At 44.4% G+C, this 119,166-nt stretch overlaps 8 protein-coding genes across 10 annotated transcripts in view; 4 read left to right on the top strand and 4 right to left on the bottom strand.

Annotated features, from left to right (window-relative positions):
• Positions 1-1,369: 1,369 nt before the first annotated feature.
• arhgef18b (rho/rac guanine nucleotide exchange factor (GEF) 18b) lies at positions 1,370-37,220 on the top strand. Its single transcript, XM_084011231.1, has 31 exons — positions 1,370-1,518; positions 4,914-5,068; positions 5,255-5,838; positions 5,994-6,159; positions 6,594-6,720; positions 6,825-6,879; positions 7,789-7,863; positions 8,265-8,373; positions 8,732-8,939; positions 16,267-16,334; positions 16,941-16,986; positions 18,258-18,435; positions 19,050-19,156; positions 19,753-19,893; positions 20,038-20,288; positions 20,404-20,529; positions 20,620-20,737; positions 20,840-21,094; positions 21,310-21,386; positions 21,510-21,688; positions 21,857-21,930; positions 22,263-22,439; positions 22,605-22,751; positions 23,051-23,166; positions 23,826-23,894; positions 24,087-24,134; positions 24,331-24,612; positions 24,889-25,038; positions 31,447-31,798; positions 32,732-32,875; positions 33,368-37,220. The coding sequence occupies exons 1-31, from the start codon at positions 1,443-1,445 to the stop codon at positions 33,688-33,690; spliced, it is 4,983 nt and encodes a 1,660-aa protein (XP_083867357.1). The 5' UTR covers positions 1,370-1,442; the 3' UTR covers positions 33,691-37,220.
• Positions 37,221-53,418: 16,198 nt separating this feature from the next.
• Positions 53,419-67,442, bottom strand: enc3 (ectodermal-neural cortex 3). The gene is made up of 4 exons (XM_084011451.1): positions 67,190-67,442; positions 65,014-66,049; positions 63,705-64,475; positions 53,419-54,877 (listed from the first exon to the last, which is right to left on the bottom strand). Exons 2-3 carry the CDS (start codon positions 66,034-66,036, stop codon positions 63,729-63,731), a joined length of 1,770 nt encoding a protein of 589 aa, XP_083867577.1. The 5' UTR covers positions 66,037-66,049; positions 67,190-67,442; the 3' UTR covers positions 53,419-54,877; positions 63,705-63,728.
• A 3,301-nt stretch (positions 67,443-70,743) lies between these two features.
• Positions 70,744-73,112, top strand: timm13 (translocase of inner mitochondrial membrane 13 homolog (yeast)). Its single transcript, XM_084011255.1, has 3 exons — positions 70,744-70,979; positions 71,334-71,402; positions 71,818-73,112. The coding sequence occupies exons 1-3, from the start codon at positions 70,860-70,862 to the stop codon at positions 71,914-71,916; spliced, it is 288 nt and encodes a 95-aa protein (XP_083867381.1). The 5' UTR covers positions 70,744-70,859; the 3' UTR covers positions 71,917-73,112.
• A 121-nt stretch (positions 73,113-73,233) lies between these two features.
• tmprss9 (transmembrane serine protease 9) lies at positions 73,234-80,839 on the bottom strand. Its single transcript, XM_084011235.1, has 16 exons — positions 80,440-80,839; positions 79,672-79,878; positions 79,443-79,570; positions 79,294-79,361; positions 79,035-79,210; positions 78,852-78,896; positions 78,281-78,394; positions 78,011-78,176; positions 77,640-77,914; positions 77,198-77,340; positions 75,803-76,082; positions 75,609-75,722; positions 75,371-75,539; positions 75,021-75,286; positions 74,425-74,561; positions 73,234-73,845 (listed from the first exon to the last, which is right to left on the bottom strand). The coding sequence occupies exons 2-16, from the start codon at positions 79,808-79,810 to the stop codon at positions 73,684-73,686; spliced, it is 2,382 nt and encodes a 793-aa protein (XP_083867361.1). The 5' UTR covers positions 79,811-79,878; positions 80,440-80,839; the 3' UTR covers positions 73,234-73,683.
• Positions 80,840-81,625: 786 nt separating this feature from the next.
• lsm7 (LSM7 homolog, U6 small nuclear RNA and mRNA degradation associated) lies at positions 81,626-83,765 on the bottom strand. The gene is made up of 4 exons (XM_084011165.1): positions 83,690-83,765; positions 83,350-83,440; positions 83,140-83,211; positions 81,626-82,098 (listed from the first exon to the last, which is right to left on the bottom strand). Exons 1-4 carry the CDS (start codon positions 83,693-83,695, stop codon positions 81,956-81,958), a joined length of 312 nt encoding a protein of 103 aa, XP_083867291.1. The 5' UTR covers positions 83,696-83,765; the 3' UTR covers positions 81,626-81,955.
• A 266-nt stretch (positions 83,766-84,031) lies between these two features.
• Positions 84,032-86,172, top strand: LOC311015172 (kelch-like protein 23). 2 transcript variants are annotated; one of them, XM_084012284.1, is made up of 3 exons: positions 84,032-85,016; positions 85,173-85,530; positions 85,672-86,172. In XM_084012284.1, the coding sequence occupies exons 1-3, from the start codon at positions 84,041-84,043 to the stop codon at positions 85,973-85,975; spliced, it is 1,638 nt and encodes a 545-aa protein (XP_083868410.1). In that variant the 5' UTR covers positions 84,032-84,040; the 3' UTR covers positions 85,976-86,172. The 2 variants fall into 2 exon arrangements, with proteins under 2 accessions (XP_083868410.1, XP_083868409.1); XM_084012283.1 differs by having other exon boundaries at positions 85,173-85,584.
• A 105-nt stretch (positions 86,173-86,277) lies between these two features.
• On the bottom strand, positions 86,278-97,644 carry LOC311015173 (ceramide synthase 2-like). Of its 2 annotated transcripts, none has more exons than XM_084012285.1 (11): positions 97,505-97,644; positions 96,312-96,488; positions 93,892-94,009; positions 92,122-92,240; positions 91,761-91,818; positions 91,512-91,562; positions 90,346-90,438; positions 89,440-89,568; positions 88,840-88,946; positions 88,506-88,662; positions 86,278-88,431 (listed from the first exon to the last, which is right to left on the bottom strand). In XM_084012285.1, the coding sequence occupies exons 1-11, from the start codon at positions 97,615-97,617 to the stop codon at positions 88,228-88,230; spliced, it is 1,326 nt and encodes a 441-aa protein (XP_083868411.1). In that variant the 5' UTR covers positions 97,618-97,644; the 3' UTR covers positions 86,278-88,227. The 2 variants fall into 2 exon arrangements, with proteins under 2 accessions (XP_083868411.1, XP_083868412.1); XM_084012286.1 differs by lacking the exon at positions 97,505-97,644 and adding an exon at positions 97,369-97,424.
• Positions 97,645-117,852: 20,208 nt separating this feature from the next.
• Positions 117,853-119,166, top strand: part of fbn2b (fibrillin 2b) — a 59,552-nt gene continuing 58,238 nt past the window's right edge. Inside the window, exon 1 of the mRNA XM_084011227.1 lies at positions 117,853-117,987. The gene's annotated coding sequence lies outside the window, so the exon portion shown is untranslated. The remainder of the gene's footprint in view (positions 117,988-119,166) is intronic.

Raw genomic sequence — 119,166 nt, 5'->3', positions numbered from 1 at the left:
TGAGTGTGTGTGTGTGTGTGAGTGTGTGTGTGTGTGTGTGTTGAATCCTCAATGCATTAGTTGCATTACTTTTAATTGTCTTTAATCCACCCGTCACAATAATATGTGTTTAAGCCTGTGAGCTGGTGAGATGCCACAACGGGGGTTTTTTTGGGGTTTTTTTTGAAGGTGTGGAAGCGTACGCGGGGGCCATTCGGCAGTGTGAGAAAAGAGGAAGCAGGGTTGAGATCTCTGCGGCTGGCTGGCTCTCTGCTCTCAGTGTGAGGAACGAGCGTTCACACAGAGCACCATCGGGCCTGAGGGACTGTTTGAACAACCATCTCCACCTCCCTCCTGCCTCTTCTAGGTGAACAGAGAGGAGATCTCATGCTTCCATCTGGTTCCTTCCATCACACGTAAGTAGAGTTTTACATTCAGGTTTATTAAATCTGCACACGAGGGGGCCCAGTTCCTTACTTTGTCTCTCACTTTGTGCTGCGTTCTTCTGCTGTGAAGTTGTGTTTTGAGTACATTTCTACTTGCCTCCTCTGCGTCGTGCCTCTCCTCGAGCCGGTGGGAAAGTCAGAAGACTTTTCCACTCGATGTGCAGTGAGCTGAACTTGACAGTCATCCGCGGTTACACTTGTGCAAATTAAGAAGCGCAGCGGTTGCAACAGTTGTCTGGTAGCTGCAGCAGAGATCCTCTCTCTATCTCTCTATCTCCTGTGATCTTTCCACTCCACAGTCTCTCTTTTCACTTTTTAAAAAGTGCTGCTTTCCTTGTTCCGAGAAGATGTGTGGTGCGTCAGAATATCACAACAAGAACGCATCATTGCCCTATATTTTTATTGCGTATACTTCCTTCTCTTTTTCTGTCCAAACCCTGTTTCCCCTAAAAGAAAGAACATCTTTAATCTGGCCTGGAACAGTTTGTGAGTCATTTGTGAGTTTTGTCTGAGAGTCCTCCGTTAACAACCCCTCTGCTCACCCCTGTGTCACCCAAACACCCGTTTCTGACTTCCTCCTCGGTGTCTTGTCATCTTATAAAGCGTCTACAGTGAAGAACTGCCTTCACCTTTGAGCAGGAACGAGGAGACCGTGGATGATTAGAATCGGTAAATGTCACCTATATATTTTTGAGCTGTTATTTTCTAACATTTCTTAGAGTTAAAGCCAAAAAAACAAGTGTTTATTACACTGTTTCATGTAGAAGTAACATTCCACGCCTCCTTTTCTCTTCCCACTTTTGTTTTTGCTTTCGTTGTTCCTTTTCTGTGTCCACCAGAGTCTTTAGGAGGTAATCCCCAACCAGCAGCTAGTCCTCGCTTCTCTCTCTCTCTCTTTTCTAGACACCCCTCCCTCCCTCCCCTCCCCTCCTGCCCTCCCCCTTCCTCTCGCTGGGTGCCACAGCTCCAGTGTGAGCGAGCTCCAGTGTCAGCTGGCCTCCCCACTGTGCTGTTCGTATGGCGGACTCTCCTCTGAACAACTCCTGGCCATCCTTCTCCAAACTCTGGATGAAGAGATGGTCCTTCAAGAGAGGTACCGAGCGTTACTATGTGGTTGCACGTTTTTTTGTTGGACACTGATTGGGTAGAACTGTAAAGTGAGAGGAGGGGGGGGGGGGGGGAGGTCGTGATGTGACCCCTGGAGGGGTAGAAGTGTCGGCGGATGTTTACCGTTTTGACTTTGGCTTGTGGTGAGTGACGGTTGCTGTGGATGTGACTTTCTAGAGTTTCATGTCTAACCCCAGTGGATTGTAGATGTGAGAATGCAGAGAGTCGATAAGCATCTATTATTGATTGTTCATTGTCAAACACCACCTGGAGTGCTTGTGGAGTTCACAGCCTGAATGATGATGGTGTGATTTTTACAGTTTTTCCTCGTGAATCAATGAAGAAAACCCGAGTTGACTGAAAACAAAGTGACAGTTTTATTCACGACTTCTGTTCCTCCTCCTCCTCTACAACGCAAAGAGATGGAATTATTACGTCTGTTCCCATGCTGTTCACTTCAGAGGAACATGACTATTCTATTTATCTTTTTTAGACATAAAGAAGCCGTGTAGGACGCTTCCATTTTGCTCCGGCGTCTGAGTGGCTCGGCGCTTTCAAACGGTAGTCGGACGAATTCCCTGATCAAAGGGGATCCGTGGGATGACAGTTGTTTTGATGTGAGCTCCGACCTCGGCTCTGTTTGCACACAACATCTGTCACACACACACACACACACACACACACACACACACACACACACTTGGCAGACTGTACACCAGGCTGAACGGTCACCGTGACATTCATCCAAACACTGTTTTCTTTTTAAGTATCGACTATATATTTATGTTAGATGAGTTACTAGTATGACTTTTATCTGGTCGTCTGTGGTTTTTGTAGCTGTCACAGTGTGTGTGTGTGTGTGTGTGTGTGTGTGTGTGTGTGTGTGTGTGTGTGTGTGCGTGTGCGTGTGTGATCAGAATGACCTTTACATAAAAAGGTGTCAATATCGGAAACGTATCTATAGACAATGCAGCGTTTCTAAATCCGTGTGCTTCCGTGACGGCGTCCTCATGGTCATTGTAAACCATCAACTGACCGTGTCATATGATGATGCCAGAGTTCCTCTTGTGATGATCGTGGTGTAGATTTTGCAAACACACGCGTGCCGTCGGCTTCGTGCTGAACATGCGCCCTCATTTCCCCCTTTGGCACATTCGATCAAACGTCTTCCTTTTTCAGGATGAACATCAAACACAAGCAGGGTCATTTTAAAATCTGCGTGATTTAAACGATATTTCTCATGAGGGATGCTGTATAAATGTACTTATTATGTAGAGTTACAGTATTTATGTAGATTTGAAGTTGGGGTTACTTTACTGGAATCGCTGTTTAATAAGATTCTAAACTGCATCACTGGAGTGTATTCATTATTTTAATAATTTACTTTATTAGATTTACTTGTTACTCTAACCCCAAAAAGTTATAAATTCAGTCAAATTGATTGATCGTGGGGACATTTGTCGAATCGATTTCACTTATATAGCCCAAAATCAAACATTAAATTTAAAGTGCAACATATAAAAACCCTGTTAATCAGAATAAGAAGAGAGAAAACATTCAATAGAGTAGGAAGAAGCTACCATTTAGAGGGAAGAGGAACGATATTAACCAGATATATACATGTCATATAAAGTACATGAAGTATTTTATTGAGTAAATATTAAGTGGTGAGCTGATAACGTCATTTGATTATTCATCAGTTGATCATCATTCGTTTTTTGAAGCAGACCAGCCTTTGTTGTGTGGAGCCGAACTGTGAGGAAAACAGCTGACGATGACAGTGACACTCACACACACACACACACACACACACACGCACACACACACACACACACACACACACACACACACACACACTCTGATGTTTCATCCTCGTGTGATGCATTAGTAGATATGAGAGGCCAACCATAAAAGGCTACAGCGGCACTATAAGACAGCATCAAGCAGCCGCTGCCGTGTCTGCCGGGGCGTCTGAGTTTACACTCCACACCAGAGGGATCCTGGACGCAAACAAAATCTCCCTCCCGGCGAGGGACACTGCCACCGCCGCGGCCCCCCGGGAGTGATTTAGTAATATAGAGAATAGATCTACGGTGCGTTTGGGTGTTTATGTGAGAGCATCGCTGGCTGTCACACTGAAGAGAGGAGGAGGAGGAGGAGGAGGAGGAGGAGGAGGAGGAGGAGGAGGGGGGGATGCTGGTTAGGAGAAGGACACGGTGTGTGTTTGATCTCACTGCACAATACATGAGGTGGAGGACACACACACACACACACACACACACACACACACACACAGGGATACTCTAATTCAAACAATCACAAGGTAAAAATCCAATCTATGAAGTTCGATATTAACGACATATGAAATCACAGTTAAAGGGTTATTCCACACAGCATTTTATCATCTTTTTAGACGGTAAATTTGTGTTCAGTCTCACGGCTCTTGCTGTTTTTGCAAAATAATGTGACTCCACTGTAGCTTACCTGCTGTTAGCAACAAAGTGGAGCACTTAGCAGCTAAAAAACAACAAAATACACCTCTCTGGAGTTGGTGAGGCCCAAACCAGAGCTTAAAGTGGACGTGAATGCTAATGCTAATGTCGTTCCGTGTCTGTTGGACGTGTAAAACAAAAGGAGGAACTTAATGAGATTCTCTAACATGATTGTGTTTATGTTTTATAGTCCAGAGAGTCAGCGTCTCTCTTAGAAACGAGGAATAATGTATTGAAGGAGGATTGCGTCGGTGCTGCTGGAGCCAGGCGGGCTTAGGGGTAAAGGGGTTTCGGGTTCACGGGAGGCGTTCCCTTATGAAAGGAGTCTTATGTAACCTGTCGTGGCTGCGGCTCTCCCCTCCTCAGATGGGCATGGTGGGGCTGAAACCCTCACACGCCTTAACGGACGCCTGAGACACCACGAGACCTTTGTTTTTCACAACCCACCACGTCAGAGATGTCACAGTGGCACCTTCACCTCAGATATGTGACACCAAACTCCACACACGCCTCTCTGCTGTACATTTTTACAACGTGTACTTACTTTTCAAGTATTAACCACAGGCAGGCAGGGAATAATCTCTGCACCGCCGACATGGAGACTGAGCAGTCTGCAGTAATGGCGGTGGTTTGTGGCATCATGTGAATCCAGGAATCTGTTTATGCAATGGAAATGTAAAGGAGCTTTTCGGTGAGAGGGCGGAGCAACGGAGCCTTCCCTCCGTCGTACATGAGATCGCTGAACTTGATTACACAGGTGTTTTGCAGCTGCTGAAACCAGCCACATCCGCCTTCCTCTGTCTTCCTTTTTCTTCCTCACCTCATGTTGAAGTTGTTGAATTTAAGGGAAATGTTAAAACTCACAAACATCACGTCCGTTACCTTGCAGCATCGGAGTGCAAGCCCTGTAGTCAGCCCTGTGGTTCTTCCGGTGTCCAGCTCGGAGTCCAGCCTCCTGGTCCCAGCGGGACGGGATCCTCCTCCTCACTGTCCCCCGCCTCTATCGCTGAGGATGTCTTCTTTGGTGGCGCCGATAAAGACCAGGTAAGACCCTTTAGTCTGGATTTGCATAATTTTTCTTTCGTTTTCTTCCTTTTTTGTAGCCATAGCAGCCTGGCTGTAGGGATGCAATTGGGGCAATCGGGATTGTCCTACCCATATTCTTCACCATTAATTGCGGCTAAACGCTTCATCTTTCTGCCTCCCTCTTCTCCCTCGCTGTTTTTGCAGGATGCATGTTCAGTCGTCAGCGACTACGACTGCCCCTGTGCGGAGGTGAGCGGCAGTGTGGAGGACCTGCTGAGCCTCAGCCCTTCTCTCAGAGACTCTGAGTTCTTTAAAGACCTGGAGGGAGGGATACCGTCTACAGGACCCACAGCCCCGGAGAGCGAAACCCACACTGTTGGCCTCCGGGTGTCCCTGAACAACCAGCCTGCACTCACTTCTTTGAGCACGCTCTCCACTCAGGTCAATGCACCACCTTCCCACAACTACATGCACCCTACAGAGGAACTCCATCCAAACTTCGTGGTCACCCAGCTGAGTCCGGAGTTGCTGCCAGGTTGCATCGTCGACAGCGGCGACTCCTCGTGCCCCGCCGTAGGGCTTAGCTTCACAATTAATCTGAATGGACTGTTGGGATCGATGGAAACAGCGAAGGGAATAACGGGACCGGAGGAAGAAAAGGAGCAATGCAGTGTGGATTTGGACGGGGAGACGGACCTGGACAGCTTTCCTATTCTGGTCCGATCCATGTCAACGTCTCGGAGACACAGCTGGGGTGTCCCCTTGTCCCCCATCACCCAGGGGAGGAGGTAAGACGGGTGGATGGGGGTCAAGGATGGAAAGGAGAAATCAGATATATGTACATAAGAAATACAACACTGAGAAACGACACAAACATTTTTTGTTTAATGGATACATTTGGCTGCCTGTGTGTGTGTGTGTGTGTGTGTGTGTGTGCTGCCAGACTGAGTCTGGACACCACGGCCATGGACAGCGACGGAGAGAGGGAGGATGACGATGAGGCGGTAGAGAAAGGTTTCTTCCTGTCCCCCCAGCAGGATCCCTACAGCTGCTTAGCAGACGGCTCCCAGCTGAGGGCCCCCTGTCCCAGAGCCAGAGTCACCAGCATGGTAATAAAGCACAGCGACACCTTATACAAGTTGACAAGGACGACTCCAGCTCCAAACATGTCGGTTTCCACTGAAACGTTTAAAAAAAGCTCACAAACGATGAACCAAATAAATGTTGTTTTCAGCCGGATAATAGAAAGGTGTTCTTGTCAGGATTGACTCTAAATTCATGGTGATGAATGTCACCTAGAGCAGCAGTGTGGTTGGAGATGATATAGATTGGGTGGCACGTGGCTGTGGTGAGGTGGTTTAGCACTCACAGCATGAGGGGCCCGGCTTGGAACTGGGTCGTTCCCGGGTTCTCCGGCTTCCTCCCACAGTCCAAAGACATGCGGCTTAATTGATGACTCTTAATCGCCCATGAGGGTGAATATTGAGGAGTGGAGGAGTGAAAAAAAAGTGATGTACAAGTGTTTATTCTCCGATGCTTTCAGGCCTGCGGTGTTCCCGGCAGGCATCTGTATTCCCGCTCCGACATCCTCGCCACGGACGAGTGTTCGCGTGCCGCACACATCTCCCGCGTCGTGCAGACGTCCAAGCAGGCGGCGAGGGCGGCAGGAGGTGTGGCTGAAACTCTACACGTAGACTACATATTTAGTTGAGGTGTTTTTTGCACTCAGTGGGCAGGTTGCATTCATCGTATTTGACCTCTTTATCTCCTGCAGCAGAGGAGTTCGACCCCGAAGAAAACCTCCATTCTACCGAAGGGCAAAGCCACATGTGAGTCCACACACACCACCTGCGTCTGCAGAGTGGCACTCTATGACTCACAATACGTGGTGGGATATCTGTTTTCCTTTCAGCGGATGCTTCAGATGACTGGTTTAATGACGCTTGAAGGAACTAAACACATACCCCGTCTAGCTTGATTCACAGGAGGCTACGCGTGTCCCGTAAATGATACCTGCAGCGTTTAAATCGTCCGGTACAATAGTTCACATACTGTTCCCTGCTTGTAAATTGTTATAGTCTGGTACTCCCTCATAACGAGGGGCTTCCCCCATTCCCTCCTGACATTTCTGCTCCATGTCATATGTCTGCAACCTCCTCCCACAGTCCTCTCTCCCAGCTCCTTAGATGGCCCCTTAGTGTTTGTGTGTGTGTCTAGTGTACGTGTCCTCTGGTAATTGTGTGGACGTGGTAGACAAGGGAGGATTCTTCTGTAAATCACGGTTTGACACCCAGCTCCCAGCGGTCTGGTCCGCTCCCCCCCCCCCCCCCCCCCCACTCAGCCTCAGTGTCTTGTTTGTCTTAGGCTGATGGTACTGAAAGTTCTGCAGGAGCTAAAGCTGTACCATGGGTGAGTAAACAGGGGAGGGAGGTCTGCTAGCAGCAGAGCCAGATTGTGTCCAGGGGTGGAGCACTGCACTGTGTGTGTGTGTGTGTGTTTTTGCATGTGCTTGTTTGGGCGCTGATACAGTACAGCATTTTCTTTAATTTCACAAAAGCATCGGTTGGCATTGAGCTCCCCTGACTATGAAACCCAGTTGAGTGAGAGACACACATCACTTCATAATGCACCGCTGGCTGAACCACAGTTCTCAGATTGTCTCCTCACTTGTTTTTAGAGTCTCTCGTGGTTCTGTAGGTTTCATATTAATAAGACTGAAACCTTCGCATCGTCCGCAGAGCCAAGCACAGGAGCAACAGATCAGACAGCAAAGTTGCAGGAAATGTCACCTGGTACGAGTTCCTCTCTAATGAGTAAGTGCCCGTCAGCGTTCACGTAACGTAACACACTCAATGTCATTACATTTTCACATTTATGGATGAAAAATATGTCCACAAAATGACTCGCTCAATACTTGGTTGCTTGTTTATTTGCACAGAGGTGTTTAATTGACCATCTATGGGCCAACGGGGTATGATCAAACTATTATAACATAAAATAATAACATTATGATATATTTCATATAACATGTGCAAAACAAAAAAACTCCTTATTTGGACATAAGCTTTTGAACGAGTCTCAAATTTATAGTTTATTATATATTAACTATTTTCAACAAATATGTGTTTGAGATTGAATTCTGTCAGATTCTGTTTCTCCATGTTTATATTTCTTTGAGTTTTTGACGTGTTTTTCAATTTCTGCTGCTTTTAAGCAACGAAGAAGAGGAGGATCGCACCGAGAAGGTGGAGAAAGGCACCAAGGTGAAGAGGACTCTCAGCTCTCTGAGGAACAGGGTGACTGGCTCCTTCAACAAAGATAAGGTAAACCAATACCACACACACACACACGCACACACACACACACACACACACACACACACACACACACATGGCACATGATGTCATTTTGCAATATGCAACGGTACAAACAGCAGTAAGATACTGTATGTGGCAGAACGAACATCACAGAAAAAAAAAAGATCAACCCCGGAGGTGTGAACATGTTGCTGCACACACAAGTCACTAATCTACTTACACAAACCCTGTTACATATCCTGCCTCTGACACCGTTATGCAATGTCACACCCAGCCGTGCAGAGTGTGCCACAGTGAGAGAGGAACACACACATTTGCATGTAAAAAAACCAACCTCCTGTTTGCTCTATTTGTTCTTCTGCAGGGTAAGAACCGAGAAAAAGAGCAGCAGAAAGAGAGGGACAAGGAGGCCAGGGAGAAAGTGTGTGGCAGCAGCAGCAGCAGCAGTAACAGCAGTGGCAGCAGCAGACGCTGCAATGGGCATTATTTGTTGCCAGGCTCTTTCTCCAGCTGCGCCACCTGCTCGCTGTGCAGCAAGACCCTGCAGAGAAAGCATGGCCTGCAGTGTATGAGTGAGTAACACACCGCCACAGGTGCACCCACGCTTGTTCTCAGCCTCACACACACACACACACCTGCACCTGTTCACGCCCCCACACTGTACCGCACGCTGCCGTCGGAGCACGCGAGCACACGTGCAAGCACACGGAGCCAAACCCCTGCACACAAACACACAATCACACACAGTCGTAATGACTCATAAAACACTCCCGAGTCAGGAAATGCTCTTTTTAGACACAGATTATTTCTGACCTCGTGTGATTTTAACACTTGTTGACACGTTTGTTATGTGGCAGATCACAGCGTTATAAACACACGGCATAAAGATAGCGACTTCGTCTTCACAGCTGTGAAAGTGATAATCACAGAACATTCATCGTGTTTAACTGGGGCTTTTCTCTTTGCATGTTTCTGTCAAAATCAAAAGATGGCGTTCCCTTTCAGTTCCTCTTTTAAGAAAGCATTTAAAACTCTGAAGTGTTGCGCATGCAAACACTGTTTCGTTACTCCTGGTTTTGCACAACCTCGGCTCACTTGTTTGGATGTGCCGTCTGATGTATTAGCGCCATCGTCAGACATACTGTTTATGTGAATGTGGAGCATGCTTTAACTTGAGACATTCTTCACGTGTCCTGTGTGTTTTGTGTGTTGGCTTGCTTTGTCTGGACCCACCACAGCTTTGAGCGTCCGTCCGTGGGGATAGACCTTATGCCACTTTGCAACCTGCAGGTCAGCTGATCAGCCTGCAGCACCCTAATGGAAGACACGTTAAAGTGTTTGTTAGAACAGTACAGAGGAAAAACAATGATGCAAGGAACTTATTAATGAAATCATCAAAATATTTCATAGTGGACAAATGGGTAAAATAGGTAGAAAAAGTGATTGTTGTGTATGACAATTCTTAAACCAACATTTGGTAATAGATCCATTGTATAAGGTTGTGAAACTGCAATTTGATTTTTAAAAATCAGCAAAAATGTAAAAAATAAATGGCAAGGATGAGTGGAGATTAATTTAATAGATTTGAAACATGTAATTGCACCTAATCCAGAATAGGTAAAAGTAGCACTTCAAAGATTTTAATACTCACTATGCAGAAATACAATATATTTTTTTTAACTTAAATATATGATACATCATATACATAATTTGAATATTATTATATGTGCAGTAACAAGTGACAGCATTTTGACGTTGTCGATCATGTCAGATAAATTCTGTTATCTATAACAAAGCATCATGATGAGATGTTGGGGAATAACTACAAACTGCAGCGGTTAGATGAGCGGAGTAAATGGCTAAAAAATGTAGTGTCAGCATAAAGTGACCATAAAAGTGTTACTATTATAGTCCCACAGGATATTTTTATTTTTATTAATGTATCTGCTGACATTACTGTGATTCTTCTCGTAAGTCACGTGATCAGTTGGAGAATTTCACATCACCAAATGGAAAAAAATAATAAGGAAACAGAACTGTCCTAAATGTTGGTGCCATTTCAGTGTTTTTGGGGAACTGGGCTATTTACAGTAGTGCAAGGAGATGGAGAATTAATTGTTAATCAGTCTGTGTGACCACGTTATTATTTCATAGCTGCAACAACCTAATAAGTTTCCTCACTTCTTCTGTTCTGTAGGAGACTGAGGCCATAATATGTCCAGCGCATGTATAAAGCAGTCTGGCAGGAAGGGATTATAATGTATGATTGTTTTCAACAGTTTGCTTATTAAACAAGAATTGTTCTGGGAAATTTCACAAGGCACATGGGGGGGCACCACACACACACACACACACACACACACACACACACACACACACACGCACACACACACACACACACGCACACACACACACACACTGCACTGCTTTTTTTTAGACAATAACCAGAAACCAATAGCACTATCTACTTTCCCTCTGAGACAAGGAATCCATCAAGCATCGCCTGTTGATAAATGTACAATCCTAGTTGTGTTTGTTAGTACACACGCGCACACACACGCGCGCGCGCACAGGCGTGAGAAAACAAGTGAGTGTCCCTTTAATTTGAACCAAGCCCCTGTGGGGATTCAGCCGAGAATCAGCCTGTGGAATGCGTCGTTTGTATGCCAGAGATTGTTCCCAGTGAGAGTTGGACACACACAAAAACTGGACAAAACCAAGAATGCGAGATACTTGTTGCGGCTGATCTGAATGGCCGAACTCATTTATCCACCTTACTGGCGGACTACGTTCGCTCCTGGGCGCCACTGGTCCAGATAAACCCGGGTCCTGCTTGGAACGGTAAGAGGCGGCTACTGTAGCGATGATCTCAAAGCGGGATCAGGTGGATCACTCCCGTTGTTTCGCTCAATGGACTTTCCGGGCATCCTGGCCGCTAGCTAGCCAGCTATAATGCTAATCAAAACCACCTACACGCTTTTTTTTTTGCTGTTATGTCGGGGTTGAGTCGATGTGTTATAAACGGGAACCCAGTCCTTAAGTGTCCTCTGTGTTTTAAATGTATCACAAACTGGCCCACATTAAACCCCCAGTCACTCCTAACGGTTAGCTAGCTATTAGCCACTTAATGCTAGCGCGCTAGCCTGCCTACAACCGCTTCTATTTGAAAAACAAGGTTAGTTGGGTAAGCTGTTAGCTTCGATTAGCTTAAAGTGATAACTTTACGACATTGTTTGTATGTAGTGCTGGGAGTGTTGCACAACTTCAGCTTCAGTTTCACTTTAGCATGATGTGGCTTTTTTTTTTCTTTTAGAAGTTTGTCTGCACGGAGCTCAACAGGTGATTGCTAGCTTACGTTAGCTTGCAAGATAACTTTACTGTTATCCCCCCTCCGACGTTAGCTGTTTACTAGCCTGCTTTTTATTTACGGGTACATCTAAGAAGTTTTACAGTTGGGTCGCTTTGTGTTATTCGAAGCTGTGTAGGTTATAACTGTCTCTTTGTTTTTATTCTACCCCCCACCACCTCCCCGTTATAGTCGGCTCAGACTCGGGCAGCTAACTTGGCTCGCTGTTATAGAACTCCACCATCCTCGATGTGTTAAATGACTATTATGCTCGCTTTTCTTACTCTTCCGCGTCTCTGTTCCTACTAAGCTTTCCTCTCTGACTGGGTCACATGGTGCTAATTGTGCTTGGCAGGTCTGCCGGTGCATAACAGCCCACTCTACTGACTCTGGGTCTCACCCATCTCACCCTGTTAGCGCACCACTTCTCCATGCATCACTGCTCCCTGCCCTCCAGCATGCCTGACTCTGGCTGCCTGCCGTTCACCAGATTTAAAAATCTTGACTGTTTCCTCGGAGTACTTCTCGCTGGATTTTCACATCTAAACTGTTGGAAGTGTATGGCATTAGTTTATATCTAGATGCACTTAATCTTCCAGCTATTATCTGTATTCAACTGGTGTTTAATGGTGATCGTGATCCTTCCTATTTGGGTCGAGAAATGTGACCAGGGAGATGTTTTTGCTCCACCGAGTAAACAGCTCCCCAAGCCCCTGTTCCTCCTGTTTCACAGGATGATGTCATGGGTTGGCTGTGCTGCTGCAGGGTTTGCAAGTGTCGGTGTTTTTGTCTCTATTGTCAAAGGGAATTAAAGAGTAACATCTTACATACACGAGAATCAGGTGATGTCAGTTTTTGGTGTGTAATAAGTAAGTAATACCTTTTGAAAATGGCTGCTGTGAAACCCTTTTTCATTATTTGTAGTGGCAGGGTGTTCAGAGGTTTTAACACTAGCAAAAGAATGAGTTTGACCTACATGTACGCCCTCAACATAACCATATTTTAATACATGCATGACAGGTACACTGTTTTTTTTTTCAGAATGTTCCAAATTTAAAAAACCAAAACCAAACCAGAAAGAACACACAGGAAGTATTGTTTGACCTTCTTCTTGCATTTAAAGGTCGATGTCTGGCTGCTTGTTCAACAATGCAGGTAGATAGTCAGTGACCGGTGCCAATAGGACGTTTTACAAACTATTGTTATTGGTGGAACTGGGCTCTGACAGTCGCTGCACAGACACCATTGGCACAGCCATCGATGCCCGGGGCTCATGTAATGGTGATACCCGTGGAGAGGTTTTGAAAACATTGTGGTTCTATGTAAAAATCTGTGGAGCTAACATAAGCAGAGTATACGCTTGCAACTGGAGGTATACTGAGTGTAGAGACATGCTGCTCTTTGCTTTTTAATGATTGGAATAGTTGATGACATAAAGGATCTCTACAGATCGACCTTTTAGTTAAAGATTAAAATCCTTTTAGTTTAACCCCAAACAGCTGCTCTATCTCTCTTGCCAAATACATCATACTCAAATTGACAAAAGCAGTAATTTTTCAGTGTCGTAAAACAGGAATTAAGAGTTTCTTTTTTACCAAATCAGAGTTAGTGTTTGTTTGAACACTGAAACGACAAACCAAGATGGGGTTTTGTGAGTTTTATTTTGTTTCTGTCAACTTTGAATTAAGTGTCTCTGGTTAAACAAAAAATATTTAGCTCTTTAACAAAAAGGTCCGTGTCTGTAGGTTATTTTTCATAACAATATGAACCTGTCAGTGGCAAGAACAAGCACTACTATGTGGTGGATCACACTGTGCTCTGGAATATTAGTTTTTCCTCTTTTCTTTGACCTTTTTTTGGCTCCTGTGTCAGTTCCTTCAAACACATTGTAGACCTTACCATCTGCTTTGAAACAGCTTTTTGTTTTTCCCAAAAAGCAGATAATATATCTTCAAGGAGGAGTTTATGAGTTAATGTTTCGTTGGAAGAAACCCAGCCTTCGTTATCAGGTGCTCTGCTGTTACCAGTCACTCTTTTCCCCCCGGTGAGATAACATGAAGCCAAACATTCTCTCTTCAGAGGAAGAGTTGTAGCACATGTGCTTCATAACCTGGTTCTGATATTTTATTTCCATCTTTCTGTTGGTTTGCTGGCTTCGTTTTCCACCCAGGGTAAGCCAAAGGAAATGCTGCTGTCTTATCTCCCTGGAGATGACAGTTGTGACCATATCTAGTTCATTGAGTGACTCACTGAACTGTGTGCCGTACACCACAAATGTGCTTCCAGGGTGGTTACCAGTCAGCAGATGTTGGGTGTGGCGATGGTTTTGATGGAGGGGGGCTGAGTGTCTCGTGGATCCGCTGCAAACCACAGACGGGCTCACGTTGCTCAAGAGTGGCAGGGCAAGTCGACACTCACCTGCTGCGTCCACCTCATGATGTTAACCACTACGACAGTAGAGACGGACATGTGCTGTTTATACTTTGCTTTGGTGTTCGTGACTCATTTTCTTTTTGCTGTTGCCAAGCTGATACGCTTGATATTATCAGCACACCAAAAACAAAGTGTTCTTGCTTATCTTTGGATCATTTTTACTTAATTTAAGCAACAAATCTTTCAAACAGAAATTGTTTTTTGCAACGATATGGCTTTTATGTTTTATCTCTTCCTGCTTTCCCCAGCCTTGCCCAGTCAGTATTAAGGCTTTGCTGAAGATGCACCACTGGCTTGATAGACTTCATTAGACATTGAAGGCTTGCTGTGCGTATTTGTGTGAAAGATCCAGGCTGACAGAGAGACTGTAATTTTTGCATATTAGTTAGAGCAAGGAAGGAAATGATCAGAGTCTGGCTGCTTGACTGCTGATGCGTTTGTTGGCTGACTGAGTTCTTCGCCCGTATCCTCCATCCAAAGATGATGATGAAGATAATAACCGATCTTTTACTCAGACCTGGAAATCTGAACGATATCCGACAAGGACTCTCTGATCTGACGCAATCATTCCTGAAGGTGGTGGTCAGTATTTTGGGCTTTTGGTCAAACGATGCCCTTCTCTGTGTCTACATTGGTATTCTGTGGGCTTGCTCTCATAAAACGCAGTGGTTCAGTCCTGCTGGAGCCAACTCAAAGAGGGACACACAGCGCTGCTGATGGAGATTATTCAAAAGCCAGTTTCTGTTTTCTTTTCCTTCAGCTCGGCCAGCAATTGTTCATTTATTACCATCCGGGGGGGGGAGGGTTAGAGATTATGAATGAAGTCAAATAATAGAGTAAAAGTGGTCGGGGCTGGATCTTAAAAGGAAACAAATTATACTAACACGAATATCAAGGTCTCACATTATATATACACCTATTCTTCTTTATTCCTACTCACATTTTATTGTCTTGTCTCTATTGTACCGGCACACATAGAGGCCTTTGCTATGGGCTTTACAGTAGCTAGTGGAAGTTGCTAGTATGGGTCATGTTTAAACTGTGTTCACAGGAGTGTCGCCTTTGTCAACAATACAAACAATCACCATACAGCCTCAGGCCCTGTGTTATCACGGCACAAGAATGAGGAAATAATTAACAACTGCTAACCTAAACCTAAACCAAAAATAATGACAATATTTATGATTTTTTCTTCTAATTTTAATGTCTGATTTTTCCAGTATTGAGTGACCAGCATGGTGCGGACAGCTGAAGTGTGCTATGCACTAAAAGCTGTGTTATATCAGACCGTTAAACTCACCAACCGATCAGCCTCTATACAGAGAGGCAGCTCTTGCTGTGTATGTGTATATGTATATCTTCCTCTGTATGTTTTTGTACTGAGGCCATGTGTTTCTCCTCCATGTCAGCGTGGCTTCACCTGGCAGGGTGGGGATTAGACTTTGCATAGTGATAACTTATTTGTTTGGCCAGCCTCGTCCCTCAGGAAAGGCTCCTGTTGCTTATCTTATACAGTATGTAGTCGGACTGAAAGATTGACTGTTTTGTCTTTCCAGTAATTGCGTAGAGCGGGGGGGGGGGGGGGGGGACTTAATGCCTCTTCCGTGTGTTTTTTCCAAAACATCTTTGATTTCTGCAGAGATACAATCAGCAGCTTTGTTTTCCATACAGGGAGGAAAGTGAGCAAAAAGAGAAACCTATTACTGAGATAAAGGGAGTTCCTCCTGGCCTGGTTACTGTGCCACTTTTGTATTTTTGTACGTGTAAACAAACAGAAGCTGTGGAGCTACTGCTACTGCTGCAGCTGCACTGCTCTCATGGAGCCAGAAGTTATTCTTTGACTTGAGAGGAATACTATGTCTGCAATCAAATAGAGGACTTTGAGATTGTTGATGGCATCAGCTACAAAAAGCCTTCAGCACCATCGCAGTGCTTTGTTTGAGTTGTAGCCTTTTTACTTTTAACACCGTCTTCGGGGAGCTGTCGGACGGGTTTTTTGGAAATTTCAAACTTAGTTTACCGTTTTTGTTTTTTTCCCATCCATATACAGAACCAGAAGCCCATCCACTGTACTGTGTACTGTAACACTTACTCTGTGTTCCTGTCTGGCTGTTTTTCAGATTGTGCTGTGAACGTTCACAAGAGCTGCAAGTCTCTGCTGGGTGAGTGCACCAGCAACAGGAATAAGGTAAACACTGCACTGGAGCATCGAGGGGGGAAAAGGGGGAAAGGCTAGTCAACGATGAAGTCACCATCGTACAGGGGTCTCCAGACCTTTTCTATCTGGCAGCTAACTTGTTTTACTTTGTTTTACACTGACAGTGTTGGTCATTTTCAATTCACCTTGTAATAGTAAATGACAATTCTGACGAGAGTATGCTACATTGTGAAATAGAAATTCGTCCAGCGTCACTGAATAAGAGATTTCCAAGCTTTTCTGCGACACATACCCGTACACTTCTTGTTTTTTTTACGTAGCCCATTTTGAGGTGGGGTATATGAGCTTCATTGTAACCCTCTATGTAGCAGCGAAGCCTCCACTTGTTGCTACTGCACCACCTCGACAGAGAAGCTAAGAACACTTTACGCATTTATGGCAACTCGACTGAAGATTACGTGCTTCTGTCCGCAGTTATAAATCTGCATGAGATGGACTTTGATTGTTAAATCGATTTGAGAGCTCTGCTCCCATAAAAGTACATTAAGAGCGTGCAATGTTTCGTCACTCAGCTGATAACAGTTTGAGAGAACGGCCTTGAAAGAATATGCTGTCTTCCTTATTTTCTCCACACAGAGAGATTCTCTACAAAGGAATTGCGCATCAGGATCTCCTAATCTTGGTAAGCAGAACTTGAATGTGCAGATGTATGCCTTGTGTAACGCGCTGACCACTGTAGCATTTGAAGTAAGGGGGGGTACATTGATGGATAACAATGTCCTGGGTCTCTGTGGTATGTCTGTATCTGCCTACACACTGAGCGTAGAGGAGGAGATTGGCTTCCAACAGACTGTAAGCAAAGGTGATAATTGGCCATTATCAACAACAGTCAGGTACTTTACCTCTGGTTCCGTTCTGGTCCAAACCCAGGATAGATTTAATAGTAATATACCATTGATACACCACGCATGGGCCGCCTCTCTGGGCCATTAGATCAATAATAATTGTTGCTATTTCTTAACATGTATCTTGTGTTTCTCTTGCGCTCAGAGTCACTGCATTTAATTATTATCTTGACAAACAAAATGAAGACAAATAAAATCTGACGTTTGGGGGAAAAAATCGATGAGCTTCCGAACAAAATAAACGTGCGGTGGGCTTCCTGTCATTATCGGGAAGCGGTCCATCAATTGTAACATTCAGCAGGTCCTGTTGCATGTGATTGAACCCACAGGAGACATGAGCGGCTGCAGCAGCAGCAGCTTTAGTTAATCTCCTGTAGCAGTTGTTGTTCTCCTCTGAACAGCTGGAGGCCTGTCAGCCACACCTGATTCCTCCTCTAGTCCTGTTCTGGTCAATCAGTGGCTCGTGCAGGGGGTCGGGAGAATCGGAAAATTCGAGAAGGAGAGAGATTGGACATCGTGGGCGGATCACATGTATATAAACCAGGCTCTACGTCGTCCTCTGCTTCTCCTGGTTTACAGCAGCGAAGGCTTAGAACTTTAGCATTTATACCTACTGATATTCCGACGGCTATTATTACAATTTACCTGGATTATTACAAATCTTTCTGCCACCGAGCCTAGATTGAGAAATTCCCAATGGAGGTGGCGGTTACCAAAGGCACAACCCAAACGACTGGGGCCTCCGTAAGTTGCTCCAGAATCGGCAGAACCTCCTCCTCTTCCTCGGCCTCATCGTGGGGTCATGTCGGCGTTCGAGTGTGGATGCACCGTGACCTGATCACCTGCAGATTCTTCCGACCCCTGCCTCGATCTTGGCTGAAAGAGTACTGGCATCGACTCGGACAGGAGTCGAACCGGCACACGCCGGCCTCTTTGTCCTCTGCTCCTCTTCGCTGGTCATCTTCACCTTTCTCTCCCTCCTCCCCTCGCTTCTCCCCGTCCTCCTCTCGTTTCTTCCGTTCACCCGTCTCTCGTCTTTCCTCCCCAGCACTAAAAGACCGGGAGCGTTCGGGCTTAGCCTCATCACAGGCCTTTGATGGCCACCCAGGTTATCTCAGCCCCCCAGGCATGACCGTTAGTCAGTGGGGATCTAGCACTCAGCCGACTGACACTCACACCAGCAGCTCCACCGCAGCCTTCAGCCTCCGTCACCACAACAGCTCAGGGTGAGTATCTCTGTCGACTTCTTCTTCACTGAAGTGGACAAGACTATATTATATATCTTTCTTGTAGTTACATATTGGAAATAAAAAATGACTGCTCCTGAATGACAGGATTCCTCTTTACCTGGTGTTTAAATACCGCTACTCTCAAATCTATGGTTCTGTAGATATTTCCAGGACCTGCTGTATGTTAATGCTGGATATTTTAAGACTTTTTGATGTTAGAATACTATTTTCTCTGTGCCATCGTAAGATGTGTATTTATAGTTGACATATCAAGGCACGCTGTCTTTTCTAATATAACTGCCTTAAGAAATTGAGTCTAGACTGATCTTAGAAGTGGACTGCATCAGGAAGAAAAATGTGTAACGAGATGGGAAGGCGATGGGAGAGAGAGAGGCAGAGGCATGGGGAAGGTAGCGTAGAAGACGGAGAGGAGGGAAGAAGGAAAGAAGGATGAAGCTACCTGGGTTTCTCTTCTGTGGTTAATTTTTCATCATCCTTACCGTGAAACTGTAAATGTTTGCCCCTACACTTATTGAGGATACCACAAATCAGTGGGATTAGGTTTGTCTCTGCATGTATGCTACCTTGGACCTGTGGTTGTCGTCCCTCAGATCCCTCCCTGGGGAGATGGATGAGACCGATGCTCTCCGCTCCAAACGCTGCAACGAAGACACCATTTCCCTCGCCCCCTCCACCACCGAGTCCATCATCGTCGAAGGTGAGTGGCCGAGGATTGGGTTACACATGGGATTTCAACACTTCCCACACTCTGTTTGAATGTAATGGTCATGGTGGTAGCTATACGTTTATTGTAAGATTTATGCATACGCCTGAGTGGGAGTGGTAGTTGTTTTTTTTTCTTTTTAATTCAGGGAGGAGTGTGTGTGGTGTGTGTTTTGTGGAGTCAGGGGTGACCACACCCTCATTAAGTTGTAGTGTGTGGGAGAGACACACAGGCTAGGCTCAAGTACTGACTCAGCAACATGTAGGATGGTATTTTACTCTCTAGTTTGACAGTGATTGACCCTTAATAAAAACATGTGCATACTTGAAACATTTGAGGCATTAAGCTGACTTTATTAATAGAAAGTCTTGGTCAGGCACACAAAGTGCAATCTTTTATGGGAGTGTAGACTAAAACAAAAATACAAAGAGATCTTGTCCCCCCCTTTTTTACTTTATCCACATCTATGAGATGTTCCCTATAACCTAATTGTGTGGAATTTCCCGCCATATTGGGAGTCAACATAGCATGTATTTTTTTGTGTTATAACACCACGATTTGTCATAGTTTTTGATGCCTCTGGTCCTCAGATGCTCACTATGCAGCAGTGCGGGCTGATCTGGAGTCCGATGCCCAGGACCTGGAGGCCGAGTCATGGAGTCTGGCAGTTGACCAGCAGTATGCCAAGAAGCACTCTAAAGAATCGGTGAAGAGGCAAGACGTGATTTATGGTAAGTGTAAATTCTTGGGTTGTGGTCGTACCTGTCCATGAGTCACCGTTCCTGTAGAAGCCACAAGAATACTTAATGCATATTTTTCCACATATGACCGTAAACAGACTGTGGTGTCATGGAGTTCCCCTTGTCATTGTACAGAGCTGATGCAGACAGAGATGCACCATGTGCGAACACTGAAGATCATGCTGCGGGTGTACGTCCGGGAGTTGAAGGAGAACCTCCAGATGGACTCGGGCAGGCTGGACTGTTTGTTCCCCCGTTTGGAAAACCTCCTCGAGCTTCACACGCATTTCCTGTCTCGTCTCAAAGAGCGGCAGAGAGAGAGCCTCGTCTCGCCCGGCGACAGGAATTACACTATCAACACAGTGGCAGACATTCTGATCGCACAGGTAGGGAGGAGATGTGTTTCATGTCAAAGAACACAAGCATGCGGTAAAAACACCGAGCACAGCACAGACTGCAAACGCAGAGCAGGAAGATGAAGGTTTTTTTTTTTTTCTCCAGTTCTCAGGTGAGATCGGAGAGAGGATGAAGGACAGCTATGGAGATTTCTGTAGTCACCACACGGAGGCCGTCAGCTACTACAAAGATCAGCTGCATAACAACAAAAAGTTCCAAAACATCATCCGGGTAAGATGCATTGGCCTTGTGATTTTTGTGATTTCATCCACATTGAAGTTAAGTGTCTAACGTTGGATCAAATGCCCTTTTTCTTCTCAGAAAATCAACAACCTGTCCATCGTGCGGAGGCTAGGAGTGACTGAATGTATTCTGTTGGTGACGCAGCGCATCACCAAGTACCCCGTACTGCTGGAGCGCATTGTGCAAAACACTGAAGGTCCAGTATTTCCTGCAAAAATAAATCCCACATGAAGCGACGACACCCATATATTACTGTGCTGTACCTATAAAGCCTTGTGTGTTTATTTTCTGTCTCTAGTGGGGACAGAGGAGCACGAGGATCTGACTCGGGCGCTGGGTCTGATCAAAGACACCATCGTTCGGGTTGACGCGTTGGTTAATCTCCACGAGAAGAACTCTCGACTCCGAGACATACACAACAAGATGGAGCCAAAGGCACTGGGGAAGATCAAAGATAGCCGGGTGTTCCGCAGGGAGGACCTGGCACAGGGCAGGAGACAGCTGCTGCACGAGGGCACCGTCAACTGGAAAGCTGCTTCTGGCAGACTCAAAGGTATCTATAGGGCACGATGAAACCAATTACAGAAAAGACAAATGCATGTTAATTTAAAGAATAAAACAAACCTATTCTGGTCCTTTTGCAAGGTTTTTAAATAAATTAACATTAAAAAAAGATATCCAAACATTTGAAATGTGTCTAGAATATCAGTTAGTGGCTCCTTTTTATAGGTGTTTTGGTGTTTTATTATTTTTCTTGGTCCTTTCCAGATATTATTGCAGTGCTCCTGTCAGATGTGTTGCTCTTGCTGCAAGAGAAGGATCAGAGATATGTGTTTGCTACAGTGGTGAGTGATTTATCCGTTCAGTCAGCATGGCGCTATATAACAAAAGCAATATGTGTATCAAAGAGGAATAATTGTGGTATGTGTGGGAGCAGAAAAATGAAAATTACATTGTTATCCACTCAGGACAACAAGCCGTCGGTGATCTCCCTTCAGAAGCTGATCGTCAGAGAAGTGGCCCACGAGGAGAAAGCCATGTTTCTTATCTGCGCCTCCTCCAATGAGCCAGAGATGTATGAGATCCACACCGCCTCCAAGGAGGAGCGAAACACATGGATGGCACACATACGGCAAACCGTTGAGAGGTAGCTGCATTTACACAGAGAGGAAACATCCCGCCATATGTTCCATTTATTTAAATGTGTGGAAAGTCTAAACAAATATGTAAATATGTAGATACGACTGAAATGTATGGGAGCCGTTGCTTCTTCGGTCTCCCCATCTGTAACGGCGTCTGTCTCGTCTCCTCTTAGTTGTCCTCATACAGAAGAGAGGCTGTTCAGTGAGGAGGAAGAGGCACGAGCCTTCAGGTTCAAGGAATTTCAAGGTAAGTCAAGTAGGCAGTGACATGAAGAAATCCCCTGGAAAATTCTGTAGTAGATGTGGGTGGCCACAAGGGGGTGCTAATGTATAATTTGACTTTTTCTCTTTAGTTTATTAAATTAAAATTGTAAGAAGTAGATTTACCTTTTTCTTTGAAACCCATCTCAGTATACTGAACTGAATTAGGACCGCAAAATATGTTTATACCCCACAAATATCTGTGTGTTGTAAGGGTTGCTGTGTAGATGCACAAGAAGTGAGCATATGACAAAACCTGCATACCTATCTTTTTTTAACTCCACTTATTCTCGTTCCATGTCATGTATCCCTTTGTAGAACGGCTGAGCCAGAAGGATGCTGTGGTCGTCCAGGCTCTTACGGAGAAGCTTCAGCTGTTTGCGGAGTCTGTGGCAGGTCTGGAGGACGCCGCTTCACGTTCCAGACTTCTGCTTCGAGGAGACGCCTCAGACCTCCAGCAGGGGGAGACCCTGCTCAAAGGAGCCATCACTGAGGGTAGGAGAATGCTGAGGTTTAGAATCACCTTGAGATACGACTTTGTCAAATATATGTTCATGTGCTGTTTGCATCAGTTATGTAATAACTCAGTAGCTGATGGCATTGTTGAATGTGCTTCTGCAAGCTTTTCAACCATACCATTGCTTTATTTCTTGGCTTCAGTGGAGAACCTCCAGAACCTGCTGCAATCCGGAGTGAATGATGAGGCTCCGGCCTCACGGCTGGAGGACGGGAGCGGCTCCGGGGTTCTGCCCAGGCGAGCGGATACCTTTGGGGGCTATGACAGCAGCCCCACCATCCTCAGTAAGAGTGAGTCCAGCACAATCCATGCCTTGAGGAAGTCAACCATCTAATGGATTTGCAATTGTATTTCAGAGGCTTCAATGCCATTAATAAACCATAAACTGGAACTAAATTTGATTCCTCGAATTGGTTTTATCATTTGAATTTATGTGTATGGTTTTCTACGTGTATATGGGTGTCGTTTCTGTGCAATGTTTGTGAGTGTCAGTATTTCTATGTTTCTGTTTGGTTTAATTGCTCGTGTGTGTTTGTCACTGTGTCCCTTTCTGTGTGTGTGTGTGTCGGTGTTGGCGTGTCTGTGCCAGATGGCAGTGTGAAGAAGAAGTTTTCTGGCGAGAACAGAAACAGAGACAGAAGCCAGAGAGCCAGCTCTGACCCTCAGCTCAAAGACCTCTGTGGCAGCCACACCCTGGAGCAGACGGTAGGCGCTTAACATGCAAATACACACACACACACACACACACACACACACTCTCATACACACAGTATAACTTGGGATGAGTCAGTATTATTTCCTGTAAATAGTAATGACCAGAGTCATCTGGGAAGTTTCCATGCCCTGATGTTTACTGTAACCCTGTTTCTGGCAGGTCAGTTCATTTGTTTACAGGACGATAAAGCCTTGATAAAACAAGAGTGGAAATGATCATGCAAACAAAACGTTACGACCTGTTGCCTGACAATGAGCAGCATGTGAGGAACGCAGCCAGTTTTACTTTCTGTCACAGGATCAGTTGTAATTATAACTCGAGTTACAATGCTGTGAAAAGGCTCATACAGGCCTTTCACAGTCATGTTTTTATGTCAAAGTTTTATGTCTACTAAAATTTTGGTTTTGCTCTAAAGATGAACAGCGGCTCAATTGTATGTGTTTTGTATTTTATTGTATAGGATGTACAGAAATCTAGAAAACATGTGCACAGTGTCTGTACATTCTGAACTGACTACAGCGATTGTCAGTTGCTGTAAATGTTTTACAGCATCTATATTGTAGTGTTTGTGTTGCATGTTGAGTGAACTACACACGGTGCTCGCAGCATCTGTGCTGTTCAGTATAACTTACTGTGTGCTGTTGCTCAGGTCGACGAGAGCTGCTGCTCTCCTGCCAGATGGAACCGCATCTGGTCCAACTCCTTCCCCGAGGCGGAGGTAAACTCTCCTTCTCTGATCTGTCACCTTGTGCTACACAACTCTGCTGGATGGGATATTCATGGCCGTGCCTGCTGAACTGAAAAGCTGTTCCCATGAGAAATGTGCTCATATTGAATGCTGTGTTGCTTTGGTTATTAAGGTAGTTTTTTTGGGAGGGTTGTGATAACCTTGTCTGTGTTTCTGTTCTAGTTCTTTGACAGAGTGCTGATGCTGTCTCAAAGACTCTATAGTCTGCAGGTAAAACTGTCCCCTCCACTCTTTATGAATATATATAAAAACATAGTTAGGGAAAGAGATGAGTTGAAAATGTGGTGTATTCTGTTTGCACATTAATTGGTTCACGTTGAATTTATGTTTCCCAGTAACGGTGAACGTCTGTACAGACTAATGCTTCCTGATGACCTTGTTGATGTCATCCTGTCTCTGTCTTCAGGCCATCATATCGCAGCAGGACAGTCACATTGAGCTGCAGCGGGCCTTGTTGATGGAGCGGGCCTCCCTGCCCGGCCGCCACAGAGGCAATGTGCTCCTGGAGCAGGAGAAACAGAGGACTCTGGCTCTGCAGAGGGAAGAGCTGGCCAGCTTCCACAAGCTGCAGTCTCAGCACCGGCATGAGCAGCAGCGCTGGGAGAGAGAGAGGGAACGGCACCGCCAGCAAGTGGAGGCCACCGAGGCCAGGCTCCGACAAAGGGAGGAGGAGTGCAGGCGGATGGAGGTGAAGGGCTCCGTCCTACCTGAGCAAAGAATATGTGTGCAAAAAGTGGAATTTCATGACCTTGCAGCTCCGCTTTATATTTGAATTTACAGTTTTTACTCGTAATGAAAAGATAAAAACTGTTGTTATAGTTTTCTAGCCTCTCCTTTCAAGCTCATCTCTCTGTTCATTGTGTTCATTTTGCAGGCTAGTCATTAAAAAAGAATGCAAAACAAAAAGACAGGATGTATTTTACACTATGCAACACGAGCAACATTGTTCATTGTCTTGATGCAGGAGCAACTGGCAGAAGAGAGGAAGGAGCTGGAGAGTCAGAGGGAGACCTACCAGCACGACCTGGAGAGGCTGAGGGAGTCCACCAGAGCTGTGGAGAAAGAGAAGGAACGCCTGGAACACCAGAAGAAGATCAAGAGGAAGACTATTGAGGTGAGGAGCTTGTTAGTATGCCTTATGTTTGCAGAAAAAAGGCCCAACATACAATACAAGACTAGCATGCTAGCAGACGATATTTGATTTATGCAAAATAATTTCCTAAATTTGAAGACAGATATGGGAAACTGTTTGGTCTATATAACGTTATTTGTTTGCAGACCGGAAAGTGGTCGCACACTGGAGAAGCCGCAATATGCAACCAAGGGCTGAAATGTAAAAAAACAAACAAAAAAAGTCTGTAGCTAGCTAAAAATGTTAGATTTTTTTATGTCAAATAGACAGTTTGCAGAATCAAACCATTTGGTTATATTCATTTTGATTAAATGTTATGGAATAATTGGTAAAAGTCCAATAGAGAGCAGTTTTCTATCTCTCTATACAAAGTGGGAATTTTAGATAATTTAACATAATTCATATATTTTTGGATAATTCAACTTTAACACCATTTGCATACCTTCAAAATTGCATTAGCCCTACTTACAGTAGGTGTACTGAGCGTCCGGATCCAACACGTTCCCCACTGCACCGCTGATGACTCACGGCATGTCGTCGTATCCTCAATTTTTCAGTTCGACAGCTTATGAAAACGTATTTCTGGGTTTTTTAACCCATTTGTCAGCTCATCCCACCACACAGACATTGTTCTGTGGTTTGCCATCTGATGAAAGTGACAAGGAGGCACCATCACACATAGATATTCCCTGAAGTGCGTTGAACTGTGTTTCCCCCTCTGGTGTGGGTGGAAGTTAATTGCGCTCAGTCTCTATAATTTTTTTTAACCTATAAATGACTCCAAATGAAAGGTCATAAAAGATTATGCTACTGCACGTTTTAAAGTCGTGTCTAAGAAAGTGGAAAACTAGGATAAGGGCAAGGTTGACAGCGAGGTGAGGAGGTAATTCCGGGTAATACAGGAGCTATGGTGTTGGTGACATTTACTCCCAGGATGAAGAATAGGAAGGGGCTTTCCCGTCTGGATTGCTTCCTTTTTCTTCTACTTTCATGCATCTCTTTTTTCCCCTTCCATCCCCTGAGCACGAATCCTTTACCCACCCTTTAAAGGTATTCAGGAATCTGACACACTGATGGGCTAAATATATGAATGAAAGAACTTTTAGTTCTCGGGTTCAGCTTCTCCTACGAAGCGTTGGTTTCATCGCTGGGTGAATCATAAACACACATCCAGCTGAATACCTGTCTACCCACTCAGGCCAGGAATCCACCTACGCAGGGATCAGCCTTTTCCCTTCATCTCCCTTTACCTCCGTTTCTCCTCTCTCCTATCCCGGCACATGCTAGCACAATGCGGGTCATTGTTTGTGGATTTCATGGGAGAGGAGCTTTGAGAAACATCCACTGACTGTAATTTCACGCCCCCGTGCAACGGACCTATGAAGGAGCTATAGCACCTCTAGTGTCTTCAAAGGCCCGTATCAACATCACAGTTTGGGACAAGAGTAGAGGGAAGGGGAACTAACTGTGGCATGAGAAGACTGCACGGTGGTGTAGTGGGTAGCACGGTCGCCTCACAGCGAGAGGGCACCGGGTTCGACTCCCGGTTCAGGTTCGAGTTCTTTGTTTGCATGTTCTCTCCGGGTTCTCCGGCTTCCTCCCGCAGTCCAAAAGCATTTGATGAGTCTAAATTGGCTGTAGGTGTGAATCTGTCATGCCAGCCTTGTTATAGACTGGCGTCCTGTCCAGGGTGTACCCCCGACTTCACCCAATGTTAGCTGGGATCGGCTCCAGCCCTCCCGCGACCCTGAATGCAGGATAACCGGTAGGCGATGGATGGTATTATATTGCAATATTGTGATATTATTTGACTGTCCCTAGTTCACACTATCATCATCTTGTCATAAACATTACAGAGTTCTTCTTTAGTGTGAGCGGTACCCTCGTCAGCTGGGTTGTCAGATGTAGTGAAATGTAGGTTGTGAGTCAACATTCCTGAGAGCATGACCTCCCGTGTGTGAAGTACACTAGTGACTGGAGGCTGATGCTGTAATGTCTTATTAAATTAGTGGGTAACAAGCAAAGTGGATTTGCCTCGGAGAGGAGCGTGTGCGTTAATGACGGCTCCACTTTCTGAGTCACACTAATGATATCAGGTGGAGGCCACGTTAAACACACCTGATGATAGGTTGCTCACGCTGACTAATCCTCCCGTATAAGAGAGCTGAAAGCTTTCAGCCGGAGGAGTCTTTGTGTTTCTGTCACTCTTTTTCCTGCTTCGTGAGAGAAAAGTCAGTGTAAAAACCGGATAAGAGAAGAAGTTGCACCGGTCACATGCAGAGCTACGCTCCCATACAGATGTGTTTTTCTGATTGGTCTTCTTTTCCAGTGATGTCATTAGTCCCTCTCTGCTGTTTTGACATTCCTACCTGGTTGACACCTGACAGTTGCCTGTGATTTGCCAGTTTCTCTTCATCCTGCATACCAAGCTGAGTAACCGATAGATTACACAACGCCGTCGGTTCAAGTCCTGACTTGCCCTCCCACGAAAATATAATAACGGCCACGGCGTTTGAGCAACCGTGCGTTCCGTAATTTTATTGTTATTCATCTCCTGCAGCTTCAGAACTTCAGCCATCTGGCTGCGTATCCCAAAGATCAAGATCTCCCAGTGACGTACGCAAACAGAAGCAGCTGACATGAGTTATTGCATTTATCCTCTCATTACTGGCTGCAGAAGGCAGGCCTTCTTACTGTGACTTGTACCTAGAACCCTTCACAGAAACTCCTGGAAACCGGCTGGCTGGGTTGATCTAATCTGCTGTGATGAGTAACGCAGGGACGCTGGGCTCCACTGAACCAGTGAGTGTGAGTAAGGTTGTTGCACGGTCTGCCTGGTCTATTACATGGACTGCAAGATAAGACCCAGAAAGCAGATCAGATCTCGACGTTAAATCATGCCTATAATATGTGTTTTATATCAGCTGGATAGCATGCAGATGTAGGGGTTTAATTCGGTGCGGTCGGCTATGCTATGGGAATTTCTTGGCTGCGGTTACGGGGGATTTTGAAAGCGGTTTGTTCCCCCTCTGCATCAAACACATCAAACGGTCTTTTAATCAACTGTGACCTCAGGATCTTTTCCAGGTTTTGGAGCAGCCTGATATCAACAGACATTTAATCAGCACCACCTAACATTACGACTCATCAGCAAGCCCGTAGAGCTATGATTAGACCTCATAAAAAAAACACATGCCTCCTTGTTTGTGTGCGTTTCCCAACATATGTTAGAACGGTGCTAGTAGCGGCATGTCCTGACTTCAGAGGTACTCTCTCATGTGTTATCTCATGTACTCACACTTGGCCCTTTGATAAGGAACTGGGCTCAGGCGTTTTTTTTTATTGGATCTGGCCCCCAGAGCCTCTGGTCTGGTTGTTCTCTGAATGGATAAAGTGTGTTTAGAGCTGGAGTTGGGGATTTGATTGGTGTTTGAAGAGATATGACCTGCACAACACAGCAATAATTAATTAATAAAATACTGTATTCAAAAAGCTAGAAACTGAGTTTATTACTACAAGGTCAAAGGTTAAATCTCTGGCCTTTCAGTGGAAGCCCATCAATGAATAACCATTGCTCTTCCTTCAGTAACTCCACTCCATCTTTCTCCTGCTTCTAGCTCAAGAGCAGAAAACTCTAAAAACTTTAATAGTTGTTACCTGGCGTGAATAAGTGCATGAACATGACGGAGAACATGAACAGAGAAGATGGACAAAGTTCAAGAGAAACATTCAAATGTGACCCGTAACTGGGATTATTACATTTTGAGTTATCTCTTTCTGTGTTTGGCCGCAGGCTGATTTATGATGCTGTCGTTAAGTGTGTTCACATGGTCCGAAGTTTAACTCTTACAGCTCACACACACACACACACACACACACACACACACACACACACCGAGATGCCTTTTCCCCGATCAAAAGCTGGATTTTTTTTAAGTTAGGAAATGACTTAGAAGGATAATCAATTATTAAAACGCTTGCTCAGTTGATTAATCGCTTCAGCTCTAATGTGATGTCCCAGGAGCCTTGTAAATTGCTGAGTCATTGTTCATCACCAGACTGAATACTAAAACGGTGTTTACTCTTTGTTTGAATTACTTGGATACAATCGGATTTGGGATTAGACTGATTTAAGGCGTCTGCTAATCATTAATCCACCAGAGATCTACGTTTCTGTTCCACACGTAATCTATTGTCGGTAAGATTCAACAACCAATGTCTTCTTCCCGCCGGTGTCACGTTGTGTGCGAGTCAACATATTGTGCAGTGTGACATGGGAGGATCCGGGCAGTTTTCAAGATGAGGGAAACCTGGCTGTATAATTAGCTCGTCCGAGCCTGTCATTAACGGGAGCCTCTGGAAGGCAGCCAGTGCTAATTGTTTATGTGCTGTCCGTCAGGGCTCTTTGTGCTCCGCAGCCTCCGCACGGTTTACTGCCGCGGAAACCTGCTGTTTGTGGCGCTTAAAGCTGATCACCTTGTTTCCGGGGGGAAAAAATGCAACATCTGTGTGCCAAGATGAGTGAGCGCTGAGGGAGGGGGGGCATGATGGAGGGGAAGAAGACAGGACGATTTAGGGATGGAAGTATGGAGACTTTTCCACTGGAGGGCCCCTCTCTGCCTCGGAGGCCTGTCATGCTCTGCTGTTACACCTGGGGGATCTACAGTCTCCACACACACACACACACACACACACACACACACACACACACACACACACACACAGAGTTCAGACTGCCCTTCACGCCTTGTAACCCTGTCATCATGCGTTCCCCCTCTCCACAGGAAGTATTCTGCATCATCATCGATCATGTCGCATGTGGACTGCATACCAAGTAGAACAGTAACAGACAATACTTGAGGTCAAATACACCGCAATTATAAAAGGGAACGTTAGTTGTGTGATCTATATGATCCTTTTGAACGGATGGAGGTGCATCGTGTCACGAGCTCTCTGATGTTGGCTTTCATGATTGTTATTTAAAGCTGCTGCAAAGCGGCTTTCATATTTTTTTTTTTTGTTGTTGTTGATTTTGGCAGTCGCTGCGGACAAAAGTGGTTCGGCACACCAGAGTCCCTTTAGAAAACCTCTCATTTTACTGCAGCAAGGTCTGACAGCCTGCCTCGCGCTGTCTGTGGTCTGGTCCTCTTGGTCCTCCTCCCCTCCAGCGGGCCCAGCAATACGGCCAGCGCCTCCAGCAGCGGGGTGTCGATGTTGCCTCTTTGCGGGGACTGGCAGAGCGGCGAGGCTCTCCTGCCAGAGTCGAAGCTGCTGCTGCTGCTGCTGCCGGCCACAGCTCTTTCTCTCTCTCCGCCTCCTGCCAGAGCTCTGCCTGCAGATCAAAAGAGGCTGAAGAATTAATATATAGAAATAGCTCTTCTCGCCGAGGGTCTCGTTTTCTTATGTAGGTCATATCGAGGCATCAGTATTAAATCGACTCTTTCATATTGAGTTAAAAGTTTAAAGCACTTAAATGTAACTTTAACCAAACAAACTCATTGGTTAAATGTTGTTTTACAAGTGGGAAGCATCATTTCTGGAAACCTTTTACTTTAGTTACTTGTAATCCAACCTCCATATCTGATCCTTTCAGCGTGTCTTTCTGTGATAACACGGTGGAAACATGACTGTTTATGGTTCATGTCATGAAACTATATAATGGAGCTCCATTGTTGCAGGAATCTCTCCTGGTCAGCGTCATTGAATGCAGATGGGATGATAAAGTCGACCCCATCTCGAGATCAGCTTTCCTTCCGTCTAGTAATCAAGTGGACAATGCAGCCTGTGTCTCTTTATCCACTGATGTCATGAGAGTCATTTTCTTGTTCCTCTGCTTGTCTAACAGCCCTGCCTGTTTTGTTAGACACGCCTTTATGTGCACAGGGACTATTGAGGGTTTTATGTTTCTCATTTTGTGTGTGTGTGTGTGTGTGTGTGTGTGCATTGTCCTTGAGTCTCTTGGAACACATCAGAAGCCTGTTACCAAACTGCGTGCTCAGCAGAAAGAGTCGCATGTGTTTCTGATTCCCTCTGTAGCCCATAAATACTCTGCTCCTCAACAGATTGTGTTTCTGTAATGACACGGTGTCGCACAGACCATTTATTCTCTGTATCTCTTTGTGCGTGTGTGTCTTCTGTAAGCGGTTGTTTTAAGTTTTTCCTGCAGAAATATACTCTCATAAATACCTAACAAAAGCTGTTTATACAACACATAACCTTCATGTTTCGTGATTCCAAACTGAAGCCGACCACAAATATGAATATCACTGTGCAGACTTTGGACGCCGTCCTTTCTGAACTTGAATAACTGATTTTGAAGTCTTGTGTGATGATGTTTGCAGCATTTGGAAGAACGAACCGCAGCAAATAACGTCCGGTATCCTCCTCCAGGTGGCTCCTCTGTCTGGCAGTCTGAACGGGGAGCTCCTCATGTCCGCCGGCCTCAACGCCTCCCCCGGACCTCCCGACCTGCCCCTCCCTCCCAAGACCCTGGTGCGGAGCAGCATGTCGGTGTCACCGGCCGACTATCCGGAGCGCCCCGAGGTGATGTTGCGGCGGGAGGCGAGCTCTTCCACCCTGCCGCTGAAGACGGAGGTGCCGCTCCATCTCTTCAGCACCACCAACCAGCAGCACAAGCTGGTGGGGGTGCAGCAGCAGATCCCCACCAAGCTGGCCGCCTTCAGCAGCGGCAAAGGGAAAGGAGGCAAGATCGGCAAAGCCTCACATCGCACCGACAGCACCGGTAAGGAGTTCCACCCCAGACTCTGAGTTTCACGTTGCTTTCCATCCCCATATATATATATATACAAACATCTCCTGGTGATAAGAATCAGTGTTTAAAGTGTACACACGTCTGTACATGGAGTTTATAATAAGTCATATAAATATTCATAAGTGTGTGGTCTATGGCACCTAATTTTTTTTTACAACCTCCACTATGTTGTCCTACAGCTCAAGGTCACATCATCAAAATTCAATCATTATCACTTTTCCCCAAAAACTCAATAATATTCAATTTACGACAAAATAGGGCATGAAAATCAACACATTCTCACATTTGACAAGCTGGACGCCAAATTTTCTGGAAATATAACTCAAATGATTAATAGATTATTAACATAGTTAATATAATGATTATTTTACAAGCATATGTTTGCACGTGTGGCATTATAATAACTGTTATTATCATGGGAACACATCTAAAGTGTAATAACATGATGCTGCCCTGCTGACAAAGGGAACAAAGGGAGTGAGTGCAGGAGTGTCCGACGAACAGACGAGGTGGAGCGTGTGACTTTTCTCTCACTCTTTTGTTACACTGCATTAATTAACTAACAACAATGAAAGTACACTCTTTCTCATAGAGTGTTGCATGAGGTTTTCTCCTCTCTCTGGGTCTTGTAGGTGATGAGTAACCGTGCTGTGCTATCCGTCGTCGTCTTCATTGATATATCAGCCATCTGTGCCTGACTTGAGCTTGACCTGATCAGCGTGATTTAAGTGGCTCATTTGGGTCACATTAGCAGCCTTAATTGGGTCAGCCCTCTGATTTATCAAATAGTGGAGGGGCGAGGCTGCTTTACTTTACCAAGGCAATCTCATTTCACGGTTAAATCCCCTTTGTTCTCTGTTTGCCTCTTCCTCCTCCTCCTCCTCCTCCTCCTCCCCCTCTCAGCCTCCGTGGATATGAAGCAGATGTTGCCACTGAAGCTGTCCGCCCGAGATGACAACGCCCTCAAGGCCAAGCGTTCCATCAGCCCCCACCAGCAGCTCCCGCTGTCACCCCCTCCTCAGCCTCCTCCCCTGCATCACCACGCAGGTATCTTTTTATAATACACACAAACTCCTGAACACACACACACTTGCATACTTCCTCCTCCCAAACCCAATCTCCTCTCGTCTGGGTTTGCCAGCTGCATTATTAAACGCGGTTCTCACAGACACAAACATGAGACACACACATTCTCCACCTGGGCAAAGCGAGCTCCACCCGATCGCGTCCCTCTCCAGCGCTTTTAAACCGGCCTCACCCTGAGTAAACACCTATCAATTTCACATGCTTCACTGTGATTAATGGCAGGCAGCGTTGCTGACACAGGCATTTTAACGCTTTTAATCCCACGTTCTCATTCTCAATTACCGCTGACAAAAACAAAAACAAACAAAAACACTGGCAGCGTTTCAGGGCAGTGGATTCCAGTTAAGCCCAGCTGTATTAAACGGGTACAAATGATGAATCAGCTGCTATTTTTAGCCTTTTTATGAAGTAATCCCTTGTTCTCTAATAGGCTTTCTTGTATGTGTGTGACAGATCAACTCAGTCCTGCAGACAATGCTGGGCCCGACACCCAGTCCACCTCCTCCATCAGCACCTCCCACCCTCCAAATGTTCAGAAGCCCCCCGTGCAGCCCCATCCTCAGCCCTCCACGCAGCCCCCCTTCACCTCCTTCCCCGCCCACTCGCAGAGCGCCGGCTCCCTCCACTTCCAGGCCCACCTTCAGCCGCCGGGCCCGAACGCCCCGGCCCAGGTGAATGTTCACGGCCTCGCCCACAGCCACAGCATGCCGCCGCCGCCGCCGCCTTACAAGATCGCCGCGGAGGATCTCACCAAGGAGGACGTCATCTTCTTCTAAAGTCCCGATCGAAGAGCTGTGGGATCGTTGCTCCCTGGTGTCCCATTCCAGGAAGCCACTTACATGCAATAGTGTGATGTCGACGGTTTGTTTAGTGTGGTCGCATTGAGGGTTTGTAAGATGGACTAAAAGCCCTTGTCAGCACTTCAGTGGCCCACGAAGAAAGACATTTGACGTATCTGTTTTAACACTGCTAGCCCGTCTTTGTTTTCAAGCTGCAACGGTTTTTTTTAATTTGTATTTTTAGTGACGAGAGGACAACGAGCACAAGGAGGAAACGATTGGCAAAACAAAGGCTTCTTGTAATGTGAATGAAAAGGTTTAAATAAAGTTAAACCAATCCAAAGACAGAAGGATTCGACGCCGGTCAGGCCGCTGAGTGAAGCTTGAGGAAGTGAAATGTGCAGCGATGGCGCCCTGGCCTTCACCGCCTGCTTCTCCTGAACCTGGAACCTGAAGAAATGCTTCAACAGGAAGTCAGAAATGAGCCGGCTCTTAAACACCGGAGCGCTCTGGGCTCAGCGTTTCATTTGCACAGTGTAAATACTCCATTCCAGACTAATGAATGAACTTTTACGGACTAAATGTGTATTATTTTGATGTCAAAATGATTTTGTTGTTCTTTTTTTTAACCGTATTACAGAAGCCTGAACCACGGAGTACACTTCTGGTGTTACCGCTGATTGTGAAACCTAAAACAAACGGGGGGTTTCAGGCTGTTGTGTAAAAAAAAATGCTTCATTCCAATTAAGGGAGAGTTCAGCTTGTTGCAAATTCTACCAACTCATGCAGAGTGAGACAAAGTCAGGGATGCCTTTTATTATGTCTGTAAAGTTATGCAAGATGAGTCTCATTTAGAAGCTCTTCTCAAAAAACACCACGGTTTTACTACGTGCTCATTATCCGTGCACTGGGTCTATTCCTTCACATTTCACACGTACATAGTATAGTTTCATTTTTTTTTTCTTCCACAGTGGTTATAAGCGGTAATTGGGTAGAAAAGAAAATACAGAAACATGCACTTGAACTAAATTAGCCTTCAACCTTCAGAGTTTCGGGGGTATTTTTCCCAAACTTTTAGCAGGAAATGAGCGTTCAGTTCGTTCTGTACCCTTCAGACATCAAAAAGGCCTCACTGAGTTTGTGATAATTCACAAAACGATCCTTTTCACACCCATCTTTGAGAAATGCATCCTAGTTTTAATTGGAAAATCCACTTTTCTCACTGCGTCGGCAGAGAAAAGAGACACATTTTGGGTTTTAGACTCACAGGAATAACCACAGCAATTTTATACAGAGTTGATATGCACTGAAAATATTAATCCATCATCATACTAATAGAAAATATAACTTCATGATTTTTTGCACTAGTTGGTCCAGTAGAATAAAAGTGTGTTATTCCTAACTGTAAACGGTTAAGTCGGGACGATGACGGCATACTGGAGCACGACTGAGGTGACATCACTCATCATGTGATGTCATACACATTCTTCACACCGGCACACGCGTGTGCTGAGTCTTCTAGAGACTCGCGGGACAAACGTGGCCAGAAAAAATCATTTTACGTTCATGGAAGTCGGTCCTTATGTTTCACTCAAGTCAGGAAATGACTGAGGAGTTTTAATTGAGACCCCGAGGTCTCGTCGACGGCGTGTTTTATTGATTGCTGATGACATTTCACTAGTCTTAAATCTCTGTGCCTGACAGAAAAGTGACAGAGGTGCTGCAGAAAAAACAATGACTGTCGGCTGTTCTCCAAAATGTCGGTCCTTATCTTTTCCACACAGAAGTATGAAGTTGTTGTTTTTTCTCTGTATATACGCGAGGAACCTTTAAATAATGAAGTAGTTGACATTTTAATGTGTTTTGTGTCAGAAGAGCTTTTTTTGTCTTGTCTGGAGGTTGAGCAGGTTGTGTGTTTGTGTATATCATGTATATTGTTGTACATACTGGATGTGATATCTTCTGCACCGGCTGCCCTTTTACATATTCTTGTGGTAGGAACAGAGATATTTGATGTGCATCAAGACGCAGCCAAAAGTCTGTTTGGTGGGTACGTGTACATACATTTAAACGGACATGGGTGCGTATGTACGATACGGTTCTATGCTTCGGACAGACTGGTGGAAAATGAAGTTGTGCATATTTAATATCCCGATGTGTCGATGTAGCATTTGAAAACGGAGGTCTGTCGTCTTTCTGTCGTGATGTTTCACCAAGATTATGTAGCCGTCGTAAAAAAAAACGCAAAAAAAACAAACCATCTGCTTGTTTCATTTGGATAAACCAAAGACGCAGCTGGCCGGGTTCCTGTCCGTGCTCTCCTACGAAGGAAGGACGTGCCGTTGCTATGTGGTCGTCCACAGAGCGCTGTCACGTGTCAAACTTCCTCCAGAGAGTCTCCACAACATGTGTGTTTACAGCACGTCGTAGTCCAGCTCATATTCTGCTTCAGGTCACAGATCTTACACGTCTATGTAGACACCGATAATCACTTTGAACCCAGAATGCAAACAATCAATCCACTGGTTGAAGTTCCCCGACGTTTTGATTTAAAGTGGCGTCTGTATCTGTGATTATCAGGATGTTAGCTCATCTGATTCAGTTGTGTTTATGTACAATATCAATATGCATGTGAACACGCTTGCTGGGTCTCAGTGGGCGGAGCCCTATAAAACATGTGTTTTTCCACACTTTGACAAAACAATCTCAACTCATCCCACAAGCTTTTTACCCCCCATAAAATCTTTATCATCTTTATCTGTTTTTGAGCCGATGCTGCTGATCCAGTGAGCAAAACAATCTGCGAATGAAGACCATGGAATGTGGTTGAAAGCTTGGGAAAAAAAGCTGTAAATGGAGCTCGAGTTGAGACGGTTTTGTCAAACTAATATTTCCGTGGTTAAGAAAGACTTTTCTTGTCACTTCCTGTCTTCTTATTTCAAAGCGTCTCCTTTAATTCTGTGTGAGCGATGTCCAGGCAGCAGGAAAGCATGGTGCAAGAGCACTTCAGTTCTGCTCCAGGTACGAGACGTCACCTCGACAGGAGAGGTGGATGCTGCCTTGCTGTTGGATGGACTCACGTCTTAAAAGTTCTTTTGGTTAACTGATGAATGCTTAAATCCCAGTCACGTCACTGTGTGTGTGTGTGTGTGAGAGTGTGTGTGTGTGTGAGAGAGTGTGTGTGTGTTTGTTTTGTTAAATACACACTCATACGTCATAACAGACCTGTAATGTGTAAATAATCATGAACATATTTTATTTCCTCAGCCAATTTTACACTAGTCACTTTGGATAGTAGCATACTTGAAGGGGAAAATGAATGTGTATAATGCTTATTATTATTATTATTGTCTGTGAACTTTTATTTACCAAGAGCTGTCTAATGACGTTTGTAGCACACATCAAAACTGATTTTTTTTTTTTTTTTTTTTTTACCATTTTATTTGATTCACTGCGAGACGTTAGAACGACCTGTGGACACAAACTGCTGCCTTAGAGAGAGTTTAGTAATAAAAAAAAAGTTGAAATGATCTTTGCTGTCTTTTGACTTTTTTTTAAATCACATCCGACAAACACAAAGATTTGGTTTGCTGCGTGTATGTTGAGGCGGAAGGCGAGCATGCGATGATTCCTGTTTGATTAAATTAGTATTTACAGGGATTTCTTCCTCCAACAACGACCACATGCAACATACAAGTCTCAATATTTACATTTCTATTCACCGCTTGTCAGAAATCATCCCGGCCACCCAATCAGCCAGCAGCCCGGCCGTCCTTCGGTGTCTAGGAGGTGCAGCAACTGTTATTGACCGTGTGTGTAGACGACTAATAACAGTCTATTCCCAGACAAAGCTCTATTTCAGGTGCTGTGGTTGTGGCTGGTTCAATCCCTCTGTAGACCTGGCTAAGAGCAGGCCTGCCGGCTCCCGTGTTATTGTCATGCTGGCTGGGAAGACGCTACAGTAGTGGCCTGTTTTTATTGTCTGCTGTCATTAGTGGCTTTCTTCTGTCTCCTCTCAACAATTATTTTTCCAGGCTGCTTCCCCCGTGGAGGGAAGCTGCATTTTCCTCCGTCTTTGTTTCCGTCTCGCTCCTTCCACTGCTCTGCCCATTCCATGTCTCCCTGTCTCTTCCCCTCTCATCCACCGTCTCCGGTCCTCTCTCACCGCCTCGCAGCTCCGAGGCATTTCTATGTAATGCAGTTTGCAGGTCGGGAGTCCTCGGCGGCTGTTATTCTGCGTCGGAGGCACTTTTCACCGCAAAAGTTAAAACAAATAGACGGTCCGCGGAGACGGCCCCGCAGGCTCGTAAAACGCTGAGACAAATCTCAGTTTGATAGACTCTGTGTCAGCAGTCGGTTGCTATTTGTTTTTGCTCTTCTGCTGAGATCCAACAGCTTCTCTGCCCTTTTTTTCCCCCTGGCATGTTGGAATGAGGCCTTTAGGCTGTTTAAAGCGGTCAGCCTGAACACAACTCAAACTCAGGGGTGCACAACCTCGTTGGCTCGAGACCCCTCAAAGTGAGGCGGAGTCTACTTGTGACACTCGTTGCATAAGAGGTGTGAATATTATAACTTCACCGATGATAAGAGGCCACAAATGTGAAACTCATGGTGGCAGTAGGTCAAAGGTCACAACATTTTAATGGCAATCAATCCACCTGCTGAGCTATTTCCAAAACTTTTTTTTTCTCTCCCCCTCGGATTTATCTCGCGACCCTTTTTGTGAGGGTCGCCACGGTAACCTGCGATGTTTTTCAGCCGTCTTACATCCTCCTCAACCTCCAAGTGATGTTGTGATGGAATGTGCTTCATGGCCGCCTATCTGAATATTGTTTCATCACCACCCCCTCAAACACCGCTGACACAAAGATCCTCTTGTTGAAAAGTCCCACCGCTATCTGTCCTCTGCGCTAACACCCAAGGTGATTACAGGAAGATAGCCGGTAGATAACGTGTCTCGGCCAGGTCTGCTTACGTAAACTCTTCGGCAAGTTGAAAGGGAGACACTTAGATAAGGGAAAAGATAACTTGGTGATAAATGAAAACACAGAACAGTAAAGGTCTGTGGCCTGAAACAACTGTGTGTTGTAACATCTTCACACCAGCACGTCTCCTCAGATATTTCTCACGGGTTGTAAAGTGTGATGAGTGAAGCTTCATAGCTTCGGGTGAATGAGAATCATTGTTCCTCCAGCCTGCTCAGCAGATCTTGCATCCACAAAGGAAGTCCCATTTGGGGGGAGGGGGAGGAGGTTACGCCAGGTAGAAATCAGATGACGGGGAGGGTTATTGTTCCAGCCAGGAGAGACGCCTCAGGTGAATTGAAAGAGGGGGGGAGAGGGATTATAAAAGGAAGTGTGCTCGGCGCTGACTCGCTCTTTGTGCTCGCCGTATTTGCATTCTGCAGTCATCTGCAGCCTAGTGACCGTCCGGTCTGTCCAGTTTCACTCCCGTGTGCTTGTGTGGCGATCACAATGCACCGGGAAGTGATGAATGCCACCGTTGTGATAGATGAGGGCCGTTCCACAGAAGAGCAAACACATTAGATGCTGGTCCCTTTGAGTTCCACGGAGACGAATCATTTCGATGTTTTTCCTGGGATTAAATGCATAGTTGCTTTCAGGAAGATTGATAGTGGCGGCCATCGTCTCCTCCTCCTCTCCTCGTGAAAGTAAATACGTTTTATTCCACAAAATGTTGAGCTATTCTAAGAAACTCTTTAAAAAATATATGGAGCCTTTAGTCTGAATGCCAGTTCGTTTGATCACCAACGTGGACCCCTTTACAGTTTTATATGGGAATTCTCCATCTGTGCGATAATCAGCTCAGTTAGGTCCACAGCGTGAAGCTTTTTCCATGAGTAACTTCAGGATGCAGTGGGCTATTGTTCAAGGCCGATGCAGTGTGGGAGGTCTCGTTTTCAAAGAAGTAGAAAGAACCTCACACACACACACAAACACACACTTTTTTTTCTTTTTTTATACCTAAAGCCGAACGCTGGCGTTGCCAAGGCAAATAGCCTCCTGGCAGCTAGCATGGAAAACCATGTCAGAATTGCGAAGATGTGGTGCAAATTAAGCAGCGAGGTTTTTCTCCCCTGGAAAGAACCAATGGGAGCTTTGTGTAAAAAAGTTTCTTGCCATCATCAAAAGTTGCTGCTGAAAGTACATTGGGGAACATGTGCATTGCTCTTAAGAAAATGGCAGCGGGAGATGGGAAAAAAAACCCTGCCGTCTGGAGTAAAAAGGGAACAAAAGGCTTACAGGAAGCCCCTAACCAGCCAGCGCTGTGAAGTGAATCTAAAGTGAGTAGAAGCTTTAGGGTCTCATTATATCAGGTAAAGCAGATGCACTTTTGTTGATGGTGCACTTAAAGCTTCCTGTATTATTCCAAAGAGCTCCCCGTGAGGATTTGTTGTCCCTTTCCAAGAACGTGGCCCGAGGTGATGCACTTCACTCCCGAATGAACATCATCAAAAGCCGAGAAAAAGTTGCTTTCTCCGTCGAAATAAGATATTTTTTGTGTTCTTTATCTCCGTCCTCTTTGATATTTCCCCTTTCGATGATTCTGCGAGAACCGCCACAGTGCTCTTTGCCCCCCCCCCCCCTGCCAGTCTTTTTTTTCTATCTTTCCTTGAATGTAATATTAGCTGATGGAGGAGAAAATGGGAGGAATGTTTTCTGGAAAAGTCTGACGGACTCAGCAGAAAATGGACAAACAGAATAGAACTGTGCAGCTTCCTCAGCACTTCACTCTTTCATCTTGTGAGAGCGGAGCGCAGCAGAGCTCATCACTCGTGTGCTGCTGCTCTACGGGGGATCTGAACACAGCCTCTCTGATTTAGGAGCTGGAACGGAGCTGTCGCCAGCCTCCCACCAGAGCTGGCATGTTGGATGGCTGGGTGGGGGTGGGGGGGGCTGGAAGACGCTGCCAAACAAGCAAAGGGGGCCGCTAACTGCTGCAACACCAAACACCAGAATGAGACAACGCTGGGTGGATGTGTGCCAGAAAGAAAGATTTTGAATTTGAAATGAACTGATCATCATTACGACCATTAAACACACAGTACTGGTCCCACTCTGCGGGACCAGTATTGGATCTCTCAAAAATGTAGAAATCAAATGGAGAAGCACAAACAAGCCCTGTAAGCTAAAACACTGCAAAAACAAATGTGCTGAATCGACAGTTTGGAGGAAATGACACCAAATATGTGTTGCATGAAACACAAACTGCTGTTTGAATGTTTTTCTGAAGGAAGTGGTGTCTTCTTTGTACCGCAGACACTTCTGGGACTTAGTGGATGGTCTGAACCAGACAGTGTTGACTTTTTCACTTCAGCGAGAGCTCAACATGTCCATGAAAGTGTTGATCGTTGTTTGAAACAAAAGAAATACGATGTCACAGAATATTTTTGCAGGATGCACAAGTTTAAACACGTTTTCAACTCTGCAGATGCGTTCAATTCTTTATCTTGATAAAAAGGTAGCGGGGGTGTTATGTTTCCAGTCTAAATGCAATTGAAGAACTATTCACTTCCTGTTTCACAGTAACACTAGAAATACAACAATGTGAAAACACTCCATCAAAAAATAAAAGTCCTTCATTTTAAAATCAAACTTAAAAAAGTGTAGAAGTATTTTCAGCAAAACATTATTAATGTGTAAGAAATAATTTAAATATTTACTCAAGGTGGAGCTCATTTTAACTACTTTATATTCAGTTTAAGCTACGATAATATGTTGATATTGAAGTTTTGAATTCAACATTTAATAATGCAAATGAACCAATAATTGTGAAATAATGGTCTAATCCAAATAAAGACTGCAGCCGAACTCGGCGAGGTTTCATGTTGAGCTGGAGGACCAGATCCAGATGAATGTTGCTTTCTCGGCAGATGACTGTGAACGCAGCACGCCTCCGATGACTTTGTTCCCAGCTAAAAGCTTTCTCATCACGTCTGAGGAAGAAAGTTGTGCAACAGAAGAGAAACTATTTGCCAAGCCGGTGTAATCACTCTTGGGCGTGCACACACATGCACTAAACACCGTAAACACATCCACCCAAACACACACACTGCATGTGTTTGCCTTTGTTTTTTTTGTTATTTTATTAGCTGTATTATCCGTGGGTCTTATTTCAGTCTGTTAACACGACGAAGAGTCTTGGCATAGTGATAAAGCGCATTAAGTAGGATAATGTGACACAAGCTCCAATGAAAGCTCTGTCATTTGCACAAGAACCTGTTCCACCACAAACAAAGGTGCACTATTGTTCAAGCAAAGCAAATCTCTTCCTCCTCCATGTCTGTTCTCATATCTGTTACCCCTCCTTCCTCTCTCTCTATCTGTCTTTTCACCATCCTTCCCTTTGCCCTCTGGGAAACCTGTCAGCCAATCAGAGCATGGCGTTCGGACCATTGCCTCCTTTGAAAACCACAACAAACCCCACTTTCAGTTCAGTTACAACCGTTTTGGCTTCTTTTGCTTGCAAGCATTTGAAGTGTTTCCTTTTCATGAGATCCCATGTTTTGTGTGACAAAAGCAGAGTGAGGCTCTTTGGAGAGTTTGAGGGACTCTGAGAAGGGATCCACCCGGCGGCCCTCGTTCAATCAGGGCTGCACCCGGCTTGTGCGTCCTTCCATACGTGTGCGTGCGCGCACGAGAGTGTGTGTTAATACGGCGTGTGTCCGCTTCATTAGTTTGCTATAAGCCGGCGCTCTCCGCTCTGAATGAGGAGGGAGGATGACACACGTCAGCCGCAGACAGAGACAGATGCTGCTGACACGTCCGAGGATCTCTCTATTGTATTATTCATCCTCGGTGTCACATCTCGTTGGAGGTGGTCAGCCGGACACGGTGCAACAGAAGGGGTCGCCTCACACACACACACACACACACACACACACACACACACGCACATGCATGTGGCTTGTTGTCATAATTCTGTTTGGTGTGTCTTTCTGTACATGTGTGTGTGTGTATGTGTGTGTGTGCCAGAGGGTGGGTTTACATCTGCCATACTCCAGCTTCTCATCAGGCTATGGATGATGCTTTTTGAAGTTTTTTTTTCTCTCTCTCTTCAAGCGGAAAGGGGCTTTTGATTAGGAAAGCGAGAGGGGGTTGTAGCAGCGTGTGTGAGTGTGTGTGTGTGTGTGTGTGTGTGCGTGTGCGTGTGCATGGATGTGTCATTTCAGGCAACATATCAACCCTCTCTGCTCCCCCCAACCTTCAGCATCCCCCTCCTTGAGCCTGACTCCAACCCAACTGGGAATTAATCTGTTTTATTAATGAGAGTCAAAGGAAGTTGCAATTATATATTAAAAAAAAGATCTCACAAAGGGCTTCGCTGTGTCTTTTGACAAAGAGGAAGAGACATTTTGTACCACATGAAACCAAGAATGCCAGGCTTGCCTGGAATGTCCGCTGGCTCGTCTCCTCTCGGCCCACAGTTGTTGCTCATCGCGACGGTCGGTGGACGAAGCCTTTGTGTGATTTTCCCTGTGAATGAAAACGGTCCTCGTGTTGACTCTGTGACGTGACGGGAGATCACAATGGTTACTTATCAGGGTGCATATTTCAGACGGCGTTCCCACATCTGTTTGTAAGGGGGAGAAAAACATGGGAGAGGGGGGGGAGGTATCTTAAAAATGCCATTTGCCAAAGAGGCAACTGGACATTCATGAAACTGTGGAAGAGGTACGCAGATGCTGTCCTGAAGTAAAAGTACAACAATTTAAAAATACTCCAATACACCAACCACGTCCCTCTATCCCCACTGATGGATCATCAGCAAAAATGCAATTAACGTATCAAAGTATGAAATTATTAATTCATGAGTAAATGGAATTTTGCTATTAGTTAATGTGGAGCTACTTTTATCTGCTTTATATATAATTAGTTAGTTGTCCAGTATATAGGGCTTGGAAAAGGCCCACAATATAAATCTATGGGTTCATGAAGTAATTAACGAAAAAAATTAATGCATTTGTGTTTTTTCTCCAATATTTTGTGATGTATTGGATTGTTTAACCACTTTCTTTTACCACGAATAGTGTAAATTTATCTTTAAACCATCTCATAGGTCTAGGGGGCAAACCTCAAAATTGTACTTAAGTACAGTTGAGTAAATAGACTAACTCCACCACTTGATCACAGACTGGTTCCACTACCAGGAAGAGAGGAACAAGCTTTCTTTGTGTCTTGATGGGCAATTTGAAGGCAGGCAAATAGCAGTAAAATGATCAGATGTGTGTTTGCATGTTCGAGCTGGAGTGCAGTCTATGGTAAAGAGGCTACAAGGAATCAAACAGAGAGCTGAGCTCAGCAAAGACCTGAACAAGACGCTGAACAATCAGCTCTCTGACTGTCAAGTCTCCTCCCCCCTCTCCCTCCCCTCCCTGTAATTTACTGGGTAATTATTCCATTGTGTAAACACCTATTACTATGACCCGATCCCGGCTGGATGTCACAATGTTCACGTCTCTCGCTCTCAAAGCCCCAGGTCTTCACTGCACAGACTCGCAGAAATAGAAGCAGTAAAATGAATCTTGGGCGGGAGAGAGAGTTCAATGTTGGAACAAGTCTACAAAAATCAGCCTCTGGATTGCAGTTTCACACCTCAGTGTCAAGTTATAATGGCAAGACACTGTTTTTGCAATAAGGCCACTTATTAAAGCGATTCATCATTTTATTAAAGGTTTCGGAAGACATGCCACAGCGAGATCAGTAATTTAGCCTTAATTGAATGTAATGGTATCAAACCTTGCAAACCTATAACAAATAAATAAAAGGATAATCTCAAGCTGCAACTGTTCTTTGCTTCGCAGCGTCTGTGTGAATGTAGAGCAAAGTTTCGGCCAATGGCTCAGAGACATTTGATGCAGCCCCAGAACATGACATGAAATGCATGCATTAAATTTTAATTAACCATGGTCCATTTCAATACGCTTACATTTAATACACATTTTGGTTACTTAGTCAAATTGAATCCGGAGTCATGAAACAGTAATAGCATAGCATGCCATAAAAAATGCACCATGGTATGTAAAAATGTCAGACGCAACAGTAGTGAGTGTGCCATTAAAAATGTTACAGAGAGTATTAGTATTTTATGTCAGAAAAAAAATGTCCTGAGAAAATTAGTGTGGAATGAAAATTAAAAAGGAAATAAAAAGTAACTGTTGACATTCTATGACTTTTTTCATTACTTTTTTCATCGTACTATAATTGGACTTTTTCGTGACTTTTTTCGACATTCTATAATATAATTTTTTTCATGAATTTTTTGGAAATACTAAAACTAACAATTTTTTCAACATTCTATGACTTTTTTCATTGATTTTTTCCGACATTCTATAATTTGCCTTTTTTCATGACTTTTTTCGACATTCTATAATTTTACTTTTTCATTACTTTTTTCGGCATTCTATAATTTGACTTTTTTCATGACTTTTTTCGACATTCTATAATTTGACTTTTTCATGACTTTTTTCGGCATTCTATAATTTGACTTTTTTTCATTACTTTTTTCGACATTCTGTAATTTGACTTTTTTCATGACTTTTTTCGACATTCTGTAATTTGACTTTTTTCATGACTTTTTTCGACATTCTGTAATTTGACTTTTTTTCATGACTTTTTTCGACATTCTGTAATTTGACTTTTTTCATGACTTTTTTCGACATTCTGTAATTTGACTTTTTTTCATGACTTTTTTCGACATTCTGTAATTTGACTTTTTTTCATGACTTTTTTCGACATTCTGTAATTTGACTTTTTTCAACATTCTATAATTTTACTTTTTTTCATGACTTTTTCAACATTCTGTAATTTTACTTTTTTTCAGGCTGCACGGTGGTGTAGTGGGTAGCACTCTCGCCTCACAGCAAGAGGGTCCTGGGTTTGATTTTACTTTTTTTCATGACTTTTTTCGACACTCTATAATTTGACTTTTTTTCATGACTTTTTCAACATTCTGTAATTTGACTTTTTTTCATGACTTTTTTAGACATTCTATAATTTGACTTTTTTCATGACTTTTTTCGACATTCTATAATTTGACTTTTTTCATGACTTTTTTAGACATTCTATAATTTGACTTTTTTCATGACTTTTTCGACATTCTATAATTTGACTTTTTTTCATGACTTGGGACATGGGGGGGGGGAAAAACTGAAACGTTTCTCGTGCGCACAAGATACTTTCTCGTGCTCACGAGATACTTTCTCGTGCGCACCAGATACTTTCTCGTGCGCACCAGATACTTTCTCGTGCGCACCAGATACTTTTCTCGTGCGCACCAGATACTTTTCTCATGCTCACAAGATACTTTCTCGTGAGCCGCAGATACTTTAGAAAGTATCGCATGCCCGCATGATGTCTGGGAGACCATCCACTGCATTTGGTTTGTGTTTTATGTGTGAAAATTACAGTACAGGAGTTAGTTCGGCTATATTTTAACTTGGGACTTCATTATAAGGACATTTCTGCTTTGCTTGCAAGTCGTCACCGCTATGTTGTGTCTGAAAGACATTTAAAACGAATTTTAAAGTCTTGTAATCTGTTTCGGCGCAAGGGATACGCCACGTTGGATCGCGTAGTTAATTTCATTAACGAACAGTTACAAACATCTGGCCAACTCTGTGGATATAGGTGGATGTACACAAAATGCAAGGAGAGTGGACTTCACGTAAAGAAAGAAGAGGTTCGCTTAATTCTAAAAGAACTTGACCCGAGGGGTGTTGAACTCAGAGGAAGGAGACGGCTCCATCGCCGAAGCTATTTTGCAAAGGGGCCCAATTATATCTGGCACTTGGACTCTTATGACAAACTCAAGCCATTTGGTATCTGTATCAATGGCTGCATTGATGGGTTTTCCCGGAAAATTATCTGGATGAATGCATTTACTACCAGCAGTGATCCAAAAATCATCGGAGGCTACTACATGGAGGCAGTCCAGAGATATGGTGGTTCTCCAAGGATTGTCAGAGGCGACCGGGGCACAGAGAATGTTAAAGTCAGAGACTTTCAGCGTTTTCTCCGTCGCAACATTCAAGACGGCTCCAGCATTGACAGCTACATCGAAGGGGCAAGCACAGCAAATCAGCGAATAGAGAGTTGGTGGGGCTTCCTCAGAAGGGAATCAATGGAATTCTACATCTCTCTGTTTAATGATCTGAAGGACCGTGGCTTGTTCGATGGTGCACAGATGCAGATGGTGCACAGCTCTAGCAAAAAGAACTGCTAGAGCCAGGTAGCTTACAAACTAGTAGCCTGCTGTCTCTGTGTCGAGCATACACGAAAAGCGGGCTCACATGAGTGACGTTTACGTACGGACAGTACAGTCTGTTAATGAACCCAGATCAGTGACAGTTGTCATCGCAGCTGCCTGAATGCCGTTACGACGTGACGTGGTGGTGCTGTTGAACTCCGCACTTTTCACATGGGAGAGAGAGGGGGATGTGACATGTATCAAAGGATCTCCAGCCGGGATTCGAACCTGAGGCTGCTGCATATATGCAGACATGGGTATATGGCATGCACTCTAACCACTCAACCACCTGCCTGCCTGCCATGAATAAGCCTTTTTATGACTGTTTTGGACTCACTACACTCAGATTTTGATTGACACGCGATATAGAAGCATATGTTAGGACTTTTACATCATTTTTACAACATTTTATGAATTTTGTCGATTTTTCACTTTTTTTTCATAGTATGACTTTTTTTTTTCCTGAAAAAATTGATCATGGCTTTTTATGGCTGTTTTGGACTCACTACACTGAGACTAGGCGCGTCAAGCGAGATGAGCGATTTTTATGCCTTTTAACAATTTTAAATATTTTTTTATGAATATATCCTGACTGACTTTTTCGTGAATTTTCGACGTGCTATAGTATGACTTTTTTTTGGGGGGGGGGGGGGGGGGGGGGGGAATATGACTAAGCCTTTTTATAACTATTTTGCACTCACTACACTCAGATTTTGATTGACATGCGATATAGAAGCATATGTTAGGACTTTTACATCATTTTTACAACATTTTATGAATTTTATCGATTTTTCAGTTTTCTTCCGACATGCTATAGTATTACTTTTTTTTTCCCTGAAAAAGTTGACCATGGCTTTTTATGGCTGTTTTGGACTCACTACACTGACACTAGGCGCGTCAAGCGAGATGAGCGATTTTTATGACTTTTTAACAATTTTAAATATTTTTTTATGAATATATCCTGACTGACTTTTTCGTGAATTTTCAACATGCTATAGCATGACCTTTTTTTAACAATATGATCAAGGCTTTTTTTTTTTAAGATTATTTTCTTGCATAGACACCTTTGTATTTAGCGGTGGATAGAGAGGAAACATGGGAGAGAGAGGGGGATGTGACATGTATCAAAGGATCTCCAGCCGGGATTCGAACCTGAGGCTGCTGCATATATGCAGACATGGGTAAATGGCATGCACTCTAACCACTCAACCACCTGCCTGCCTGCCATGAATAAGCCTTTTTATGACTGTTTTGGACTCACTACACTCAGATTTTGATTGACACGCGATATAGAAGCATATGTTAGGACTTTTACATAATTTTTACAACATTTTATGAATTTTGTCGATTTTTCACTTTTTTTCGACATGTTGTCAAAGTTGACAATGGCTTTTTATGGCTGTTTTGGACTCACTACACTGAGACTAGGCGCGTCAAGCGAGATGAGCGATTTTTATGCCTTTTTAACAATTTTAAATATTTTTTTATGAATATATCCTGACTGACTTTTTCGTGAATTTTCGACGTGCTATAGTATGACTTTTATTTTGGGGGGGGGGGGGGGAATATGACTAAGCCTTTTTATAACTATTTTGCACTCACTACACTCAGATTTTGATTGACACGCGATATAGAAGCATATGTTAGGACTTTTACATCATTTTTACAACATTTTATGAATTTTGTCGATTTTTCACTTTTTTTTCGACATGCTATAGTATGACTTTTTTTTTTCCTGAAAAAATTGATCATGGCTTTTTATGGCTGTTTTGGACTCGCTACACTGAGACTTGGTGCATCAAGCGATATGAGCGATTTTTATGACTCTTTAACAATTTTAAATATTTTTTTATGAATATATTCTGACTGACTTTTTCGTGAATTTTCGACATGCTATAGCATGACCTTTTTTTAACAATATGATCAAGGTTTTTTTTTTTTAAGATTATTTTCTTGCATAAACACCTTTGTATTTAGCGGTGGATAGAGAGGAAACATGGGAGAGAGAGGGGGATGTGACATGTACCAAAGGCAGTGGCGGCGCCAGAGTATTTTTTCGTGTAAGCGTGGGTTCTCTCCGGGTTCTCCGGCTCCCTTCCACAGTCCATGACTTTTTCAACATTCTATAATTTTACCTTTTTTCATGACTTTTTTCAACATTCTATAATTTGACTTTTTTCATGACTTTTCGACATTGTATAAATTGACTTTTTTCATGACTTTTTCAACATTCTATAATTTTACCTTTTTTCATGACTTTTTTTCGACATTGTATAATTTGACTTTTTTCATGACTTTTTTCGACATTGTATAATTTTACTTTTTTTCATGACTTTTTCGACATTCTATAATTTTACCTTTTTCATGACTTTTTTCAACATTCTAAAATGTAACTTTTTTCATGACTTTTTTCGACATTGTAAAATTTGACTTTTTTCATGACTTTTTCGACATTCTATAATTTTACCTTTTTTCATGACTTTTTTCAACATTCTATAATTTGACTTTTTTCATGACTTTTTTCGACATTCTACAATTTGACTTTTTTTCATGACTTTTTTCGACATTCTATAATATGATTTTTTTCAACATACTTTAAGATTACTTTTTTTCATTATCTTTTTTGACATACTGCACCATGACTTTTTATTTGATAGGAAAAATGTATGTATGTATTCAAACTTGTAATTAGCTCAATAAGTAGAACTGCTTCTTCAATTACCAAATGGTTGATGGTTCAAATCCCTTGACATACCATAATGTGACTTTTTAAAAACATTTCATACTGTTCTATTACTTTTTCAACACATATTACAGATTTTTTCATTACTTTTTTTGAGCATACTATAGCCTACTATGACTTTTTTCGACATGCTTTACTTTGACTTTTTTATACATGCTATATGGTGACTTTTTTCATGACTTATTGCGACATACTACCATGAGTAAATACATGACTTTTTAATATGCTATAATATTACTTTTATATCAACCTCTTTAAATAATTGTTTTTTCTAGGCCAACATATTTACAAGATAGTCGCTGCTTCTGTCGTGTATCTCCGTATCTCTCAGTGGCCTTCTACCAAAATAGAAAATATTGTATAAAATATGGGCAACTTCAGTCTGCAGAGGTTTATAGAGGAATATAAAAATGCAGATTTTGTATGTGGGCTTCAGGTCTCTCCTTCCTCTTGGTGCTAGATGACCTGTCAAGCTCCTGAGTGTGCCCCTCCACACACACACACACACACACACACACCGATCAGACTAGCAGAGACGAGACAACCCCTGCATTCGCTCCAGTGGTTAGGCCGTCTGACTGTGTGTCTGCCCGTCTCTCACATTGTTTACTCCTCATTTGCCTACCCAGTCAGCTCTGAAACCTCAGAGCTGCTGCCAGCGGAGATGCCCACAGCCAGGGAGAGGAGGGGGAGCGAGACAGGGGAGTGAGAAACCAGCGTAGACTCGGAGAAGGGGGACAACATATTCGGTTATTATTCAGTCTCGAAGGTTACGCTCGTTGTGTCTTTGTTAGTATTCATGACAATTAAGTACAAAGAAATAACTGGATTGAGAGAATATGGCAGAGCAAAACTGATGTACACTTACAGAGATGTATGGCAAGAGACACCATTCACACATTCTACAAACAGACATACATTATATTCGTGATAATTTAAACTGGTTATCAATCCTACCACTTGATTGCTTTATTATGACCTTGAAAATGCTACTGTTAGCAAAAAACAGACACATTCAGTAGACTGTACTCCTTGATATAGTGAAATAAAGGCCGTTATTCTTTGCACATCTGTCAAATCAGATCTGTGTCTGCCAGAAGGTACTTATTGATCTGCCCTTTGGCTGTTAGGCTTCCTGAGCCGGTCTGCAGTAGCGTTTTCCAGGACCCCTGGGGGAAAGGCAAGAGAAGGTCGATTCTAGCCTCGTCTCAGCTTTTTTTTGTTTTGTTGTCCCCCGTCTCCTGCAGCCGGAGGCCCCAGCTGGGGGTCTCAGGCCAGCAGACGCACACCGATATTTGGGTGGTGCAACGTCCCTGTCGGTTCCACCTCGCTGCCTCCTTTCTTATGGGTTAACAAGAAGCCCAAACTGCTCTTCCCCCCACCTCAAACACACGCACACACACACAACCAAAGACACACACGCACTTTTAAGTGTAAATTCATGTGCATTGAAAAAGACATACACAGAGACCCCACATATCTTTAAATCCAGAATCCAGATTATTATGGCAGTTTGCCCCCACCCCCCATTTAATTTTTTGTTTTGTCTGTCTCCGAGGTTCTTTTGTCTCCACTCAACTTTCAAATGTCTATTTATTCACCATGGTTTAATTGTGTTGTCGGCAAGATCTGTTTGAAATGGCTCAGTTTGCACATTTTGCATGACAATAGGAGCCATTGAGCGGCCTGCCCATCCTGCTGTCCGGTGCCAGGTCCTCTTTTCAGAGAGGGGTGTTTCATCTTTCTATGCATGTCTGCATTGTGTTTAAAAATCCCTAAATTAACCTTTGATGAATGATTGTGCCCATACTGGCACAAACGTGTCCACATGCTTGACTGGACGTCGCCTGTTACAGGCATGATGTCATGGCTGCACAAGAGGGACTTTTTGGAGCCGCTTCTTGTTTACATCCAATTATCAGCAGCCTTTGAAGTCGTTTTTTCGGTTGGCTTTGAAAAGATTGAACAATGGTGTTGCATTATGTCCCTCGAGGGTTTGTTTGAGGGCATCCCTAAAGATTTTTGTGTCATTGGAAATACAAATCGTGTCATTTACAGCAGTTTAAGTAATGTGCATGGTGTGCAGAGCATTTTTTAGAGGAAATGTTTCCTGTTTATCAAGTTTGTAGACTTATAGTATTCCATATATACACAATACAATATTACACTCCATCTTTAAATATTTAGCATGACGTTACAGAGATTAACGACTGAGGAAATGTTAATTTGATAGTCAAATCTATCAGAGAACAACTTGCAAAACATTCGGTTGGCAGTTTCCTTCATGGAGAACACACACACACACATGCATTCATCCTTCCATCCTTCTCCAACATCCTCAAGGTTACTTATCTAATCTCCACCGAGGCAGAGTGGCTTGTGGAAATAGAGGAAGAAAAAAGGAAGATCTGGAGGGACAATGAAAGATTAATATCCATACAAACAGCCACGAAATATGTTCATTACACTGGAGTCCTTGAGGTATCAGGCCAATTTAAGTCTTTTGACAAGAAAACCTTAACTTAAAAGTAGATAGTTCACCCACTAATAAGGAACTTGATATGGATTCAGACGGTTGTTGGTTTTACCCTGGTGATGATTGCTATGGTAACGCTGCTTTCCATGGAACAGCGTCCATCCGTCTCTCTCCATCAGAGAGAGAGCATTGGTAAAAGTTTCTTTTTGTGTTTGCCAGTTTACTCTTATAAAAATCAAGCACAGAATTCCAGCTGCCAAACACAGTAATAACCTTCCTGAAACTTTACACCAAAACAGAGGCATGAAACGTGAACCGTGTACTTTGAGCAAGAGTCATTCATCAGACAGAGTTCATGCTAAAGGTTATTTTTAAGTGAGAATTTGGGATTTTTAATTAATGCTTTTTCTTTTGATTTGAAAAACGTATATTAACCTTTATCCACCCGGAGCTTTAAAGTCGTATCCACTCGGTGTTTAAATTGTCTGTTGCCAGGACTTCAAAGGGACAGATGCTCTCACAACCTTTACTTTGACAATAAATAGAGGAAGAACTTCACAGTTAAAAGTTTACGGTGAGCAGCACATTCTTCAAGGTTTGGGGGGTTTAATGTGGGCATACATCATACATGCGAGCTGTGGTGGGAAGCAACCAAGTATGTTTACTCAAATACTGTACTTAGGTGCAATTTTGAAGTACTTGTACTTTGCTTGAGTATTAAGGATATGTCAGTGACACATCTTTTACTTTGTACTACGTTTGTAGATTCAGATTAATGCAAAGCATAATCAGTGAATACATCATAATGACAGATTGAGATCAACGTTAAATGATTCTCAGAAAATCTGACTATTTTGCATTAAAGTTCTAAATTAATTGAGAAAATACCAGTGGTGTACTGATGTTGTAGAAGTACAAATACTTAATACAGAGGCTCACTCTTCACATACCACATGAGCAGAATGTGAGATATACATCGCTACGACAACGGGGGATTATAAAGAGAGACAGAGAATGGACTGTTCCATCATCCTGCTGGATCTTAAGTGCACAGACAGGAGGAAGGAGACGAGCGTTTCTGGTAAATACCAGAACCACTCCTGACCTGCGTTTGGAAACTATTCCAGGCACGTTACGAGTACCTGTGTGATTACCGCGGCTGCCCACGCTCTTTTAATGACACGGCTGCCCGAATTCCAATCATTCCCTGGAAAACAAGCACACAAACAACTCGATATGTTTTCAACAAGATGAGATTTATTGATGAGCTGTGGAGCATGAAGTAACAGCTGGTTTATCAGTAATAGCTTACCATATCAGTGTATTTGATATTTAAAACTTGCAAATGAAGACTGTTCAAAGAGAAACGATGCGATCATTTGATTATTCACACTACCCGAGCCGGGTTAAGACAAAGATACAAAAATTAAGACCATTAAGAGATTTCTTTGTACAAAATGTGCAAATCAAAGGCTTCTACAAATTAATTACGAAGCAAATATACAAACTATAATCACAAAAGACTTCCATTAAAGATCCTGAAATATGAAATGAGCGTATCATAGCTACAAAAAGGATTTATCAACCGTTTTGGACGCATTTAGCTTTTGTCATTTAAATCCAGAAGGACATGAAGGTTAGCTTCTCAGGTTTTGGCAATATACCTAAATATGACCATTGCTACTAAAAGTAATCATACTTTATACAAAACAATGTAAGAATGTATTCTAAAATGAGAGTTCTGTAAAAAAAAAAAAACGTTTATCGCAAAAAAGTACATTCACAAACAAAAAAAAGACAGAAAATGTTAGAAGACGTTACTATTCTGTGAAAAAATAGAGGCAAAACTATACAAAACCCTGAGACACGAAATGCACAAACATAAAAGACAAAAAATCATAGTTTGAAATAACATCTTGAAAACAGAAAAGTATCTTCTTCGGCCGTCGCGGGCCACATTCTCCTTTGCGAGGGTGTATTTTAAGTAGAGGAGGATGATACAAATTTAGCTTTACCAAAATTGAGGGAAGCCCAAGTCCAAAGTCTAAAAATACGGGAAGATTGTTTCTGTGCACAAAATCATACACTGTCCCAAAAATGTCTTCTCTCCTTCCCCCATGGGCCTGGCACAGCAAAGGTCTAATTCAGTCCATCAAATAAATTACACCTGAGTAGAACGGCCAGCGTCAGGAGGGGAGAGAAACCACAACAAGGGAACCATCCGACTCCTGTTTTCAGTTCGCTTTAGTCAGCGAGAAACTCACGAGTCCTTACATGTGTTGTTAAACCGCTAACCTAGACGAGATGATACACGCGTTTCATGAGTGAGTCAGGTGACGAGCGCAGGGCCGATACTGTCGCAGATTCACTGCACGGTGTGTGCTTTGCATGTGATTTGGAGACTGCGAGGTCCCTGCAGTAACATGGCAACGAGTCCAGCTCAGGCTATCAGGCTACATGGGAAAGTTACACAAGAAATACGAGTAAACAGATCAGGTGGAGAGAGGCCACAGACTCCCAGTCTCCAGGCCGTCTCCAGGACTCGAGCCTTTGCTTCTCTGCAGCTGAAGACGTTGTGAGTCCGGCTGGATGGAGCCACAGCAGGAATACACAAACTCTTCCTCCTCCTCCCTCTTCCTCCTCCTCGGAGCCGGTGAAGGGAGACGCATGCCTGCATACCAGACACCACTGCTGATCTGGAGAAAGAGACAAGAGGGAGATTAATGTTGAGGTCCTGTGAACTCTGCTGTACGACGGGACCACATGACCGGAGAGAGGCGGCCTGGACATTCTCAGGGAGGGGACAGGAATGCAGAGACTTCGGTCCTCCGGGCTACACGTCGGCTTATCACCATGCCATTTTATCGGGCTTACCCACATAGCGTTAATAACGCCTCGGGATGGGGGCGTTATTTAACCAAAGTCCCCCCCCCCCTGGCATGTGGGATTAAGCTGCTCAAGCCATTTATGTCGCTAGGTAATAAATATCTGAGGGCAGCGGTGGAGACGACCCCACGCTGTAAAAATAAGCTTCTCTGGACTGCAAACATAATTCACAACCATGTGCACTGCAAAAATGGAATTTCAAGAAAGTAAAAAAAGCCTTGTATCAAGAAAATAAGTCTTATTTTTTGTCCAAAAAGAATATTAATCTTGTCAAGCAAGTTTTGCATTAGAAAAAATATCTAATTTTAAGAAAGTTTGCCTTACTTTTTCTTGATAAGATATTCCAGCTAATTTTGAGCTAGAATGAACCAGAAAAAGAGTATAAAAATGTTTTACGATCAAACCCAGCGGGGCACCAAGATTATTTGCCTTATTTTAAGAGTAAGACCATTTGCACAACATCTCAATTCAAGAATGCCATGAAACAAGGACAAAAGTTTTTATTATTAATATTTTCATTTTCATTACAGGACAGTTGCTTGGTGAGATTGAAAACCATATGGGATATTATGCTGCAAACCAGCTGCAACATGATGTTTAGTTGCTATGCTGCTACAATAACTGATGTATTATTATTTTGATAGTGAGGTTCAAATCAAAACTGGCTTTTCAATCTGTTTGATTATGATGGATCTGGAATGCAGAAGTGCCCTTTTTTTTTTGGATGTTGAATTGAGCAATGCAAAGTTAATAAAAAAAATGAACTGGGGCGGTCCGTGGCGCAGTGGATAAGGCAGCCGCCCCATGTATGGAGGCTCAGCCGGTGGCGCAGTGGATAAGGCAGCCGCCCCATGTACGGAGGCTCAGCCTCGACGCGGAGATCAGTGGTTCGACTCCCGGCCCGGCAATCTCCTTCGCGCACACTGGGAGTCTCCTCTATCTCCCCTTCCCCACTGTCTCTCTCATAATGAAAATAAAAAAGGCTTGCATGGCACTCCAGCCATAAAAAAAAATAAAATAAAATAATTAACTGAGAAAGTTTCAAGTCAAGTATCTTGATTTAAGACATCACTTTTATATTTGTTATGCTGTTTTAAGAAATTATGTCTTATTTTAACTACTTTTATGCTCATTATCAATCCCAGATTAAGGTGTAATTTCTTAAATTAGTAAAGAGACTTAAATTCTAATTTTGAGTAATTTAATCTTGAATTAGTGTTTTTTTCATTGCTTGTTTTAGAAGAATTTGGATTAGTTTAAGATTTTCTGTCTAGTTTAAAGTCTCATTTTAGTCTTTCGGAGCTAAGAAATTTGGGCTTATTTTAAGAATTGCTTGTCAAGCAAAAAAAGCTTACCCCATTGGCAGATTTTTTTGCTTGATACAAGATAATTTGATTGAATATGAGAATATTTTACTTCTTTCTAGAAGGGCTGTTTTTGCAGTGTGCTCATCTGCTTTATCCGGATAGAATCTTACTGTAAGAGGCTTTCTAATGGGTCAATTCTCAAATTCCTGAATGTCTGAAGCACAATTTATCATAACATTGTGAATTCTTTGGTGTTTCTCTGCAACCTGAGATACTTCAGTGTTGAATTTCCCCTGCTGTTATGAAGGAATGTTCCACTGGATATTAACTCCTGATTTGCATATTTTTTTTTACAATAACTCGTCTGCCAGAGCAGATGAAGGAGGTGTGAGCTCTCTATTCCAGTAGACGGACAGTTATGAGCCGGCTCTGCTGGGGGGGGGGGCTTGTTTAGATAACCTAATGAGTTCTCATTTCCATGGCAGACAAAGCCGGCTCACACTACTGAAGCCCCGACTGATCCATACACATCTGTTACTGTTGTGAATACACTGCCTGAAGCGTGACGGAGGCACGCAGCCAGAGCAGCGCACTACTGGAACAACACCAGGCCGGCAGAGACGTTCAAAACTATCCGTTTACACACAAACTCTCTGGAAGAATCACCGTCAGGTTGATGCAAACTACATTACAACTCCATTTTATAATAAATCTGAATGCTAATAGAGCAAAAAAAAAAAAAAGATACCAACACCAAAAACACCTTTTCGATAGCGAACTTTGAGAAACAGTAAAAAAAAAACTACATTATTAAAGAAAATGGTCACAATTTTGACTTTCTTCTCATATTTCTCGGTTAAACGAAGCTACAGCCAGTTAGCTTAGCATAACATAGCATAGCAAAACGACTGGAAAAAGGGGGGAAACAGCTATGGTTCTGTCAAAAGGCAACGAAGTCCTCCTTAAAAGCTCACTACGCCTACGTTACACACTGCAAACCCAAATTGGTGGCTCGGTTGGAGCCGGTCACGGTCCCCAACTGACCTGTACGCACAAGTACAACAAACAAAAGACCTCACACGCAGCCTTACACAAGCTAACACGGAGGTCACGGTTTTGTTTGGAAATTGACGTGCGGCGGACGCCAGCGAATATGCGAGCAGACGAGAACAAGGTTACGGAGAAAGAGAGCCAAATTTTAAATGATGGCTTTTTGTGGGGCAACTGCTGCTCCTTGTGTAAGGAGGTGTGTGGGATGTTGGGATGGTGGGATTGGGACATGAGTGGCTTCACGGAGGCAGATTTCATCCAAAATGTGATTTTTAAACAACATCTCGGAGAGCGCGTAGGAATATTGACTCATCGATCTATCTTCAGAAAAGCAAAAATAATAAAAAAAATCACACAAACAGATCTGAGTGAAAAAGAAAATTGATTTGGTCTGCTTTTCTTTGAATCCTTACAACATCTCCATAAAAACAAATTGTTGTTTTGCATGGTGTTATGTGCATTCTACTTCACGGCCCTTTGGCGGTGGCTTCCTGGTGTCTTATCGTCAGTGTGAGGCGAAAATATTCCTTTAATTTATTTCTCAGGATAGCAAAGTCGAGCTGAAACTGCATTTCAAGAGTATTTCTGAGTGAAACAGGAAAGGCAGGCGTGCCATAACGTTCAAACGTGCTCACAACCTTCTCCAGATCTGTTTAGAGCCGGAGTTGCTTATTGATTGATGGATGGATCACATGATATTATTGGTTGGTCCTAGCTGATGTAAGCAGAGGTCGTGTTTTGTTTTCGAGGAAGAATAAAATATTGGACTTTGAAATAAAAAATAAAGTAAAAAGAAGACATTTCTTTGGTATATATTGTTAAATTGGTTAAGCGGGGATGCGATCTAAAAGGGTTAAAAGAACATTTTTCATCTCAGCTGGACCTTAAAAGTTGTGTAAACACAAGCGGCCGTACAAGAACTAGTAGTCTTGGCAAAATCACTTCAATCTGAACCGAAATGATCAGAGGGTAAACATTGTGGTTACAAGTCTGGCCCTCACATTCGGTGCCAGCTTTCAGTCCCTAGTTTATGATACTCGGTGCGACAGACACTTTTCTGTCGGTGCCAAAGAAGTCTTCAGGTTTGATACGCAGCCCTGAAAGCGACCACTAACAGCACATTCGCTGCGAGGAGACTCAGCTCACCCTTTCCTGATTTAAAGCAAAGCCGCAGCAGCACTTATTGTATCACATGCGACTGCAGGGCCTCGTGGAAGTTTCCGTCGCGGCGCTCTCCCCGTGTGTGTGTGTGTGTGTGTGTACACACACGTGCACGGGTCACTGCCTGCACTTCTTGGGTTCGGCTGCTCTCGGTGGTCTCTGAAGTGCAGATGACGAAGGAGCATTAAATACGTACGAGACGAGTCGCTGCTTTATATTTAGTCCTCTTATCTGCTGCAGAGAGCGGGGCTTTCACATGCTGCATTCATGTGGTGGAAGACACCAGCAGGGTCTCCAGCCGGGCTAAACCACGTCCAGGAGGTGCACATGAAAGAAATATGACAGATCAAAGACGTCATTCTTTGATTTCTTTTACATTATTTAAGGGAAATAAATCAATGAACAGCCAAGGAGGCTTCCATATCCTATGGAGACACTCTGACCTACGAAGGTTACGTGTCTGTCATCATCAGCACATTCATCGAAAAAACTAAAACCCCCCCTTCGTCTCGCATTATCAAACTTCAGCTCTCGCAGCGGCCCTCCACAAGGGTCCTGCTGTCACCAGAAATGAGCTCCAGACTGCCTCGCGGCCCCGTCATTATTACCTGTCATGTCAAGGTCGATTATGCTCAACATCGAATTGCAGGGGCCACGCGGTTCACTTTTTTTGTTTTTTTTACCCACATTTCAAACCACATAAACTCACCCTGACTGGCATTCAAAATCTTTTTTTTTTTAAACCCTCGCTGTGCCAAAACAACCAAGTCAGCCTACACAAAACCGGACTCTCCTTCGGTCAGTCGCCCCCGTGGTCGTCTTTGGTCTGGTCCGCTGCAAAAACCGCAGCGTGAGGCACGGAGGGAGTCAACGTGTCCTTCACCCGGACCCAAACAGGAGGCTTGGACGCTATGAAGTGATTGGATCCGGCACTCTTGAGGTTTTAACCTGCCTCAGTCTGTCTGCTCCCATCATTTATCTTGAGAATCGTGAGAATAACTCCACACCGAGACCGACGAAACACAATGACGACTCAATTGCGAGCTTTTCTAAAAACAAAAAAAAACAATGACACACTTGTCTGGAGCGGGGTCACATATATCAAATGAATGACATCATGGCGTTCGCTCCATTCGTTTTAGCTTTATCGCACCTTGGACTCCGTCTGTGTCTTCCAGTTTTACCCACGATGCACCGCACCAAAGCCGAGTCCTCTTTCTTTATGCGTCCCTTGTGTCCAACGAGGCCCGTGCCATGTTTACTAATGATCACAAAGAATCGCACCGCATTGACTAACGTATGAATCACAGTCACTTCATTTACATGCGTTTGCATTGTTTTCAGGGGACGGATAAAAAGAGCTCAGACACACAAGTGTCTCGGTACAGCTGCAAAGCCAAAGGAGCCTTGATGAATCCTTGCGGAACTCCGGTTTAAGACTCCGAACAAAGAGCGTCTCTGTGACTGAATAAGCTCCACTTCAGCGCTACTTCAGGAGGCGCAAATATTACGTAATTCAGATTAATTACCACGGACACACTGTGTCCCATCCCAGCTGGCTCACCACGGAGGCCCCTGTAACTGTATGACAGCTCGCCTCTTCTTTAAGAGCATAATCAAATTAGTCCGGGTGATTATTCAGCCATTTTGGGCATCTTTCCCCCCTTTTCCTTTTTGTTACTCGCAGCATGGAGAAAAGGCCAATAAAACCTCCATTAGGTTTATGCTAATTTAAGCGGCCGCGCCGAAAGGCTGTAATGTGGCAGATTGATTACTCAAGGGACTGAAGACGAAGTGTGTGTGTGTGTGTGTGTGTGTGTGTGTGTGTGTGCACGTGCTAACTGACTGTTGACTGTTTATGCGTGTGTCTGAGAGAAGCGTGGGGGGATCGTTGTTGTACACAGATGCCACAATAAAAGCCTCATTCAGCTCGTGTTCCTGGTGGCCCTCACAGCCAGGCATTAATAAAACATTAGTATTGAGTGACTGGGGGCCTCAGCACTCCTCCTCCCTGATCCCACCGTGACCTTTTCCATTTTACAGCAGCTGTCTGGGGAAGGCAGGGAGCCCGCCGAGGACTCCCCTCCGTGGCCCCTGACCTCTCCAGGTGGACCACATCACACACACACACACCTCATAAGGGCTTTCGGGTTGAAGCCGTTAAAAAAAGAGAGAATGCTGCTTATGTCTGTGATTTTTTAGGAGCGGCGAGGGGTGATGAGAAGGGAGGGATGGAGAGGGAACGGGGAGGTTAAGAAAACAAAGGCATAGATAACAGTTACCTCTATCTGGGGACGTTATAGTTCAGTGGTTTAAAGGAGAGGGAGATTGTGCTGGACTTTGTGAAGGGGTCTCTTGTTACATCCTGTCTGGCTGAAGTCTGGGGCAACTGACCAGATTACAGCATGACAGAATTCTGCTATCAAAACACACACTGAAGGAAGCCTAACCGGAACCTATAGAGTCTGTACCGGCCAATGGTCAACATAGTACAATAAAACAGCGTTTTTAGCCCAAACTGTTAATACATAACAAAATGCCTTGACTTTTACAAATACTTCTCCATCAACAGTGGGTTCTGGCTTGGCCCCGGAGCCTGTGGTTAGTCACATCTGGTGGATATGCACAGGGGCCACAAAAACTACAGTAGGACGTGGTGACAAACAAGGCTGGTAAACCGGGCCGGGGCAAGTCTGAAGAACTGAAGGCGACATTAACAAATCTTAACTAATGGGAATGCAGGCCACACCTTCATTCCTCCCAAATTAGAGTAAGGATGGCTGGCTTTTTAAAAGGAGGGGCAATGCCAGCAATGTGACTGCCTCTGTGTGTGTGTGTGTGTGTGTGTGTGTGTGTGTGTGTGTGTGTGTGTGTGTGTGTGAGAGATAGAGTGAGACAGAGTAGTGCGACTGAAAAACCAGTGGTTTCACAACTGCGTAAAAAAACTCACAATACTACTAGTGAATACTTGAACAGCAGACCAGTGGTTTTCAGTCCCGTCGTAAACATCAAAGGAACACACACACACGCACACACATGCACACACGCACGCACACACACACACGCACGCACACAATTATTTTTTCTTTCTGACCCCAGCTGAAAGTTGACAACCTCGGGAGCGAAAGTATTTTTAGGCAGGCGTTAGTCTCGGCTGCCAAATGGTGCAAAATATAGCTTTGCTTCTCCTGGTCTTACTCGCTCTCCACTTCATCTCCACTCGCTCACTGCATGTGTGTGTGTGTGTGTGTGTGTGTGTGTGTGTGTGCATTCTGCTCTTTGTCACTTTGTTGATCCCTAAATGTTTGCCACTCCACTTCTTCTCCTCACAAGCCCCCCCTCCCCCCCTCCCCCTCAGGGTGAGAAGGACCTTCCCAGTGTCAGACTAGGACGCCTGCTGGAAATCTGAGCTTTTTTTTCCACGTCTGCTGTAATTAAACAGAGAGGCAGCCGGCAGCGGGACGGTAGCTCCCCGTAACTGCAAGAGTTCATAAAGACGCAGCAGCGCCTTGATCTTTCATAGCCAGCCTGTCTGTCTCCATCCCGGGCCAAAAAAACCTTGGCTAGCGGTCCGTACCAGCAGCCTCATAATGCTAAGCCCCCAGCTCCATCATATCCAGCTGTTTACTGTAGACACAAGTCACACATAAGCTCCCTGCTTCTCACTTGCTTCCGCTCAGATTTACTTTCAAAGTTCTTGGCAGCGTGGAAGGGTTCTGAGTCACTCTCCCGGATTCTTGACAGAAAACGCAGTTGTTTCGCAGCACAGGGGAAATATATATATATATATATATAATTTATATTGAAAAATGTCAGTCAATCTGCCAATTCAACCTATAGCAGGGAATAAAACATCAAGCTTTGTGGGAGCTCCGTGAACGCCTCCCATAAAGATAAAAACCACAAAACCCGCCAATAAAAAGACGCAGCTTTTTTAAAAAAGCAAACCCTGACGACTCCTGCAGCGATTAATCCTTTTCCATTGATTGCATCAGTGCTAAAATAAGATCACAGGACGGGCCTCGCGTCATGAAACTAGCTCTACCGCCAACGGGTAAACACAACCTGCAAAACATCGCTGTTCGCCCTCGTCTGTATGTGTCATGTACCGGCCCCCGCCATCCATCCATCCCTCCGGTCTCACCCTGGGCGAAAAATCTAAAAACCAGCGAAAAAAAATAAATAAACATCATCGCTCATCTCACACGAAGCTGTGAAAACTGCCACCTGTCATTCCTTCAGGCAGATTAGGATGAGAAATACTTCCAGTGATGTGGCATCTAAGTCCATCATTCTCACACCCTTGAGATGTATCCACCACTTTTTATAGTCCCTCCTGAACTCCTGATAAGATTACTGATGAGACGTTTTTTCTTTGACCAGGAGAGACCGGCCCGGCATCTGTCAGCACATATGGTGCCTTTCTTAGTGTCCTTTAAATAACTTTGAAAAAGATGCTATAATGATGATGTATTATTTATGTTAAAGGGGGGGGGGGAAAGGGGCTTGTATTATCTTAATAAAAGTTCCTTGTGCTCCTCTGCCTCCAAGCACCATGTGTCACATTATCTTTTATAACTTACAACTGTTATTGGGGCACTGAATCACGCTTGGCTCATCTCGCTCCTTTGACAGGAGGTCTTGCACTGTAGCTTTTCGCCCTGTAATTACCAGCACTGCTGACATTCCTCCTGCTCTCTAAAGCAGGAGTTCACCGTGTTTATCCAACACCCGGCCGCCACAGCAGCTAGATAATGTGTAACTGTGGCAACCCTGAAAACAGTGAGGGTCTTTCTTAAACCGGCCTCCTCCGGTTCAAACCGACATTCGCTCTCTTGAACTGCTTTTAGTGCACTGGTATTTTTTTATTTTATTTGCTTGTTTTAATGTTTTTACTTTATATCTTTTATCTTTATTATTACCTCTTAAAGGACTTTGATTTGCCTTGTTGTTGAAAGGTGCTATACAAATAAAATAATACGTATAATTGTATAATAAGCATGTTGCATGATTATTCCGAAGATGTTGCCACAAAGTGCGATCTGATGACACAGAGGACACTTTGAATAGAACATATAATTGGTTTTGTTTGTGTCGGTTTAAAGGAACTATTACTCACTTCCGTGGGTGCGTGTCTCCCTCTCTACGCCGAGAGGTACTTCCATGTGCTGACGAAGGCGGTGGGGATGAGCGAGTACGGCACGCTGGTCACGCTGTCCCAGGAGTCCGACGACGGATCGTAACAGTCCAGCGTTTTACACCTCTGAGCCCCGAAGTAGCCCCCGACCACGTACAGTCTGTTCCCCGACGCCACCGCGTGGCAGCTGATCCGCTTGGCCGTCACGTCGCCGAACTTCGTCCACTGGTACGTCTCGCTGTTGAACCGGTACGCGGAGCTGGCGGAGAACTCCGTGTCGCCTCCGATCACCACCACGTGGTTGCCGACCACGGCCGCCGCCGTGTAGCGCCACAGCTGCGGGCAGGCGGCCGGCACCGACCACCGGTTCTGGCACGGATCGAAGCACTGCACCTTGGGGTATTTGTCTCTGTTCACGCTGGTGCCGCCGAAGGCAAAGAGTTTGTTTTTGGCGCCGACGACGGCGGCGTTGCTCACCCCCTCTCTGAGCGGAGCCACCAGGGTCCACTTGTTGGTCTGGGGGTCGTACTGTTCCACCTGCTTGAGAGACACGGAGGGAGATGCGGGGAAGGATCCCGCCAGAGAAGTGTGTCCCCCCACCACGTACAGCATGTGGTCCAGCTCCGCAGCCCCGTGACCGAATCTGGCCACCAGCATCGGCGACGCTTTGGACCACTCGTCGTGCAGCGTGTCGTAGACCCAGACGTCTTTGGAGGCCCCGTTTTCTGAGCCGCGTCCTCCGGTAACATAAACCTGAGACACATGGAGAGAAGTCATATTTCAGTTCAGTTTATGTATTTGGAACCCCCCCCATAATGATATAAACTCAAATCATATATTTCAGACCCCCCTTAAGTGCCATGTTTAACAGTACTTTGGAATGATGTATGTGTACAATACTAAGCCATTAAAATAATAATTGTTGACATATATTTTAATTCTATTTTGGAATATCTACATCACAATTTCACAACATCAAAACAGGAAGATTTATATCTGCTTAATATAGGTTGTATTCATGTTAAGGTGTATTTTTGGACATAACATTTTTTGATAAAGTTTTGGGACCCCCTGCAGTAACTCTGCGGACCCCTAGGGGGCCTGGAGCCCAGGTTGAAGATCTCTGATATAAACAATGATACAAAAAACCTTCAAACTAATACTTTGAGTTTGAAAAGGAGTAGGAGTAACTAAAAGCTTATCAGGTCCGACCCCTGATGTAATATTGTTGTGTACTTCCACATATGTACTTCCGCATTAAAATGCACATAACTACAGATCACACACATACCTTGCAGCCAATAGCACACGCGCTGCACTCTTTCCTGGGACTGGGGATGTCCGTTTTGGGGGTGATCTCCTTCGTCTTGTTGTCGATCATGTAGACTTTGTCACACATGAAGGTCTGGCCCCCCAGCAGCAGCAGGGCCTGGCTCACTTTCCTGGGCCGGGCACAGAACCCCGTCACGATGCCGTCGTTCTGGAGGATCCTCATCTTGCACCGCACGGCGTCCTCGACGATCTCCCGGCCCACCTTGTGGCACATCACCAGCTCCTCCGAGGCGACGTTCTTCAGCAGGTAGGTCTCGGGGAGCAGCGCCAGGCGGACGCACCGCAGCAGCTCGGGCAGCTCGCTGTGCCTGTGCTCCATGTCCGCCTTCACCCAGTCGATGACGGCCTCGTACACCAGGCTCTCGTCCTCCACCTCCAGCTCCTCGCTGAGGATCAGCTCCTGGACTTTGTCTCTGGGCAGGCTGAGGAAATCCTCGGTCCTGAAGAGGGTGGCAAAGTCCGCCAGGCACATCCTCCACGACAGCTCGTACAGCCTCTGGCACTGATGGGCGTCGGACAGCAGCATCATCCCCAGACAGTTCGACTGGTGGAGGTTCTTCTCCAGGAACTCCGCCGCCGCGTCCCTGATGTCGTGAAACTGAAGCATGTCGCCGGCCTCCAGCAGCGACTCCGCGTTCTCCTCGTTGATGATGATCCGGGCCGAGTAGGCGTAGTCGAGCAAGAGCTCCAGCACCTCCGGGTGGAGAGAGTCGTGGAAGTCGACTTCGGCGTCGCGGCTCTCCCTGAGGCCGCCGCTGAACATGGCCTCGAAGTATCGGCTGCAGGAGGCCAGGACGGCCCGGTGGCAGGGGAAGGACCTGTTCCCGGCCTTCAGGATCACGTCCGTGAAGACCTTCCGCTTACGTAACAGGTTGAGCTGAGTCAAGAGGCTGTCTGCGTGGGACGTCTTGTGGAAGAGGTGGATATTCATGGAGCCAGAACTGGAGCGAGACTTTCTGTTTTCGTGGTTACTGACAGACATTTTTGAGTTGAACCTGGAGGAGAGAAAAAAAAATGTTATTCAACCATTTCTAACAGTTGGACAGGAGAAATTTTTATCAGGTCATGCGCCTTCCCTTTGATGTGAACATGACAATAAACACCGTCTTATATCATTATATTGCAACCGGCTCATGAATGGCTTCGGATATAAAATCCTCGTATCAAGATACGGAAATAAACTTCAGCCTTCCGATATGGAAGGAGATCAGATAAGGAGCACATAAAACCCAACGTGTGCACACGGAGTCAAACACACTTGAGTGTCTTAATTCAAGTTTCTTCTTATACTCCATGATAGGCAACAAGAAAAGGCAAACACCTGGGTGTGTTGCCCTCTATCTCCTCGCATCTCGCCACCCCTATAAACATATCAGGGCTGTGAGTCACCTCCATCACAGCCAACCGATTCCTCTGCAGCTTGTTCCGCTCCTATTGCTGGTTCACACACACACAAGACGGTGCCAAGGCTTTTTCAAAGCCCACATCAGATGTGACACCTCAGTCCTGCTCCTGGAGGATGACATTATGTAACCGCAGCAGCAACAGATGAAAAAACCCCAAAATCTCTGCCTTTGATCCGCGTCTGCAGCGGATTTAGACAGGCCTGCAGCCATGACATCAAGTGGGTGTTTCAAAAGAACTTGCATGCTAAAAAAAAAAATGCATAAATGCAATAAATGACATGATATAATTACCGGTTCGTTATAATCGTGGCACAGTGGGTTAATAAAGACTTGGAGCAAAATACATATCTTCCGCTTTGAAGCCTCCATTGTTTCACAGCAGATAAATTTAAGTCGGCCATTCAATCCCACTGAAAAGGGGGGACTGTGGGACTTCCGGGGGGGGGGGGACTCAGCGTGAAATCCAATTCGTTTTGTGCAGTAAATGTGAAACTACGGTCAGCGCTTCAGCATGCGCTCAACTTTCCTCCAAAGTTAGCCTGCATGCAAAACACCGGGGGCTGCTCCGAGCGGCCGACATCAAACACGGATCCCGTGTTACACCCTGCGACTAAACTCCTCACATTTCGGAAGTTGGGCAAACGCCAAACCGAGCACGTATCTGTGATCGATACTTTCTTTTTTTGGGAGGGGGGGGGGGGGGGGGGGTTAGCCGTGTAAACTGCTTACCTTGATAGGCGCCGGATCCGGATTCCTTTATCTCGGTTTCCAACTTGTTTCCTTCGCCGATTCTTTTTTGAAGTTCAGAATTTAGACAAACCCGAATTCCGTGTTTGAAACGGGTTCCCACGCCGACGTGACAGGAAACGGTTGAGCCATTTGTCTTCGAGTTTGCAAAATAAACCAAAGAAGACAAAAAAAAGTTGGTCTTTTTTTTTTCTCTGGATTGTTCTCGTGGAAAGCCACGCAGCCTGCGAGGAGAGCGACGAGCAAAGCGGAGAGAAAGAGCCCAGGCAGCCGTGGTGTTCACGCTGGCTCCTCCCACTCCTCGTGACGTCGTCCAATCAGCTGCGACGCTCTGCAGCAAAAGGGTTTCTTTATTCCCCATCCAGCTTCAGGGTCAATGCACAGCATTATTCAAGAATAGCATTGCCGTGAAGAATAAAAGAGAAACACCTGCCTGCGTGTGTGTGTGCGCGTGCGTGTGTGTGTGTGCGTGTGTGTGTGTGCGTTTCACCTGCTGCTTTTCTTTTTTTTTTTGCAAATATCTTTTTTTTTTTTTTTTTTTTTTCCAGAAAACAGATAATAGTTTTGCGGATTTTTTAAATTTTTTATTTATTTATTATTATTTTTTTTCAGTTTTGTATTTCATGCATTTAGTAGTGAGATCTGCTTTCTGTAAAATGTTTTTGCCAAAAAATACACAAAGGTCTAACTGCCATCGCCACACTGCCAGGAATTATATTTTAACAGAGAAATACTTCATTTAAGCCTTTATTTAATTATATTTTTGTTATCCTAAACGTATTAATACTAACATGTGGAGCCTAAAAAGGCTGGAACCAGTTTACAAAATATCCACCATGCATGTACAGTGTATTTTGATTAATGTTGCTAAAAGGAAAGAATATCAGATAACCCTCCGTGGCTGTGGGATTTTTTAGTTTAATCATCAGGAATATTGATCAGCGTCTCTTCTCTATCACAGCAGAGTCCCTGCCCTGCGCCACATACCCAACAGTCTCAATGATCATATGATGGCAGGCTAAAGGCATTCGGAGGACCATGAGGTTTCATTTCCACAGCTGAATTCCTGGCATTTTCTGAAGGATTTAAGTGCTCGTGAGCTATCAGGGCAAGAATTGGGCTGCAGTCAAGGACTGGCCTGCACACACAAGACATTTCACGTGTTGCATGGAACGTGGTACACAGATGCTATGAACAGCATTCTTTTTTAAGTATAACTTTGGGAAAATAACTCTCCCTCAATTCACTTCTATTCCAGTTAAATTCAAAGGGACTCTATTGGCATGGGAGACATACGTTTACGTTGCCAACGCAAGTGTCTCTGTGTGTTTTCTATGTATTTATGTATTAGCCGAAATAAAGTGAGTAGTATTCAACATTAAAAATGCATGGATGTAGAATTTCAAGAAATAACAGAACAGACTTCAAGACTTGGGTGTCTTTTCCTCTTGAATGGGATATGTCCCAACAAGTCTGCAGCAGTAATTAATGGCATTCATAATGGCTGGATTCCATTTAGGTGTGCCAGGTCCGGGGCCCTGCTATTGTGCGTGTTGGCTCCCTTGTCTTATGAGGACACTTAAATGGAGCAGAGTATTTGCTGCACCTGTGCTTTTCATGCTTTTACAGGCCACAGCGTCTGCTGTGAAGGAAACGCCACATCACAAACAGACTTCCAACAGTTAAGGGATTGTGAGCAGTATTTTGAATATTTGTCATTTTTAAAATGGGGACACTTTCTCCCTCTCAAGACTGACTGACTGGTGGAGGCTGACTGATCTCCAGCAGCCCCAGCTTCACGAGCAGCGTCGATGCCACGCTGCTCAGGTTTCTCTCCCTTCTCTCACTCCCCCTGACTGTCACTCAACAGCTGCTTTTGAAGATTAAAAGCTTCTGCTGTTCCTCGACCGTCTGAGTTTGTGTGTACGTGAGCACGTACGTGTGTTTTCCAGTCTCTTTTCCTTTCATCCACTCTGTCCTATTGTTTCCTCATAAGGGATTCAAATTCGACTAGTAGTCACATCTCAACATTCGTTACACTTGAAAGGCTTGAATAACTACCTTATAGCCTTGTGTAACCTCAAAGTTTGACAGCATGAACACTCGTGGGTAATTAACATTCTCGTAAGCATCGTGCTTGTAGCTGACTGGACCAAATGCTTTCATACACACAAGTGTGCCTGAAGGGGATTAAGAATTTAAGACGATTAGATTAATGAACTCATGATTGTAATCTAGGGTTAATTCATTTTGCTGCACTTTAACCCAACCCTTCCCATTCAGTCCAGTGGGGCCCGAGGACATATGTGTGTGTTTGCATGCATTTGCTTGGCTGTGAGCATTGTGCAACTGGTCATTAATTACTCTTAGGCAGGCACGCCACTAATCAGACCCCCCACAATTACTCCTCAATGCCCCCCAGCATCGCAACAAGCCACTCACACTGCGTCTGTCGACAGTGACAGTAACCGTCACTCCATTGTTGCCTGCAGACTCACTGTACCATGTGTTTGTTCACTCGAGGCAGGTGGTCTTTTGGGTGAGGTCATCCCGTCTGACACACAAGGAGAGGGGGTCATCCTCATGCCTGGGCCTTAACACCAAACAATGTAGAGGTTCTTATGACTTTCTATTTACGTTGTTGGTTCCGGCTTTCCGCACAGTTTTAGATTGCATCTATTTACCCCGGCAAGTCGGCACAGCGACCTTACAATAACTACTTTGGAATGTCTGAACAGGAACGTAATGTAATTATCCAATAGATAAAGAGAATGTGGAATATCCTGATTGAATATACTCGTTTTATTTAATTTATTTTCCAATACATCCTGCTGCTGGAGGTTCAGGGTGATATAAATAGTTGTTGTGATGTTTTGCACATAAATAATGTATTTTATTACATTTACATGTACTCACTGTTTTACTACCTATGTACATATCTGTGTATATTTATGTATTACTTCTTATTACACATATAAATGTATCTCCCATGAGCTTTTTTTGTGTTTCGTCCTTCAATTTCAGGCCCCTTCTGGTCTCTCTTTCTCTTTTTCTCTGTGTGTGTGTGTGTGTGTGTGTGTGTGTATTACAGTCCCAAACTAACCCCTACTACAATGCAACATGCTATCCTATTGATATACTATGATTAATCCATCTATTTATCCATAAAGAGTGGAACTCAAAGTGTAAAACTATTAAGTGACATTTAAAGAAAAATCTTCAGTGTTGGTAAAATGCAAGAATTTTTTTTTTAATTCACTCCATTAAAGATTTAGTCTTTGTGATTCGTTGAAGTAGGCCTATATCGCCACCGTGCGGCAAACATGCGCGTGTGCCAGGAGTGCGTGCGCGTGCACGTGTGTTGTTGCTGCGGGTGCTGACAAGTACACTATTATAAACCTACTTTTAATACTTTAATATGTTTTTTGGTTGCAGTATGTTTATTACACTTACACCTTATCTGCTTACTAAAAAAAACTACATTACCCACGTCGGAATCCCCTACCTGGAAGTGACGTATGCAGTCTTCCGCCGCTGTCAAGGGCATCGAAAATTGCCGTTAGCCAAACCGTAGCTGTTCACACACACACACACGTGCCGGTTAAAGAAGGTCCATACGGGTCCAGTTTGTTCGGTAACGACTCCGGTAGTCATGGACGGGTTCGGTTCAGACTTCGCGGCGGGTGGAGCGGGTGGTAAAGTGGACACCGGGACGATCATGGAGCAGGTCAAGGTCCAGATCGCGGTGGCTAACGCTCAGGAGCTGCTGCAGGTAAACCAATGGAGGCGGCTGCTAAGCTAAGCTAGCAGGACTAACCCCAAAAACTTAGCCGACGTTAACTTCGTTAATGGAAGAGTGACGTTAGTAAAGTTGATTGGGGGTAATGAGAGCATATCAATCCAGTTACAACGTTATATGAAGATATAGTCATTAATATGTTGCTAATAATTAAATAAGACTCATTGAAATGCTGTTAGCATACTTAACGTCCTAAAAACCAACTCAACGTTAGTAAACATTTACTAAACGGCTCACAGCGTGGTGTTGTGCGCCGCTGTGGTAACTGAGTCAGCTCTTAGTAGTAATGTTACATCATAATAAACCAACGATGTCTTTCTGTTGCAGCGAATGACAGACAAATGCTTCAAGAAGTGCATAGGGAAGCCTGGAAGCACACTGGACAACTCCGAGCAGGTATGCGACACAGCGAGCAGCTGCTTTCACATGCTAAAAGACCCGGATCGATTAACCGGAACACCTGTAGTCAGTTATAGAATTATGATAATATCATGTGAAGATTTGCACATTTTCTTTCATTTTTATGATGGTGACTTAATTCAAAGAAAATTGTGACATTAAATTATTTTTTATTATTATTAATAATTTTGCCAATTAGTTTCTTGATTAATCGTTTGGTCTAGAATGTATCAAAAATGTGTGCGAACATGTCCATTAAACTTTCCCAGAAACCAAAAAACATTCCCTTCACTATCATAGAAATTAAAGAAAATGTAATGGACATTTTCCCACACATTTTTGGCTAATTGGCATATGATTCTGAATAAAAGTATTTTTGGTAGTCACATTCCTCTGCTTTTTGTCCTCTCAGAAATGCATCGCCATGTGTATGGACCGGTATATGGACGCCTGGAACACCGTGTCTCGAACGTACAACTCCAGACTACAAAAGGAAAGAGCTCGCATGTGATCATCCCTCTCTTCATCCTCTCCTTCCTCGGGCTGCTGCTAACGGTGAGGAGTAGCACAGTGTTTTTCCACTGGAGGAGCTGTGCACAGGTGTGCCCCGGCAGCAGCACACCGTCATCGTCACAATACCTCACAGACAGGCAAGCAGAGCCTGTGGACTCGAGCCATAACAAAAGTCTCTGTGGACATTTTCATTTTTTTTGCTCTGAGGAACAGTCGAGTAACAACGTTTGAATATTTGTGTTTTTATCCTATGAATAACTAAATCTTCTGGTTAACAAGTAAACATGCATTTTAAACGGCTGCAATTGACACCTGCAGGTTTAAAAACGTGTAGGTCAGGAGAATCAGGAAAACTCTAAATTGCCTGTTTAAGTGAACATTTGTGCGACTGTGTCTGTAAGTTAGATACGAAAGCCCTGTGATTGACTAGCGACCTGCTCGAGGTGTACCCAATATCTTGAGCAGTGCATGCTGGGACATGTTGCCACCCATGGTGTACCCCTGAATAGCAGAAAAATAAATGTACTGTTTAAATCATACGTATGCAGCACTATGGCTTTTGTTTTTTGGAGTGATTTATAACAGTATGCATTTACTTCCTACTACTATATAAAACACTGACTGACTTGTCTTTAGGAGCCTGTTTGAATTGGGACATGATACCTGTAATAACTAATCAGGAATCAGTCGCCACATTTGCTCGATAAAATGCCGTGAGCTTGTTTGTTAGCAGTATTTTCCATTTTGTTTATGCTAGGAGAGAGCCAAACCTTTGTGCCTAGAAAAATAAAGGAGCACAACTGGAGCCCTTAAGGTACAACTCAGGCTTTTCCTTCACATGTTTTCACACTAAAGGACCTACTTAAAATCAAAAAGGACCAACTCTGTGTTTTCACATCCATGAACCTGACATTCACAAGCCTCCAAACAGTCCGATATCAAAGTACTGGAGAACAAAACTGTTTTGTCTGAACTGTTTTCTAGTGGTCACTCTATCTCCCGCCCTCCACAGTAGTGGGCTTGTTTCAGCAGGGTCTGCCTGTGCGCTCAGTTTGTCAGATGTCTGGGAGCCACGATCCCCTTCCCCCTTATCCTGCAGAGATTATGTAGTCAAAAGTAAGCTTGTGAACATTATTTGCAGTGTGTGAGCAAATGGAATGATTATCGTGAAAAATGAATAAATCTTGTCAATCAGAGTCCTCTCTTGTGTGTCTCATCTAAATGGTTTATATCTATCAATGAAACGTCACCTGGATCAAACTCAAATCAAAATACTGAGGCTTTTTCCACACAGAATTATATTTTTCCCAGAAAACCCACCTTTTGAGGAACAATAATTACATCATCTTTGTCGTATCTTCTACAAAAAGATAACCCCCCAAAAAAACAAGTAATACACCGATAAATGAAACATTCTGAACCCCACACAAAAAATAAAACACCATGTACAGTAAGTTTACCAGTCGGGAAAATAAATAACTGAAATAAATACTTTCAATCATGCACGTGCTTAGCAGAACGTCCATATGCCACAGGTCAGTATTTCTTCAGTACATAATGAAAGCGGGTGGTACCGGTTCAGATCACTGCACAGTATTACAAACAGCACCTATGACCAGGACAGCAGGTCACACGAGTCAATACTGTGGTGTATGCGTGACTTTAAGCATGACTTTGGTCCTCGTACAGTACAGTTTTCTGGAAGGAGTCGTATTGGGAAATGTTCACGCCGTCATGTTTTTGAAGGTTCGTCTCCTTTGCCTCTTCAGAAAGGCAGATACGTAGACATCCATTTCCTGACGGACGTCACACGAGTGTAAACCCCCGGAAAGCCCGTTCGCCCACATCCGTGTCCCCAGCTGGTCACTCCAGCAATAAACCACTGGCCGGAGGCCTGGCGACAGGTCAGCGGCCCCCCAGAGTCTCCCTGGATGATGACAACAAAAGTGGCTTTTAATAATTTGATCAGAAATGTTAAAAAACCTCAATGCATTGCGATGTGGTCTCCGGCATGGAAAAGAGGATAAAATAATGAAGGATGAGCGAGGACGCAGAGGAGTAAGATACTAGGAGAATGTCACCCGGAGTGCTGCTGAGATGCCAGGTGCTTTGACCGAGACAGGAATGCATGTGGGTTTCCTTACATAAGAAGATTACAGAGAGGAAAAGGGGGGCTCTGTATTTTTAGGAAAGAAAGTCTACTCTCCCGTCGGATAAGCATCTCTCACAGAAGTGCTGCAAAGTCCCTGAACAAGCAGCACTTGGTTTATCCATCTCCATCATCTTACAAGTATTTTCAAACCGTGAATTATTCATATGCTTTTACTCCCACCTCCTTAACCATCCTATTGGAGCCGTGGCCCCGTTTTCCCTGAGCCTCTGAGCACTTGTGTTATCTCGGTCCACACAATCTTGCCGCTCAGACGATGCCAAGACCGAACAGATGTACGGCCCGTTTCCAGATAGAAAGTATTTGGGTTACACAGTAGAATGTCCTGCGTCTTACCAAACAGGTGTCCCTGCCTCCCTCCATGTAACCAGCACACATCATGTTGGGAGTCAGCACGTTTCCATAAGACTGCTGGCAGTTCGCCTGGTCGATGACGTTCACGGCAGCTTTCTGCAGCAGGTTGGTCAATGAGCCTGTGTCAAAAAAAATATCAAATTATATGAGTGGGTAATGCATTTCCACAAACTCTGATTGCAACACTGTTTCCAGAAAGACAAGTTTCTGTTGCATTTTTGTTAAATTTCTTCTTCTTTTTTTTTTTGTTACTGCTTTAAGCACCACAAACCAAATTCCATTCACCTCCATTGTTCTGGTGTAGCAGCATGAGTTTCAGTGGTAGATAAGTCAGAACCCCAGCAGATAACAGTGACACTATCTGCAAGGCTACATACCAAAAGGTAAGTAAGAGATACTGTGTGAAATGTGTGTATTGTGTGGAGATTTAAGGGCTTACCTCAGTTCAAAAGTCCTAAAAAAATATGTTTTTAGATTCTGTCTTTGTGTTTTCCCTGCAGACTTGTTAAAACTCCCTGTGGACAATGATATCCAATTCTAGTCCATTTTGTTGTAACGATGGATTTTGAATCCCTTACCTCCTTCTCTCATGGATCCCCAGCCTGTGATGAAGCACTCCACATCGCTGAGGAAGCGGTGCACGGGCGAGGGGAGACACACGGATTGGACGGTGTAGGACATGGGGGCCGGGACCGCCAGCTCCAACAGAGCCACGTCGTGGTCCATGCTGGTGCCGTTGAAGGCCGGGTGGATGACGACCCTCTGGATGGGGATGACCAGGGCTCCGACCCCGGAGCGCAGCACGGATCCCAGGCTCACGGCCCAGTTAGCGGGGCTGGGGTCGCTGGAGGGTTTTTACACACTCAGTACCATTCTGGATGTAAGGGTATGATTTAATACATATTTCTGTCCAGGGTCAGCACTTTACCTTTTGAAGCAGTGGGCTGCCGTGAGTAACCATTTGCTGTGAATGAGTGTGGCGCCGCAACGATGCAACCTCTGGTACTGGAGGCTGCCGATCCAAGGCCACTCCCCCCTCCGAGCCGTCACTCCACCCACAATCCTATGGGAGCCCAGTGCGGGACGCTCGCCGCAGTCTAAAACAGAAACACGCATCAGAAACCCTTAAAATCCAGTACGTGCACTCCTTCACATGTTAAACTTACTGCAGTTTCTTTCGTCGACCTGGTTGGGGCAGTCCAGCACGCCGTCGCACTCGGGGTTGACTTTGCTGATGCAGGAAGTGGCGCTACACTGGAAGTTTCCAGTGCAGTTCAAGACTGGAGGACACGGTGGATCATTTAGACACAAAAACATGCGAAAACAGGTTGATAAATAGTCATTTTTAGTACGAGATTACCTGTTGGTTCAGACGAGACCTCCAAGGCTGTGGTGCTGGGTACTGGGGGATCATTAAGGCTTCTTGCTGGAGCAGTAACCGGCACAGTGGGTGCATACAGGGAGTTATACGGGACCATGCTGGGATCTGTGTACCTCAGAATCCAGTTGCGCAGCCTGGTTAGGCGGGAATAAACCCCAGGCCTGTTGGCCAGGGCACAGCCCACACCCCAGCTCACCACCCCGGCCAGGAAGAACTTTCCTGGTGCCCCCTCACACACCAGAGGTCCTCCAGAGTCCCCCTGCAGGGAAAAACACAAGGCCTCTGATCATGTGGCGTGAGAACAGCTACGAGAAAACAAATGAGTTCGTGTCATTTTGCCGAATTATAAGCTGCAAACAAGTCTCCATGCAAGAGCATATGACATTTTCATAAGCAAAGTAGCAAATAAACTATTTAAATATTTTCTTTTAGATTAATTAATTGTCAGAATGGGGTATTAAGATGTACTTTGGATTGTTTTCCCCATATAATGTGTTATGGGTTGAATTGAATTTGTGTCCAGGTGATTTAAATTGATTGAGCTGTAATGAGAGCTGGATTGAGACTTTACTGGGGAGGAATGCCGTGTTTTCCCACAGTAATATTAAAGTCATATTCACTGAAGCCGACACTACGCTCCGATATAACAACATAAATCATCAGGTTTTAGAAAAAAAAGCGTGCCTTTGGGAATGTAAAGCCTGTTTGTTTTGCAAAAAAATCCACAGCGCCCGGATCATCCTGTCCAATCAGCATGCAGGGCTGTGTTTGTGCACACACAGAGCCCCTCCCCCCTCGGGTCGTTCCACTATCACAGGGGGGAGGCGGAGGGAAGTAGCAACAAGCTTCCAATTCCTCGTTAAAAACCGAAACAAGGAGGTCCAAAACAACCAAGGAGAAGAAAACACCGGTGGAAAAGAACGAAAAAAGAAAGATGGCGACGGTGCCCGTGATAAAACCAGAGTCAACATCGGACCCGCGTTTCAAAGGTGGCGTGATCTAAGGGATTTCAAAGGGCAGGAAGTTGAGGGGGAGGAGCTTGGTGGTCGAGGGGGAGGAGCTCGGTGGCCGTGGGGGAGGAGCTCTGTGTTTGTGGGGGAGGAGCTCTGTGTTTGTGGGGGAGGAGCCTGAGAGTTGGAAACATTCAAAAAAGAGTGCCCTCGATCCGCCGGTGCAGCACACATCATGAGATGAAAAAACCAGGAACAGCCTACAGGCCTCTATGTTTAGGGTGGGACTAGCATTGACATACAGTTTTGACCCGACATATTGTTTCAAGAGTATCAGTGTGTGTATACAAACGTGAAAAGTACTGTAAGGAAATGTAAGACGATAGCTGCTGCCATTGTGTGGTCCGATAGAAACACCACTGACCTGACACGAGTCCACCTTGCCCTGCAGGAATCCAGCACACATCATGTTGTGAGAAACCGCTCCTCTGAACACGGAGGATTTATTGCACACCTTGGAGTCGATGATTTTCACCACTGCCTTCTGCAGCACGGGAGGCACCTCAGCTGAACAAAGACGCCTGAATTACTCACACTGATCACATTCCAACACGCAGTCCTAATAATTGTCTCATCTGATTTAATGACCTAATTGCACTTAGATTTAATGACCTAATTGCACTGTTTAGTCATCATATCTGTTTTATAAATGATTTGTTTCTCACCATCTTATAGGAAATTATTACCTCAGCTAAACAGTCCCAAAATGTTAAAATACACTGTGAAATACATAGAATTGGGTAATTAAAACACCCTGTAAATCCCTCATCTGTCAGTTTGCTGTGTACTCCTGCAGGCAGACTCACCGTTAAACATGTGCAACGCCCCCCACCCTGACACGATGCAGCTCTGCCCGGGGGGGAAAACATGAGACGGGGAGGGCAGGCAGACGGGCTGGATGTAAGAGCTGAAGGTGAGAGGGGTCTCCAGCTCCAGCACGGCAACATCGTTGTCAGTGGTCATCTGGTCGTAGTCCGGGGACACGACCAGCGACTTGATGTTGATTATAGAGGACTCGGACTCCTCGCCGCTCACCAGTCTGGCCCCTATAAGGGCCGTCCACTCTCTGGGGTCGTTCTCCCTAGAGACGGAAACGAAGGAGTCATACATATTCTTCGTGTTTAAATGCTGAGCTGCAAGTGTAGGAAGCTTGGGAGATTTATAAAAGACGCCTTACCTCTCAAAGCAATGTGCCGCACTGACCAACCAGCGCTGGTTGACGATGGAGGCTCCGCACGTGTGGCGTCCGTGGAGCCTCAGACTGACCTGCCACGGCAGCTCCCCTTGCCGAGCATCGTCCCCACCCACCACCCGACTCCCCATAGCCGGACGGCTACCACAGGCTGGAAGAGGGGGAAGATGGATAATGTAAGATCCAGAAAGCTGACATTTAGAATGACTTCTTCTAAATAATGAGACTTGAAAAGGAAAGTTTGAAGTCATTCACCACAACGAGCTTCATCAGATCCGTCTGCACAGTCGGGGACGAAGTCGCACTCGGGATTCAATTTGGTGACGCATTCTCCGTTGTCACAGGCGAAGGTGTTGTTAGGACACCTGGCTGGAGAGCCCAGACCATAGACACATGTCAGGACGAGATTACAGAAAAACGTATCAACGCTCTTTATAGTAGAATGTGTTTTCTCATAACGTGCAAGAAGGACGGTGGCACTCCTGTTAAATTCCATTAATATTACAGCTTTCACATAAGTCATACATATTGATTCAGTCCTCATTATATACAAAAACACAGAAACCGATCTGACAGATTGCTGAAGCCTCATCTACAGATAAACGTCCGAATGCATTTTTGCACAGAATGAGATCTATTTTGCCTTCCACCTCATACCTTGGAATTGCATCATGAAGGGTTCTCCTCACAGTGTTATTTTAAATTACATTTTTTTTAAATAAGAATTAGAGAGAAGCACATTTGTCTGTGATTAAAAAGTCAAACCGTCCACACTGATAATAAAACACAAGGCAACATATCTACACATGTCTGCACCTTCACTCACCTGTCAACTCATCTCCAATAGTGTAAAATGACTTCCCGCTGGTTCCTAGGGACGAGGAAGAGGACAAACATTAGATTCTGGAAGGACTGTGGAAGTCCCACAATGCACTGCATCACTCCTACTACTACTACACACATCCACTTGTAGGACCACCTGCAACTGATGACAATGTAGTCATACTACCCAGTAAGACGATAGCGCTGATCTCTCCAAATTCTGGCACCTCCAGTGGCTTCCCGTGCATCACTGAGCCGAGTCCTGCTCTCAGCAGGTCCTGGACAAAGTTGTCCGAGTACTGCTGGACCTTGGACACCTTGAAGACCAGTCTGAATGTTGCCATCACGTCACCATTAACGTTACTGGGAAGAAAACAGACAACGCTGTTGGTTTGATCTTCTGGAAGCCTTTTTTCCCCCCCTCGTCCACTTCAGCTCTCACTCACCCATAGGCGATGATGCTCCAATCAACATAGTGATTTGACACTGATGAGGCAGTGAAGACATTTTTAATCTGTAAGAACAGAAAACACAACTTACAATGTAACACTTTTAAATAAAAAGGGCTTTCAACATGGCAACAGTGTGCACTAACCTTGGACTTTAAAACTGAAGTCAGAACTATGGCAAAACCAGAGTTCTCATCGTGCAGAACCGGATCGTACTTCAGACCTCTCAGCTCCACCGTCTCCATGAAGTAATGCTGCTCCTGCACCAGGTAGGCTGGTGACCACAGGGGAGCAATTAATCACCTTATACAGATGTTTACAAATGGTGTATAACAGAGTCGTCTTCATAGTTCACAACATGAATATGATCCTCACCAATAAGCAGCCCGACAAAGACCCCGATGACGAGGAAGAAGAGGAGGAAGGCTATGAACGCACTCCTGCAGCCGCCGGGGTTGGAGGGAGCTCCCGGAGAAGACCACGACCCCCCTCCTCCATCCTTCTTCACCTCCATGTTGGATCTACAGCTGACGTTCCACTGTATCCTGTAACATGATGCCCGACAGACAGAATGATCCAGTCCTGCAAGATATTTGAGATTAGAAATAAGAGTTAAGTGAGATAGACTTGTGCAATTGCTAAGGCCGTACAGCAGGATATCAATAAGACCCATTTTGACCATGAAAGAGACAAAACTCAACCAAAAACCAATCTGAAATAAACTTTTTATTTACTATCACCAAATTCTACAATGATGAACATGGTTGTACCAAAACATGAAGGAATAAGGTTCCACTAATGGAGTTACTCAAACAATGAAATGGTAGATGTCCATAAAAGAAATAAGGATTATTAACTAGCAATAATAACATCTAGCAGTCATTCCAGCTGAGATGGACGACGTGCGTAAAAGAGACCAAGGAGGCCATGTTACCTGCTGATCACAGTTCAGATTTAGGGAAAAAAGGGTGTCACACTTAAAACATCCCGTAGATTCATCAGATAACAGTATGTCTATGAATAATTGAACTCTGTAAACACATCCCCCCACGCAGCAGCACATTACGCACGGTGACTCCGGCTGCATCGCAGCGTGAAACATCAAACAATAGAGGCTTTATGTCCCGAAGCAAACTCGCTCACCTTTCTTCTCTTTCCTCTGGACGCTGACGTGCACGATGTCCCGCAGTTCCTCTCAGTGCTCGGCCAGGAGGACGCGTACATGGATGGAGGAAGAGGACGGAGAGGTCCGCTATTTGTCTGCTCCACCTGCCGCGGGGCGTGCCGCGGGGAGCTCACCTGTTGGGTTTACTTTAGGAAGTCCGCTGGGCTTCAGAAACCCACGGCCGGACCTCCTCCCATCGGGTCCTGATCCCCTTCGGTTACACCTTCGTGTGCACAGGCATTTTTTTTTAACGCCACCTCGGAGCTCCCGTAATCTCTAGGTACATAATAAACATTACGCGTTTGCGCAACGCGATATGGGGGAAAGCAACCCCCGAGAATGGAAGGAAAAGTCCCCTCGGTGCTCCCTCTAGTTGCTGCCTGGCTTCGCTCCACTGACACAGTGACTGAACAGCAGAGGAGGAGCGAAACCTGCTGGAATTCCTGCTGCATATTCCGACCTCAAAACACCTGGAGAACCGCTAGGCTCCTTTTTTACAGGGATTACGGTTTCCCTGAAGGGACTTTACTGCAAGTTTATTAACCTACTGCCCTTAATTAGAGAATGAAAGAGGGAAGTACAGTTAGATAGATCGTACATCTATGATATATCTATCTATATAGACAGATCTATAACTATAAACACACATTTAAAATGAGTTGGATCCTTGAACAAAAATACACCGACTTGCAATTTTTTCAGACGTAATAACAACAGAGAATCCCTCCAGTCATCTCCTCCTAAAGGACCAATAAAAACAAGGTAAATCTGTGTACTTACATTACTCCCCCACCCTATTTAGAGTCCAGATCATTGCCACAAAGTGTGCAGACAGACTTGAGTGGCTTAACACAACACACACTCCTATTATCCATTTAAACACGCTGAAAGATCACAAACAAATACTTGTTTTACCGCGTGAAAACCAGGAAGGAGATGAAACCAAACCAGCAGATTGTCCACGGAATAGAATGAAAAGTTTAAGAACTTCCTCAAACGGGTCTGAAACAGCCATAAAACAGGACAAAAGCTATCAGTGTGTGTGATTATTAAATTGGCCAGATTAGGCAGCAATGATACCAAGATGAAGACGAGCTACGAGGGAGCGATGACATTCAAATGCTGCAACATTCAGTGTTTAATCTAAAAACAAGAGCAAGGGAGCACACTCAAATATTTTCATTTTATTTTCTTATCAAAAACAACAAAGAATAGTAAAACATTTCTTATCGTGGATAAAAAAAAGAAAATGGTACTGATCACATTTCCCAAAATGTGTGGGCTCTTTACAACTCAAATCTTAGCAAATTTGCACACAACAGACGAAAAAACAAAAGTGAAGTGCTTTTCAAGTGTCCTTATGCTGATCAACCAATGATTTTAACAGAAATCTGCTGTCGGCCGCATTATTACGGTCATGGCTTTTAAAAATTAAAACAAAAAACTTCACATGTGCATGGTTGTGTGTGTGTGTGTCTAATGACGGAACGTGTGTTAGCCATCCTGCTGCTGTACGAACGGGTTTGGTATAGCCTCCATGCCGTCCTGAGGACAGATTAGCACGACAGACGTTCCTCTGCAGACCACCAGCCCCAGCTGCCTAGTGTCCTCCGTCAGCTTCAGCTGGTCATCTGGATCTGGACATGGACGGATAAATATAGACATACAAGAGTTAGAGTCTACATATCACAGATGTAAAGATGAATTTAAATTAATCTGTTCTTATTTATTATTAAAAAAATAAAAAAAAAGTACACAGTGGAATTTTCCACCACTAGCAGCACTACAGAGCAATCTCTTCACTTCTTATTTCTCTGATTGTACAGGTGGCAGTAACACACCAAGAAACGCAGCAATGCACCAGAAAACTATTGAAGAATATGATTTAACTTTATTGAAAAATCATCTTTGCAAATGTTTTAGGAGGAAATCTATTTTTCACACTTCTAATCAAGGACCATCAAGGATCCAAATGATGCATTTTGGTGCGTAAAGTTGTAAACAGAAACTTTGGTGATAATAAAACTCCACAGGATCCCTTCAATCAGATCCTGAACCAAGTCAAAGTCTTGCTGAAATGCAAGGAGGCGAGGAGGAGACACGCTGTGAATTCCAATACCCACACTACCAAACTAATCAGTATGCCAGGAACATTTTCAGTATGTCCCAATACAAAGCATGTCAAATGCAGTATACCGAAAATACCAGGATGTACACTTTGCAGTATGCCAGCCAGCATGCTTTTCTATTGCACAGCGGATATATGAGCAAAATGGTCAAAGTGCAAGGTTATGATAAAGTAGTTTAACTCAACTGAACAAATACTGAATGCAACATTGCAGACTGTGTAAGTGCAACTGCAGTATGTTGTGAAAGTAAAAAGAAAAAATATGTGATCTAGAAAACAGTGACAAGGAGAGAGTAGTCGACGCAACAGACATTAACAAAATGAAAAGTATCTGCACTATCTTTACATTTATTTATTTTAAATACAGGAATACCTTAAGTTTCATCTCATTTAAGATTATTTGATTGATTTTCCACTAAAAAGGATGTTAATTAAACTTAAAACTAGTCATGTAGTACATACTGATTTTCCCCCACTACACCGTTAATGATAATAAACAGTAGTCTTCTCCTGTCCACACATCAACAGTGTGCTTGTGTCCATAACTTACCACGCATGTACTCGATTGTGCCATCCAGTACCAAGTTCAACAGGGGATCAAACCCCTTCAGGACGCCGCTGGCTGGGAGGGGAACAGAACACAACGTGTATCAGGATCAATCCTACTACTTCCGAGAGAAACAATGCCCAAATATGTACAGTTCCCGCACGGCTACATCGGTTAGCATCAACGTTAGCTTATTATGCTCAGCATGAATACCCTCTCGTCCTCCTTGAAACTTCACACGAATCGGCTTGTCGATGTACTTCGACAGGTCGAAGATGCTCTCCTTCTTCTTCTTCTCTTTATCCTACACAGAACACAGAACACAGAACAGATGTGTTTGTTAGTCACATGTAGCGTCAAGCTAGCCGGTAAACTAACGCTAGCCTGAGGTTAGCTTCGCTTGGCTAGCGAAGGCAGCAAATGTAAGGAAAAAGCCACGTTCCTTTTAAATATATATCATGTATATTGTCGTTGTTGAGAATGTGTTCGGGTGCAGAAGTAAAACTGTGTTTGAATAAAAGCTAAACAAAAAAAAACCCATATACGAACTCACCGCCATGTTAGCTGTGTGACCCGGAAGTTAAACTGTAACCCCAGAAGTGTCGCACCAATCAAATCGTTGAGCGCCTGTAGTGACGTCATTGATTTGTTGCTTATGAGTTCGCCGACTCTATTATTCATTTACAAACAGGGGAACATTTTCACAGTTTAATAATCAAACAGTTAGTGTTTGATTATTTATTTCCCTGGCCTCCCTGTGTTATAATTAGCATCTGTTCTTCAAACTGACCTCCTTTGAGCCAGCTGTTAGTCAGGTGGGAAGTCTATTAATACCACCAGTTGGTGTATTTTGACTAGAACGAGGACGAGGCAGTGTGCAGAAGACAGTTGGTGTGGCTGTGACATGGCCTGCAGAGCCGACGCCGAGCTGAAACCTCGGAGCGTTTCTCCTCCCGAACAGATAAACAAACGTGAGGAGGATGAACCTGCTCTACACGCGACAGACTCTAACTCCGATCCAATCCCCGATGCTGTTCTACGAGTAGAAGGGGAGAGTTTTTACGTCGACCGTCGACGACTGGCCCTCCAGAGTCCCTACTTCAGGGCTCTGTTTTTTGGCGGTGGCCTCGAGAGCACCAAAAGGAGAGTCGAGATCAAAGGTGTGAATCTGCAGCACTTCAGGGTTTTGATGGAATACAGCAAGACGTCCAACTTAGTGCTGGACAGGGAAAACGTTCTGGGGATCCTCGAGACCGCCGACTTTTTACAACTGGAGCGAGCCAGGCTGCTGTGCTGCAAGTTCCTGGAGCGTGAGCTGCACCTCAGTAACTGTCTGGGGATGATGGGCTACGCCTGGAGGCTGGGCTGCACTCAGCTCTACGCCGCAGCACGGCAGGTGGCGCTCACACACTTCCCCGCTATTGTCGGCGAAGAGGACTTTCTATTCCTGTCTAAGGAGACTTTAGCAGAGCTTCTTGCCTGCGACGACTTAGCCATCCATAAAGATGATCTGGTGCTGGAGGCCACCCTGCGCTGGGTGACATTTGACCCGAAACGAGAGGAACATTTTCTGGAGCTCATTCAGCTGGTGAGGCCCGAGGCGCTCTCTTTGACATTCATCACCGGACTTTTGAGCAACATGAAAAGCTGCGACCCCAGAGCCAAACTCATCTGCAGGCTGAATGAACACTTCCCGGCGTCTTGGTCCATGGGCAGATCAATGACGAGGACCAGGGCCAGAGAGACCCTCTTTGTCCTGGGTGGACCTCACGATCAGGACAAGCAGCCGCTGTACCAATTTCACCCACTCAGCGGAAGATGGCAGAGTTGTCCTCCTCTCCAGAGGAAGAACCTCACACAGTACTCGGTAGCTGCAGTAGGTAATGGTTGGATGATAGTAATGAAGATGTGGGTACTTATGAAACTGATGATGAGTGAGAGGCTGAATGTGTATTTATTCCTCATTTGGTGTCTTTGCTGTTACATCAAATAACGAACATGCATTAGAATAATTAATTTGCCCTCTTATTTTGTAGGTGACAACGTGGTCGTGACAGGTGGCTACTTCCGGGACGTGCTGTGGTTCAGTGTGGACTGGGTCAGGATATACGAATGTAGGAACCAGCGCTGGGTCGACGGGCCAGCCCTGCTCAAGTCCAGGCACAGCCACTGCTCCATAGGGCTGGACTCCTTACTGTATGTCCTGGGGGGCAGCATGGATGAAGGGCTAGTGGCCGACGTAGAGAGGCTGGTCCTGGGGTCAGAGGAGGGCTGGGAGGAGGTCAGCCCCATGGTTAGGGCTGTGGAGAGGGCAGCCGCCGCCGCTCTGGGGTCGTGTATCTATGTGGCGTGCGGCCTGGATGAAAACGGGGAGGTGTACGGCGGAATCCAGAGGTATGTGGTGAAGGAGGACCAGTGGGACGTGGTCTCCTATTCGCCGTTTCCACGGTGAGCGAATTAGCGCACTCTCTAGTCTGACACTAACTGATATCATGATTTAGTACGTTTTCAAAAAAATAGCTTCCTCTTTCACAGATATGACCTGGTCGCCTCAGAGCTCAATGGCGCCCTCTACCTGTTTGGAGGCCAGGCCTTGCGATTTGACGTGGAGACGGACGAGTGGACCGGGCTGGAGGAGGAGTGTCTGGACAGGAAGTTCTTCTGCGGCTGCACTGCGGTCTGCGGCCAGGTTTACCTGGTCGGCGAGAGGAGGAGTAACAAAACATTCCCAAACATGGTGCTGATGGACCCTTACATAGACACCTGCATTGAGGTGGATGACGCCATCCCCTGCCCTGTGCCCCTCAGAGGGTGTGTCACCATGAGAATGTTCACATGATGTGACCGAAAGAAAATGCATTCATCTATTCTAAAGATGTATATATTTGAAGTGTCATTCCTAAATAGATTTTCTATGTAAGAGGTCATGATTTTGCAGAGCAAGACCTTCTATAGCGCTGTGTGAGCACTAAAGAAAGGTCTGCCCCCCCACACATGATCGCTGATGTCTTTAAACCAATCACAAGCATCTTGGGCGGCACACAGGAATGAGGCAGAAAGCTAATGCCCACAGTCTACATCCAGTGAGTCAGACTAGGATGAAATAAATAAATAAATACATTAAAAATAAGACAGCAGTGCTATTTTTATTCAATAGAAGTAATTTATTAAAACTCGCCAGCTGGCCACACAATCAACACATCCATGTGCACTCATGAGAGAACAGTCAAGTGTTACTTTCATAGAATCTGCCGGATTTTACATCTATTTTTAATAAAATAAAAACTATATTTTAGTGGGGGATGAATGTGTTATTCAGTGGATCAGCCCTTATAGTGCTCTGTTTAAATCCCACTTTGTTGTGGGCCACAGTTTTTTTTTACTCTAACCACTTATCTTACAACTAACCGGTGTCACCTGAATGGTGCTCTGTGAGTGAACTGCAGTTTGTGATGCTTTCTAAACAACACACTGTATCTGTGTTGCACTGTTTGATGGAACCTGCAAACAGTTTCTTTCACTATGTTCAAACAGTGGAGCCAGTCTAGTCATATCAAAACATGCCATCAACGTCTATATAAAAATCATTAAAGGGCCACTGTGCAGGGTTCGGTGACATCTAGCGTTGGCGTTGCTGATTGCGACCAACTGAAACTGTGCCAAGCGTGTAGGAGAACTACGGTGGCCAAGGGGGAATACATGAAGGCCGTATCTGGAGCCAGTGTTTGTTTTGTCTGTTCTGGGTTACCATAGAAACGTGGCGTTGCAACATACACACATAAACACAACAATTCTTATTTTCAAGTGATTTCACGCTAAATAAAACATACTTATTGACCCTAAATGCATCACACTGGCCCTTTAAATGTTAGCATTACATAGTGAGCCACAAAACATTTGACCTTTTGTAGACAACTCCACTCATAAATATCTCACATTTCACAAATGCCCATCTCTGTGTGCATACTTTGCATTGATACATATTCACAATCAGCCTCATCAGCGTTTCAAGCAAAGCATCACAACCAGTCACAGTAAAAACCTGTCCAGTGAAGGAAGTCTGACTCTCACACACAGAGTGTTTGTCACAGAATAGTGTAAAAACAGCAGCCAAGGCACAAAACAAAAGTCCAGTAGAGCAAACCTTCACGAAAAACCTCGTTGAGAAATCATGCTGCCTGTCACAATGACATTCAAAGTAGAAAAAGATACACGCGCACATATGTTTTGAATCCATATTTCTATCAGCAGTACATTCTTTTTTCTATAGGCGTCATTTCATAAGACATGGGAGTGCTTTCTCTATAAGGGTATGTTCCTCTTTGTGCACCAGGGGGCGCCATATCACTTTTCAGAAGGGAACCTAAATCAAATTCTATCACAGAAAACCCAGAAGGAACGTCTGCAGTCTTTTTAGATTCTTCCCCAAATTCCAACAACATAAAATTACCTAAATGGTCCATAAAAAATAGATATATAAAGTGGTTTCTCAACAGATTTACTACAATCAATATTCTTAAAAGTCTATATACAATCAACCATATGTGGATTCAAAGCTGCGGGAGGGAATTACTATTCAATTCTAGCTTAAGTTTGCTTTGTTTACAACACACCACATATTAGGTTAGTTTGTGTAAAAGGTTTGGTTGTCCTTGTTGACCAAAGAAAAGGTACTTGTATACTTCTGTATTTACAAACGAGTCAAACAAGTTATTATAATACAATGAAAAGGAACAGCATGAATATACAAAACCTGCAAAACAACTTTTTTTTTTTGGAAAGGAAATGCTGCTGTCTCCTTGTTTTGCCAAATATATACTTACATTATGAGGACAGTAATGATGGCGTTTCTTCCTAATCGCACACTGGTGAGCAGATTTACAATCATCAGTGCTTCTTCGCCCTCTTATTTTTAATTAAGATAAGCAGGATTCAGACGCATCCTGCTCAGAAATCATCGATGGACCATGCCGGATGTACAAAAGCCATGTGTAAGTGTCATATGTCAGATATTTGTTATTTTCCAATAGGCAAAAGGGGAAATAATGAATTTCCCATGAAGCTCGGCCGACGTGGAAGGAGGTTGTTCCACTATCTAGCTTTGGGCAGTCTGCTGTTTATATTCCTCTGGTTGGTCAGGTTGTTCAGCACACAGTTGTTAGCCAGCGATGCTAGCTTACAGTTAATTGCACCCTTTCGTTGCTCCCAGCTGCTCTCGTCCCCTTCTTCCTCCGGCTCCTCCTCTTCATCATCATCCACCTCACTCTCCTCATCGCTACGCTCATCACGCTCCACCTATACATAAATAAAAAACATTTAATTCAACAATTTTTGGTGCTGCAGTTCTATTTCCACTCACACTCTCTCACCTTGCCCAGGAACACAAACTTGTAGACCATACGCATGATGAGATAAGCCCAGAAGATGTGCAGCGCTTGCAGCACCAACAGAAGGGCGTTGAAGAAGTAATAACCGAAGAAGGGCTGGAAGAACTCCAGAGACACCACCAAGGTTGTGTGGACCACTCTGGAGAACAAACGCAGTTTTAGTATTTATTATTATTCACTCAAACGCTGTTCATCAACTCTTTGCCAGGCTCTGTAAACCTGCTTCTCTCAGGCAATGCCTTGGGTTTGTTGCTCCGAAAACATCTGGGAGAAACTGGGAAAAAAACAAGTTTCACATTGAACGACGATGTTTTACCTGCAGGGAAACACCACCAGCCTCGTCACCAGGAACACCAGAGAGAAGACGACAAACAGCGAGTCGCACGTCCTCGTCCAGCCGCCGTAGTGAAGCATCTTGGCAAGCTTTGAGAACAAACAGGTGCCTGTTAGTAATCCAAGCCACACTTACTTACCCACGATTATTCACTACATACATGCAAGTCTCTCTCATTGTTTCTAGAGCGACACCGACCAATCACGCCTGAGGTCTCCACATATTTCCTCAGAGATGACAGTGACAACAGTTATTTTCAGATGCCATGTCACAGCCAGGAAAGCCATAAAGCCAAAGCCTCGCTGAAGGACTTGCAGGTTAGACCTTTACAGCCACAACGGGTGTTTTTCTTGCTGCCACAGACCATAATGCTTTTCTATATGCAGTTCGTACCGGATGGAGGTTTATAACGTGTTATGGTGTAAGAAAGGGAACACTTCCTCAATAAATACACATGTCTGCAGTGTTTTTGGTATTTCGAAGCATCGTTTAAGAGGAATCAACAATTTATTGAACTTTCAATGCATTTTAACGATGCATTTCCTCCAGCCCTTTTAGTCGAATTAAAGCGCGGTGTTTTACCTCGAGAATGAAGTCGGAGGAGTCGTGCAGGAGCATCACCAGAGTGCCAACCCTCACATAGTTGGCACAGTAGGAGAAGCCGATGAGGAATATGGTGGCGATGTGATGGACGACCTGCTCCTTGAAGTCCTGGAACGCACACGAACACGCAGAGACCACACAGTCTGAGGAAGATGTATAGCAACATAACGGAGACTTCAGCAGCTCTGCGGTCTTATTCATCACTTGTGTCCAAGTATTGGGAAGGCAGGTTTAAATGTGGTCTGGATTGATTATTTTTTGTGTGTGTGTTTGAAGGGCAGATCTATTTGATCAGCAGCTTGGAGCCTGACTCACACAAAACCACTTTTTTTTCCTCATTGAATTTAGGACTTTTGCTGAGAAAGCTGCAGCATCAGCATCAGTGAGCATCTCAAATGTCTCCCCAGGACACAGAAACAGGGCAAATAGATGAATTGCATTCACGGATTCTACTGATATTTCTGTATATGGAAGCATTTTAGCAATTCAGCAAAGTCTTATGAGTAGTTGAGGGCACATTTAAAAAAAAAATGTCATCTTCTATTTCTACTTGAGGGCATTTTACAGTGTGTGCTAATTCCTTACTAAAGATTCAAAATCCGACTCTAAATAAGAGCAAACACAAAGTACACAAAGTTATGATGTAACGGGATAATCCAGTGCATAATCCGTATTACGGGCAAGAGAAAAACAGCATTTGGATTACACTGTGCAAAAAAAAAGAGAAAAAAAAGGAAAAGGTGAGGTTTAAGGGATAAGGTTAAGTTTTTTGGTGTTGACCGTTTGACCAAAAGTTCAAATCTCGGCCACAAAACGAAAGGACATCAGAGTAAAGGCTGCTCCCAGATTTTACATTACTTCCTGGAAAATGGAGCTCACACTCACTTTGCGTTTGACGTCCACGGAGACGCACAGAAGCAGCGACAGATAGAAGCCCATCTCCAAGATGTAATACCAGTAATGAGCCTCGGCCACGGGCTAAAAAAAAAAAAAAAGAGAGAGGAAGGGAGAAACAGTAAGACATAATTTACATTCAGTGGTTACAACAAAAGCACATATATCTATCATCCTCTCATCTATGGATCATCAGAAACAACATTGCCAATTTTATGCAAACGTATGTTGTTCAACTATGTTTAAAAAGCTCAAATAACCTGTCAGAGTGACTTTAGTCCCTCCAGCATGTTTGTAATAAGAACATATGTATATAAGTACTCAAGTCGAGAACATGTTTACAAAGTTCTTAATAACGCCGTCATAAAACCATAAAACATAGCAGTATGTTAACAAACTATTCAAACAAAGGGCTGGTGAACTTGTCAAACACACAGCATGCAAAGACTGCAGAAACACAATGGCAGGAAGGTGTGTGAGGCTTTAAGCTCTTAAAAAACACATCCTTTCTCTCTGTCGAAAAAGAGACGAGGTCAGCGGCAGTGTCGCCTGCAGGAGCTCTAATCAGTCAAGCTGAGATGCCGCTCTGCATTTTTTCTAGTGTTTTCTGTTGGCGGCCATGACCCCACGAGGAAAGGCTTCTCCGGAAGGAATGCTGAGCTGTGGGCATACCTTACTGTCATCGACACGGCGGAGATACTCACTGTTTAAACTCAGGGGAAAAACATTAATGCCTGGGTGGAGTGTACTGTGTGTCTTTCTACTAAAGACTTTGTTTTGTTGGGTCCCTCCCAGCTGGTCTAGTTGTTGACAAGTATTGTCATTACCAATAAATCTGTCATTTCATGTTAAAACAATTGCTTATTTAGTCTTTGTATTGTCAGGAAATAGTACAACAAATGCATGTTGCAAGTTTAAAGACCCCAATGTCATGTTTTCATGTTATTTGTTTGTTTGACCAAAGCCTAAAAAATAAAAATAAAATAAAATAAAATAAAATAAAATAAAATAAAATAAAATAAAATAAAACAATATAATATAAAATAATATAAAATAAAATAAAACATAAAAAAATACATTAATAGATAATAAAAAAATTATATAAAATAAATAAATAAATAAATAAATAAAGCTTGTATTCCAAATGTCCTGCTCACCTGTTTGGGATAACCCCTCCAACACTCTCTGAGGTCCCACAACCACGGAGCCTGTAAAATCAAACAATCATTAATCTTCACATGCCTGGCCGCGTGTGACTATGACATCATATGGGATTATGAAATGTGTATACATTACTGCTCACTTGTATTCACATCCAAAATAAATAAAATCTCATACACATCGTATGAATGACTGTAATCGGAAATGAGGGCTGATCTCTGTAAAAAAAAAAAAATCAGACTTACATGAATTAAAGAGCCGAGCCCCGCGGTGAACGAAATGAGGTAGAAGACAAAACGCCAGCTGCACAGATAAACACCGTCATTTGTTAGAGGCTGCGGATTACATTCAGTCACTGAATTGGTTCAATCAGAAACAAATTGAAAAAAAAGAGGCATATTGTGCAGCAGTAATGTATATTTGCATGAATATGAAAGGTTTCCAACATGCAATTCCTATTTTAAATAAGAATCTTTAAGCTGGGGCTTAAAACATGGCTGTCATATACAGGTGGAGGTGAATCTATTCAAAAATTAGGAATTTAATAATATAACTAACCGAGACCTCAGTAACAATATGACAATAGGCCTATAAATAAAAACTCACGAGGCCTCGCAGAACTTCTTGGTGTTACTGGGTCGGTCCTGGTTCCTTCTGTGTCTGAACCAGGTCTGGATCTTCCTCTGAGAGAGTCCACACTGCTTCCCCAAGCTCACCGCCTCACTCTGCAAACACAAATACATATTTACACGTACAGTATGGGACTTTTTTTCCACACTTGAGTACTATTGCAAAAAATGTTTCATGCTGCCGGCGCCCGTCTCACAAATATTGATGCAAATATTTCACACGTGACACATGAGCTGCTCCAACTTCATAACAGGGAAATAAAGCTCATACCAGCTTTGACTTGATGTCCTACAGCGCTGTGCTGAATGTGTTGTGTAAATACCTGCATCTCACTCTACAAATAACAATCATAAACCTGTGCCTGTGGCCTGGTATTCACAAAAAGGCAACAGACAGGTGCAGGTGCTGCTTCCAGGTCACATTACCAGGAAGCTAACATCCTGTTATTCAATCCGCTCATAGTTTCCTTGCTGCCTTAGTTTGGGGTCGTCAACCCTGATATCAGCTGTTCCAATCACCTGGTCTCTTCTGTCCAATAGCACAATGACACACCTTCATTGTTAGCCTATCATCTCGCTGCTGTGTCTCTCTACCTTCAGCACATTCATGCTGCTGCTACACCTCCACTTCCCCATCAGCTGAGCCTCCTCAGCCTCCCAGCCTCAGGAGAACCACCACCACCACCACCACCACCCGGGTCTGGAGTTGATGTTGAGTTGCTGCCCTCAATTGCAAGACTTTTTCGTTAACCATCTGTTGGTAATAAACCATTCTTTTCTTCATTTTCTTGTCGTTCCTGATTGGAATAGATGATGTGCAAAATAAGTGGAACATGCACGTGAACATGCACGCATGCATAACCACGCGGTGCAGAGCAGAGCTGCATTGTTTTATTTGATGTGTCAAATCTGGTCTTGGCGGAGGCAGAGCAGATGCAGAGTCACAGTGAAGCCAACGGGAGGACGGAGGATTTCTCTGGGTACTCTGGATCTCGTCTGCACACGCTCAAAGGACAACTTTCTCTGCACAATGGAAAGGCTGTGTTTGCATTGGTGTTATGTTGTGTTTTATGCAGAGGTTGATTTACATTTCGGATTAGATAGAGTAGTAAGACAGAGAGAAATGATGGCATGAACGGTGACAGTGAGGAGAACTGATATAGAAGACAATGGGCTAATGAGCTTTAGTGGTCTCATCCAGAATTCATCCATAATTCAATATGGAGCAGCTTCATATTATATACCTGATGACTCTTTGGATTTGGAGAGTTCATGTTTACTAACATTCCTGAACTTAACATGTATGAGTTTTTGAAAATGGCCGTAGTTCCCCTTTAAAGGAAGGAACTTTTTTTTTTTCACGCAGCATTGGGAAAGATTTGAATTTCCTGCGTCACGACTAACAATTGTATCTTTGTAACACATCACCCGCTGGGCTTCAGGGTGCTTCCTGAAATAGGTGAATTTCTCTGAAGACTTTCTCGTTTCCTTGTTTCTCAACAAACCTTCCAAGCTCCTTCAGCCAGGATGAAACCAACACCAACAACACTTATAGTCCTGCTCTCCATTCGACAGTCAGGCATTTCCCGTCCCTCTCCCTGACTAATATTACATTATGAGAGCCTCAAGATAAGGAATCCCATGAAGCTTTGTTAACTTTAAGGGTTATACAGCGTCTCTGTGGAGACAACCTATTTGATAATCATTGGTTAGAGATTTTTTTGGACACCACAATGGCGATACGAACTTGTGACGGTTGGCGATTTTTCTGTTTGTAGAAGGTCTCCAGCTTCGGGACGGAGGCGGCTCGAACCCGGGTCCGGTCCTTCACACCTAAACGTCCGCTTAGCGGGACGGCGACGAGCCTGAGGGGACAGAGAACAACGTGTTTGTTTTCCATAACGACTCCGATCTCGAGAGCATAACACGACTGGATCATAACTCCAGAGAGATGAACGTGAGGCGACATCAACAGCTGTCCGACGTGATCCAACCAACGAGATCACTCATTACGCTGCTGCTGGCAGCGGAGAGAGCCGCTCCCATGGGCGCTTTGTGATATTCAACCAGACGGCCTTTGTCATTAGCTGATGTGGCATCGAGAGACACTTGATCTGCGTGTGTGTGTGTGTGTGTGTGTGACATTGTGAGTGTATAAATTACGTTTTTCCATGTGTGTTTTTGTACTTGTACATCTGTGTTTGTGAGAACCAATCCATCCCTTCTTTAAAGGCTTGTTTGAGGGTTTCAGGTTCAGGTTAGTATTAGGTTCGGGTCAGTTTAAGAGCTGGGTTTAGGCATTTAGTTGTGATGGTTAAGGTTGTGGTAACGTAGGTAATGTTTTATATCCTCACAAAAACAACAAGTAAGGGGATGTGTGTGTGTGTGTGTGTGACTGTATCTTAGAGATAATCGCTGAAGTGGGTCAGGAGAGATCAGAGATAATGAGATGGCCAGAACAGTTTCACACAGAGACAAACATTGTCTCTGGTTACAGGAACCTCCAACACACGCACACACACACGCACACACAGACACGCACACAGACACACACACACACACACACGCACACACAGACACGCACACAGACACACACACACGCACACACACACACACACACACAGACACACACACACAAACACAGGAAACAGCTGCGGCCCAGGATGATCAAATGAAGACACTTTTTCACCTTCCAGACAGAAGCAACACCTTCACACTTGACTGTCCACAACAACAACAAACAAACACACTACACACACACACTCACACACACGCCCACTACTAACATAACCCAACAACACCCCCCCCCCCACCACTAATTCATCTACTGTTACTACTCTGCTTATAAATACGTGATGCAGGTACAAATGAGGCTTTACAATGGCGGTAATCGTACGCAGCTCACGCCCAGCAAGTTCACCTGGTTCATCAAAGGACAGGTAACACAGCAGCTGATAAGGGAAAGCAGACACACGCCAGCATCCTATCTGCTCATCCATCACACGTCGCCGCCGTTTCTCAATCCCTCCCCCTGCTACCAGCAAAACGAGTTGAGTGTACAGTCTGGTTGCATCGACTTACAGTCGTGCACTTTATATACAGCGACGCAATAAACCGACCTTGATGGTGATGCGTGTAATTGCAACACATTTTTGAAATACATCAGTGCCTGATATTTTCTTCCTTGTGTGTCTCAGATAAGATTCAGAGAGGTGTTTTGACCTTTTATAAGACGTCTCTAGATAGCAGGAGTCTCATCATCAGGATCCTCATAATAAGCACTAATGGGGATTTACATTCATGTGTTCCCATGTGTCTTTTTTCCTGGCGAACACCCAATGGTTGGTTTATCTCTATAACAGGTTGCTGAAGTCATTCCAGCAATTAGCACAGTGAAGCATCTCATCATCTAGCCATTAAAACCAAGGAACTGAAGTGCACCATCGTGGCAGCTATTATCCTGCTTTTCCTCCAACGCATTTTATCAGTTCTGTCCTCGGTCGGATACATTCTCGACCAACACTCAGGATTTGTGGATTTTTTTGAAAGATCTGTGGAGTTTTCCACAAAGAATCCAACAAAAGCATCACTTTTATCTCGTGTTAACTTTAGATATGTTCATAAGTTTATCGTAAATAAATCATTCAGCATGGAAAAGCATAACAAAACAACTTATTGACTTACAGAAATCTAAGTCGACTAAGTTCAAAATCACCGATTATTTGACTAAGAGGCGGCAGCCATACATTTTATTAGGCCGAGCCCAAAGTCCCTCTGGAAGGAGGAGGGGTTTTCACACAGTCAGCAACTAAAAAGTGTCCACTCATGATTCCCGTCTCCCACTGCATGTCTGATCTATTCCTACCAACAGCAGCTCTAATGGAGGATAAATGAGTACATTAAGCTGAGCTTCACAGGCAGTTTAGCAGGAAGAAAACCAGCCAGTCAACCAGCCAGGTTTCCAAGAGGAAATAACAATGCATTATCTTTCACCTGGGGACGGACTCACAAAAGCCCCACTTTACTGTTTCTTTAAAACTTCCTCAATAAATGCAATCAATACTTCATTTAAGATCACCCCAGATAACCCGGCACACACACAGACGTCACCGTTGCAGGACTGACAACGATGAAAAAGTGTGTGTGAAGGAGGCAGGTGTGTCTCACCTCTCAAAGACATATCTGAGGGCTATGAAGGCGAAGGCCAGTGGCAAAGTGTAGATGAGATCCCTGGGTAGAGGAAAGCGATCTTCGCCCTCCGTCATCTCGATGTCCCGCCAACGGACGCCGGGAGGAAGCCAGGACTCCTCCTGCCACAGCCACTCATTAAACAGGCCCTCCATTCTGAGGAGAGGAGGAGAACAGTGATCCACGTGAGTGTTTCAGACCTGACCTGTTAAAACATTGATGCCTTAAGCCTCCCCCTCCTGAAAAAAACCCAGCAGCTGACCCTCCAGAGTATAGACCTTTAAAAAGCACAGGGAGCAAATCAGCCTCCTGAATGTTCACAATGAAATACTTCATTTTGCAGTTTGTTTTCTTGATGCCTTGATGTTAATTGATTAATTGATGGTTTATGAAAATAACAGAAAATAGGGGGAAATAAGCAGCAGCAGTCCAACAAACCGCAAAAGATATTCAGTAGAAAATCATATATGACTCAAAGAAGCACCAAAGAACAGAGAACACAAATACATACAGAGAATATTCGCCAACAATTAGGATTATGGAAAGAATAGCAGCCTACTTTTCCACAGACCACAAATGTATATACTTTATACCAGCAAATAACAACAACAAACAACACTGGGCTACATCACAAAATACAAAACCCGCTGGCCTTGATCTAAACATGAGTCCACAAACAAGACCTGAACAGCGCAGCCTCGATGCGTGAAAGGCTCAAAAACGCGCACACACGCACGATAAACGCACACACACGATTATGAGATTATGAATCCACATGCTCACATCAGATCGATGCGAGTTTAAAAGCTTGCTTCCTATAGCGTCGCGTCGAGAATAGCGGCTCAGCATGATAACATATGTTAAAGCCTCCACGAGCCTGCAGGCAACACAGACCAGCACCGCCTGCGTTTAACAGCGAGACGCAACTAGAAACACAAACAGACGCGCTCCTTCTCTTCAGAGACGCATAGATCATCCTCCAAATACGCAGCATATAGTTATAATAATAATAATAATATGAAGTCTGACAGCCCACCTCTCGCACCCCCCCTGCAGCCGGACTGCTTCAAGCCTCATCAACAAAGAGCATGCCTAATTAATATTAATTAATAATAAGCCAGAAACCACCCCATTGTTGTGCCATAACAATATAAAAGCAACATTGCGGTTACCTGTCCGCGTTCCTGTGATGGAAATGGGAAGCGCACAGCAGCAAACGGGAGAGGAGGAGCGTGTTTGACGCAACCTGCTCCCGCTGAGGGCGGGGAGACGGCATCGACGTCATCTCATTTCAGGTTTAGTGTCACCCTGCACGAGTGAGGCATGTCGTAATCATTCCTTACAATCCAAAACAAAAATCTGCGAGCCAGTCACCATGTTACAGCATGCGGTCACGCTCTGTCAGTTGAGTTTGAAAAACTCTGACGTCATCTTGTCATTTACTCACAGCAAAGCTCCAAAAAGGAGATCAGTTTATATTATTCAGCAACCCTGCACAAGATATTCAGGTTGTCTTTTCATTAATAAAAAATGTCAGCCTCTTTTGGGGAAAATATATTAAATGTATTGTAGTGTTCAGTGAATCGCCTTAGCACTGACTGGGAGATGGGTAGCAAAACCCCCTTGGTTGCCCTCCCAGTGGAGAAAAAATATTAAGTGCCTTCTGGTTGCTTTCCCAGTGGAGAAAACATGATTAAGTGCCTTCTTGGTTGCCCTCCCAGTGGAGAACACATGATTACCGGTAAGTGCCTTCTTGGTTGCCCTCCCAGTAGAGAAAACATGATTATGTATCATCTTGGTTGCCCTTCCAGTAGAGAAAACATGATTAAGTCCCTTCTTGGTTGCCCTCCCAGCAGAGAAAACATGATTAAGTGCCTTCTTGGTTGCCCTCCAGTAGAGAAAACATGATTAAGTGCCTTCTTGGTTGCCCTCCAAGTGGAGAAAACGTGATGAAGTGTCCTTTTGGTTGCCCTCCCAGTAGAGAAAACCTGATTTAGTACCTTATTGGTTGCCCTCCCATTGGAGAAAACGTGATGAAGTGTCCTCTTGGATGCCCTCCCAGTGGAGAAAACATGATTAAGTGCCTTATTGGTTGCCCTCCCAGTGGAGAAAACGTGATGAAGTGTCCTCTTGGATGCCCTCCCAGTGGAGAAAACATGATTAAGTGCCTTTTGGTTGCCCTCCCAGTAGAGAAAACATGATTATGTATCATCTGGGTTGCCCTCCCAGTGGAGAAAACATGATTATGTATCATCTTGGTTGCCCTCCCAGTGGAGAAAACGTGATGAAGTGTCCTCTTGGATGCCCTCCCAGTGGAGAAAACATGATTATGTATCATCTTGGTTGCCCTACAAGTGGAGAAAACGTGATGACGTGTCCTCTTGGATGCCCTCCCAGTGGAGAAAACATGATTAAGTGCCTTATTGGTTGCCCTCCCAGTGGAGAAAACGTGATGAAGTGTCCTCTTGGATGCCCTCCCAGTGGAGAAACCATGATTAAGTGCCTTCTTGGTTGCCCTCCCAGTAGAGAAAACATGATTATGTATCATCTGGGTTGCCCTCCCAGTAGAGAAAACATGATTAAGTGCCTTCTTGGTTGCCCTCCCAGTGGAGAAAATGTGATGAAGTCCATCACATGCAGCTGGTGCCTTATTTATATTTTTCACTCCTTGCCCTCAAACTGCCTGAGCCTGCCACTGCACTGTAGTACCTAACCTCCCGTTGTTGTTCGTATACTTTTAGTTTTGTGTGTCATTATATGCATAGATTTCAGTTGGTAATGAGCCTCAGAAATGTCTGGAGAAAATGACGGCAGTCTGAATGATGTTCTACTTTCCTTGTTCTACTTCCTCAAAGGTGAGCAGAGGGAAATAAACTGAGACACTGGGGAGCGAGGATAAAAAGGAGCGCAGGGAAATAAACTGAGACACGAGGGAGTGAAGATAAAAAGGAAGCAGTGCTTTCAGCACTGATTTCTTTTGTCGTCCTTCAAAGCCTCTCCTTATTGTGGTGCACCGAAACATACCAGTGTAGGAGATCACACAAGTGTATCAGGGTTTTGCAGAACTTACATGCACACAACAGAGAAGAACATAATGGGAAGTAATTAGGGTATTGTCTAAAACGCTCTTTATGATAATAAGGGATAATTATACTTGAGTACTGCTAGTACTTGCTCAAACGAGGAACTTTCACCAGCCACGTTTGTCAACACCAGCCACTATTGTTCTTCGTGGCATTGGGATACATTGGCATACAGTTTAACAAGCAGGGCTGATTTGTTTTAACATTATCCTCATGGGGGCTGTTCATGCACAAACACTCACTGCTCTTCATAGTTTTGTTTTCAAGGTGACAATTAATTTGCGGCTTTTAATTACCAGAATTATGCAACAGAAACCCTCATAAGCCCTCTGGTTGACAATGGCGTAATTGTGTTGCCATGACGATATCATCTCTGCAGTGCGGAGACGGATACTTGCAGAGGAGTGAGCCACCAGCTCATCTATGAGACATAATTATGTCATCAACACCAGAGGTGGGATGTAGTATGCGTGGACTAATAGCAGGTTACTTAATTTAATGGATCACACACACACACACACACACACACACACACACACACACACACACACACACACACACACACACACACACACACACACACACACACAGGTAACAACATACACACAGGCAACGCAGACTGAGAATGCAAAAAAGTGCTGTTGGCTTTGAAATGAGACCATATGGTTTTATAGGGAGTTTGTCCTCATGGAAACAGTTGTCAGTGTGACAAGCCTGTGTGTGACTCAGTGTGTGTGTGTGTGTGTGTGTGTGTGTGTGTGTGTGTGTGTGTGTGTGTGTGTGTGTGTGTGTGTGTGTGTGTTGGATAATAATTGGTATAATGAGCGGAACATTGGTGCCCAAACAAGTGTGACAACCACTGAGTTCATTTCCTGTTTTGCGGCCAATCACAACAGCTACGACACAGCAGGTAAGGTGGTAAGTATTTCTAAACGTACAGAGCGACATTTTTCATCTGTTCCACTGAAAAAAAATGTGGATTAGTGAGAAGACGTAATGTTTTCATGTCCAGGAAGATTGAACGCCTGCTTCTTTTTTGCTGCCTTTTGTGTCCTAATGACATTCACAGCTTTATTTTGTTCCCTTTCTACCCATCCTGTCCTCTGATACGAGGATAAAATAGATAAAGACCACTGTGTAATCTTTGAAAATGGTAAGAAAGACTAAATCACCACAGTGTGGGTCGAGCTAAATGCCACCCACCTCCGAGGTTCTACGAGTCTACGACCCTCAGTTCCCGAGATATAAGCAAAAATGGGGAAAAATTGGGGTTAGGGTTGGGATTAGGTTAGGGTTAGCGTTAGGGTTGGGATTTTGGTTACGGTTAGGGTTAATTCCTTCTTTTAATTTCGATTATATCTCCGGAATGGTAAATCATACGAATTAGGTTAGAAGCCAGCTGCTCCCGAGTCTCTACGACCCTCAGTTCCTGAGATATCAGCAGAAATGTAGTTAGGGTTATTTCCTTTTTTTTATTTTGGCTGTATCTCCATAACGGTAAATTGTAGGGACATGGGCTAAATACTGATGTGTTCAAAAGGGTCGAATTAGGTCAGACACCACCCACTCCCGAGTCTCTACGACCCTCCATTCCCGAGATATAAGCAGAAATGTGAAAATTGGGGTTGAGGTTAGGATTAGGGTTGTTGTCAGGGTTAGGATTGGGGCTAGGGTTGGGATTTAGGTCAGACCCCACCCCTTCCCGAGTCTCTACAACCCTCAAATCCTGAAATATAAGCAGAACACTGAAAATTGGTGTTAGGTTTAGGGTTATGGTTGGGGTTGGGTTGGGGTTAAGGCTTGTGCAGCAAAAATTCAGCATGTCAGCACGCTAACGTCGGCTTATTAGAACCAAACACAACGTTGAGACATGGATACCAATATTTGAGCAGGTATGAGGTCATAAACCAGGGTACTGGACTTGATGATGGCGCCTCGTGAACAATGACGGGACCCTAATTCATCCTGATGGGAATATAAATGTGTGGACTAGATTTCATGGCAATCCAATCCATTTTGAGGTTTCAGAAAGAAAGAAAAAAAAAAACACTCAAAGTTCCATCTGCCTCCAGGCATCGTTCTCCGGGCCCTGCAGGCTTTGAGGAGCAGGGACCCCGAGGAGCCGGGTCCGTTGAGGCCTCGGTGAGACCCGTGGTTCTTAGCTGAGTACCCCCCTCTGTCTGGGCCAAGAATAACACCGCCGGGGAGGTGGGGAATGTGCACAGGAAACCAGCGCTTCACAGCAACAGCAGCGGTGGCGGCTCGGAGCCTGGCTGAGCTGAGCTGCTGAGCCGCTGGCTGGAGCGCAGTCACGTTTCAGCTGGGGGGCCATAGGGGAGCTCCTGCAGGAAACACACACACACACACACACACACTGCTTTCCCATGGGACCTTGACTGAGGATTATAATGTGCATGGGCACACATGTGCACCTTTAGCCATTAGCTGTTTGTCTCACACACACAGCCACATTTTTATAGCTTTCAAACACGATCGTGTTCCTGCATTTCATCTCATTTTCTTCTTTCCCCTTTCTTCTCTTTCATTAGCACAAACACACAACGGCTCTCCAGATCTTTGCGTCCAATACCCCTGGTCTCCCTGAGCTTTGACACACCCTGTCATCACCTTTTCCTGCTTTCTGCCAGGTGTTTTGTCGGCACCCTGTGGCTGCCAACACAACGGGGCCTCTGTTCTCTGCTCCCCCCTGGAAGAAGCTCTCACATGCATGCTCTCTTTGTGCGTTTCCCCTTCTTTCGCCATTTCACCCTCCGTTCCTTCCTCTATTAAAGTCTCTGCCGGAGCATTCCTCCAGCTCTCCACTGTTGTTTCTCATTCTTTTCTCTGTTGATTTTGGCGTCAGTTCTCCGTGGCACCCCCGGAGAGAAGCCAGTTAGCTCTCCGGCTCTAAGCCCTAAAGACAACAGTGAAAGGCCACCTTCTTCAACACGCACTTTATCTGAGACCAGGCTAACACAACAACTGGAGGCGGACAGTAAAAATGGTGGTCCTGGGATGATTGGAAGTCTTCCTCATGGACCAGTTGTGACCTCATTCCAGCACTGGACTAAAACAAGTCATACCACTTTATTCCAGCAGAGGACACCAGACATTATAGGATCTGCAGATGTCAAACCGTCTACAGAATATGGCCTAAACTACCTAACAATATATAGAGTAGCCTATAGATTTATCTAAATAATGTTATTTATTCTATCACGTCTAACAAGTAAAATGTAAATTTAGCTCATACTACTTTTAGACTTTTTGAATTCAGGCCTTCTACTTGAATATAGTGTTATTTGGACTTGGACTTACTGGATACTGGAGTACCTTTTCAGCACTGCTTTCCCCATTCGTTAATGTAAAAATGAAGAAAAAGGAAGACATCCAAACCTTAGAATAGATAGATCGATCGATCGATAGATAGATAGATAGATAGATAGATAGATAGATAGATAGATAGATAGATAGATAGATAGATAGATAGATAGATAGATAGATAGATAGATAGATAGATAGATAGATAGATAGATAGATAGATAGATAGTGCTTTAGTGCAGCCATGCTGCATTCACAATGCTTTATTACATGTTTAGGCTACTCTTATTACTTGTCATGTCAAGCTATTTATCTTTAACGTCAATATTTCTCTATATATTGAAGGGAAAATTGAGCTTTATTTGTGATTAAAATATCATTTTTCAGTGACCCCCACAGATATTTGAGTTAACTGTGTTCATGGGAGCTCTATGGAACTCTATGGACTCCATCACTGGATATAACCCACAGGAGTTACCATTTTGGACCTTTAACGCTTCAACCATTAACTATCAACTACTATGACCCTCTTCTTTTTTACTTTAAGCTGTGCATAGTTTAAAGCAACATCTTCTGAGGTTCAAAAGCACACATATTTTCTTCAGGCCGCCCGTTCCAGTTTCATAGAAAGCCGTAATCACGATCCCCTTGCTAGTAGTTTACACACCACATCCTCACATTCAGTTCCAGAAAACGAATGAAACTAGTAACCATACCATTAGTGATATTATTTGCAGGTGCATCATGCATACCAAGAGATCAACGGGAGTGTTTCCGTTACCTGATGCAACACACAGCTCTGCATGTTTTCCGGGGCGTCTGCGTCCAGACGTGTGTTCGTGTGCTCGCTGAAAAGCACATTTCCATCCGGAGGAGGCAAACATCATTAAACTTCAAGTGAGGACCTTTGATTGTCAAGTATAAAGTCAGCTACAAAGCCTCTCTCACCCACCTGTTTACAGCCTTAATTAACAGGCAAACTTCAAGTCAGATGGAGGCTATGTCATCGGTCGTGTCAGGCCGGGGGTCAGCCCCTCGTAGCTTCCCTCTGGAAGTATTTAAGAGTCATAAGACATCACCTCCCGGGAGACCCAGCCAACGCTGAGGACTGGCGTCATCCTTTCACAATAAAAGGAGACGGTTTTAGAGAGTTATTGTTCTTATAAACAAAGAAACACAACATACAAGTTTAATTTTGTTTCTTTTAATTAGAGCTTTTCTAAAGGTCGAATTGCTCATTTCAACTGTATGTGCAGGTGGGTCCTTCATGTCGGGGGAAATAGAAGCAATATCTGGAACAATAAATAATAGAAAGCTACGCCCAATAGTATGACACAACAAAGAGACTATTTCAGTCCATAAAATGTTTGATTGTTGTTTAATCTGAAACATGTTTAAAGGACACTAAAAGAACATGAATGTTTTGAAAGCATAACAATATTTAAAAAAAAGAAATGAGCAAACCTGAGTCATGCATTGCATTCAGTATTATTTATTTAAAGATACATGAAAGCCAGGATACTGCAGCGTTACAACCTGCATTTCAAATACTTTCATGTGACTTTCTTTGGTCCTCAAATGAATATTACTGGCCCCCGCTTCCTATTTTTGATATTTGGATGCTGAGTGGTAACTATGACGAGCCCTGACTCTCACATTCATGCTCATCATGTGACCGCGTCTTCAAACAAACTGCTGCCTAATGTCTGGAAAGAGAAACCAGGTGAAGCTGAGCAGTAAAATTGGGACCATTGTAAGCATCGGTTATCAGCCTGTGCCTCCGTTTTCCCCAGCTAACGGTACACCTCACTAATGACCTGTTATTATGTCCAGCTGGTGTTCACCTACTTTTGTTCGGGTTAAAGGTCACAGGCATTCACATGCATAGGTCTGTTTCGTGGCATTCCTCAGCAATGAATGCGGCCCAATTTCTGCTCCGTCCTTGTTTTCGTGTAAAAAAAACTCAAATTCAGAACGTCAAATTGTTCCCACGAATTCTCATCTTCACATCTTTCAGTGGAAGACTGACCTAGAAAAACATGTGTTCAAACAAATCATAACGGGAGAAAAGCTTTGGTCTGACAGACTGAGAACATGAAATTTGTATTTTCTTCATCTTTATTAGACAATAGGGACGATGAACAGAGTCAAGCCAACAGCTGAAGTTAGAACAGGAAAATGTGGTGTTCTTTTATTATTGTACTATTGTTAAGAAGACACCAAGACTTCCCTTATGTCTCTCTGACTACTCTACCCTCTACGTGGCGCTCAGACATAAAACAACGGCATGGGACAGTGGACCAAGGCTGTCTGAGGACATATTTATTCGTCGGATGAGTTCATCGTTGGCGCCGGTCTTTTCATTTGGGATTTGTCGATAATAAGATATAGAATATAGTGCCAGCCTTATCCTTCGAAAGTTTGTTGAGTCTTTGCATGTCGTCTGTGTTGTTTAGGGAAATCAAACTAATATTTGGAACCGAGAAAAACTCTTTGTAATCTGGAAGAACTAAGGCTCCGCGACTCAAGTGGAAACCATCGCTGCTTGCCATGTTGCGTTTTGCACACATTGTTCCTTTTAGCTCTAATTTCCAGATGAGCTTCGTTTTGTTGTCAGTTCAAAATAAAAATATGCCCTCATCCAGAGAAAATTCTCCCTCTGCTCTCCCGCCAGCTTCCACCTTTGTACTCAAGCGTTCTGTGTTGAGGCTGCAGACCTCTCACTAATTACATCAGTGTCGGACAAATATCCCGCAAAGACAAATGATAAATAAATGCGTGTTGTGAAATTGTGGAACCACAGAAAAATGTGCTTTTAACCAACCGGCCAGATTTGAATGACACAAACAGACTCATGGAAAGGGCCGGTAAGTAGAGAGACAGCCAGTAGGAGGCTGACTTTAGGGATCTTTTTTTGACGGTCCAGTGTCCCACCAATGCGGCGGCCCACCTGGATCTGTCCAGGTATGCCAGAGGTTTTGGTAAGTCAGTGTTAGACTCGCCATTGAGCACCACTGATGCTATCTGCTAGCATTTCCCATAGCGTTATGGGAGGGGTCGAGCCCAAAAAGAACCTACACACAAAACTGATAGAAGCAGTTTAATGGTGCAACACATATTTGAAGTAATCATTTCCAAACCTGTAAAATGAACTTAGAAAGAGTCAGATTTGCCCTTAGCTGGTCTTTAATAAGCCCCTCTGTAGTCTTTGTGAGTCTGATCCCAGCTGCCCTCGTCCCCTTTTGCTTTACAGGTCGGGACACGCACAGCTGCCTTCACCCACCTCCGCTTCTCATTGTCTTCCAGTGACATCACGGAGTTGCTCACGGCAACACACCTTTCATCATCATTTCGGTAATGATTATAATTACGATGCCACCATTAGGGTCTACTACGGAAGCATCGTCTCCAGCAGACTTCCTCGATCGACGATGGACCGGGTTTGAGTGGTCATGAGGAGGAGGACGCACGGGTGATGGTCTTGGTGGGGAGGGGGGACCGTATCTGACACCTGAAGACTGTTGTTGTACTTGGCCTTCCCTCATCATTATCACGTAATTAACAAGCATTTTTATGATCACCTCTTTACCATTCTGTCGTCATCATCATCCTCACATCAGACGCACCCCGCTCGCCACCAGGTGCTTGTTTTGATTCCTCTCCTATTTGTTCCTTTTTGGTTTTGAAGTGGTTTGAGGCAATTACATTCCACGTCTTTGACATTATCTCGCGTGTTACGAGCCCCAGCCTTTGTTCCACTAGGTAATGGCCGTGTTGTTTTTCCACAATAGACCGCCCCGACCCACTCGGCATGATAAGAACGGTCACTCCGCGGCAGCAACTCTTATCTAGCATCAGAAATGACAGCCGGGAATGTGTTTCAGCGGCCACAAATCTACGACATTGTTTTCATAGCCGTGCGATAGCAAGAAGGAAGGGCTAGCCCTCTGTCAGCTACAGCCGTGGAAGTCTCCATTGTTTTTCCTGCACGCGCTAAAGAATGGTGTTAACCTATTTGTTCGGCCACATGTGTTTGGCATAGAAACTATAGCTACAACTGCTATCTGTAAAACTCGGTTTTAAACATGTGTATTTGCTTCTCACGGTGAAAATGTCCCGTCTGGGATAAAAGCCAAACTGTATAAATGAATGACGATGGCGTATGTTACATTTCAATGCGTTCGACACCGCCGCACGATACAGCAGAGATGCTCAGCTGGCTGTTTCCATGAGTTGGCCCGCGATTCCCCGCTGAGGTCTTATGTCAACAAGACTTGGGAGATTTTAAACACTGTAAAACCTCACACCTCTCAGAGAAAACCCTGGACTTGGAAATGACTCCTGCTCGGTGTGGGGGTTTTTACCCCTTGTTCTGATTCTAGTGTTAATCCCGCCTCAGTTTTTTTACTCTGTCTTGCCCAATTATTATCTTGGATTGTTGTCATGAAAATGGATCCCCTGCATCGGTTCCTCAGAGATACACGAGGCCTCTATAGTTCCCTTCCTTCCCTTTCTTTGCACCAATCCCAGCTTCTTATCTCCTCATCTCCTCTCCCCTGGCCTTGCTCCGTTCCCCCCTCACTCCTTGGCTCCTGACCCCTGCTGTGTGTATGAAACTTGACTGATCCCGGTCAGGAATTTGCCCTATATCACAAGAGTTGGGGCCCGTAGCTGTAAATCACATGACCAGTATATGGGAACGGCCATAATGAAGATGGACGGACTGCGGCGAGAGAGAGAGAGCTGACTGCATTCCTCAGGCTAGTCCTCAGATCAGGGCACACACACACACACACACACACACACACACACACACACACACACACACACACACACACACACACACACGGTACACTAACATAAACTAATAAAACCTTATTAAATAATATTTAGGCCATAACGTAGGCCTCAAATTGAAGTCACAAGCCTCTTGAAATCTTACCCACAACCTCTTAACCTCACAACCAGATTGAACACACCCAGGTCCAGGAAGTAGGGACATTTTCTCTTTTTTTTTGCACTTAATCGTTCTTCTCTGAATTGACTTTCTGGAAAATCAAAAGTTGCTTGCTGCTGACAAATGTGCACTAGTTCGTAGTGCGCTGCATACTTCTACAATATCTGCGGCCGCGTGTGGAGTTTCTTTTATTTTAGTTGGAGACACGGAATAGAGCGAGGAGTGTGCTAATCATGTCAAACAGCGCACGGAGACTTTTAAACTACGCAGAGCACATTCAAACCACCGTCCTTCAACTAGTACCAGATGCGGGAGACCGTGTTATAGAAAGGCTTACGCACACTTCCTCCGCGAGACCACACACCTCCGCAGTCACATCTCGGCCTCTTTTTTCGCTTCCAACGGAACGCTACAGGAAGTCTCGGGGGGGAAACTGATGGCCAACGTTTACTCGGTGTCGAGGATCCGTTTTCGAAGTGTTTTTCACAGCTTTGGAACGGCCAATAAGTCAAAGAACCACAAATATGATGATGAGCCGTCAGCTCGGCGACCTCAAAGGCCGCCTCGAGAGTTGACTCATCCAGACGCTCTGAAGCAACAAATATTGACTCTTTCTGGATCTCCTGTGTCTTTTTCCTCGGTGTTGGGCTGGAAGAGCAAACAGCTGGACGGCGACAGCACCGCCCTTCATCCTGGGAAACCCCCTCCCATCCCCGTGGTCTGGTGGTACACCTACAGTAGTGCTTTCTTCGTGTGGGGGGCCTTCGACACTTCAAAGCTCCCCGTGTGGTAGCAGCAGAGAGGTGACAGGCAGCCACAGCCCAGCTGGGCAGGATCGCACTTGTCAACGGAGGCTGGGTGTGAGGGACTTCTGGTTTGGAGTGAGTGAAACAGACGCACGCACATAAAAATATAAATAACTTTGACTAATCCTAGTGAGGCAGGAGCTGCGTTGTCCTTCTGACATCATCATCAGCTTTTTTCAATCATCCTTTGGTGGTTTTTAATTGATTGTTGCCAAAAGGGAAGGCTATAATGCATTCCTCTAGTCAAATGTGATTCCCCCCCCCACCCTGAGGTTTCTCCATGCCCACACTTAATAAACTTGTGACTTACTTGGCCAAATGAGCAGGGAGCCAGGCTGTAGCCATTTGTCCCTGTTTGGCCACGCTGGTACTTCTATCTCCTCATCAAACCAACTTTTTTTTCAAGAAAGTGAGTTCCCAAAAAGTGCAGAACGATTCCTTCCAAACATAGTATGTAATTACAGTAATTAGGAGAAGCCTACTCTGCCTTTAGAGCAACACTTGATAGCATGACTGGTAACAATCAAAGTGAGGAAACTATCGAGTATGAAAATGGGATGAAAGCCGACGAGGTGTTTGAGTAAACGTGGCAGTTCCTTAGTAGAATAAAAAATATATAAATATGGCTGTGTGACCTAGATGGACTAAATTGGACAAATGAGCTTGAGTGTCCAAGCGAGGGAGGGAGAGCGAAACAGGAACGGGTGGTAGCATCAAACACAGCTGGCCACCTGATGCTTTCAACCCAAACTGACCCTCAGAGAGAAAAACACCACTACGGTAGTGACGACGCAGTCTTGCGTCGCGCGTGTGTCTGTGTGTGTGTGTGTGTGTGTGTGTGTGTGTGTGTGTTGAGACCATTTGTATACATAAGCAGCTCAGAGCGTGAAAATTGACTCATCATCTCTTTAGATCTTTTCCTCTTGTCACAACCTATACTCTGCTCCGTGTCTCCAGGCTAACACCCCCCTCCCCCCCTTTTTCTTTTTTGGTCTGTGTAAAACTCTTGGGTGGTCCATTGATACGCAGCTTTAATAGGTCTCACAGCACATGCGTGTCTTACAGCGAGAGAGTTCTGACCCTAAACAAACGTGTCACAGACAGTCGGCCGGGAACAACAGGATCTGTTTGTGTTGATAGAGGGACACAAGTTCATTTTCCCATCCATTTGTTTTATTGGAACACAGATATGTGATGTTTTTCGTTTTATCGCGGCACGAAGTGACGATTCCGTCGAAGAATGGCTCGACATATTTTTCTCTGCACAAAAAAAAAAAACAGCTGCAGCCAAAAGAGAAGCGGGCGTGAGACAACGGCAGGAAGGACCGGAGGGATGGATAGAAGGTGGAAGGAATGCTGACGGGCAGGTAGGTTAAGAGGATGTTTCAAGTATCTTAGCATCTGTTGCCCCCGAAACCTCTAATGATCGCAGTGAGCAGGCTGGCTGCTAGAGCTGGATGTCCTGTTCTCCCATATGTCCCAAGTACACCTGCTTTACTGGAGTTTCTCACTCATAAAAGGCTTTTTTTTTTGTGGCTTTTCCAAACACCACACACCCGGAAAACACAAGGACACACGCTTGTACTTCCACAAACACACACTAAGGGGATGTAAAGATGCCTGGTGTGTTACAGCGCTCAAGGCAATGTGAGTTGGGAAGCAGGATTCGTGTGCTATTCGGCCTGATTCTAAATGATTGGCTTGGAGGGTCGGAATGATAATATAAATGAGAACATGGTTCAAGCTGCTTGAAGGAAATCACATCATGTTCAGTCCTTTTGGCTTCGGCGATCAGATTCCCCGCCGCTACCTCCACCTGCTCCGCAGACGGCGAGCTAACATTTATGGGTAAACATTTATTCTCAGCCGACGTAGACGGAGACGTGTTTGTAATGGGAGATGTCCAGAATCCAGACGAAGGCCTTCCCTCGTCTGCACCAAAGGGTGATGTGTTGAGAATGATATTTCACTTTGCTCGAGTATTTCCAGTTTCTTTTGGGTCGCAAACCTCCGTGGACGTCCAAGAGCTGCAGGTCCCACGCAAGAAGTGCTGAATAAGGCCGTTCTATATGGATACAGTGATAGATGAATGAATTTACAGTTGTATTTACGATCACATGGAAGTTCAGGGGGTGCAGCGGGGTGCGTGTTGATGTGAGAATACTGGAATACATCTGTCCATGTTGTTCATGTTAACAATTTGGACACCACTGCAACCCACCAAAGTCGCACTGGGAGGATTTACAATAACACCCCGACGCAAAAACTACCACTTCACACGCTGCGTTTTGACAGCTGGACATGACTCACTTTTTCTCAACTGGAAAATCTCGCAATGTGTTCCGTACTGTTATTATTATTGTTGTTGTTGTTGTTGTTGATGTGCTATAATTTGCAGCGGAACGGAAACAAGTTCAGCCTTGTCCTCCGGGGATTGTCAAAAGTAGGAAATCAACACTTAAAGGAGTAAAGTTCACAGCTCTCAAAACGTAAGTTACAACCTTTCATCAGAACATTACGTCACCGGTTGAGGATATTAGTGTATAAGGGTTATCTCCAATCCTTCTGGAGTAAATCTGTTTAAATGTTAACATAAATCTGAGCCTTTAAAACATGTGGCAGGTATATACTGTAGTTGGCATCGGGCAAATTACGGCTGCACTGGAATGGAGATGACAAGTTTATGGCACACTAAAATGCAAACATATTAAAAAGGAGGGGGAGGACGGAGATATCAAAGAGGCGACGAGATGGAGGAGAAGGAGCGCTGGGCTTCATTTTTCACCCTTTTTCTTGGTTTTTTTACTCAGTGGCATAAGTCATTTTGAGAGGACCACACCCCAGTATGGACCACCTCATACTCACCACAGAGCCTGGGCTTAGGGGAACATTTTTGGAGGGGTTTTTTTTTTATATAATGGCCAAAACATATTCGTCAAACTTACTGAATTTATGATGCATTGCATTGGCTTTAACAGCAAGGACTTATATAAATATATACAGTAGGTTACTTTTGCAAACGAAATTGATCTTAAATTCACTTGATTTCATTTTTGGATCCGTAAGTGATGACGACTTTCTGAGGTTTGATTCACTGAATATGTTGGGAAAGAGTGGATCTGTGGTTAAAACACATGGAAAAGGGGGTTTTAGGTTGAATGTTTTCGGGATTAAAAGAAACCATGTGACTGTTTCTTTAGTGGTCTTTGATATGAGGATCGCATTTGGTTTATGAGGTGTCTGGAGATCTCTGATAGTAGAGATTGTATTGCACCTAATAATACCACATAACCTATATTTCTGTCTGTCAGTGACTCTCCTGTACTCTGTACTCTTTGTGTGTGTGTGTCTTTCTATCTGTTTAAAGGAATAACTCAAACATTTTTGGATTGTGTTTATTTGCTATCTTGTGCCCACTAGCTCAACCATAGACTGTATAAGAGGACGTGTCGTGACATCACCCATTTGTGGAGGACGGTTATGAAGCCCTGAATTTGATGTTTTGGCCGTTGCCATCTTGGAATTTTGCAACCAGTGAATGGAAGTGACCATATTTCGACTGCGGAGGAGCGACGGGTGGATCGGACGAACACAAGCGGCAGAGCGGCAACCTTACTGCTTGCTGGCTGTTAACAAAGTTAGCTTCCTTTATTCGATGTAAACATTATTGCATGAGTGTTAAAGTAATAAGTAGCTGATTGCATTGGTAGCAACGGTTGCCACGGTAGCTACGTCATGTTAGCGACCATTTCTATCACAAGGTAGCCACACCCTAAAGCATATCCAGCTGTATTGTCTATTTTACCATAAATGGGAGAATTATTTACAAAATGAACATCATGCTGTATTGAAACAAGATGAAATAGAAATTGAGAGGAAAAACTCATGTTTACAATGTTTACTGAGGTAATTAATCAAGTATGAAAAAGGATAATTTTCTTATTAGCTTCTATGCAATCGGACTTCTTTTTGCCACCAGAGGAGTTGCCCCCTGATGGCCAGTAGAAAGAATGCAAGTTAAAGGCACTTCTGCCCTGGCTTCACTTTACAGGACCGTCATTTCTTATGTGTCAATGGCTAGTTGCCTGGCAACAAAGATTCCAGGATGTTGCCGGTCCCAGCCAAGAAAAAGTCCAGCATATGCTGGGGAATTGTCAGTTTTTCGGATTTTGAACGGATTAAACAAATGAGATGTGACAACCGTCAATGAATGGAGCCCCTGGTCTGTCACAGAGCGGCCATAACGTACATGTGACTAAGGGTGGAGGGAGAACCCCCCCCCCCCTGCAGTCAACTTTACAGTTGGAGCGAGAAATGACCTCACCTCACCAAGTCCCAGAGCTCCCCCAAGGTTTGAACAGGAAATAGGGAAAACACCACCCCCTCCCAGCCCCGTGCACCCATTACAGAAAACATCAACATCATAGAAAAGTAAGGAACCAAAAAAAAAAAGAAAAAAGAAAAATGAAAGGTAATTAAAAGAAAACACAAACCTGTCCGTGGATGTGTAAAAGACATATAACGTGAGCGGTCGTGAGATCAACATTTGGTTTCTAACCGCCGCTGTGGATTTTCAGTCTGTGAATTCCAGCCGTTGTTTGGATTCCTCTGAGAGGGAATGTTTTATGCTCCTTTGAAAATACAAAAGACGTTTTTGCACATCTGAAAGCCATTAGCCCCTCAAACTGTTAGCAAGCAGTCTGAGGATTCTTTCCGCTCGCTTGGAATCTTGCTACATTTCTCTCTTTGTCTCTTTTCCTTTTTTTCATGTCTTTTTTTTTCTCCTTTTTTTTCAGGGGCCCCAACCTCTGTCTTCTGCAGTTACAAGGGTAATGGAATTTCAAAAACTCCCGTCCACAAAGTCTTACTCTGTGACCCACTAAAACAAAGTCATCCACATCAGCCTCTCTCCATCCCCTCTCCACACTGTATATTTTAACAGCCATTTAACCATGGCCGGGCGAGAGACTTACAATGTGCTCTACCTCTGGGGAACAACATCACGTGTATACCCGCCTCTTCCTCGTCTGGTTCCCACAAAGCGGTCGGAGGACATGTGAGGCAGGTCTTCCCTCCTCCTCATCATCTTCCGCAAGCATAAATGGACCAATGTGTTTGTGTGCTGTTTTATGAGATCACATATTCTCATCCTTCCTTGAACACTGCCATTCTTTGTCTCCGCTCGTGTTGTACTTTGAAGTTCTGCATTCCTCTCCCACTGCATCACCGGGGCGGCACAGCTGCACAAGGCCAGGTTCTTTTACAGAGCCCAGCAAGGCAGCGCTTTCGGGTAAGGTGAGGCAAGAAACGTCCGCCTGGTAAGCGAATGACGGAAGGAAAGATGGAGCGTGAGAAAGGGAAAGGAGAAGGGGTCGAGCTGAGGAAAGAAACTAGAAAAATGAGGCTGAGAGAAGGGGTTGTTCCTGCGCCCCGGGTCTGTCTGTCTCATTCTACGTGGTCTTGCATGTTTGTGTGTTCCCATGTGTCTTGATGCGTGCGGTACAGGGATCATATTTTCATCCTCCCAGGGATAAACCGCCAGCGGACCACAGGATTCCCAGTTGGGATCATCTCTAGACCCGGTCACACTCCACCCTGACCCCACAGGCTCCGACCACAAAACCCCGAGACCACGATGACACTTTGAAACCGACCTCTAATCCCTCAGCCCCACCTTACACACACACATGCATGCACACACACACACACACACACACACACACACACACCTCCATGCTCCCATGACCCTCAGGTTACCCTCTGCCAAAACACACTCCAGTGAGTAAATTCAGTGTGGAAAATGGGAACGGTGACAGTCGGTGCTCTACACAAACACGAGGGTTTGGGCTTTGTTCCACTCTTTTAGAGCTTTGAAGCTCCAGTGATCCTCAACGTCTTCGCCACATTTGACTCGCTTCGCATACAAGGAATGAAAAGAAAATCCTCGAAACCAAACTCCTATCTGCCTTCCAGTGTCTGAACCCTGCAGATTCAAACAAAGCCATAAACTTCGAAACATTTTCATATCTTGCAGTTAAATAACGGTATCTCCACTGCAAATCTCAAAGATGCATACTTGACGAATTGCCGAGCTTTAGCATTATTTCACTGCTGTGCACCGAGTTTCACAACGTGTGTGAAAAAAGAAGGTCTATATGGAGTAACTTGCATCAGACCTGAGGCAAACTCCTGAGGATTTATTGCACGTTTCAACACCACATAAAAGCAAGTATTCTGTGCATCTTTCTTTCTTTTCAAATAATCCTCATGCATGTGAACGAATGAATAACTACCTTTAGCTGTGTTGTGTTTCACATCACGCTTGTAATTCATGTTTGTTGGCCCCTCAGGGACCACCAGAGGTATAACACATCGAACTATAGAAAAAACACAGTTATGGAGACAAATGATATCCTTTAACATAAAGCCCTTCCACTGCCAATGACCCACATACGCCCCGGTCCAGCCCCCCCGAGGCCAAGCAGTACGGTATGACTAATTCTGGCCATGAATCTCTCCCCGCTGAGAGGCCGTCATGGAAGTGATTTGGCTCAGCGGAGGCTCTCCTGGCCCGGGCCAGAGACAGTCTGAGAGCCTCCATCAGCCTCTGGTGGTCTCTCCTGGTTCGTTCTGTCAGCGCTGGGAGAGATCGGGCAGCGCTTCAAAAATGTCAACTAGCGTGGAAAGCAAAAGGACACATCATCTCAGTTCACACACGCAAAGACAAGGGGACAAAGTTGCATCGTGACAAACCCTGAATTAGCCTGATCATCAACGCTGGAAATGGGAATCGGGTGTGGGATTTCTTTGTGCGTGTGTGCATGATAAAGTGTGTAACTATTTGTTCATGCGAGGACAATGCAATCCTCATCTGGTTTCTGTACTGGTTTGTCATCTTGTGAGTTACAAGAGGGACCCCGAGCTCAACGGAGCCCCCCGCATTCCTGCTCCTACCGGGCGGGGCATGTAATAATAATGCTAGTCTGGTCAGCGTAAGACAAATGGCCTTCGCCTTTTTATCGCCGTGAGTCCGTGTAGTCGCCGCGGCGTTCGCCACAAGTCTCTCTGGGATTCTTCCACGATAGAGAGAAAACCTGACGCTACGACTCCTCATCCTAAAAGTATGCGTTCTCCTCTAAAACACGAACCCACCTCCTACTTCTGCTTTAATGAGCGAGACCTGTGACATCACACCGCTCCTCCAGCCGTATGTATTTACCTTAGGGCGACGTATGCTATGTCTGTGTGTGTGAGAGTTTACATATGTGTATACAAATGTGTGGAGAGAGAGAGAGAGGGAGGGAGGGGAGGGGGGGAGAGGGACAGGGCTAGTAAAAGTAGTTCCCCCGGGGCTCTGAGAGTACAATACATACAGACAGTGGTGAGTTTTCACTGTAGCCGGATCGCTGCCTGTTGAAATGTGGTTCTGTTTAGAGGGGAGAGGGTGGGACTGCTGAGAGAGAGAGAGGGAGGAAAGACAGAAAAAAAAGAGTCTGAAACTCCTGAAGGGACTAATTCTTTTGTTCCCATCTATCCTCAGTCTTTCATGGTGTCAGGAAGAGACTGGGAGACTCCCTCGGACCTTCTGCAGCACACCGCACAAATCCCCCCTGCAGGACTCCGCTGCATGTCGGAGGCCGGTCCTGCATGTTCCCCATTAGGAGGAAACGCCATGTTGGAGTCGGATGCGTGTTGACGTGTGTGTAAGAAGCGAAGGGATGTTTAAATCTGACTCAATGGGAAGTTCCCTCGTTAGTCCCACTGATGTTTGAATCAGCGAGGGGCAAACGAAGCGCTCGATGATCCTCGTCAATGAGAACAGTGTGGAAGGGTTGAGGTTCTCAAGGAAAAATGTAAACGCATGCCCAAATGATTACAAACAGTTTTACATCATCTCTTCTCCGGATATCCTATCACTCCCCCCCCCCCTCCTCCACACACACACACACACACATTCATTTTGGTGAATTTACATCATGCATTCCTGCAGAGACAACGATGCACATGGTTGTAATTAGCCGACTTTCTTCATCCTCGTCTTGACAACTGGCCGAAGACGTTACAACAAAACAAAGCATGTTAGCCTTTTAAGGCTCATCGGAGGATAAATAGGAGCGTTTCCAGGTAGCCTTCGGGTCTACATAATGCCCCATTGTGTAAAAAGGTATTTACGACCTTGTGTGTGTGTGTGTGTGTGTGTGTGTTAACAGACAGAGGAGATGATTTCAAGTGTCACTGACGATGATGAACACGATCTCTCCACTCTGTTCTTCTGAGGTCTTTTGAAGACTTGATGGTGTTCACGATGTCTGAAGAATCGCTTTAACCTTCGAACGCTTCTTTGCTTCGATTGGCAGAATTCATTTTGCTATTAAATTGTGATTTTGGTTCCTCCACGTGTGTGCCTTCCAGGACCTTTACAAGCTGGCGTTAACTCGATGAATCTGGTTGGATAAATGGAGACCTTTCTGATCTTTTTGGAGCATCAACACATGAGGGGATCCTTTATAGATCCCAAGTCTATCGAGGTCTTGATCTTTTGTTTTTCGGACGTTTCTCTTCACAATCTCTCACCAAATCCCAGAAAAATGACGGCACCAGATTTGTCACACTAATGACATGTGCTATTTACAAGAATTTGCTAATGGATAAGACATATGAAATGAAAGTGTCTTCAATCAATCAAACTCCGAGCTAAGCGAGTCTCATCTCTGTAGCTCCTCTTGGGTCGAGCCTTGAAACGTGAGGATGCGCTCAGCTGTCCTCGCCAATATACCACCCAGATGGCGGCCGTCTCAATGCTAACTTCCTATCAGCACTTGTGGCAAACAAAGCACAAGGACGTGTCACTCAGGGAGCACCGGTGGGCCGAGGCAGTAAATAGCAAAGGCTATTTGAACAGCGACGAGCTTCTCGAACGTGCTAACTTAAGAAATGCGTCGGTAGTTGAGGGCGTGAGCGTGAATTCCACTTCAGTTTCTGCTTATCACGGTTCCACTTGATGCTTTTACGACCTTTTCACCTCCCGGTGGATTGTGTCGGTTGCTGTTATTGATTTGTCGTGATTGGCTCCTTTTTCCCAAAACGCCTGAGTGTTTGAATGCAAATGCTGCTCAGTAATCTCCAGAGATGATCCACTGTGATGGGACTCTTATCTCACGGCAGAGGAAGCTTCTTTTATTCAAAGTGACATAGTGAAGAAGCAGTGTGGGCCTTTAGGTGCTTGGCCCCTGTTATAACAACTCTAGGAGTCTTGAGGAATGTGGGTTTGTCCTGCAGTCCGTTACTAAACCCACCTCCCCTCCTCCCCTCCTCTCTCTCTCTCTGCCTCGGAGTGTCCCCTCCCCTCTCCCAAACAGGGCATTTCCCCTAACTTTTCTCTTTTTCTCACAAGGCTATAGTTCAATATTCCATTCTGGGGGCACATATCCTGTCTCAAATTCAGACTCTCGGGCTCCTCGACGCCAAGGCACTGCGATTGTTGCAAGGTATGTGTGTGCATCAGTGATCTTAGTTAGTTCAGTGAAGTGTATCAGTGGCTTTGATTGTGACTATTGTTTCGGAAGCCCGTCGTTACACGGGGGGATTATCTCCTAATGCATGGAGAGATAGTGCGCAAAATAACAAAAAACACGAAAAAACGTTACTTTTGTTTCTAAGAGGGTGAAGTTGCACCTTTTTTACCGGCTTTTGGAGAAACTGCATGAGGGAGGAGGAAAAAAAACCCGACAGGCTAAATCACGTTTTACAGTTTTGTCGTCTTCTTGGGAGTTTTTGAATGATTTGCATCCACAAAGGAATCCAAACGCTCCGTTTCCCAGCAGGGATTAACTCGTGTTTCAGTATTTAGGAGCTGATGTTGCGTTTTTTTTTTTTCTTCTTCCTCCATTCATAAAGTTGCGGTGATCCTGCAGAGCTCGCAAACTGCACATTTTCGCCTCTCTTGTCATCTCGCGACTGCGTCAGCGGCTGTTTTCTGCTTCACCGGCGCAGATGGAAAGTGGACTTTGTGTACTTCTCACTTATATACTTTATATACTTATTTAACCGCAAATGACAAAATAGGCCCCGGTTTGCTTCTCTTAGAATATTCCTTTCGGGATGTACAAGTGTGGTTTCACTTCTGCGAATCTCCTCGTTCTCCTAATAAACGTCAAAGCTCATTAATTGATCGTGCAGACTGGGTGTTTACCTGAAGTCTCCCAGCACAGAGAGCTCCCACTCGGTAATTGATCAGGCATTTCTTTTGTTCGGCATTGATCCCGCCTCCATTCACGTCTCCCACTGCCAGCAGCTAAAGCCAACTTTTTTCTTTTTGAGTGGAAAAAATCTTTTGTTTTTTAATAACTCGGGCCCATAAGAATGTCTCGCTAATAGCTGCAGTAATAACAGGCTACCACAGAGTAGTAAAAGCACATTTACATGCTTTTTTTTTATTTGTCTTAAAAAACTGAATGAAATATGTGACATGTAATGTCTTGGCATCACCATTTTTTTTCTGTCTCTCTGCACATCCACTGCCCGTCTGTCATCTCATCTTCCTCTCAAATGGATGTGGAGTCAGTGGGATGATGTGGGAGCGTATTTATTTTCTTTCCTTTCTGTCCGGCCCAGATCTATAATGTGGTTGGGACCCATGGCCCGGGTCTGCTGAGGTTATATATCAC

This window comes from Eutrigla gurnardus (assembly GCF_963514095.1).
Source record: "Eutrigla gurnardus genome assembly, chromosome: 6".
In the NCBI taxonomy this organism is placed as follows: domain Eukaryota; kingdom Metazoa; phylum Chordata; class Actinopteri; order Perciformes; family Triglidae; genus Eutrigla; species Eutrigla gurnardus.
This window is presented reverse-complemented; position numbering and strand designations above follow the sequence as displayed.

What these genes read in the sequence shown, in the direction of transcription:
- arhgef18b (XM_084011231.1), top strand. Translation starts at nt 1,443, where the DNA reads ATGGCGGACTCTCCTCTGAACAACTCCTGGCCATCCTTCTCCAAACTC. An exon ending in GGCGGCGAGGGCGGCAGGAG is followed by an intron (nt 6,721 to 6,824) that starts GTGTGGCTGAAA and finishes TATCTCCTGCAG; the next exon opens with CAGAGGAGTTCGACCCCGAA. An exon ending in CAGGTTCAAGGAATTTCAAG is followed by an intron (nt 21,931 to 22,262) that starts GTAAGTCAAGTA and finishes ATCCCTTTGTAG; the next exon opens with AACGGCTGAGCCAGAAGGAT.
- enc3 (XM_084011451.1), bottom strand. Translation starts at nt 66,036, where the DNA reads ATGTCTGTCAGTAACCACGAAAACAGAAAGTCTCGCTCCAGTTCTGGC. An exon ending in CGTGTGCTATTGGCTGCAAG is followed by an intron (nt 64,476 to 65,013) that starts GTATGTGTGTGA and finishes CATGTGTCTCAG; the next exon opens with GTTTATGTTACCGGAGGACG.
- timm13 (XM_084011255.1), top strand. Translation starts at nt 70,860, where the DNA reads ATGGACGGGTTCGGTTCAGACTTCGCGGCGGGTGGAGCGGGTGGTAAA. An exon ending in ACGCTCAGGAGCTGCTGCAG is followed by an intron (nt 70,980 to 71,333) that starts GTAAACCAATGG and finishes TTTCTGTTGCAG; the next exon opens with CGAATGACAGACAAATGCTT. An exon ending in CACTGGACAACTCCGAGCAG is followed by an intron (nt 71,403 to 71,817) that starts GTATGCGACACA and finishes TTGTCCTCTCAG; the next exon opens with AAATGCATCGCCATGTGTAT.
- tmprss9 (XM_084011235.1), bottom strand. Translation starts at nt 79,810, where the DNA reads ATGGAGGTGAAGAAGGATGGAGGAGGGGGGTCGTGGTCTTCTCCGGGA. An exon ending in ATCTGATGAAGCTCGTTGTG is followed by an intron (nt 78,177 to 78,280) that starts GTGAATGACTTC and finishes CCCCTCTTCCAG; the next exon opens with CCTGTGGTAGCCGTCCGGCT. An exon ending in GGCGTTGCACATGTTTAACG is followed by an intron (nt 77,341 to 77,639) that starts GTGAGTCTGCCT and finishes GTCTTTGTTCAG; the next exon opens with CTGAGGTGCCTCCCGTGCTG.
- lsm7 (XM_084011165.1), bottom strand. An exon ending in GTTTCAAGGAGGACGAGAGG is followed by an intron (nt 83,212 to 83,349) that starts GTATTCATGCTG and finishes TTCCCCTCCCAG; the next exon opens with CCAGCGGCGTCCTGAAGGGG. An exon ending in CACAATCGAGTACATGCGTG is followed by an intron (nt 82,099 to 83,139) that starts GTAAGTTATGGA and finishes GTCCATGTCCAG; the next exon opens with ATCCAGATGACCAGCTGAAG.
- LOC311015172 (XM_084012283.1), top strand. Translation starts at nt 84,041, where the DNA reads ATGGCCTGCAGAGCCGACGCCGAGCTGAAACCTCGGAGCGTTTCTCCT. An exon ending in GTACTCGGTAGCTGCAGTAG is followed by an intron (nt 85,017 to 85,172) that starts GTAATGGTTGGA and finishes CTTATTTTGTAG; the next exon opens with GTGACAACGTGGTCGTGACA. An exon ending in TCCTATTCGCCGTTTCCACG is followed by an intron (nt 85,585 to 85,671) that starts GTGAGCGAATTA and finishes CCTCTTTCACAG; the next exon opens with ATATGACCTGGTCGCCTCAG.
- LOC311015173 (XM_084012285.1), bottom strand. Translation starts at nt 97,617, where the DNA reads ATGACGTCGATGCCGTCTCCCCGCCCTCAGCGGGAGCAGGTTGCGTCA. An exon ending in AAAATCGCCAACCGTCACAA is followed by an intron (nt 92,241 to 93,891) that starts GTTCGTATCGCC and finishes TTGTGTTTGCAG; the next exon opens with AGTGAGGCGGTGAGCTTGGG. An exon ending in GGAGGGGTTATCCCAAACAG is followed by an intron (nt 90,439 to 91,511) that starts GTGAGCAGGACA and finishes TTTTTTTTTTAG; the next exon opens with CCCGTGGCCGAGGCTCATTA.